Source organism: Juglans regia, chromosome 15, assembly GCF_001411555.2.
Source record: "Juglans regia cultivar Chandler chromosome 15, Walnut 2.0, whole genome shotgun sequence".
NCBI classification, from domain to species: Eukaryota; Viridiplantae; Streptophyta; class Magnoliopsida; order Fagales; family Juglandaceae; genus Juglans; species Juglans regia.
This window is the reverse complement of record NC_049915.1, coordinates 2,354,437-2,487,694: the sequence shown is the minus strand read 5'-3', so window position 1 is coordinate 2,487,694 and position 133,258 is coordinate 2,354,437. Positions and strand designations below refer to the sequence as shown.

At 36.9% G+C, this 133,258-nt stretch overlaps 10 protein-coding genes across 18 annotated transcripts in view; 6 read left to right on the top strand and 4 right to left on the bottom strand.

The window, feature by feature from the left end:
- LOC109022125 (1-aminocyclopropane-1-carboxylate oxidase 5-like) overlaps positions 1-158 on the top strand; it is a 1,894-nt gene extending 1,736 nt beyond the window's left edge. The window contains exon 3 of the mRNA XM_035685884.1: positions 1-158. This exon is cut by the window's left edge and continues 484 nt beyond it. Within this exon, the coding sequence (XP_035541777.1) occupies positions 1-111 (111 nt within the window). The 3' untranslated portion in view covers positions 112-158.
- Positions 159-1,088: 930 nt separating this feature from the next.
- Positions 1,089-10,334, bottom strand: LOC118343784 (NAD kinase 2, chloroplastic-like). The gene is made up of 8 exons (XM_035685883.1): positions 9,928-10,334; positions 6,080-8,026; positions 5,148-5,269; positions 4,907-5,048; positions 4,601-4,825; positions 3,975-4,049; positions 2,945-3,046; positions 1,089-1,566 (listed from the first exon to the last, which is right to left on the bottom strand). Exons 1-8 carry the CDS (start codon positions 10,192-10,194, stop codon positions 1,363-1,365), a joined length of 3,084 nt encoding a protein of 1,027 aa, XP_035541776.1. The 5' UTR covers positions 10,195-10,334; the 3' UTR covers positions 1,089-1,362.
- A 1,253-nt stretch (positions 10,335-11,587) lies between these two features.
- LOC109022124 (DNA topoisomerase 2-binding protein 1-A) lies at positions 11,588-21,060 on the bottom strand. The gene is made up of 17 exons (XM_035685711.1): positions 20,777-21,060; positions 20,639-20,681; positions 19,966-20,087; positions 19,396-19,503; positions 18,957-19,101; positions 18,787-18,878; positions 17,659-17,752; positions 17,028-17,523; positions 16,644-16,786; positions 16,093-16,457; positions 15,023-15,190; positions 13,782-14,072; positions 13,031-13,450; positions 12,900-12,944; positions 12,732-12,817; positions 12,382-12,472; positions 11,588-12,133 (listed from the first exon to the last, which is right to left on the bottom strand). The coding sequence occupies exons 1-17, from the start codon at positions 20,954-20,956 to the stop codon at positions 12,056-12,058; spliced, it is 2,967 nt and encodes a 988-aa protein (XP_035541604.1). The 5' UTR covers positions 20,957-21,060; the 3' UTR covers positions 11,588-12,055.
- A 503-nt stretch (positions 21,061-21,563) lies between these two features.
- On the bottom strand, positions 21,564-35,557 carry LOC109022128 (ubinuclein-1-like). 3 transcript variants are annotated; one of them, XM_035685949.1, is made up of 13 exons: positions 35,008-35,557; positions 33,712-33,792; positions 33,062-33,154; positions 32,846-32,922; positions 30,915-31,524; positions 29,489-29,582; positions 29,282-29,391; positions 29,057-29,143; positions 28,237-28,362; positions 23,894-24,028; positions 23,755-23,802; positions 23,122-23,268; positions 21,564-22,301 (listed from the first exon to the last, which is right to left on the bottom strand). In XM_035685949.1, exons 1-13 carry the CDS (start codon positions 35,242-35,244, stop codon positions 21,813-21,815), a joined length of 2,334 nt encoding a protein of 777 aa, XP_035541842.1. In that variant the 5' UTR covers positions 35,245-35,557; the 3' UTR covers positions 21,564-21,812. The 3 variants fall into 3 exon arrangements, with proteins under 3 accessions (XP_035541842.1, XP_018860479.2, XP_035541843.1); XM_019004934.2 differs by having other exon boundaries at positions 21,565-22,301; positions 23,122-23,223; XM_035685950.1 differs by having other exon boundaries at positions 21,566-22,301; positions 33,712-33,817; positions 35,008-35,118.
- Positions 35,558-49,391: 13,834 nt separating this feature from the next.
- LOC109012127 lies at positions 49,392-53,478 on the top strand. The gene is made up of 6 exons (XM_035685680.1): positions 49,392-49,977; positions 50,106-50,174; positions 50,642-50,746; positions 52,064-52,183; positions 53,013-53,102; positions 53,180-53,478. Exons 1-6 carry the CDS (start codon positions 49,471-49,473, stop codon positions 53,294-53,296), a joined length of 1,008 nt encoding a protein of 335 aa, XP_035541573.1. The 5' UTR covers positions 49,392-49,470; the 3' UTR covers positions 53,297-53,478.
- Positions 53,479-61,722: 8,244 nt separating this feature from the next.
- On the top strand, positions 61,723-89,834 carry LOC109012128 (histone-lysine N-methyltransferase ASHH2-like). 4 transcript variants are annotated; one of them, XR_001999410.2, is made up of 20 exons: positions 61,723-61,952; positions 62,122-65,148; positions 65,395-65,602; positions 67,298-67,464; positions 67,594-67,673; positions 68,535-68,666; positions 68,765-68,881; positions 69,123-69,215; positions 76,616-76,693; positions 77,725-77,781; positions 79,327-80,143; positions 80,234-80,289; positions 80,797-80,876; positions 80,987-81,069; positions 81,190-81,269; positions 82,212-82,291; positions 87,384-87,429; positions 87,601-88,735; positions 88,963-89,064; positions 89,511-89,833. XR_001999410.2 is itself a non-coding variant. In XM_018993631.2 (19 exons), the coding sequence occupies exons 2-19, from the start codon at positions 62,373-62,375 to the stop codon at positions 88,977-88,979; spliced, it is 6,102 nt and encodes a 2,033-aa protein (XP_018849176.2). In that variant the 5' UTR covers positions 61,723-61,952; positions 62,122-62,372; the 3' UTR covers positions 88,980-89,172. The 4 variants fall into 4 exon arrangements, 2 of the variants coding, with proteins under 2 accessions (XP_018849176.2, XP_018849175.2); XR_001999409.2 differs by having other exon boundaries at positions 87,601-89,064; positions 89,511-89,834; XM_018993631.2 differs by lacking the exon at positions 89,511-89,833 and having other exon boundaries at positions 88,963-89,172.
- Positions 89,835-90,338: 504 nt separating this feature from the next.
- LOC109012129 (NAD(P)H-quinone oxidoreductase subunit M, chloroplastic) lies at positions 90,339-92,096 on the top strand. The gene is made up of 2 exons (XM_018993632.2): positions 90,339-90,892; positions 91,677-92,096. Exons 1-2 carry the CDS (start codon positions 90,449-90,451, stop codon positions 91,857-91,859), a joined length of 627 nt encoding a protein of 208 aa, XP_018849177.2. The 5' UTR covers positions 90,339-90,448; the 3' UTR covers positions 91,860-92,096.
- A 2,527-nt stretch (positions 92,097-94,623) lies between these two features.
- LOC109012130 (UDP-sugar pyrophosphorylase-like) lies at positions 94,624-118,587 on the top strand. 3 transcript variants are annotated; one of them, XM_035685901.1, is made up of 17 exons: positions 94,624-94,905; positions 95,009-95,113; positions 95,716-95,832; positions 101,667-101,807; positions 104,228-104,327; positions 106,029-106,156; positions 106,488-106,559; positions 106,694-106,758; positions 113,163-113,223; positions 113,335-113,452; positions 114,129-114,253; positions 115,455-115,531; positions 116,084-116,189; positions 116,414-116,473; positions 116,658-116,738; positions 117,356-117,595; positions 118,092-118,587. In XM_035685901.1, exons 1-17 carry the CDS (start codon positions 94,786-94,788, stop codon positions 118,257-118,259), a joined length of 1,884 nt encoding a protein of 627 aa, XP_035541794.1. In that variant the 5' UTR covers positions 94,624-94,785; the 3' UTR covers positions 118,260-118,587. The 3 variants fall into 3 exon arrangements, with proteins under 3 accessions (XP_035541794.1, XP_035541792.1, XP_035541793.1); XM_035685899.1 differs by having other exon boundaries at positions 94,637-94,905; positions 104,228-104,372; XM_035685900.1 differs by having other exon boundaries at positions 94,702-94,905; positions 104,228-104,345.
- Positions 118,588-124,483: 5,896 nt separating this feature from the next.
- LOC109012131 (probable methyltransferase PMT10) lies at positions 124,484-130,013 on the top strand. Of its 2 annotated transcripts, none has more exons than XM_018993636.2 (10): positions 124,484-125,338; positions 125,870-126,004; positions 126,086-126,356; positions 126,511-126,621; positions 126,891-127,050; positions 127,796-128,053; positions 128,170-128,292; positions 128,933-129,010; positions 129,094-129,290; positions 129,663-130,013. In XM_018993636.2, exons 1-10 carry the CDS (start codon positions 124,628-124,630, stop codon positions 129,710-129,712), a joined length of 2,094 nt encoding a protein of 697 aa, XP_018849181.2. In that variant the 5' UTR covers positions 124,484-124,627; the 3' UTR covers positions 129,713-130,013. The 2 variants fall into 2 exon arrangements, with proteins under 2 accessions (XP_018849181.2, XP_018849180.2); XM_018993635.2 differs by having other exon boundaries at positions 129,660-130,013.
- Positions 130,014-130,138: 125 nt separating this feature from the next.
- Positions 130,139-132,207, bottom strand: LOC109012133 (BTB/POZ domain-containing protein At4g08455-like). Its single transcript, XM_018993638.2, has 2 exons — positions 131,739-132,207; positions 130,139-130,897 (listed from the first exon to the last, which is right to left on the bottom strand). Exons 1-2 carry the CDS (start codon positions 132,012-132,014, stop codon positions 130,448-130,450), a joined length of 726 nt encoding a protein of 241 aa, XP_018849183.1. The 5' UTR covers positions 132,015-132,207; the 3' UTR covers positions 130,139-130,447.
- Positions 132,208-133,258: the final 1,051 nt, after the last annotated feature.

The following is a 133,258-nucleotide window of genomic DNA, read 5'->3' as shown; positions in this document are numbered from 1 at the left end:
GAAGTGGATAGAACTTACCCCAAGTTTGTGTTTGCTGACTACATGTCTGTTTATGCTGAGCAGAAGTTCCTCCCCAAAGAACCCAGGTTCCAAGCCGTGAGAGCCATGTAAGAAGAAAATCTCAAAAGGATTGAACTTCATAATATACCGATTAGAAGATTACACATAAGGTTCTGGTGTGTTTTTTTTTTTTTTTTTTTGTTATGGTCTTGATGATAAAGATTTGCCTTCTGGCAAACATACCACTGGCTTCTCTTCCTCTAATTAATAGCATCTTCAGGGAGGAAAGAAAGCTAACGTGAGTATTAGCTTGTTTGTTTTAGATTGCCGTTTGCTTTCTTGTTGTGCAATCAATGGATGCTTAAATGCACCTAATAAGGTTTTTTCTATATAATATAACCACATAAATTGTGCTTTAGGTATTGTTTCCGAGGTTTTCCTTTTCAGCTTGAACCAGTTAAGTTTCTTCAGGTACCTGTTCAGAAGGAAAGGGGGGCGGGGGGAAGAGGGGAAAAACGCTCCTTCCAGTATGTCAGCTTGTGCCACAGCATAATTTCAAAAAATAGCAAGTAGTGGAAGAAAAATTATTCTCATCAATCACTATTCACTATCAGTTCACACCCCACACCTTATAAAAAACACTTCCACACTCTACGAAAAATACCCCTACACCCTATGAAAAAGCTACAAGTAAGGGGTGTGAGAGTAAATAGTCACTGATGAGTAGAATTCCTCAATTGTCTCATGAATGGAAGGAAATTAGAAGGGACAAATAATTTTAGAGAGAGAGAGAGAGAGAACCGAGCATGTTTCACTACATAATGAAGCAGGCACCAAATAATTGAAGCATTATCGAAGGCACAAACAGAAACTGTATCAGAAATAATAATGTTTCAATGATCAATATGAATTTGCAACCAAAAAAATAATATGAAAATCATTACCCCTGCACGTAATCTATAGATCCTTTATAGTCTTATTATTTTCATGTGGCATCTCACATAAGATTCAACTAACATATTCTAAAAGGATAATAATAAATAATACAGGAAGTCAAACAAGCATCAGTCAACTTTCAGATCCATTGATGAGTTTATAAAAAAATCTTTATTTCTGTGCAAGAGTGAACGGTATATATATAATTACATCTTGTCATATAGAACAGAAGAAAGTCGGAGGAAAATTGAGTAGCCTTCCTTAATGTGGGAGGCAATGTGGGAACCGATGGTATTTACTATTTCTAACGTCATATTTTCTGTATTATATTATATACTTTGTACTATATACTAATATACAGTTAATTTACATGAACCTCAATCTGGTGTGGAAAAGAGAATAGGTTTCTTTGCAATTTCAGAGGCTTCAAAGGGCTTTTTGATCTAGTCTCTCATTCCAATTTAGGCAGCGAATCAAACTGCGAAACCAATCACATGTCTGGTCAGACTTATTTACTGTTGGAAGTGGGTGCTGGCTCATATATATTCGCACTGAATCTCCCCTTGATAGTTGCTGTCTTCTCTTCCCATCAAGCGAAACCCATGCATTGCTTCTAGCATCCTCCGGTATCTGCCAAATACGACAATAAAGTAAGCAAGAACCATGATCAATAAGCGAACTTTACCAGTGACATAAAAGATAGAACAGCTACTTGAAGCAACTTCATGTGATGACAGAATGGTTTTAGACTCAAAATAAAGTAGAAAGAGAGAAAAATTGGTATGAAACTAGTACTTTCCTAGATACTTCTTTGAAGAACTAAAAGGCATTCAAAAGATGACATCCAACTACTTCACTTATAGGAATACGAGTATAACAGAACTTTTTTTTACAAGTATGACAGAAGTCAATGTGAATACAAGTAGCAGAACTGAGAATGCTTTGGACCACTCTCCCAACTAGGGTTACAAGCTCCTTTTGGCTTTTGTTTTTATTTTATGTTTTTCATATGTTTCTCTAATTATTAGAAAGAGTCAAATAACTTAATTTTGCTGATAAATATCAGACAGGTAATGAAAATAATTAATAAGAACATGTTTTTATGAGATTCCCAGTTCTAGGATTGAGGGATAACCAACTCTGGTAAATGACCAACAGCAGGACATACTTCAGGAGTGGCCCAAACTGGTTGGCATATATACCTCAGAAAATCAAGACCTAAATGAAAAATTCCCAGAAAACCACATCTGTACCGCAGAATGCTCACCACCTCCCAAGTTGAGTTTCGAGACTCTATTTATGTCTATAAGTGTATCTACAAGTCTATACCTGTAAACATATATAGACCTAAGTGAAGAATTCCCAGAAAGCCACATCTCTACTGCAGAATGCTCACCAGCTCCCAAGTTGAGTTTCAAGACTGTATAGATCATTATGTCTATAAGTGTATCTACAAGTCTATACCCGTAAACATATACAGACACTGTTTAATTTAGAGGGTCGCTGCATTCTGTTCAAAACTAATCAAGTACAGGACCCAACCCAAATTAAAGGAGCATGGTACTCCAACACTTAATGGATTCCAGATGAGCAGTTCAACATGGAAATAAAAGAACATTTGAATCCTGTTACAACAGAGACTAGAAAATATCGGGCCCTTTAAACATTTGCTGGAACGTTTAGAGGACGTGAGCATTGGAGAGTGGGACTCCAAGATGAAATCCCTAGATCCAACACCCCAACATTTATCATTGCTTTGTAAACATGCCTAAAGAACCAAAAAGTGAAGAAAATAAAATTTGTATTTTCTTCTGGCTTGTTCCAGCATGCAGTGATTCTCTTTTAAAGAAACAGAGCAACTCCCTCTTAAAGGTTGGAAGCACTGGGATCTGACATTGATTTCCAGTTTATGCCACCTTTTTGTTAACAGAATCTTTGTTAAGATGTCTACCAGATTGTGAACTAAAGATATGAAATAACGGATGCCTGGACATGGTAACAACATCACCTTCAATTCCAGCCTTGCAGAATCTGGAAGTATAACTGGCCTAAATGAGAGGGAGTGCGGGCAGATTGGTGTAAACAGCATGCAAGGGACATTTGGATGCACCTGCATTTAGATTTGCAATGGCCTTAAAAATAGTAATAATGTGCAACAGCAGACAGCCATTTTAATATTTGTAACTGCTGGACTGAACTTTTATATTTTTAAATAAGAGCACATTACACTGCATTGTGTTCTTAATATTTGAGCACTAATGGTTAGACACAACATCAGTAAAATTAATTAATAAAAAAAAATAATGGATAGTTGATTAAGTGTCTTCATAGGAGAAAAATCCATGCTTTGAAATTATATAACATATATATAGATATAAATATGCCTTTGATGACCTATCAAAAAAATATGCCATTGATACACTAGAAAATAGACAAGTGATGCAGATACACATCCAACATGGACATTCAGAAAACATGTTGCGTAATACCAATTACATTGTAAATCGTAGTTTCTTAAATATCTAAATTCTCTACTGAGGTCATTATGTCATGCAAAATTCAGTTTTTTGAGTGATTTTTCTGCTTCCTGGTACACTTGACATACAGCAATCACCAAGAAGAGAAATTTGTCCGCTAAGCTAATACAAAAGGATGAATGCATTTTCTTAATTGACATGCAACCACTGGAGTTATTCTAATGGTTAGTCCATGCACCAAACACTGCATCAATCTCATTAGTTACAAACTATGAAGCTCCAATTTTATCAGTCCTTTAAAAAAAGGTATGAGGGAGGAGGGAGGGGGGGAGGGAGAGGGGGAGAGAGAGAAAGAGAGAGAGAGAGAGAGAGAGAGAGATTTGCATTAAAGTAATAAAAAATCCAAAGACATAACCTGTTTCATCGAAAGCTCACTTCTAGTGAAAAAAGGTAATCCCATGGAATCAACACATATAATATATATACATGTATGTATGTATGTATGTATATCCAGGCACCAGAAGTATTATACATACAACTCAAATACAAAGCACTGTTTACCATGGAACCTCCTGCAGCAGTAGAGTAAGCAGTACTTCCTGTAGGCGTAGCTACAATAACTCCATCACCTTGTACCTGAAGAAATATTAACCGTCGTTAAATGACTGGCAATGCCATGAACTTATCCTCCATCTGCATGAGTGTTTTAAACGTGAGATGTACCATAAATCATGGACACTGCTTTAAATTAAACAAAGGGATACACTTTTCACCCTTCAATTAACAAGAGTTTTACACTACTTACCTAAAACTGACATATTTCACCCTTCAACTGCTACCTTTGTCAAATAGCACCATTTATCCGAATCCAGCCTTAAGATAGCGAAAATAGATAACGAAACACAATCTTGATCATCGGATCTTAACAAAGGGTGCTATTTGATAGAAGACGATGGCTGGAGGGTACAATATGTTAGTTTTGGCAAAATCTGGAATGCAAAGTGTCAAACACCTATTAATTTGAAGATGGCAAGTGTATGTTCCCATTAAATAAATGTTAGACTTCTGTCTTCCTGTGATTAGAGAGAGCAAGTAACAACTCCTCGGTTCACATAAGAGTTAAGGCATGAACATATAGTTTTAGAACAGGTTTTTTTCAATATTAAAAATGAATTCACCAACCTCACCTTGGTTATGAGTCGGTCATGCTCATAGCATTCAATTTTTGAGAGATATGGATTAGAACCCCGATCAACAACGACCTCATTAAGAACATCAAATACTTTCCCAGGCACTGCTTTACCCTTTTGAAAAATTTCACATCGAAGACGCATTCTAAGAGTTATATAGACACCATCAAGCGTGTTATTTCCGTGGATGACTTGTCCTAAGTCCTGCTTATAGTCTTCAAACTATATCAAAGAAATATGACAAGTAAATAAAAAAAATGACCGTGTGAAAAGAGAACTCCAAAGTTGAGTTAAGAATCTTACAGTATGGGAAGTCAGAAATCCAAGAGATCCAAGATTAAATGATACAACAGGAGGAACAGCACCTCTAAATAGATTTGATGCATGGAGTATAACCCCATCTCCACCCAAGCATGCCACAAAATCAACCCTCTCATGTAGATCGCTGCATTAAGGACATCCAACATGTCAACAAACTCCTGAAGTAGAGGAATATTAACAAAATCTTCAATGTTGTTTTTCTTAAAACAAAGAGTTTCAGTACCTGGTGTCCTGACTATAAAAGGTCTGAACAAATCCAAACCCTGGAATTCTAGCAAATATGTCATGCACATCAGGTTCCACAAGAACATTCATTTGCTCTTGGTAATATAAGTAAGAGGCAACCTGCAAATGATATGCAATAAATCCAGTTGAAAAATAGCTATGCAAAGATTGAATGAGTGAATATGGAGGAGGTTCACATAATCACTTATGGTTGAGACAGATATCCTTTAGTATACCCACAGAATTAGACAATAGGTTGTCCTCTTGAATTCAATTGCTACGCAAGACATCCCATTACCTGAGAGAAGTTCCACTAAGAATATATGCTGATTAATTTAGTACTTAATTTCAAGTTCAAAACAAAATTTTATTATTACTCTATTGTCAGTAACATGATAAGATAACACAACCCTATTGCCTATGTTGTTATATATATATATATAGATGATACTCTCTAGGTTCCAAAGAAATGAGGTGCTCTCCCTTCTGTGTTCTCCCAAAATATATGGAGTTTCTAAAAAAGAAAGCATTTATTGATTTACCTTTCCATATTACCGTGAATTTTTAATAATATATGAGCCTTCATTTTTCTTTTTTAACTTGAAACACCTTTCTTGACCCATCTAAGGATTTTAAGAAAAAAGTAATGTCTATTTTTCTTCACTCAAATGGTGCCATCTGTGAACTCCCATCAATGATGAGATGGAGTGAGTATATTCTCTTGCAGTATTGGAACCAAAAATACTTGTTTTTACAAAATCACAATACCAACAATAGGCTTTTTGTTCAAGGGAAAACCTCAATAAGTTAAAAACATAAAAAGCAATGAAATTGGGGAAAAAACAGCAGAAACACATCTTTTTTCACTAAAAAGATTGAGTTCCACATATAAACTCTTAGGCATTTCCAAACAATATTTTGTATTAGTACCTTTTTAGCTTCTTCCATGAGCTCTTGCCCCAGTTTCTTCAACAACAATACAGTCTTTGGTGTCGATTTCCACATAAGCATCTGCTGCTGGGTACTAGGATGAGTGAAGGCCAAGGAGGATTCCGTCACCTTTTCTCTCGTACAAGAGTATCCATCTGTTCGAACTAAAAACATCTCCGCTTTCTTTCTTGACTGCACTCTTACAACCCCAGTTGAAGAAGCACACATATTACCTTCAATTGGCCCCAGATCACCATTGGCCGAAACTAAGGCAGCTCCACCATTGCTCAAACGATCCTCCAATAAAGATGTGGATCTTAGATGCTCATTGAAGTCATTTGTCACAGTGGTAGAGATATTAGTTTCGGTCATTACAGAAGACCTTTCCACTTGGTCCAGTCCATTCACAACCGAAACCAAACTATCGCCAGTCAAATGCTTCCCATTGTCAGCAGATGATTTATGGGGCTCTGGCGATAGATTTCTTCCATTGAGTGATCCATTTGAACTTCCAGACTCCAGAGGCCGCATTACAGTATCAGTACGAACAATATCATCTCTCAAATTTGTCCCATTATACACCTCTCTAGAAACTGGTAATGTTTCCAACCTCTTCAATTGATGATTAAAAAAATATGTAGAAGGCGAGATCTTTCTACTCCTAAAAAACCTGGACATTTCTTTTTTGGAGAAAACATCACAAGTAGGAACCTGAGCCTTCATAGGATCCATTTTCACGTTGAAGTTTGCAAGTGATCCTACTCCATTATCAACTAATTCTACTGATGGCATAGCTTGGACAGAAACAAGGCTGTTGTGGGCCCCATTACTGCTTCGAATTTTCTTACCCTTGTATAGAGAGACCTTTCCATAGGGTACTCCATTTGAACCCAAAGACTCTTGCAGTAACTCGCTCTCCGTTTCCAGGACACTTTCTTCAATAATGCAAGACTCCTGCATTTTTCTCATTCCATCTGCATCTCTTGATAACAAAACATTGGGAGCATGTGATTGACTAGAGACTAACTGCTGTGAACAGCGAGTCATGTACTGCCTCCATCTGGAGACCATGGCAGAAGTTCTCCATACTCCCTCCTTACTATGAAGATATATGGGCTTTTTGCTGCAATCTGAAACTAAAGATGCAAACTTTTTGACCTGCTCCATTAATGGAGCGGTCCCAACTTCAACAGGAATTTTAACCAGTTCAATTTTCCCAGACAAAACAGCATCATCTATGGCTGCTTTATAAAAATCGTCCTTGACAGTCTCTGCTCTAAGATCCACAATGGTTTTGTATCCTTTCTTCACCAGCCACTTCAGACCTTCTTCTGTTACCTGACCACCCCTCCAAAAAGCTACTATAGAATCTTTGGACCCTATGTCCTCTCTAGAAGTGGAAAAATAAACAGGACTCCAATTCGCAATGAGAGTATGAAGTGGATAATTCTCCCGACGGGCAAAGCCAGAATCATAGCAGACATTCTTCAGTCTCTGAAGTTTCCTCCATACATCCAAGCTTCGATCATCATCAGGCATCAAATAGTTTTCAAGAGCAATGTGCAAACTCTCACAACACCTTTTCATCTCACGCCGGAAAATGGCAAGTGGAGGAAGATTATCCTCCACTAAGTTTACATCTTCGAACCGAAAGGACTTTCGAATCGAGGTTCTTCCAGAAAGGACATCCTCTCTCCCTTTGTTAAGGAGGGACACTATGCAACCAAGCACAGAGACGATTTTATCTTCCAATAGTGGTTTTTCCTCAGATGTGAAATCATATGAAACGCTACATTCGCCAGTCAATGGATTGCACAATGTGTCCATTACAGAAGTATGAAGCTGCTCAGCGGTTCTAAAGATTCTGCAATATGCCTCAACCTCTGCAATATCCCCAGGAACTGGACCAATCCAAGGCACCTGTGACGGGTCATGAGACTGGAAGGTCTTCACATCCAAATAAATCAGTGTCAGGCCAGGACAAGAAACTCATCTTAGAATCATTAAATCTAAATTGAATACATGAAAGAAAACAGACAATAAAGCATCAAACCGGGATGATTTGGAAAACGATATAACATAGAGGGGGGGAAATTAGTGCTTAAATTTGGATAAAATGACCAACAATGGCATTGTAACTTTGTTAGGCAAAGGTGCCGCACAGCAAACAATTTTTCCACGTAAGACATACAGAAACATAACCTGATGAAGGAAGACCCTTCTCTTTCTAAAACTCTCCCACAGACACTCCCCTGAGAGGAGAGAGGAGGTCCAGCACCTCCCTCACTCCCCTCTCCCCCTCCCCCTTCCGTCACAAGACATAGTTACCATTTTCTTAGAGTTTATGTTGTTCTTGGCTTTTACAATGATTGAAGGCTGATATACCCTTTTTTAGACCAAAACCACACTTCACGTGTCCCTACACTCACCGGCCGATCTACCATTCCCAACTAACCGATTTGACCTGTGCATGAGTCTCACCCACCAACCCACCTTGCATCCTTACACCACATGTGCTGCACCAGTATTCCCCAGCCTCTAATCTACCATCCCACCCCATGAGCCTTGCATGTTGCCCAAATGCCAACCTGGCTGATCCACTCCATCCAACTATCTTCTTGCTTCGTCTAAAACCCGGAGTTGACAAACTATCATGACTGAGGATGAGAAAACTGAGTTGTTTGACGAATTCCCACAATAGTCTGCAACAACATTCTCCCCCCTGTTGCAATGACCCACTAAAACAGATAAATTAAAGCTGTCTATATAATTTTGGACAACTTCATTAACCACCTTCATTACGGCCCCTTTCTGAGTACCCAATTAGCCAAGAAAACCCATGACCAAACCATTTATTTGGCTAAGCTTATGAATTTACCAACTTTTTTCTTTTTTCACCGCACTGTAGCACCTATAGCTATTTTTTGGGATTCTCACCGCCTGTTTTTGTAGCTTTGACATTATTACTATATGATTTTACTTATATATTAGAATTAACAATTTTTACCTGCCAAATGGAGATTAAGGTTATGTAAGATTTAGAGGTCCAGTTACTAGTTTGCAAAGTGAATTGCCACAAAGAAATGAAAAAATAGACGACTGCTTTAGTTTGCAATGATCGAAAACAATTCAAAGCAAAGTGGTGGAATAACTCACTGTAGGCTTTCCTACACTTCAATTCATATCATTATTTAATAATACCAGCATTCCCAATGCAAAGACAACCAACTACATCACCGCTAATGCATAAGCCCCCAACTAACAGATTAGTTTTTCCAAATCTCTAACCAAAATGACCTCCATTAGTGAAATTGGCCACAATTCTATCATAACTCTGTCAAAGCGTAATATTATTACTTTTCACTTACTTTTTACTACTATTCACTATTATTCAATATTCTATCGTTGCTTCTTCATTACTATTTACCGAATACCTGAGAATACCACTACCCAAACGTGGGTGAGTTTGGTTGCTAAACTCATCTCAACTCATCTCAGCTCATCATTATAACTTTTTCAAATCTCAATACAAAATATAATAAACAATTCAACTTTTTTAAATTTCAAAATATTAATAATATTAAAAAATAATATTTTAACAATATTTTATCATCTTAACTCAATTCAACTCAACTCACTTCAACATCCAAACACACACTTAATCAAACCGATTACAATTTCCCAAAGCCCAAAATAACCCACATCTTCAGCTACCAAATTTCCCCAAAAAGTATTATCCTCAGCTCTCTCAACAATTCATTCAACACCCAAGAGCTCGAAGAACTCCAAAAAAAAGAGAACAACAACAACAACAAACAGCTGAATGAGTGGCGGTGTGAGCAAGAAACCTGAGAGTCCAGACTGAAACTGAGGGAAAATGGCTTAGAGAGTTCCGCACTGACTACGAACTTAAGCCGCCTCTTCAACAAGTCCTTCTTCCTCTGCAACTCGAACCCGTAGAGCTTGGTACTACCAACCGAGAACTGAAATGGCTTGGAGCAACAAAAATGGGAAGCCACAGATGATGAAGGTGATGACCTTCCGCTGGCCGGGGAGGAGCAGTTCATGTCGACGACGGCGATTGCCATGTGGCACAAGAAGCGACATGCCACCATGTATGTGAATCAACTTCTTTATATATATATTTATTATTTTATTATTTTTATATCGTATGGATATTTGGTGTTTGGAAGATGAGAAAATATAGATGTGGAGGACATCGCCTCTTGGATTTGTTTCCGCTTTTTCTGTCTGGACTCTCATATTTCATTCCTTCTTCAAGTTCGGTTTGGCATCGAGTTCGTTGATGTGATCTCTTTATGCTCCACAACCACGATTTATATATCCACAATTTTATCTTGCTCTCTCGTACTTTTTGTCCTCTTTTTCTTTCATGCAGAAGATAGCTATGTTGAGAACTGAAATAAAGTCTTTCATTTCGGCTCAATTTAGGCTGTGATTGGGTAGTTAGATGATTCAGATATTTCATGAATGATAGTAAAAAAATAATAATAGAATATTAAATAATAATAAAAAATAGATAAAAATTAATATAATAAAATAATAAATAATATTACATTACCCAAACTAGCTCGAAAGAGTAATTCTTCACGTGAATTTTACATAAACAAATTTATAACTTCACTAGTTTAACATAATATATAAAATTGTAAAATTGATTTTATTTTAAGAGTCCTTCTATCCGGCTGCTTACATTGACACTACTCATCATATTTTGTTAAAATAATTAACTTTTTCTACTCATTATATCCATCTCTATACCATATACTTATTAAATAAAAAATAAAAATAGATGTATAGTATAAAAATATAAAAATAGATGTATAGTATAAAAATAATAAATAAAATTATTCTTATTATAAAATAAGTCTTATGAATTACGTATAACTACTTTAATTTTGTTTTTGCTATGAAATTTCTCCTGAAATTTAATTTAAAAGGTGATTTTAAAATATGTCTTGTGACTCTAATTGTAAATATAATCAAGATTGTAAATAAATTAAAAGAAAAAATACAAAATTATAATTTTCTTATCTCCATCCACTAAATTCTTGGATAAGTAAATAGGAATTTCTGCTTTTAGTTAAAAAGAGGATAGGAAGGTACCTCTTGTACTTGTAGAAGGCAGGCAGTAAATAGGTTGTTGAAGTACTACTAGTGCATGGTCCACACGCGTTGGTCGAACGACAACAAAATCAATGGAACGGCGTGTGTCTGGTTGGCGGAGGGCGATAGATCAAAGGTTTTATTTTAATTAACTCCTGCTTTGAGAATCTGAGATGGGTGAAACTTGGAAGTGCCATCAGGCCAAACACGGATCGATAAAAATTCTCAAAACTTTTATTCAAATGTCTTAGCACCCAAATATGTTTTAAATTAGCAACAAAAGAATCACTAGCCAAGACAATCATCACTTGGGTCTTGCTTTAGATGTCATGCCAACATGAGATTTTGGAATTAAAATGTAGAACAGTAGTCATCCCTTCATCAATCATATTATAATCTTACAGCATTTCTCCACAAAAAGGTACACCTCCCAGAAACAGAAGACCACAAAATAGTGCTGACATTACATCCTTTGTTGGAAAAAAATATTGCACTTTTCATGCTTGAGTTTCAATAAAATCATTCTGAGTATTTCTTAGGAGTGAATGAATTTAACAAAATGGGATTCCAAAGATGTTAATTACAGCATGGAATGCTTTGGATAGATATCCACGCATCATTTCTTTCAACCTAATACTATGGAATGCTGCTCCATCACCTATATAGATCATATAAATGTTCTTGCTTTATAATACAAGGTGGATGGATATAAAGCTTACAGATGCCATCTTAACCTCATCTTGACTGGTTAGCTTCTTTTCCTCCACTTTGTGCAGCTCCACAAGATTACAAACTCGATGCAAGACAGCAAATGCCTCTCTATTACCATCATCGGGCTATTCTAGTACTTCAAGCCAGGCTACTTCGCGTCCGAACTCTGTCTATAAGCATCTGCCTGCCTGACAAATCTTCTTCATAACCGACAACCTGCAAGAGCAAAATTTCAGCACTAACATCAAAATGGAAGTCTTAAATGGCCTTGAGATGCCAAGATCAGTCTAAATGTGCTAATTAATATAACCCAATGTTGACAATATGTTTTCTTTCCTCTGAAAGCTGATACACTACTAGCACATGAACTTTTTTCCCCTGTATATATTTAAGCATATTTCACAACCACCCTATTTTTAACAATGCAAACAACAAATAAACTCCAGATGAGTCAGTGCTGAAACCTGAGACTCCGTTTGTGTTTCACTAAAACCGTCATATATTCCTGCACATGCACCTCCAGAAGGATTGCCGATGTCATCATCTTTCCCAGTCCTGAAACATTCATAAGCTTGATGCCTGAGTCAAAGGAAGATGAGAAACAAATTGTAGGCTCCAGCATTATGGTTTAGGAAGGATTATTTTCTTTGGATAAAGAATTGGTTTCCAAAGTCATTTCTAGGAACTGAAGAATTTAGTCAGTTAGAACAGAGCCACACTTGGGAAAGGGTTGATTATAATTCTTTGTGATAATTAAACAAAACTAATTAAATAAAATTTCAACAAGGATTAGGATGCTTAGAGAGGAGGTTACCTGTTTAACCAGTGTGTAGATAACCCAATTACAGCACGAGTATCTGAATGTTCTTGGCCAAGGGCTGAATAATCAGGTGAGAAAAGCTGTCCTAACATCAAGGATAAACTGATTTGCCATTGGTAGTATAAGGATACACGTAATAAATGTTAAAAAATATGAGGATACACCTTTATCACATTCAGTCCTCCCTGGAGATTTCTGCTCATGAATCTAATGAAGAAAACATTCAGCAAATAAGTCAGAGCAATAAAGTCGATTATCAACAAAGATCTCAATGAATCATCACTATTTTCTACCTTACTAGTCTGCTCCAACAAGTCCTCAATAGCAGCAGCCACATCAGGAACAGCATGTGATACTTCCCCATTATCTTTAGATATATTATCTCCAGCGGGATTCTTATTGCAGATAGGATCACGTAAACATACCCCAGAGAGAGGCAGACTCTTTTGGTCATCATTTTCCAAAAGCCTTGCCCTTTTGTTGCAAACACTTGATTGTTTAGGCAATTCCTTAAAGCTGTCATTTCTACTAACAGTACACTGGGTTTGTGTGTTTCCTAGGTTTTGAGATTGACTAGAAAACTGGGAGGCACCATCTCTGGATATTACCGGCACAGCTTGTGTAGGAAACTGACTCAGGGTGCACAATCCTGCTTCTCGGTCTTGAATAGTAACTTCTTTTGGGCAAAATGGATCCAGAGCAACAACTTCATTCTGTCAAAGAATTAAAAACAGTATCCAAACATAATGTTATCAATTTCAAGAACGCAAAATAGGCTCAACCCCCTCCCCCCTTCTTGTGGGATACACTAACACATTTACACTATGAGCTGCATTGTGAGGTAGGACTTCTCCAAAAGTGCCGGCACTATTCTGCCAAGTTCCTCAGATAGAATTGCCTGGCTCCCCTAGATAGTCTAATCCTACCCATCCGCTTAAAAGTATGCATTTGTGCATGCACTAACCGAACCATATGCTCAAACACAATCAAAGAAAAAGAAATCACACCCATAAGACACAGCACACACACAACATAAAAACATACCTGCCTGATACACTCATAGATCCAATCGGATGTGATCGACCATATCCCCCATTTACAAGCAGCCTCATACTTCGGTCCATTTGTGAATTTGCATAATAAATGGGTAACCTTTTTACTCAGTTTTTCTGAAAATTTAGCTCCAAGAACAAAACACAAGTTCCGTAGTAGCAGTCTATCTTTCTCCTCATATTGTGAAACACAGAATCGAAATCTCTCAAACCCAGGCAAGGGAATCCGGCAGGGAAGTGGAGAGTATAGAATGTGACTACCAACATCCAGCAAGCATTCATCCTTCAATATAGACGCTTTAATCCCATCAGCACTTGTTGGTAAGATGGTAATAGAAGATGATGATTGAAATCTAGCTAACATTTCAATTACTGATAACGAAGGTGATTGAGTTGAAGGAAAAAGAAACGAATGTCAGCAGAAGACAGCAGCAGCAGTAACAAGATTTTCAATGAGTTAATATCAAGAAACTTCATAGTTCACTACTTCTGAGTTAGTATTCACAACAACAGATATGTTGATGGCAGAAGCTATAAAATTACATAAGGTTAGGGAACGTGTGTAATCTTGTTGGATAACCAAAAGAGGAACTAACCAATGATCTCAAGCAACACTTCTTCCTTTAGAAACATAATTATATAAAACATACACACTTTCCTTTTTGGTGAGTTGCACACAGAAAGACCCATACATTCTATGGGCCTTTAATTTTCCAGAAAATAAGCAAAATAAAAAGAGAAGCAGCTTCTAAAGTTTTTCTCTGTTTTTCTGGTTTCTTTTTTGCTTTTATTTTGTTTTTGTTGTGTTTTCATTTTTCTTTCTTTTTGATGGAAGAAAGTGAGAGAAGGAAGACAAAAGACTGGTTCAACACAAGTTCTTTCCTAAACTTATAACTTGTTGAAACATTGCACCAAAAAAATCATTTGGCATCTCTGTCAAAATCACTTCACATTTGTGCTTAGCTTTTTACCTCCAACCACTCCATATCTCAACTTTTATCTGCAATTAAGAATCCCAACAAAAAAGTATACAAATTCCTCTTCTTTTCTCTCCTCGCCACTGATATGTTATTGAACATCTTGTTGGTAGATCATGGATGTACATACATTTCTTGTGTTACATATCTGACAACTCCATATTCAAGTTTAATGATTCAAAGATTTGTCAATTGGCAATTCTACACATGGTAAATTTTAATAAAGAAACAATGCATATACATTCGCCAAGCATACCTCCAAACAAGACCGTATCCAGTGACTTGATACAGACACCGTTGGGGAATCATCTATAGGCCTGGGTATCACACCATGACACTCAATGATGAAGTGCACTCTTTGTCTTTCATTATCATCCACTACCTTTCCTCCTCCTTGAACTACCCATTGAACAATTTCAAATCTCTGGGAGAAGAAATCAGAGCTAACAGTTAGACATGTTTGGAAAAATGAAAAAATAAAATAAAACCCTTAGAACAAAGCCCAGATACTGCATGCTTGAAAGTGCAAAATAAGCAATCAAGTTCTCAGACGTAAATAACACGTCCACAGCTGCTTCCAGGGTATAATCCTATCTGTAAAATATCATTTAATATTTTGTAATGCCAACTTGAATTATGATACATATACATAGGGGTGCATGTGACTGTGAGAGTGTGTGTGGGTAGAGAGAGAGAGAGAGAGGGAGAGGGAGAGACAGAGAAAGAGAGATCTTCAACATCCCTAATACAAATCCTATGATGAAAAATTGCGAAATTTGGATACTGAAGCCTATAAAATAAGTTCATATTACAACAATTGATTATAGGATTCTAAAGATAGGTAAAGAGGCCTTCAGTTGTAGATAGGTTTGCAAGTTCAGATTTGACATTCTGAGTCCTTCGGATAATGCACTTTTTTTTTCTTTTGCAACCTTTCATGGATACTATTTTGTAAATCATTAATTACTTCCACAATTTTCTAAAATTACCTGCGCAAGTTTTTTCCACAACAGAAAAAGTTAACATTAATATTACAACCAGATTGTATTTATGGGCTTCTGTCATTGTTCTCAACGGGGCTAGTTTCAATGACTTTCTTGTATCCATTTCTAGTCCCTAACTTGTAATTAGGTTTTCTCATTGTATACCCACTATGTACTTGGGTTACGCCTATTTTTATTTTCCATAAAATTTATTTTACCTATCAAAAAAATATTTACAACCAGAAACATATTGTTGAACTTCCAAATGACAATAATTATGCCAAGGCCACAGTTCATGTTGTGAAAAATCAATCCTTTCAAAGCATGAAATTTAACAACTTACCCTATCTTCAGGAAAGGAATTTGAAAAGCAAAATACTCTTCCCTTGAATACACTTGATGGCTTTCCATTTTTAGCACTGGAATCATGTTGCATGTTCAGTCGACCTTTATTTTTGTCACTCAGTCGACTGTTACTTTTATCATTCACAACAGGGACTTGACTTTGTCTTGTCATTGCTTTAAGAGAACTGTCTCTGCAGATTTCTGACCTCTCTTCCCTGTTTCTTTCCAATGAAGGTAATCCAATTTCAGAGTTCACACTCCCCAGTAACTCATCGGATGGCATGCTTAGATGAGAAATGGAGTCTTTGCTTTGATTTATACCGGCCATTCCTGTCACAGTTCCTTTTGTGGAGTAGACAGAATCTATGTGATCAGAATGTAGAATTAACATGAACATGTACAACATACTCAAAAGAATATTGATGGAAACTACCAATCGAACCACTGAAAGAAATTATAAATATCACAAATAACGATACAAGTCCAGCCGGAACTAGGTTATGAAACAAAAAATACAAACTAAGAACTTTCATTTAATAAGTAGCAAACCTTTTGGAAGAAGTAGATCATAGGCAATGTGTCTCTGCAGAACAGGAATTTCTTTCCTATCACGATTACAATCTTCAAGCCAGGCGGCTTTAACCACATAAATGACACCCAGAGCTGCAAGGCTCCTTACCTCCTTTTTCTCGCTGAGAAATTACAAAAGCATGTGAGAAACAAAGCTAGTGAAAATAAGATAATACAATACCCCAAATTATCAAGCATATGAGAGAGCCAGTGTGAATAAAAATATCTTCAGGTTGATCTCAAAAGCCTCCATACTTGCTAAAACATGTTAAGTGTCACTGGCACTGGCAGATAGAATATTTTGAAAGAGACTAGAAAATATTTATAATAATTGTTCTTCCATAAGTGAGTAAGAAGGATTACCTCTCTGAAGGAGATCCAACTACTATGTGTGTCAACCTATCATTGAACAACATATAGCGGGACCCCCCACCACTACGCACCATATTGACTAGTTTACGCATTTCAGAAACTTCAAACCCAACAAGTAATATTCTACAATCCGATAAGTACAGATCACTGTCTTCGGATTGAGAATCATTGGCAACAAAACCATCAAGGGAAGTTTCATTATTGGGATGCACAGTAGATGTTTCGAAATTCCCCCCTTTAAGAAAGACGGGAGGATCTGAAATTGCAGAAGAAACATTCTGTGACATAGTGGCTTCCAAGTCTGACTCCAAAACTTCAGTGCAACGAGAAGCTTGCAAATTTAGATCTGTAGCCGCTGAGGATGCCACAGATTGTGAAATTCCAACACCCTTGTCTAAGCCATGCTGCACTGTCAAGCAACTCCTTACATTTTTACTTGAAGATACAGAACCACCCAGAACAGGATAGGAGTCCTCATTCAAACATGCTACTCATCCAAAAAGTAATTTCAAGGTCAGATACAATGTGCAAAATTTTTAGCAGAGAGAGCCGAACAATAAACTACAGTATGCTGTGAATTCAAAAGGCACCAGAAGTTACATCTCATGAAAGACAGTATTACCTCTTCTAGCAACGGATTGATTAAACCATTTCCGAGTTACAATATGAATGTGGCCCCATTTTCGAGCAACCTTGTATTTGTCACCTTCAGGAGCTTAAGAATAGTCAAGAATTCAAATGTATATACAGACTTATATTGAAGAATCCTAAAATTCAAATGGCAGATATCGTGATGTTGAAGAATAGTTTTAGATGACAAGGACATGCTCGCTAGATGAGCAAGAGAAAAATTGCTTGCTGTAGTGATGTGAAAGAAACCAGTAAACCAATTGACTGAACAGAGCCAAACCGAATTAAGAAGCTTGGTTTGGTTTTTAGGTTGATTGGTTCTAAATTTCTAAAATAAAACAATAGCTTCAGTTTGATTAGTGTTCAATCACCTACATCAACACGCTAGACCAAACCATGTACAGTAGATGATTTGATTGTCAGGCCAAAACTTGAGATAGTATGATATTTTAGCATTGGGCATTGCTTTAGTTATTATAGTTAATCAAAAAGAAGGGAGGATCTTGATGGAGGCAGAAAAAAGGCAATAGCAATTAGTAGTTGATTTTTTAAGTAAATTGGACACTCAATTTTAAGTGGCATAGCTCCAGGTCTACCAATTCAAGCAGATCATTATCAGCTAGGATTGATACAATTTATAAGGTATGCTCGTTTGATCTGGTTATTTCTTACAATTCTGGCATGATCAGTTGGGAGAAAATTCCCCTTCCAAACCAGCCAATGAACAACCCTATCATATTGACTATTGAGCAGCGAAGCCTAGATTTTCAGGCAACCTTGTACTTGTTATTCAGTCTTGTCAAGAAATTCACTTATGCAGCCAGTATGAAGAATGAGAGATAAGGATGTCAGGAGATACTTTAATTAGTTCAGCAAAAGTACATATTTTTATACATAAACCAAAAAGGCAGAATTATAAAGTATGTAAACAAGAACATGGGACATAAAATATGGCCTTGCAGCGGAAGGAAGAAACAAATATGTGATATTAACCGAAATGTCTGAAACAGAGCTTTGTCAGTAAAATTAAGAAGTGTACTTTTCTACCATCATGCTTATAGAAAGATTTTCAAGTAATTTTATGCCAATGCATTTCCCTAAAGAACCATGAAAAGGATATATCAGAAATCAAATGTGTGCACATTTTGGTCAGGTCAGCAGAATATGTTCCACCATTTTGTGTGATAAGCTTCTCAATCTCCTTCCGCTCATCTGAGAAGAACAACCAGACGTCATCAATGAACAAAGAGATTATGTTACACAGAGGAAACTGATAGCCAACGTAACAACCTGCTGGAATTCTGGTCAAGGAAATTGTCAATCCAGAAAAAGGAAGAATCCTGTATGACTCTTGAGGAACAACACGATGCTCATTCCAGCATTGCTGTAACCACTGAATTGTGACAATTGGTTTCTTCAGAATATTTAACGCCCACTGAAAAAGGTAAAAGTCATCAAGCCATACTAATGATTGCATCCCCTCAAGATATGTAATCTTGACACCTTTTCTTTTTTTTAAGAGGGGTGAGGGGGAGTAAATTGCAGCACATTCTCATCACATAATTTCACTTTTTGCATGGCATAAGTTATGAGCCACAGTCAAAGTGTAGAACATTTTATAATTTGACTTGCCCAGTCTATTTTAGATTTCTGTAAATCTGCATGAATAAACTATAAATTTAGAAGAATTAATATAAATCTCTATAATAAATAAATAAAAGTACCAAACCTTGTATTTTGCAGCCAAAACATTCTTCGCAATGACAAAGCTGACATCCAAGGATGCTTTAGGATGCAGGACTCCTCCCATTGATGTCACTAGCATTTCTATTTTTGCCTGGGGCAGGGAGAGAGAGAGAGAGAGAGAGAGAGGTCTTTCAACACAAGTAATTGACAATGAAGAAAATCACATATGCAGGAAAATAAAAGTGAGCATACTTAATTGCACATTATGAGAAAAGGTAACACGTGAAATGAAAAACAAACTTCACTAAAAGAATAAAATCATGCCTATTGAAGATGTAGAGTGAACAAAGCAGTTTCTTTCTTTTTTTTATGACAGGTAAAATAAATTTTATTGAAAGGAAAAAAGGCCTAGGCCAAGTACACAGGATTGAAGTAAACAAGGAAATTAAGATAATACAACTGCAACTTATTTGATAACCATTCTAAAATATTGATATCTTCATTTGATTAGTAAAGAGTCTTTATATGAGTACAAATGTATCTTATGGATGCCAGTTTTTTGTTTTTGTATGAAAAAAGTTAGAAAAACACAAATGTATCATAAGCAAGGCACCTTTTCATCTGCGTCGAAACCAGATGCAAGTACTTTGACACCATCCATTGCAAGGCAGCAAGCAAACCCTTGTTTAGGAAAAGCTCTATGCTCTGTTGCACAGGAAAGAACACATTGAGGACCTGCCTTGCATAGAAATGAACTTCAAAGTCAGCACCCTTTATCCTGGAAAGAAATCAAACTAACAACCCAACTACAAAAACCGTCAAAATTAAACCTGTAAACGGGTAACCACAAAGAGTTCATGACCCAAGCAATTGAAAGATTCGGATTAAACTTAATTTTATATTTCGACATTTCCCTCATAAATTCCAAAATCACAACTGGTGGTTAGCTGGGCTGCGCAGCACACAGTGAAAAGCCTTTTAAATATCACTAGATGTTAGAGACTATGTTTGTTTCTCCAGAAAATAGAGAAAGAAGACGGAAACAGTCGTAACTTCCTTTCTTAAATAACAAAACTCATTTGTCTTTCTTCCAAATGGCAAATAGCCAGTCGAGCGGGTCAAAATTTTAATTCTGTCGCAATAAAAAAAACTCCATAAAAAAAAAACTAACAGCAAATTCAGAAACTTTACTACCAAGAGCTCCTAAACCATAACCAAATGCGTACAGAAACACAAAAGGAGGCCACACAATTGCTGAATCAAGCATTGTAAATTCAGAACCCTACCTAGCAAATTGCACTTTTTAGCTCTAAGATCCTGAAATTTCTCCTGCAAACGAGAATTTAACCGCCACAAATAAGAAATCCGAACTCAAATTCAAGCAACTTAAAAATAAATAAACAAAAGAATCCAATCCGTATTACGTGATCGGGGGAAGAGATGATGTGGTAATCATTAGGGCCAGAGCGGGAAGGGTCGCAGCAGAGAAAGACCTCGGCGCCGTTCTGCTTGAGCGCGTCGTGAAGCTTGTCGAAGATCTCCGGGGGCACGAGGTTCCGCGACATGAAAACGTTGGCCCCCTTGAACGCCTTCGACGTCATCATCTTCTCTCTCTATATCTGTCTCCCAAAAAGAAGAGAGGGGAGAGATTGTGCTGGTTCAGGAAGGGAAATTGAAAGTGAGATTTTAGGTTTTGTTAGGAGTGAGAACTGAGAAGCTCTCTTTTGCAAATTGAAACCGCGGGAAAGTGAGAAGGACGTTGGTTTTACTGGTGATCTGGTGTTTGTGCTACTCATCCTCTGACATGAACTTTCATGCCTCTTTGCCGTCCGATCTTAGACATGATAGCTGCGTAGATCCTCCTATGAATGACACGTGCCCATTTAATTATCAAGAGTATTTTTTCGCCTTAAAAGTGTTATAATCCAATTAAATAGTGAAACTAAATCATTTAAAATATATTACAAATTATATCAATAAGTATATTTAGAAATAATAAAATTTAAAGAAAACTAACATTACTCACTATTATTAATATTTAATACCGTTATGTTTTACCGTCCATTTCTTGAATTAATTCTCACTACTAGAGTTTTTTTTTTATATGTACATGGGTTGCAAAGATTAAGAAAAGATCATATACAGGATACTTGAGCTTTGGTGTGGATTTTGTACCCTATGCATCGACCGAAGAATAGAATAACTTTAACACATCTCATAATATAGTTACAACAACAACAACGAGCACAAGAAAATCATAGCTCGCTGCTATCTCTATTGAAGATAAATCTTTAATCCACAAGGCGCCATTAAAGAACATATATAATTACAAAAATCGTAAAAATCAGTTGGCCAGAATGAATGACGCCCATCATTAAAAGAAAAAAAAAAAAAAACTCGTGTGCAAAAAACGATTTTTAGGGTGTAAACTTCCTAAATTGAGCTAATTAAGATATCATGTCAGCTTGACTGTTCAACGTTTGGAGGCGCAGAAGATGACTGAAGATTTGATTTTTGGGGAAGACCTGCTGTAGCAGCAGCCTGCTTGAGGGACTTGTGTCTCTCCTCTCCCTGTTGAGAAGGTAATTTCTCTGGACGCAAAAGGCTTTCGTTTAAGTCCAGTTCTGGCTTCCGCTTTACCTTCTTCTTCACCATTCCTCCATCTGATAATACCCTTGTATCATCCACCGGATTGCTTGAGGTTCCCTTTTGTTTCTCTTGTTTCATTCTGTCCAACATAATCGGACCATTGGATGAGGGACTGTGCATCCTGACTGCTGCCGGCGAACTAGTAACCGGCCTGGTTGCTGAAGTTAAACCATGACTACCAGTTTCAGTAGATGTGCGCTCACGCATAGACTGTGGCTGAGCAATTGAATTACCTTCGACTCGAACAGTCTCGTCCATTCTACGTGCCAACATTTTCTTCCTTTTGATTTTCTCCTGATCCTAGACAAATAATAACAACATAACCAAACAAGAATTAAGAAATAAAAAATCAACTTGACACAAACCTTAAGGGTAACAAGCACGATATTCCATCATCAGCTTAAGATACATTTTTTCTAAGAATCTAATAGAAGGGGGGGAAAAGATGATATAAAGAAGATAAAATAAATGGTTGACGAGAAGAGTACCATTTATTTAATTGCATAACCTTTCAGTATTCATAATAACTTGTTTTTTCTTAATATATAACTTACAAGTAATTATAAATTCATACCAAATGACTCCGATGAGGTCAAACAAACTAGTACTAACCTCAAAACACTGAGCTCCTACCCACTATAGGGAGGCCCAAAGTGTAAGAGATCTCACATCAAATGAATACGATATCTTGACTGTGAGGGAAAAAACCGTGTGATATTCGTACCCACACAGACGCAGCCATGAAATTGTGTGCACTGAGGGGTCACAATCAAATGCCAACAAGCCCTTCCCACCGACCCCTGGGGAGCAAACTCCAGATGCATGATTCCACTCATCAGAACCGTGCATTAAAGGATCCTAGAGAACACTGAGTGTGGAATCAAAGCATCCCGACAAACTCCTAGTGTAGAATCAAACCCAGACTGACCGAGTCTACAGCTTATCACAAGCCCATCCTTTAACCACTAATGCACCCTAACGGATCATACAAGATAGTATATATAGGCAGTAAAAGTAAGAAGCATGTCGTATCAATAAAATTACTTATCACAAAAAAAAAAAAAAAAAGGAAGAAGCACGAATAGCCTTACAATCCAAGATAAAAATGCAGAAGCCATACCTTATGTCTACCGTACAGTGCCCTCCGCCTATCTTTAGCCCTACAAATCGCTCTTTTGATCCCATGATTGTCCATGAAACCAACTGGCCACAATTCTGCAAGCTGAATCAAAGATGGGATTCTTACCTCAGAAAAGCTTGGAAAATACTGAGGAATGTCAACAACAATAATGATAAATCATTAAATGGTCAACTTTAAAAAACAAAAAATAAAAACCATAACATGAAAGAGTCAAGACTCAAAAGTGTTTCAAAAATTTAGGTGATAAAAAGATAGAAAAAGAAAAAGAAATGGCTCAAGCAAGAGAAATCAGAAAAATGATCGAAGAAAATTTCCAGCCACCACAATCCTCAGGACACAATATTCGGCTTTTATGAGGAGAGACACCATCCACCCCAGACAGTGCAATTGACATTTTTTGAGTATATAAACCAAACTGAAACAGAAATTCTGAATAAACTCGTGAGGGAACAACTAGAGGAGCTGATTTGGAATTCTTTATGAATCTGGACACCTTTATGGTGTCATTCCATGCAGCATTAAAATTTTCACGCGTTAAATGAAAGCAGCAGCCATATAAGCATTGGAAATGCTGACAGTGCAACTAAACAAATATGGTAAAAATTAGATTACCTCTCCATATAACTTTCTAATTTGTGGACCCGCATCTTCATCCAGCCCCTAGATCAATTTAGTGGTAAAAAAATAAGAAAATTTTCCTCCACAAAAGAACAATTTTTCAGGATAGGGCAGAGAAAACATGAATCTTTACATCAACAAAAAGGTCATAGAGATCACAAATTCTGTCCTCTAATGCATCATCCATACTAAATTTCTTTTTAACTCCTTTTTCTTCAGGACAAAATTCTTGAAAATCATCTGACGCTCCAGCTTGCTGCCCAAAGGCCTGAGAAACATATCATGCATTACACATTAATTTGCACAAAATTGATTAGAAATTTTTCAGAGTGAGATACAGTGCAAGCATCACAATGAAACAATCTATTTAGCATTGATCTTTTCTTTTTCTTTTTCTTTTTTGAGAAGTAAATTTAGCATTGCTCTTAAAATAGACAACTCCTTTCTCTGCAAAAGCAAAATAATATTATTTTAATTTCACTAGTGATATTATAAAAGAAAAGTATTTTAAGATGGCTTGGTTGGGAGAAACAGAGACTAAATGACTGCAGTAGAAAGGGTAAAAATTGTTGTGCCCATCCCCGTGACTTTGTCTACACCTTTCTCTCGCACAGACAGTAACGCCGATATTCACCCATTTCCTCTAGCCCGGCAAGTGTCTTTGCACAGCCGGCACCGACAAGATCGCCGGCCCCCGGCGACTTCGCCGAGGGTCGTCCGGCATTGGCAGGCCGCCGGCGACACGTTTTTTGCTAGATCTGTGTTCCGGCATTGTATTTCCGTCATTCTCTCAGGCAGTTGAACGGAGTTTCCAGCACATCCACCTACACAAACAAGTCCGGCGACTTTTGCAAGGGACTTCCGAAGCCGGTTACATCTCCGGCGACTGAGTTCTTGAGCAGTCCGGTTTTTTTCGCCGCACATATCTGCTTTTTTCTAGGTCTCATTCCAACGATGGGAAGTTTGATCCGGTGAACGGTGTTTATACAATGGGGACTCTTAAACACCTTTTAATAGAATCAAAGGTGTTTATTTTGTCTATGCAGGGTGGAAATTATTGTCGTATCACAGAAAGGGGTAGGAAGGTAACCAAGGAGATGGTATTCAGTCATGCCAGTGCTTGTTGGCTGGCCAGTACAGTGGAAGAATGTGTTTTATCGGAGGGAAGGAAAGACTTCTTCAAAACTTATAGGGATGGAATCAAAGCTCTGTTTGCTCATAGGAGGTCGAATTGTTTTGGGCATTTTTTGGAAGTGACTGACTATGGTGGTGGTAGGGGGGCCGTGGTCTCTTAGCAATCCCAGAAGGAAAGGCTTGGAAGAGCTTTTCAATGGAGTTAAAACAGAGTTTGGCTAAGAAGGCTCCAGTCCAAGCACCACATATAAACAGAGAGGTAGAGAAGGGGAAGGAGAGACAGTCCAAGTAGTATGCAGAGGTGGCGGTGGGTAGTGCAGGGAAGAGGGCGGCAGCACATGCAGTTCCGAATCATCCTCTGGAGGTTGATCAAAAACACAAAAAGGGAGGCATGGCAGGGGTACTTTCAGCTATCCAATTACCTAAAATGGATAGCTGTCCAAGAGAAAACAAGTTGCAGGGATATCTGCATAGTCTGAAAAATGGAGGTAACGGGCGTGAAGGAGGATTTGAAATTCTTTAGAAAAGAGATAAAGTCTTGGATTTTTAAGATAATCAAAGGTTTGGGCCTAAGGTTGGGCCAATGTATGAGGCCTCTAAAAACAAAAAAAAAAAAAAAAGGAAGGCTGCTGGGTGTAATAGTTTGAGGCCAAACAAAGGGAGGGCCAAACTTGGGTTGGGCCGCTTAAGCCCGAAATGAAGACCAAAGCTCCATTGGCCCGTGTTTGAGAAGGGCTCCACTTCTGGGCCAGTTTCATGGTCCAACAGAAGTCCTGGGCCAGATAAGACCCTTATCTCAAAGCCAATAACCTCCGTCATCGATCACGACCCCTACGCAAGCATTCCTTAGTCGGTGACAATAGCTCCTACGCAGAAATGCATGCAAGCTTCTACGGAACACTTGGAGGAGGTTTCTGACTTGTCCCTAGTCATAATGGCAGATAAGGCAACGTGTAGGGTATCTGAGAAGTCCACGACAGAAGTAGAGTCTGTGGAAGGCTTGGAGCACGGTGGGAAGACACAGATAGCAACGATGTGTCCCTTGGCTCTGGTTTCATCTTGTGATCATGGTGTAACGCCGACGTCTAAAGGGTACATTGAAGTTGCACACACAAGGTCGCCAGAGGTGAAGGGACTTGTTGCCAACCCAGAATCTCCAATGGAGAGAACCATTGGTGTTGTTGAGGCGGCACAGGTTCTGAACAAGGGTTTATCGTTGGTACCGTTTGGATCTACGTCGGGCGCTATATTGGGGGAAGACGTTGTCCCCTTGGTATCTCTTCCTCTATTAAACAATATAGATGAATCATCTTTGGATTGGGTTTTGCAAAAGGTTAATGAGATTCAGCATATTGTGGGAATCTCACATGGAGGATGTGAAGACCAGTTTAAAACTCTAATCACTGCGATTAAGGCAAGCCACACGCGTGATACCAAATCAAGCTTCAAGAAAAGCAGGGAATTGAAGCGTCTTTTTAGTGCAATCAACTATGGCGCTAAGGGTGGTAACTCAAGTCGAGGGCATAAAGGTTGATGTATGTTAGGAAGTCTTTCGCATAGAGGGTATTTTGGGAGGTGTGATTTATGTTGGGCTATGGGAAACAAGGGGTTGGGGTTGGAGAGGGGTGAGTTATTCTATCTCAGGCTTGATGTATGTTGGGTAGTTTTTTTTTTTTTTTTTTATAAGTAAATAAGTATTATTAATTAAAAAATGGCCACCAACTGCAGTTACAAAAGTCATTATGCCCTATCTACGTAGGTGCATTAGAAACTAAAAAATATGAAGATTCATGTCATTAAAGTCCACAACAATTGCCCAAGTACAAAGAGTCCTAAAAAAGAAAATTTTAAGCTCCGCCATAGATCTCTCTGTCTTCAAATGTTCACTCATTGCGCTCTTGTCACAAGCACCACATGATACAAATTGGAATCATTTTCCAAACCGCTTTGATATGTTGTACACCTCGAATGGAGGTCCAACACGCCAACATTTCCACCACAAATTCTGGCATCACCCACCATAGATCCATTCTTTTAAACACCTCATGCCAGAGAGACCTAGCAACCTCACAATGTAAAAGTAGATGATTCACTGACTCTTCCCCACTTTTACACATGCAACACCAATCTGTATGTTGGGTAGTTTTTCGTGGGCTTTTGGGGCAATAGGAGCTCTCGGGTTACGGATTTTCTTGTATACATCCATTGTACTTGATTTCTCCTATTGATATATATATAATATTTTTACTCATAAAAAAAAAAATGTTGTGCACTCTAGGATAAAAGAAAGGCTAGAAAAAACAGAAATTCCAACCATGAAAGACACAATAACCTCTAACCAGCATAAGAGAAGATCCTATATAAAGCTAAAAGAGAAAAAAATGAAAAAGGTGAAATTCATTTTGAAATACCATATTACCTTCTTATTTCAATTTGCACCCCAAACTATCAAAATCTCATTGGGGAAGATTCTCACAACCGAAAACTTGAGGAAACGAAGAGTAATATTATAGATTTGTGTTGCATGTGTAGAGAAGGGGGAGAGTCTATAAACCATCTTCTACTACATTGTGAGATAGCTCAAGTATTATGGAATGAGGTGTTCAGGAGATTATACTTGTCTTAGGTTATGCCGAAGACAGTGGTGGAAATTCTGGCCAGCTGGACAAATCTAAGAGGCATGCAATAGATTAAAGTCGTCTGTAAAATGATCCCTATATACATTATGTGATGTTTATGGCAGGAGCGTAATGACAGGACATTTCAGGACAAGGAGAGATCGCAAGAGGAGCTGAAAGATTTATTTTTTAGAACACTTTGTACTTCGGCCATTGCTGTTGACTTCAATGGCATGGACCTTCATGATTTTCTTGTCTATAATGAGCCTACGTAGTGAAGGGCATGCTTTTGTTTTTTTGTTTAGATTTATGTATATGGCTCTGCCTATTCTTTGATCAATAAAATTTGTTTACTTATCAAAAAAAATAAAACTATCAAAATCATCCATTTGCACTCAAACTACCACTTTCTGGCAATTTGCACACACGATCTAACAATCTAGATTGTGCCACATGTCCTATTTATCAATCTTAATGGTTAAATCCAAATAGATGGCGCAAATTGCCAAAAAAAATGGTATTTTAGGGTGCACATTGACAATTTTGTTAACCTGAGGTGCAAATTGAAAAACAAAATGATGGTAGTTTCGTTTCAGGGTGCATAATGTACTTTCACCCAAAAAAAACCATAGCATTAGAACATACCAAATGGAGAAAGACTTATCATGAATAGAGGGAGGAAGAGAGAGAGAGAGAGAGAGAGAAAATTACAGAAAAAGCATACCTTGGACTCCGAAGAGGGCTCCCGCATTTTAATCATATCAACTACATCCTTTTTTATCTGTTGAAACCTATCATCTTTCTCCTGTTTCGCTGACAGACCCATACTAATCATGACCTTCAAGTTTCTCTGTAGAAAAAACAAAAAAAAAGGCATTGGATAGGTAAGCCATTTTAGTTGTTTCATATGAACTAAAAACTCAAATGGTAAAACAATGCGAAATAATAAATAAAACACAAAAACAAAATACATAAATACATACAAACACGCATCGACTAATATGATACGGCTTTATTTATCAGAGAGACAACCACAAAGAAATTTCATTATCTACCAAGTTGACAAAATTCGATAATTAAAGAAAGAAGTCTATCACATTCTTATCATGTCTAACTTTAAAAGCTAATAAACTACATTGCTTTTGAACAGGTCAAAAGATTTGGTCACTGAACCAAGTGCTACACAAAACCTACATACAATTAAAGAAAAATAAAATTGATGACTATTACCCAAATAAAATTAGCGACAACTTCAAAACCTCAAGAAATGAGGTCAGACAGTGTTGGCAACATTATATTAAACATCCTAATCATTGTTCTGCTTTAGATTTTACACTGGTTTACAGATTCAACACTAGAAGTTGACAAGAGAATAAGAGGAATCAACTATATATCAACAGCAAGTTTGTAGCTACTTCCAAAGGCATAATCATAACCTTCATCCACCTGTAGCCCAACTACATCACAAAGCCTTTATATGATAATTGGAAAATGAAGCAATAGGTGCCCAAGAGTCGTATCATTTTTATAACAGATGGCGATACCTTCAATGTTCTGAGCTGGATTAGATGTCCAAGAATACTCATAAGGCGGTTAAGTAACTCCTTTGATATTCTCCCCTGGCTTGCCTGCTGCAAAGGGGAAAAGAAAGGAAAGGAAAAATCTTATTGAACTTTGTCAAAGGCTTCAGGTAAATTCTTAGCACATATAAATTTATATATTGCAGTCATGATGAAAATTTAGAAGGGAATTTTGCTCTTCTCTAATACCGCTAGTCTTGCAACTTTTGCAAGCTTCAGCTTTATTTCTCTGGGTAATCTCCTTTTAACTGCCTGGGATGAAGTATCTGCCTCTTGATTCTCAACCGCAGGTGGCCTCGCTACATAAATGTTACACAAACAACAATTTATTATGTGCAAGTTCCACGAAGTACCTTGTGTAAGAGAGAGAATTTTCATGAAAATTTCTAGACTTACATTCAGCAACCATCTTCTCTAACTCCCTAATAGCCTTTTCAAGGGAGCTTTTTGGCCTAACACTAGAACCATCCCTTCTGATCTGTGTAGCTTTCTGCATAAAGTTATGAAATTAATCTAAAACTAACACAGATAAGATATACAAGGAAAAGAAATTACCATAATTTCTGTTGAAGAATACAATGAACCAATTGGTGAGAACGGGCCACCATACCCAAAACTTGGTCGTAGCATCATCTTAGTTTACTTACCACTACTGATAAAAAAAAGTTTACTTAAAACTCAAGTAAATAAAAAGTCAACATGCATGTCTTCATGGTTCTTTATAATCGAAAGTAGAAGGATAACATTTGCAGCCTCATATGCTCTTTCAATTGTAGGGAACAAAACCTAAACTTCTACAAAAATTCCGTCTTCATACATTTTATATGCTAATTTCCTTCAGACCTAAATAGCTCTCTGTGAAAATCTAGTAAAAATTACTTATCAAAAAAAAAAAACCTAGCAAATATTAATATTTTAATAAACAAACCCAACTCATGGATCCATAGGGGATTGAACCCGTCGCTTCACTCCACATCCCTCCCTTATGGGGGGCAGAGATGCTATTTAATCCAAAGACTATTGTCCTAGCACAGAAGTAAAACTAGCAGCTTTCCTGAACCGTAGCTTCACTCTAGTCATCATTCCTACAGTGCGGCCTAATCAACAGGGAAAAAAGAATGAGAAAAGGTTCATAAAAATGATATAGTTCATTTTTGTCTTCTGATAAAAAGACCTACTACTTCCGTGAATCTGTTTCTCATAATAATTGAGATCCAATTAAAACAATAAATAAAAAACTTCAAGACCTACTTGAGCTGAATTAGGCCTCGTTTGGTTACACAAACCATCTCATCTCATCTAATCATTACAACTTTCTCAAACTCCCACACAAAATACAATAAACAATTTAACTTTTTCAATTCCCAAAACAAAAATTATATTAAAAAATTATATCCTAACAATATTTTATTCAACTTTCATCTTATCTCATCTGTGTAACCAAACGAGGCCTTAGAGCAGCATTATTATCACAAAAAATAGATAGATATATGAAAGATAAAAATCTTTCTTTCCATTGCATCAATTAAGCAAAGATATGTAAATCTCCACGACCATACCGTCAAAAAACTAGAACAACTCTCTATATGCCCTTTCTCATTTGCCCCATTAGTCAGTTATTATTTCCTCTACTACCGATCTTAAAATGGACTTTCATCAAATAGAGTCACGCACCCACACCCACAGTGTATACAAATGTATTCTCATCCAAGTGCATAGATTTTCAGGAATTAAATGTTTAAGTCATATTACATTTATGGCAATCAATACATCAATGAAGGAAGGTGTAATTTTTATTTAATTATATAAAACAATAACTTACTGTTGTTTGCATTGCATACTTGTCCATGGAAGAATTCCTGTCAGACAGCTCAGTGATGCCATTCTTTTCTTTTGGCCTAATTGACAATTCCAACGGATCAACATTGTTCAGAGGTCTTCCAGATAGAGATTTAGATTGCACATGGGCACTTTTGTCCGGGTTTTTCTGCTGTAATGCATCAAAGAATCCACTTGCATCTTTCAATTTGTCACTGAGGCTCTTAGACTGAACGACTCCAGTCTTCTGCTTATCGGTGTCCCTTACTTCTGCTAAAGATACAGAAGCATCACCATTAGAAACTTTTAGAGATGCAGCAGGATCGAATATCATTTTAGTATCAGCAGGTTTCTTTTTGGAAGAAATTCCAGGAGCAACCAATGAATTCTGGATTTTAACATCTTGAAGATTTTCACTTGTTACAGCCAAATTTTGTGAGGGACTAGAAGAGTCCTTCTTCATAAGCATTGTTGCTATCTTTGAGGCAGCCATCCTATCCTTCTTTACATGTTTTGATGGTGCATGAAATTCATCATTACCACCATGACCCTTTTCCAAATCTTTTCTGCGCCTCTTCTTTGGTTGCTGGTTGGGTAAGGCATTAGGTTCATTTCTTGTAAAAGGAAAAGAAAAAACGTTAAGTAAAAGAAGAAAATATTCCAAACTAACTAGCAAATAACTCCAGCATGTAGATAAAATAATGAAGAATAATAGTGGAACAACAATTAATTATAAAAGAACCATAAACAGATTATTTATGGTGATTTATGAGATGATGAAAAAGGATTTTCCGCAAGTTGAAATACTAATTTCTGACAAGGAGTTCTGCATTCTCTCATTTGATACGTTTGGACGATGTAGGGAAACAGTTGAAATACTAATTTCAAGTACGGAACTGTGCAGGGTGCCTAAGGATTGAATCATCCTTTTAGAAATTTTGGATTCTCTATGGTTAAGGTTTTGGATTTATCTCTACTTCAAGCATATTGCTTGTCTAAACATAGGATGAAGCCCATCTTAGTGATTTTCTTTTTCTTTCAATGTGCCTGTCTTTGAAATCTATCACAATCTATATAACATTAGTAACACACACAGCTAGGATATTGGGCAGAATAAAACTAAAATTCAGTGGTGAATCTGCTATGTCCCACCCCACCACTCTATCCCTTTGTACCTGAGATCTAAACTAAATGCACATTTGGTACGTGGATAAGGACCTCAATTGAATAGTCATTTCACACATTTGGTTACATTGCTATTCCTAGGAATGGTTATTCCTCAATATGAAAGGAATAGCTATTCATTCTCGAAAGGAGATGAATAGCTATTCTTTTCCTGTTGGTAGCAGACCTCCTAGTTTTTAAAAAATATATAAGATATTGAAAACAGAAGGGAATAATTTTTTCAAAAAACTAGTACTAAAAAAAAGAGCAGCGGGGACCAAAGGGGACCTTGTTGGCATGGCCACCTTAAAGGGGATCTTGTCCTCCACCCAGCAAAGGGGAGGCAAATGCCTCCACCTCCTTTGCCTGGGGGTGGTCAGGTTGGTGGCCCCGCCCCTGCACAAACTAGCCCCAAGCGAGGGGAGGTCGTGCAGGTATAATTGCATGCAGATTAAACATAAAAAATAAGGATAAAAAACAATCAATCCACTCTGCTCCTAATATGAAACTCCGTGCGATACTTACTACCATTTCACTACTAAAAACCCATAAAAAAGAGGTGGTCAAAATGCTAGGTTTTGTCAATGAAATAGTTTTTTTTTTACGACTAAAAATTTTGTTGAGACAAGTAACAAGGAACTAGAAAAAGAAACAAGAAAATCATGGGCGCTAGTTCCATTAAATACAATAGCCGAAGCCCATTAGAATATAGCCAAGAAGCGTGACTGTGATCACAGTAACAGAATCAAGAAAAGGCTCAAAGAAACTCACATGCGCTCCAGCTTGCCCCTATTAACAAAAAATCCATCATGTTTTATGGCTGACTTATCAACTTCAAAATATTCATCCTGCAGAAAATGTAGTGAGAGGGTATTACAGAAGCAGTATACTTTTTAAGACACTGATATAAGAAGAAGGATGCTACCACTTCGGTCTTAGAGCTCTATGAAGATTAGCATGGATATGCAAAATAGCAATGACACTTACCAGCTCAGCATCATCTATGAAAGAGTCTTCCGTATCATACTGATCATCATCAGGAAGCTCGCGTAAATCTTCATCATCGCTGCTATCCTTACCCTGAGAATTATTTTATGTTCATATTAGTATATTATAGTGAAAATATTCCTTCTAAAATTCTCTTGCATGTCAAATAAAAGCTAAGGCCATCTTTGGATAGAAGAACTTTTGAGAATTTTTTTGAGATGTATTGTTTATTGGGTTTAGGAATAAGGAGAGAGAAGATTTTGAATAAATATTTTTTTTAAATAAGTTTTGTATTAGAGTTTGTGGAAGAGGATAGGTAAGTTGAAAAGATGTTTGGATAAAATCCAAAATTTGTAAGAGTATCTTTTGTTTTATTTTTGTGTTTGGGTAATGATTGGATGAAAAGTCGAAATAGTGTATTGTTTTTAGATTTGAAGATGTTTTGGTTTGAAATTTTGAAATTTATTGAAAATCAAAAATAAGATTTTGCAAAATTCTGTTTAACCTAACATGGCCTAAATATCTGAAAATCAATGGTTCATCTTATATATCTTGCAATCAATGGTTCTGCAACAAAGCAATGGTTCTGCAACAAGTCTTAGATACAAGAATCAAAAAGTCCAAAATAAATGAGAGGTAAATGTAGGTACCATGTAGAGGCGTTCGATCTTCTCGATGACAGCACTGAATCGATTGGGGCCATCTTTATCTTCATTTTCAGTTGGTTGTCCCTAGAGGTGAAGCACAACTAAGAATCTATATTGCATAATGAAATCACAATTTCATGTAAAAAGAATGAAACATGGGCACTGAGAGGAAAAGCAGATGACTTGACAAAAATGTTCATCATAACCAAATATGTTGTTTATACTGATGTAGATGGAGATGAGCTCAAAATTTTAACACTTACAAGGTTAATCATGCAGCTATATAGAATTGCATAAAGATCAACATGCATGTCTTCACGCTGCCATATGCACATATAGCCACCTAAAGCTGCTATATGAGCATATAGCCCATCCAAAGAAAACGAATCAATACCTGGTGTATAAAAAATTTGGAAAAATATCTATAATATTTTTGTTTTGATAAGTAAATAAGTATCTTTATTGAATAGAATGAAACTAGGCAATGCCCAAGTACACAGGATGTATACAAAGTGAGGAAAAATATCTATAATATTAAGTAGAATCTAACAACTAATATGAATAAAGGATGAAAACACAACAGCCTGAGACAATTAAAAATAAACTGAATAAAAATTTGGGAATATCTGGTCCCATAAATTCAATAAATTTGGTTTTGAAGAACTATTCAGCAATTACTCGATCACATTGGACATAATCATCCTAAACCAATCTCCGTTTTAGCCCTAAAGCTCCATCGATTGAATTAACAGTAAAAATGCATATAGTTCCTTTTTTTGTTATAAGTGAAAAAAAAAAAATGCCTATAGTTCCTGAACAGCTTGCTTCCTGAAGAGATATGTGACTGACACTGATTGCTTGCAGAATGATCGTTAAACAAACCCAATTAGTTGGGATTGAGGCTTCGTTCAGTGAAGGTGAGTTGACTTTAGACTCGCCATTGAGGAAATGAAACTTCCTTCTCTAACCAGCCATTTCTTTCTCTCCCACTCACTCCATCCACACGCATCAACAGCCCAAGTTAAAAATTCGAAGCAATACATGAGAAGAACTACCCCCCATACTCTATCAACAGCACAAAAATTAGCGCTAAATATAGCATAATTTTTTTCAAAAGAAAAAGGGAATGGTTTAAATAGTACGCCTTACAGCTAAACTACACTGTATCTCCACAATAACCCACACCAAGCATACCAAAACCCAATAATGTACACAATAACGGAGATAGCATATATGTATCGACATGTGGTTGTGTAGGTACGTATGTATTACGTCTGTATTAAGTTCAGAGGGACTCACCGGATCGATTCGAGACTCGAGGGAGGGGTGGGCGTTGGCGGGCGGTTCCGGGACAGAAGAGGCGGTGGATCCATTGACCTTGTTAGCGTCTTTCAGGAGCTTCTTCCACGAGACTATGGTGGTCTCTCCGGGTCGGAGCTCCACCGTGAACACCTGCCGATCGCCCGCTTTGACGAAGGACGACGAAGCCCTCGACGATTCCCCACCACCAACACCAACAGCCTTCTCTTCGTCCATAAAGACAAAACAAATGGCGGCGGGCCCAGAATTCTACGGCGTCTGGATCGGAATTTCGAAAATTGGGATGGGACAGGATATAGGGGCAACGTGCTGAGCCCTAGAAAGACCGAAGGGAACTGAAGGGATGGGAATTGGTTTTGTGAGAGAGAGAGAGAGAGAGATTGCGCGGGATACAAAAATGACTTACTGGATGAATTTTAACTTGATTGGCAAAGAAAAATAATTAAAAGGATTTTTAACTGCAACATTTTCTTGCCGTTTCTCGAGAAAGTGCGAGCGAGGAAAGACGATGGGACGGGTACCATTTATGGGGCGGATCCAACTCCAGACCCGATTAGATTTTGCTTTATAGATAGGTTTCCCGTCCCAAATATTTTGGAGTGGTATTAAACATTTGAAATTAAAAAACAACCGTAGATATTCGCATCACAATCTATTGTTTGTTTTATTAGTAAATACTAAATAAGAATTTTATTGAAAATAGGAGAAGCCTAGTACATGGGACATGTACAAGAGCCACATTTAGATTATATTTAGATAGTGAAGTGATTTCAGATATTATATAAATAGTAGTAAAAAAATATTAAAAAAATATTAAATAGTAGTAAAATGTAATGAAAAATAGATAAAAATTAATGATAAAATAATGAATAGTTGAGAACACTCCACTACCCAAACGGAATAGGCATGCTTGTCTAAAGATACAAAAAAATCTTATACGTATGTTCGTGTCATTAAAATCTATTATAATCAACTAATGGAATAAAGTGTGAAGAAACAAAATTCTAAATTCATCCATTGTTCGTTCATGATCCTCAAAACTTCGACCGTTTCTCTCCATCCATACGCACCACCATAGACAAGTCGATATCATTTGTCACATAGTTACAATTCGAGAGTTGTCCCGAATGCCATGCCAACTGACCAAAAAAGTCAACAATCCTTCTTGGCATTACTTAAAAAGAGTCTCACACTCACACATATATCGTTCCATAAGCTCATGTTGTTGAAGTATTGTTGATAGGTGATCCATAGACTCACCACTTTTTTTACACATGTACATCAATTCAATAGTCAATAAACGTTTTCTTAGATTATCTAAGGTGAGAATTTTCCCTAGCATAGCTGTCTATACATAAAAATAAGCATTTGAGGCCTTCGGCCTATTTTGGATAGAGAGATGCTTCCATCTCATCCTATTTCATCACATCTCATTTCAATATCCAAACACCAAAAACACATAATTGGTATGTTTGGATGTATAAGTAAGATATTATAGTTTTAACATTTTATGGAGATTGAAGAAGTGATAGGTCTCATCAATAATTTGTATTTTTTTTAATTATTGATTAAGATATTTATTAAATGAGAAATCCCCAAACATGGAAAATGTGTCCCTCCTTCGCACTGGTTTTCTTAATTGAATGGTAGCCCTCATTAACCACACTATCGTGAGCCACTACTTCACACCTAAACAATCATAGTTTGCTTCCACCGTCCAGACCATGCACAACCGTGAAGATGCCACAACCAAATGGCCTTCCACGCATGCCACCAGTGAAAAACCAGTTATTCTCGTCACCAACCATCATGTACTAGCACCGCACAACAATACCAAGTTATTCCCAAACAGAATCACTGATGTTGCGCACCGAAGCCCATCAAAAAAAGTATCTAACCACTACGAAACACACTCTACCAATACACAAACAAACATCTGCTTTTACACCACAAAAACAACCAAAAAGCCACCTTGATCGTAGCCCAGCCTACATGGTCAAGTCCTTCCCCTTCACTACAACCTCACGGAACCCCCTATTGTGTATACCAAAAATAGAGCAAACATTATACTCAGAGTATAGCATCGGGAGAACCTCAAATTGGCACAGAAAGTGCCGACCATCACATGGGGTTGCCTCATTCGTGTCTCAATAGGCTACGACTTAACATAGATGCACTAAAGAATAGCCACACTTTGAAACTCTCTCTCTCTCTCTCTCTCTCTCTCTCTCTCTCTCTCTCATTTCATGTTGTTAAGGCTGGGCAAAAACTCCATAACTCTAACACTCACTCTGACTCTGACTTTATTGAAGTTGGAAAAATCAAAGTCGGAGGATGAAAAATAATCGGACTTCGGATTTTAACAAGACTTCAACTCTGATAGTTATACTTAATATATAATATAAGTAATAGAAGGCAGAGTAACATAACAGTTGGGAGAGTATTTTGCAAACCTATCGACTAGCGTTCGAGCCCCCCATAAGATTGAATTCATTCAACTTATTATTTTATATATATATTTTTTAAAGCAACATTGTTTTCTCCTCCTATATATTAATATGTTTCCTTTTAGCTAATCATGCGCATTTCATTCTCCTCAATCTTCAACCACTTTGATTTCTCTCTTCAGGTACTTCTTTGTTATAACTTCTCTCTTAGCCTAGCATCCTCTCTCTTTTTTTAAGTCTATAATCCTTGTCTTCTTTATTGGGTGACTAGGCATGTTGAAATGAAGCTAGCTCTCTATTGGAGTCAAAATCAGAGTTGTTTTTGGACTCCGACTCTTCACGGAGTCAAAGCTCAAAGTTGAGAAATATGACTAGGTCAAATTGAAGCCCACCCCTACATTTCTTTTTTGCAGTGTCACTTGGACGAATGCAACGGTGTTGGCGATGGTGTGCGGTAGTGTATTGTTTGCAGGATTGACCGGCGTCCCAATCACCACGTGGCTACTCTATACGAGATTCTACACCGCAAATCAAGCATCTGGTCAATTGTGACTGCCGAACGGCATGGGCTACAATGGAAATGAAAGTGTGAAGGGAGGCAAATGGAGAGAAAAAAAAATTGACTGTCTGCTGGAAAAGGTCACATGTCATGAAATTGCCTTCATCTATTTTCATTTTCCTCTGGGTTTTGTTAGTGCAGTCATATTCAATAACAAATATGAGATAGAAATATACAGGGATACACTTAGATATGTTTTTTTTTTACACTTTTGGATACCATATACACTCATAATTTTTTGTTTCATCCCATTGTCCAAACATACACTAAGGCTACCTCAAGATTTTTTTTTAATAATAATTTATTTTTATCCGAATTTAAGGATTCAAATAGGTGAAAGAGTTACATATAAAGAGTTCTACACTATTTATTGCTCATTAAGGACTCAGCTCATGTATCACTGTCTCTCCTATCAATAATTTAGAGATCTTTTCACATAAAACCTACTTATAAAAGTTATAAACAATAAAAAATTGATGTGTTCATTTAAAAATGATGATATACTTACAAATATTTTACTACCAACCAACATAAATGTGCAACTTTATTAAAATAACTTTGGAGACGTTTGGATTCGAAGATGATTTGAGATGAGTTGAGATGAGCTGAGATGGATTGTGAATAGTAATGAGATGAGTTATGAATAGTAGTGAGATTTATGAGTTAAAGTTGCTGAATAGTAGTGAGATGAGTTGAGATGAGCTGAGATGAGCTGAGATGAGTTGAGATGAGCTGAGATCACTTACGAATCCAAACGAATCCTTTATGTTTACATACTCACTCTAATTGGAATAGAGTTATAAGTTTATTATTTTTCTTTCTTAAAAATAGGATTATTCCCTTATGTGAGCTAAACTTTTTTTTAAGAAAAGTTATGTGAGCTAAACCTAAGTGTTAGGTGTGTTGATGATTTTTTTCTGAAAACAATATAAAAGTGATGTGGTTAGATATGATCATATTTACATTTTGCTTTACAATTAAAAAATCATTTTTATTAGGTGTGGCAATTCATGTTTTCAGGTGGTATTCGTGTCGTATCAAGTAATGAACATTCGACTATATAGATCAATTCGAACTCATCTCATTAAACTAAACGTGTCAAAATCTCAAATTCTAACCCGACCCATTTAGATAAAGGAGTGTGTCGTGTCACTCATTTTGACCCATTAACACAACATGACTAATTTAAATCCATTTCATATAAATGAGTTAAACTAACACATAACTCATTTGATCTAATTAATATAATTTAACATAAAAGTTAAAATTACATATATTAATAGCTATAATATCTTAAAAAATAAAATTATCTACTAACAAAAAATATCAATATTTTCCAAATTTTAGCTAAAGCATCTGCAACTGCATTAGCCCTTCTTTTGATATGAATTGCTTCCCAATGATCAAACTGTGAGAGAGCATATTTTGTATCCCATATGAACACTCTCGAATTGTGATAGGAGACCTCTGGTTGTACAATGCTCCTAATGACATTCAGAGCATCACCTTAAATGATAATCTTCCTAATACCAATTTCCAATGCAAGCTTCCTAGGCTGGAAAATCCCATACGATTTAACAAGTAAGGAGTCTTGAATAAAACTTCTCTGCATTCTCTTGGTTGCAATAACTTGCCTTTCATGATCTCTAACCATGATTCCAATGCTCACATTTCCAAGCTTCCTACTAAGAGTTGCATCCCAATTCACCTTATACACCACATTTGGAGGAGGTTCTCAGCTACTAATATTGAAACTTGACCCTCCCTCTCCTTTGCTTACTACCTTGATTGCAACTTGAGAATCAAGAACTAATTGTCTTGCTTGATTCATGACTTCCATTAGATGTTTGACACCCTGGATTTTTCAAGGGGAACCTCGTTTACATTTTTGTATGGATGATGATTTTTGCCTTTGGATATTTTGACTAAGTGTTGGAATAATTCATTAGGCCTTTTTTCTATTTTTTTGGATGGATATGGATCTTTTAATATAAGGCTTATTAGCCCTCAAAGAGGAAATAGAACAAATAGGCCCAAAGAAGTTGGCCCATGAGGGTATTGCATTAGAAGGCCCAGGTTCGACCATGGGACAAGGAAGAGGCACCACATGGTAAGAAAATGAATTTTTGGTCTTTCTAGAAAAGGACTAAGGTGACACCTGTCAACCATGTGTTAGAACTTTGGAAGAAAAAGTGGATGAAGCCTGAAAAGACATAGGAATTTTCGGATGAAGGGTTTTATGATGAAGAAAAAGGGTTTTAGAACGACTGAGGTGACACTTCCCACTTTTGAAATGGACAAGTTTCATATTGACACATGTCAAACTTAGGATGAAAGTAGCTTTTTAGAATTTCAAGATGTGTCATTCTTGGGAAGAAAAAAAAGCATGTTTCTAGAAGAATTTTTGTAAGAAGCATGGGGGCTACCAAAAGCAGCAAGGAGGGAGAGAAAGAGACCCAAAAGCTACTTAGGGAATGACACAAAAAGTCACCTCAAACTTGCCAGATTCGGCACCCAAGAGACACACACACTCCTCACGCCATGTGTCACCCATACATTGGAGGAAAATCTTAGGAAGATTAAGGTTTTTGAAGAAATGACCTATGGACCCCTAAATGCATTGAGCCTAGACAAGGGAAGAAGGGCAAAATGGAAAATGGAGGAAAGATAGGGGTTTTGAAGAGGGAAGACCACACAGCACCCCAAGCAACCTTTGGTTTTCCCCATGCCATCCCATCAAAAGGGAAATAGAAGGAGGCTTTGCCACTTGTCCTACATGCATTGGTTGTTGAAAGACATGGAGAGGCTCTATAAAAGGAGATAACCGAAAATAGGGGAGTCCTTTTGCTCAAAAGTTTTTTTTTTCTCCCTAGTGTATTTCGGCCACCACACCATTTCTCTATCAAGTTTCTATTTTCTCACTAGCCAAACACACTCACCACTATTTTTGTATATCACCAAGAAATCATCCTTCATATTTCGAGTGTGAGCATTGCATGTGGAGGTAAGGATATTTTCACCCTTTCATGTTGTTCATGCACAGCAAAAGTGGAGGAACTTGTTCTTCATTTTCGATTTTAGGGCTTTTCAGCACAACCATCCACTTTCACACTAGGAATTAGGGTTTTCTCTTCAAGAAAGATGGAACCCGAAGCGTTTTTAATGTTTTGAACACATGAACGCGAGATTTAGAGTGATTTATGATTCGGTTTTAACTTGGAAGACAAACTAGAGTTTTAATCTTCAAAAGTTTTGGCCCTAGGGTTGTTAGCTTGAGAAAAAGATTTCAAAAATATCACGACACTCACACTCACTCACATTTTCAGAATCTAGGGTTTGTGTGTTAATTTCTAATATGCTACCTTATATTTTCAGATTTTGCTAATATTATCGTTGGACTTTTTTGTAAGTAAACTTCCAATCTATCTTTGATATTATTCTTATATATTACGTGAACTCTTGTGTGATTATTTGTTTGATTATTGTTATTATTTATTGTATACGTATTCAGCCTTTGTGATGCTATGAGTATTTGGTATGAAAGTGTGATTTGAAGCACGATATTCTATGGTTATCATATTCGGCCTAAGTGTATTTTTGCATGAAAATATTGTTTGAACTTTGTGTTATTACATTCCTATATTCGGCTATGATTGGGAAGGAGGAACAACCACGTGTTGTGATGTTCTATTTAAAAAAAAAAAAATTGGATGACATACATGTTGGTTCAGTTTGGCTTTATAATTGAGTTTTGCTTATTTGTTTATGCATAAGATTAAATGGAGGCATGAGTAGAAGTTGAAATAATGAAAATGCATGTTTTGGTGGGCCTATGTTAATTGGCCTAAGCCTCTTTTGTAGTTTTAAATATCTGTTTTCATGTCTTGATGGGTCAATCGAATATGTTTGCATGAAATTATTCTTATTTACATGTTTTAATATTTTCAAGTTATGTTATGAGATGCATGCTATGAGATGAACTATGTTATTTGGCTTTTATATGTTGCATGAATAAGATTAATGTTTCATCATGAGTCTATGTCACATGTCACATACATTTGGGTCCATGCTTTAAAGAGAAAGAGTAAAAAATATTTTATCACGATCCCAAATGCTAGGACGGAAAAATGCCCTAGTGGAACTCTCTATTTACTCTAGAGTGTTTAAAGTCGGGTGGAGACCCTTGGGTTGACGAAATACAGTCGACGGGTCTCGAATGGTTCCTATGAAAGGATACTGGAGCGAGGTTGGCACCTAAAACTAGTGAGTGTTATACGGTGAATGCAAAATAAGCGAACTGCCGTAAAGAATATGTTTATATTTATGACGTAGTCACCTCGATCAAGCGGATCGTTGGTTGATGCGGTAACTAGCAGTGAACACATGGTGCTTAGGAGAGCTGTGAGATATCCAATCATGTGAATTATATTATATGAATAAGGCATTTGAGCTCTGTGACATGATATATTATGATATGCCATGATATGATATGACATTATATGTTATGCCATGATGTGCTATGTTATGGTATGAAATGACATGAAATGATGAGATGTGATGTGATCTCAATATGGTATGATATGACATGATAAGGAAATGACATGATATGTTATGATATGAACAAGAACTTGAACTCAAATGATATAAACATGTGTTAAGAGTTTAAAAGATGAAAAGTTGTTTTATGGAAAGGTCAAGTTGCATATGTCAAGGTTTTACGTCAAAGTACATGTTCATGCATTCATTTGTGGTTTGTTTTTATATGCTTGTAATATATGTGGTGTGTTGACTGTTTACTTGTTGAGATTTCTTGAAATCTCACTGTGATAGTTTCTACTACCATTCCCTACCCGGAATTGTAGAAATTTTAACAAATATAGAAAACTTAGATGACAAAGCGAAAGAGGACAACACTTCATCCGGATATGATAGTGCCCAAAAAGGTAGTGAGCTTTACTGGGCCCTCCATCCACGAGCAGTTAGAGACCATAGACCAGATGATTACCGATGCAATTAAACTCATTGACAAGTTTAAGCGACTCAGGAACCATGGCAAGGACCTGTTCCTGGAGAAGAGGACAAAGCCTGATAAGCTCTAAAGATTTAAGAATGAAATTTTTTTTTAGGATTAGACAATATTTTGGCAAATCCCATGTTTTGGGAATAACTTTATGACACACTACCAATTTTGGAAAGTTTTTTGGAAAAATCACTCTTATTTTAAAGTGTTTATGCTAATATGAAAGTTTTGGGATATTTGCTCTTATTGGTACCATGTGTTTTATTCATTTCACCACCGTGCTTAAGTAGATAAAAAATAATTTTTTTGCTGCGATTTTTGTTCCATATTGCTATATGTTAGGTGCATTGCATCTTAATTGTCATGTACGAGGAGTATGTAACCTTATGTTACATATCTCGACGCATTTAATCACTATCAAGTTCCGAGCGGGGGCTGGGGGTGTCGCAGGATGAGTGAACGAACCTTTAAAAATGAGTGTGTTTCTTTGCTGCCAAATCTTCTTAAATGTTACTACCATCTCCTCCACTAGCTCTTGCTCAACAAGTTCAAGCCTGGTGGCAATCAGATCCAGAAACCTGACTGCAAATAGTCCATACTTCTGAAGTTTTTTTTAGCACATACTCCATACATCCTTTGCAGCAGTGCATTCCCATATAGCATGAAGACCAGTCTCCTCTTCTTGCAAATAGACAGGACATAAAGAGGATTCAACAACATTCCTCTTGAACAAACATGCATTTGTTAGGGCAACTTTCAAATTGTAGCCCATACTTCCCTTTGAGTATTTGAGTTTGATCATTGCCATTTCTCATTCTCCATAATCTCCTTCTGTAAATGGTAGGCGTTTCTCATTGAAAATAAGCCATTCTTATTGCATCTCCACACTAGTTTGTTAGGGCAATTAGTAACATTAATGAGAATACGCTGAATTAGCTCCACTTCACTATTAGAAAAGAGATATGCATCAAAGGCACATTCCAACTCTCAATGTCTGAGTCCATGAGGATCGCCACATTTGCATCATTGTCCAGCACAGAAGGCAAGCTTTGTATTTTGAAAGCGGATGGCTGAGGAATCCATTGATCCTTCCAAATCCTCACTTGTTCACCATTTCCAATCCTCTATATAGAATCATCTTCCACCAACTTCTTTGCTACAAACAAACTCCTTCAAATAAATGATGAATTAGAACCTAACTTTGCTTCAAAGAAAGAAGTTATAGGAAAATACTCCAGCTTTAGAACTCTACTAGCTAAAGCCTCTGGATACTGCACTATTCCCCATCCTTGTTTGGCAAGCAGTGTCAAATTAAAGCTATCAAACTCTCTAAATCACAACCCGCCTGATGACTTGGCCTTTCCCATTTGACTCTAAGAGACGCAATGAATCTTCCTTTCATTATTTGTTGGCTTCACCAAAAATTCCTTATAACTTGATTGATCTCTTGCAAAAGATATCTAAGTAGCTTAAAAACCCCATGCAATAAGTGGGCAGAGCTTGGATCATTGCTTTCAAAAGGATTTCTTTCATAGCTTGTGATAGGATATTGGTTTTCCAGTTACTCACCCAACTTCTAACTCTATCTAGTCTACTTTTGAAAGCTTGGTATCAAGATCTTCCAACAAGTGCAGGTAAGCCAAGCTATTTTTCATATGAGGTTGATTATCTTACCCCAGCTATGCTCAGAATAAGGCTTCTTACTTCCCTGCTTGTGTTTATGCTAAAATGGATAGAAGTCTTTTCTTTATTGAGTCTTTGGCTTGAAGCTTGCCCATAGGAATTAAGGAGACCAACCATTCTACTCCACTCCAGATGGTTTGCTTTACTAAATAATAAGTTGTCATCTGCAAAAAAAAAAAAAATCGTTAATATATGATTTTCCTTAAGCAATTGGAATTCTTGTTATAAACTTTGAGGCTTCAGCATAATTAAGAAGGGCACTCGATGCCTCAGAACATAAAATAAAAATGTAAGGTGAGAGTGGGTCACCCTACCTTAATCCTCTTGATGCTTTGAATTGTACTTGAGGAGGATAGAATAAAAAATAGAACTTATGCATCTCATAATTAAACCAATCCATTTCTGATTGAAGTTCATCTTCGCCATAATTGCCTTAAGAAAATCGCATTCCACCCTGTAATAGGTCTTACTCATATATAGTTTCAAGGTCATGCACCTAATTTGCCCTTCATCCTCTTATCCATTGAATGCATTGCTTCATAAGTTACTATAACATTGTCTAGAATTAGTCTTCTCGGGACAAAAGCACTTTGAGTTGGTGAGATGATTTTAGGCAGTATCTTCTTCAGCCTATTTCCTGACCTTAGAGATGATCTTATAAATCACATTGCAAAGAGAGATTGGCCTAAACTCTGATATCTTCTTTGGGTCCTTCTTCTTTGTAACTAGCACAATATGAGTTTCATTAATAAAACTCAAATCTCCACTTGCATTGTCAAGACAATCAAGCACTTCCACACACATCTTGGCCTACAGTGTTCCAATGGGCTTGATAAAAGGCTGCAGGGAATCCATCTGGTCCAAGATAACTTAGAGGATTCATCTGGAAAACTGCCTCTCTCACTTCATCTGCTACAAACTTCTTAACCAATAACCTGTTCATGTCTTTAGTGACCTTATAAGTCAAAGGTCTAAAGCAATCAAATATGTTCATAGGGTCTGAAGAGGAGAACAAATTCTGATAAAACCTTAGAAATAACTCTGATATCTCCTCAGCAGATGTTGCAACTGAACCATCCCCTTCTTAATCCTACTAATTTTGTTGGTTTTCCTTCTTTCATTTGCACACAGGTGGAAGTACTTAGCGTTTATGTCTCCATCTTGCAACCATCTCTATTTGACCCTTTGTTTCCATCTAATATTTTCTTCTTCCAGCAAACAGTTTACTTCCTCATGTTTCTGTTTAAGGGCAACCACATGCTCACCCCTATTTTCTTCTTGCAACTTAGAGATTTCCCTTAGCTTGTCAAGCATAGAGCCATTCATCTTGTTTGCATCCTTCTTATTCTACGGAATGAGAGACTTTTTACAATACTACAACCGTTGAGTAATTGACAACAGCTTGTTGTAAGTGTACCCCTTTTTGATCTATCTCTCTTCAATTATTTTCCCACAATCTTATCTTTTATCCCAACAAGTTTCATATTTGAAGGTCCTCTCACGTTGGAAACTGCTAGACTAGTTTCGTCCCATCTTGACTAATATGGGAGAAGGATTTGAAGTCTGAGCTGGTAATGTGATGACAGAAATGCATTCAAACATTAAAGACCAAGTTAGAATGGCAAAAGCTCTGTCAAAATTTTCCTAGCAGAACATATGGCCTGCTCTATTATTACTCCATGAAAATTTGTTTATTTGAAAACCAAGATGACTAAGCCCACATCCCTCCACAACTTCTCTAAGGCCCCGTTTGGATTGAGAGTTAATCTTAACTCGTTTCAATTAATCATTACAATTTTCTCAAATTTTCATACAAAATATAATAAACAATTCATTTTTTTTTTTAATTTCAAAACAATAATAATATTAAAAAAATAATATTCTAACAATATTTATTCAATTTTCAACTTTTATCTCTACTTATCTTATCTCAACCCACTATTCAAGCCATACCTAAATCTCTCCATTTGTTGGTAAGGTCTTATTATTGCACCCACTTTTTCATGTTGAAGAAGAATTTCATTAAAGTTCCCGATACAAAACCAAGCCCTCTCATCATTCGGTTTTAACTCACTAAGGAGTCTCTAGCTCACCTCCCTATTGCCAATATTATGATTACCATAGAAACCAATAATTCTCAACTGCTTGCCATCTTCGTCTCAAGTAAGAGTCACTGAAATGTGATCCATTGAATATGAGCCCAAACTCACATTGCTAGAACTATGCCAGAAAAATGTTAAACCACCATTGAATCCCCTACAATCCACTATAAAGCTACAATCAAATCCCATCTTATTTCTTACCGTCTCCACCTTATCTCTTTTGCATTTTGTTTCCATCATGAAAATAAATGTTGGGCACTTTTTCATCCAAAGATGAAGTTCATGAATTATCCGAGAGTTCCCAAGCCATCGGTAGTTTCAACTTAGGAATATTAAATTACATGTGACATATTTGATTATTTTATTAAGTTACATATTTTAAACCTATATATTCAGAATGATCTATGTAGTAGGGATGCATAATAACATTAAGATGGCAATGAATCAATATGAAAGGATATTATAAAAATCAATATAAAATATAGGATATAATATAATATAATATCCTTAATAAACATTGCGCCGATACCAAATATGTGTCCCAGTCCATATAATAATAATATACAGAATAATAAATATAAAGATAATAAAAAGGAAAGGAGCATAACAAATAAGATACTAAATTGTGAACAAATTTATATTAAGTTGAACATACTTACAAAAATTAATTATTTAAAGTACTATCTTCGAAAGATATGAGAAAGAAGATATTATAAAAAAAATAAAAAGAAAGTTGTTTTTGTGGATCTCAAATCTATCTTAATTCATTATTATAATTTTTTTAAATTTTAATATAAAATATAATAAATAATGTAATTTTTTCAAATTTCAAAATATTAATAATATTAAAAAATAATATTCTAACAATATTTTATCATCTCAACTCAATTCAATTCAACATCCAAATGAAGTCTTAATATGTCAGAAATAATTTTTGTAATTATTCTAAGGAAAATGCTATGCTTATCATTGGGGGCTCCCGCTAGCTTCTATTGGTAATTTTTTTTTGTCAGAAATAATTTTTGTAATTATTCTAAGGAAAATGCTATGCTTATCATTGGGGCTCCCGCTAGCTTCTATTGGTATTTTTTTTTGTTTTATTGTTTTTTATTTTGTGATATGTAAATATTTTTTAATAATATTATAAATATTTAAAAAAATATATTAAAAATATAAAATAAATAAATAAATAAACACATAATGCAATAGCGAGAGCTCCCCAACGGTGGGCGTAGACTCACCCTTACTCTTTATCTTGATGTCTTGGCTAGTTTTAATAATTTTAATGTTTTTATGACTGAATCGTATTCATAATATGATATATATTTGAAATATTATTAATATAATCATTGATATATATATACATATATATTTACAAAAAACTACAGTTAATACAAAATTTTTAATACAATTATAAGTTATAACATAATTAATATATTTTATTAAAACTAACTTGTTTAGATAGTGAAAATGTTTTATCTTATCTCATCTCATCATTACAACTTTATTAAATTATCACACAAAATAAAATAAACAATTAAATTTTTTTAAATTCTAAAATAATAATAATATTAAAAAATAATATTTTATTTAATTTTTTAATTTTAATTTTATCTTAACTTATTATCCAAAGGGCAGCTAGCTCTTCAATAAGTTCGAGTTCATACAATAAAATAAAAATTTAGGAATAAATCATTTTATTTATTATAGGCCAAATTTAGGATAAATTACTATATAATCCACTCTCACCAAATAGAAATATTTCTTTGAATGATGATAAAAATATAACTTTTTTTAATATATTTTTATTATTCCATCTTAAATGAAGATTATAGAGAGTAGTAAAAAAGTTATAAAAAAAAGTTTGTGTTCTTCACTTTCTATTTCTATTTCATTCATGAGGAATGATATTTATAAAAATTAAAAGGGGTGTAAGTCTCGTGTATTATTTTTAAATAAAGTATGTAAATATGAAATTTATATATAAAAATTATTTTTTAATAATGATCTCACTTTTTTTCATAGAAAATGCAAAACTTGAACACCATATATAATATTATACTTTCATTTAGTGCATGTTTAAGATTGCAGTAGAAAATATAACTTATAGTTTATATCTTATAATTTAAGTAATAAGTTATATTATTAAAAAATTATTTATTATTGGGTAATCTTATATTTAAATTATTTTTAAATATGTTATATTTGTTTAGAAACAAATTAAAAAGTATTTCTGAAGTATAAATGATATAAAAAATCATTTAATTTTTTTAAAATTATAACCAAAGCATTTGAAAGTTTGAAATTTGTACATCTGAAAGTTATATAGATATTTTTTTCATTTACAATCTTTCTAAAATTAGAACCACATTAAGCGTTATCTAAAAAAACATGTCTGAAGAAAAATATCATTTTAAATGTATTTTTTAATTTATTTAAGATTAAAAAATATTATAATATATACCATTCAGATAATATAATTTTTCTATTAATTTTTTTAAAACTATTTAAGCATTTTTCTCTTTTAAATGACCTTTGTTCGTCGTAGTTTCACAGTTTTCCTTTCTCCACACCTTTTGACTCTTTAACTGGGTTCCCTCCAAAGCCTTAAACCCCCTAATCCAAAACCCCATGCCCATCATGACCACCACCACTCCTCTCTTCTCACCGCTCCATTTCTCCGCCTTCACCACCACACGCTGCTCACTCCTATTCCACTCCCCGCCTCCACAGCTCTCCTTCATTCCACCTCTGACGCTCAAACGGGGCACTAATTCTTATCCTCTCGCCCCACCCCGTAGAAACCCGTTCCTAGTTCGCGCCGACGACGACGATGCCGACGGCGCCGGTCCCGACGACTATGACATGGACGAGGAGGAGCTCGAGGAGGTCGATAACAAGAAGGACTTCGACATCGAGTACGACCCACTCGCTGCCGCCTCGACGGTTGCCGCCGGGGACGAAGACATCGACTTTGTGCAGAGCAAGAGCTTCGTTTCGACACAGGGATGGGACTTTGAGACGGTCGTGGATTACAGGATTAACGAGGATGAGTTCCACAAGATTAGCTTGCTTGACTGCGATTTCTTCATAAGGAAGCCTCCGGACCCAGATAACGATGTCTATGATTTCAGGGAGGTTAGTGTTGGGTTTGTGGGTTACCAATTTGTTTCTTTGTTGGGTTGAATGTACTGTCAATTTTCTGTTTTGAGTCATGTTTCGTTTATTTAGTTATTGATTTCATTTTTCTTTCTTTTGGGCTGTAGATGTATGTTACTCCTCCGGATACCGATGTTTATGCGATTCCCAGGGTTCTTGCTCCGATGCCTCAGAAGGTACTTTGATTGGTTATTATGTGGAGCAATACACATTCAATTGGATTGCGAGAAATTGGTGCCGTCCTTCGTTCGCAATACCCTTTTTCATTGGACTGTGAAATTGTGCTACTTGTATACCTCTATTTTTCAAGAATTTGTAGCACCTTCTCCTTTTGCTATTTAGGTAGATCTCTAATATACTTCCGTGAACCGGGTGACACCTCTTTCATCCTAATAAAGTTTAAATTACTTATAAAGCAATACACATTCAATTGTATATACTTATTTTCTATACATACTGGCATACTTAAGGTATTTCATATAGTGTATGTGTTTAGATTGATTAATCACCAATGTGTTCCATATACACTCTTCTTGATAAGGTAAAACTGTGAGTTGAAGCCATTAGGCCATACAATGTATCATGTAATTCATTTAACGTTTTATATTAATGATGTTCTTTCCACTTTATGTCAAAATTACAGTACATTCGCTGTGCAAAAAGTGATTATGGGTGCTACAATGTCACAGAACCGCCAATTGATGCGCCTCGAGATCCATTATATAAATCTGAGAGGGAGATCCAGAAGGTATGAGCGAACTATTGCTGCATTATATGTTTTATATAATGTATTTCCAGTGAACTCTAAACTATTGCTTTATAAATTAGAAGGTATGGGTGAACTATTGATACATTATGCATTGTGTGTTATCTAGTTGCAGTTAACTGTAAAGTATTGCTTAATAAATTCCCCTTTATAACTGATCAATGGAATCTTACTTTCATATGAGCAGTTCTCCTGCAGATTTCAGCATTAATAGTTGTTATAAGCTCAGTAAGTTCTATTAATATATATTTAGTCTGCCTAGAGCTTACCAAAGATCTAATTTGTAGGCATCATATTTGCTTCTTGCAGTGATGCTACACATTCAATATTGATTTACACCAACTATCAATGTGGTGATCTTTTTCGAACATTGACATTTATCTTTTAGTCATTGCGAAATTTCATGATATTTTTCTTTTATTTCAACTTTGATGCTTGAAGGACCGGAAATTTACTGTAATACCTTGATTTTTATCCATTCTTTAAGTTACCATGTCTAAGAGGTTTAAAAAGGAGGTATACATGTTCTTGGACCAAGAGATGGTCATGGAGATTTTTTTTTAGTCTGGCATAGATGTGGCTTAACTACTTTAATTGAACACCTCTTTTTGTTCACCTGTGTGACAGAGAGCTTAGCAGGTAGTCTCGATAAACTAGATTCATTCCGAGGACGTTGAAAGAAAAATCATTTCCTAACCTAATTTGGTTGCATGCCGCTGTTAATCACAGAGGACTTCTCCCTCTGTAGTCCTTGTCTGTGTGACTTAAAAACCCTCATGACCACCATGTAACGTCAGCAGTGTGAACCTCTGTAGCCAAGTCTTACATTTCTCTCTTGAAGGGGAAGGTCCTGGATTGGGTAGGGCTTTGATAATGATCTCTACAAGAAAGAATAAGGAGCAGCCTTATAATTCTTAATAAGAAGATCTTAGCCTCAGTCGTAGCATGAACCAACTTAACCTTTTGGATTGAAGAGTAAACATTTGGAAACATATATTTTTAGTTAGTTTTTCCTATTGTTAACTTATGAAGGAGTATCTGAATTGGATTTCCTAGGGGGAGCATACCACCAAAACCAAGGTCTTTACCACTTGAGCCAACCCCTAGTTGTTTATTATGTGTCACTAGTTCAAAATGAAATTGAAAACAACAGTATGGCATGTCACTTAAACATATACTTAGAATATTTTTTATAGCCAATTCTTTGTCAATTTTCTAACTAATAATATTAATAATTGAAAGGCCAGGCATCTTCTTTTTTATTAGCGATAGCATCACCAGGTTGCATTTCTGTTCCAGGTTTTCTTGACAAAGCACTACAGGAACCGGAGGTTGGCTGACCCAGAGTTCGTGCTAGATTTTGAGGAGATTTATATCCTAGACTCGAAAACAAAGTCAGTTACCAGAGCTAGAGTTTTGGTGAGGAGTTCTGCTTTTGAAAATCGGTTTTAAAACTATTATGAATACTCTTGTTATTCTGCTCATGGACGTGAAGCCGCTACTTGTTTCTCGCCCTATAAAGTTTTTATTTTATTATTATTATTATTGTTGTTGTTAATTTGGCAGCCCTTTTGATTTGGATGAATTGCAGTGCTTAAGCAGTTTAGTTGTAATTTAGAACTGTGTTTCCAATTTCGAGATGGAGATAGAGATGCTTTAGGTTGTTGGTGCAAAATGCTTTCGGTTACTGATGACCAAGTTTGAAGGACATTCTCCCCATCTTTGCCTACAGACATTTTATTCCTAAATATCAGAAACAAAAGCGAAAAATAAACGTAAAGAAAGGACCCCAGAGAAGGAAGGGAGATTTATTATGGTCTGACCTTTTTCACTTGACTATCATGATTGGATCTTTTTGTATCATGTTATTGTTTGTGCTATAGGTTTTAGTCTTAGGGCAGGTTTGGGAGGTGAGATGAAAATTTTGTGTTTTGTTTTGAAGTTTAAAATATTATATTTTAATATTATTATTGTTTTGAGATTTGAAAAATGTGTATTGAGATTTGAAAAAGTTGAATTGTTTATTATATTTTGTATGGAGATTTGAAAAATGTGTAATGATGAGATGAGATGAGATAAAAATTTTATGTTTTGTTTTGGTTACCAAACCTGCCCTTAATGAGTACATGGGGAATTCTCCCTTTCTTTGTAATCAACCAAACCATCCTATCCTTCTATTAATAGTTCTGGCTTCTTTTGTGACTTATTATGTTCATTTACTTTGAAAAGTTGTTAATGACTTTTGTAGGTTACGGTTCCCGGAGGGAGAAACAGGGATAGAAAGAGTGACTTGCTTGTAATACGAGATAAAGGGAACTCCTTTAAAATAATTCATGCGGTGACTCTCTCTCTCTCTCTCTCTCTCAACCTTTTTGTTTTGCATTGCCCGAAATTTATTCTCTTCTATACTTGCAGAGTGAAAGAGATGATCCTACCACTGTGATAGAGAGAGAAGAGTGGGCCAAGACCAGAAAAGACATGGAGAGACATCTGAGGAAATTACGGGACTTCAGCGTTTCAAATTGGTTTTAGTCAATCAGCAGCTTTTTGAGATTGCTTCATGAGAACTAAAATGTAATAAAATATGGATCTTTTGGAGGTGAGCATTTGTAAATATAAGGACATTTAACTTCTAGCAACCAGGGATATTTATTTTTTGCGAAGGATCGATTTTCATTGGATTCAATGACTTGTATCAGCTTCCAGTTTGTATGTGGAAGTTGCTTTAAAATATCAATACTGCTACAGGTACCCGCAGAGGGTACCTTTTGCGGAATCGGCTTGTGAGCCGACATTATTAAAAAAAAATAAAAAAAGAAAAAAGAAAAAAAAAAAGAAAAGAACTCGATTTCAGACCAGCGCCAAAATCATATCAAATATGAAGGGAGAACTCGATTTCAGAAAAACGAACGAAGGGAGAACTTGCTGTCGTCCGGTCGAACCCACCCCTATCGTGTTAAGTTCCTGGTAGATGAGTGTATGTAATGGAGGAAGAAGAATGGGAGATGAGTGTATGTAATGGCGGAAGATGAATTGTTGAAGATGGATGCTGTAATGAGGATAGCAGAGTGCATGGAATATGTTTGATAAAAATGCTAAGAGAGTTTGTATTGCTACGGGAGTGCTTTGAGGGCTCCCAACCTCCTTACAATTAAATTCCTTACAAATAAGATTCTTCAATACCGTCCTTCTTCACTCACATTCCCTTTATGCTTGCATTTTCTCTCACTTGTAACTAACTCTCCAAATGATAAACTAACCTCACTGACTATGATATTCAAAATGACAGACTTCATACTCCATTTCCTTTACTCTGTAAAGACCAGGTTTTTACTCCCAGTATTGCCCCCAACGCACCGTTTGAAGTCATCTAACTCAAACGGTGCGTTTAACAATTATTAAAACGCTGCAACTCTAACATAAAACGCACGCACCCATGCTTAATTCAAAAACGCACGCACACTGCTCAGACTCCACTTGAAACGCACGCACCCCTTCACGATTTCTTCTCAAAACGCACGCACACCGACTCAGCCTTCAGGATCTCGCTACGCACCGTTTCCCCTTTTTTTCTTAAGTCGTCGTTCCGAGTTATGCACTTACACCTAATCACTTCAGCTTCCACTTCTCACTTCCAGTTCGACGAATCTCAGTTTCTCTACTCTAGGGTTCTTCTCTTCTCGCCCCCATTCCAGCCGTCGGTTCATGACTATCTGGCGTCGAATCCATCCCGAAACTGCGTCGCTGTGCCGTCGAACCCCCATCATGCTGTCGAACCCTCATCTGCGCCGGTGGTCGATTTCTGCGTTAGAGAGATTGCCGTCGTGGGTAGACCAATGTTTGATTCTTAAGCAGTTTTTCCTTCTATTTTTCTATATCTTTGATTCTTTGAACAAAGGGTAGACCAAGGTTTGATTGTATTTTCCCATTCTTCAACAAGATTTCTCAACCTAGATTACTGTTTATAGAAACAAGATGGATGGGTTTTGTTCCCACTCCAGTTCTTTACATTGAAGTTGTAATTTTTTTCCCCCTTTCTGCCATGGGTTTTGTTCCCACTACAGTTCTTTTTCCCACTGAAGTTGCAAGCAAAAATCCAAAAGTTCACATTAAAGTGAGAGGGGACAAACATTTTTTTTTTTTTTTATGGACTGTAAAGTAAAAGGAAGAGCTTGTTTTTATTTTGTTTTATTTGTGATGTTTTGCACGTACATAAAGTGCTTTTGCGCTAAGTAAAAGGATGCATATAAATATTTCATGTTAATTTGGAGAAGAAGAAGGCATACGCAGTAGGTAAGTTTGTTAATAGACCTCGAATCAACAATGAACGAAACTGACGTGCACAGATGAAAAATCTCATTAAATTACATTTTGGTCTAGGTTCCGAAATTGGGGGGAAAAAAATGGAACCACGAGCTTATGATTCACCACCACATCAACCTATCTGAAAGATCTCTAAACAGTTGATCGAAAAAGAATTCTATTTGGTCATCAAGCCCTACACTGCCTGTGAATTATCTTCAACAACACTGTTAGCTTAAAAGGTGCTGATAACATTTGCAATATTAGCTTGGACATCAAAATGAGATACATGTTAATCCATAGCAGTTATGATATAGGGGGTCAGCGGCCAAATGCTAGCAGATATTCAAGTCTATTGAAAATCTGTTATCAAATGATTACTCATACAACGGATTCAAAAAAACATATTGACGATGCCACACATAAGTTATATGTTATGATTGACTTATATAGTGAGAATAAAAAACATCCAACGATGACCCTCACTGGTTCTAATGTTAGTTGTACGACAAATGAGACAACCACAGTGGGTGGTTCAAAGCAAATACTCAGTCCAATAGTTGTCAGTAGATCACAACTGGTGCAATTTGGGTTGGATGAATCACAACTGGTTCAACCGTTGTTGGAAGGCCCAGAGAACTAATTTACGTAATATTTGCATATATAGTTTCTGTGGTTGGGTATTTATACCTTTTTGTTGAAATTAAATTGGATATGGGGTAGAGCCATGTAATCACTAAATGTAAGTTGATTTTTTGTAATCACCACTTCCTGCGCGGTCACCAGCTTTTCTGTCATATCCAGATGTCTACCAATATCCAAGCAACATTCAAGTGCTAATGCAATGAGCAGTTGTAATGGACATGGCCAATGCCTCTTTAATGAGATTTGTAAATGTAGAAATTACTTACTTTCATTTTTCTTTTCATTTTTTCTATGTAGTTCTTGCAGTTGTAATGGACATGACCAATGCCTCTCTAATGGGATTTGTAAATGGAGAAATTATTTACTTCCATTTTTCTTTGCATTTTTTCTATGTAGTTCTTGCAGTTGTAATGGACATGACCAATGCCTTCTAATGAGATTTGTAAATGGAGAAATAATTTACTTTCACTTTTCTTTTCATTTTTTCTATGTTTTAGTTGACAGGTTTGTTGTTGAATTCTGGGCAGGTTTTAGTTGGCAGGTTTTTCTATGTTTTCGTTGGCAAGTTTAGTCATTTTGGGAGGAAACTGTCATATTACCTATTATTAGATTTCATGCAGGGCAATATTTTGATTTCATTACTAGATTTCCATTTACATGCCTGTTTCAGAAGAAGCCAACAACTGATACAAATTGAAAAGAAAAACTGATAAAAAATGTTCCATTTACATTAAGCGGGGATAACTCAAATTGTTCCATTTACATTAAAACTGTTCCATTTACATCAAATTGTTCCAACAATTGATACAAACTGTTCCATTTACATGTCTGTGGACACTAATAAAAACTAAAAAGCTAGGCGCTAGAGCAAAAGTCCCGACTAACACAACATAAATTCTGAGCAACTTAAACTACATGTTCAGACTAAGTTGTAACATCACCAACATATAAACAACTTAGATACACATAGCACCAACATCTTATTTCAGCTTCACGTACAACAGCACCAACTCCTTATTCAGAAACTCCTCATTTCTATTTGATAGCACCAACTCGATCTCATCCGCTTTCTTACGGAGATCAATCTCCCTCTTTTCGATATCGTTGATAATCCCTGGGATTTTATACATATTTTAGGAAAATGTTAGATGCACATAACTCAATATAATTGCAAATAATCCGATATTGAGCATAAGCATGTGATATCATCATCTTTCTCAAATCATACTAACTATATATAAAATAAGAAAAAAAATCATGATGATTATAAATGTAAATCTACGGAATGCTTAAGAGAAGTTGAATATAAATGTTAATTTAATAACCCAAATCCATAGTTTATGTGCACATTCTTGGAGTATGAACATGGAGAGGAGCCATGATAATAAAAAACCTTAATTTCAATTGGTCAAGTTTGATGCTCTTTACTTTCTTTTATTTTTATTTACAATAAGGGAATTGTATCAGCAACTTACCACTCCACACTTGATGATAAATGAAAATGCAAATTGACCCAACCATTGCGTGGCTTTATTTTTAAAGAACCAGGGGCCCTATGTGTACAACCAAAAACTGAGGACAAGTAATGTCATACCCCATTAGCCAAAATATATTCCAAGAAAACATGATTAGCATTTTCAGCAAAGCTATCAGGACTACAATCAGACTAACTGGTGATACCTGAAAACTGAAAAATCTGAAAACTTTTTACTTACTAACGAAAACTTGGGGATCAATTTTACAACAACTTAAGCCTTTTTTTTTTTTTTTGCAGCACATTTTACTCCAGTACTCAAATCTAGCAAGCTTGATGACAGCAGAAAATGGGAGGTCTGATCATCCATGATTGTATAGTGTAAAAAAATCAACCCTCAGCAGATTCCCATTTGAAAGCCATGGGCCCAAAAAAGGGAAGGTAGTAGAGCATACAATTTTTGCATCTTTCTAGTTTTTTCTGATCTGCAGCAAAACAGGATATTCAATGTTTTCGACTTTTCCCAAATAGTTGGTGGGCAAATTTCATTATGTATAACAAACAGGGTAGTGACCATGATCATGAATCCCTTGCCTCACTCTGTCCCCATAAAACAAATCAATAATCAAACATTCTCCATCTCCTTCTCATCTTGTTCTACATATGTTAATCAGAACATAAAATGGGAGATTTCTTCTTCGGATTAGGGCATGCAAAGAAATGGGGCACGAAGAAGATTTCAGAAGATTAGAAGAAGGTGCGAACCAGTAGATGAGAAGAACCTGTCTTCGCGTTTCGTCTTCGTGGTCATCTATGGGGAAGCTTGCTCCAGAAAGCCGAATCTATTCCATGGGTTTCAGATGAGAAGAAGATGCAAAAAAATAAAAAAAATGAAGATTTGAAGAAGAAGATGAGAGGTTCCTGATCTTCGTGGTTCTCTCATTCTCTGTGGGTTACAAGGAAGAAGATGAGATCAATCTCCGTGGGTTTCCAAAGCTTGCTGCGTTTCAACCTAGCTAAATTCAACGAAACGACGCGTTTTCCTTTTACACGTGGATAGACGTGTACGCCGGGTTCCCCAACCCCAATTTTTGTTAAAATATTTCAATCTAGTGTGAGTGATAAAAGTTCAATACTTTGATAGAGTTTTGTGTTAATATAAGTGCTGTTTGGATAGTAAATTGATATCAGATGAGTTGAGATAAGAGTTAAAAATTAAATAAAATATTATTATAATATTATTTTTTTAATATAATTATTATTTTGAGATTTAAAAAAATTAAATTATTTATTATATTTTATATGAAAATTTAAAAAAATTATAATAATTAAATAAGATGATACAAAACTCTTCTTATATCCAAACCGGCCGTGTTCAAGTCCCAATTTTTGGTTACTTTATAAAATAAAATGGCAAAAAATGTGTATAGAAGGAAAGTATATATACTTTTCTTGACACTTTTGGATACTTTGTATTCAACTAAATTTTGTCATTATTGACATGATATATTTTAAGTGACTTGATATATCTATTTTTTAAGTAGACAATTTTTTAAAAAAATGTGATAAATCAATAAAATATGACTAGAATAACAGAATTTAAAATGAAGACAATATTTTTCTTTCTAAAAAATAACACAACATCAAATTTAATCTGTTTGTACTTCTTAAATAAATGAAATATTTTTACTTGCAAGTCGATGTAATGAATAGAAATTTTAAGTTATCTCAAAACTTGAAAAAGATTTGATTTTTAAGAAGTGGTAAAAATACTCTCCAAAGTGAGTGTGAACGTAGGGCAGCCACATTTGTGCATTGTCATGTACCTGTCATTACTGGTCTGTCCGATTTGTGCATTGTCTTATAGAAAAATGCTATTCTTACTGTTAGAAATTATTGCTGTGATTTATTATTAGTGATTAATGAAATGATTTTTAATAATATTGTAATTTTTTTTTATCTTTTAAAAAAATATTTAAAAGTGTTACAAAATACATGTATGAAAAAAAAATAAAGAAAATAAAAATGATACTATAAGGTTGCTGTAGTCTGTAGAGCCACCCTTGTCTTATATTACCTATGTTGGACTATTTATGGAAGACTCTAATTTTATTTAACTATTATATATTTGCTTGGTTGGTATATATGCAGTAGCATGTCCTTTTTGTCTTATTTTATTGCACTCACTTGAGTTGAATGGTTGAGTTTACGTTAAGAGGCATTTAGCCATTGACTAGACCTTCTCAACTGGTGGAATTAATGTAGAGCCATTTAATTTTCAAATAGTTCTTTTACATTTCTTTTGAAATGTCGATTTCTCACCAACTAATGCATACACAGAAATGTGCAAGTGTCCTTTAATTTTGAAAAAAATAAAAATTGCTGCACTTGTTGACCAAAGAAGCTTGATTGAATTGTTGTTGGTGCTAATGATTGACTAAATCAAATCTTAAATAACGTGTTGGAAGAATCCTCCAAGTGGGAACTTTTATTTTTGAAAAATATTTATCATTTCTACACATCATACACTACATTTTTTATTTATTTTTTCATTTTCTTCTCTTACAAAATATGTGGTATATGAATGTTAAGTAAAAAAATTCAATAAGTTTAAGAAGAATAAAATAAAACAAAAATACAAATTTTTAAAAAATAAAAAAAATAAATGAAAGTTTAGTATGTAGTGTGTGAAAATAATGAGTAGTAAATCTCTTTATTTTTATTTCTTATGCCTTGACTTTCCCAACTCTCGACTTTCATGTTGATCATAAAAATAAAGATTTATCGTAATTTTCTTTCTATATTGCATTGCATTGTAGCCAATTCAGACATAAATGTAAGATCTCTTGAATAGGTAAGTTACTTTTATTATCTTTCTATGTTTTTGCTTTATTTAATCAAAGATTGTCGAAAACAGATGAGCCCTGCTACATCCACAGAAGATTTCCACCGAAATCTTCTACCGAAAGGCAAATTTTTTTTTTTTTTTTTTTGCTTTTTTTTCAATCATTTTTTTAAACACTTTAAATATTTTTAAAAAATATAAAAAAATCATAAATTCATTTAAAAACATTCCTTAATCACTAAGTAAAAATAAAAAAATAAAAAAAAATATAATATAATTTCGGTAGAAATTTTCGGTGAAAATATTCTGTAGGAATAGCATTTTCCAAAACAGATAGTGGAAATTTCTGGCAGCCTATTCATATTAGGGAGATGCAGCGCACATCATTTCACTAGTACTTTTCAGTCGCAGTATTACAGTCCTTTTTTAGTCGATATCAAAACCATTTCAAACGACTTTTCCTTGCAGAAAATAGGTGGAATTCAAGTCATTACCCCAAATTCTTATTTATTTGTCTTGTGTTATATTTGTTGGTTTGTAATGAATGTTAAAATCTCCTATTCTGTTGACTATTGTATCTTGTAACTGTTAAATATATCTATAATTTACTTAGAAAAAAAAAGTTGGTATTCGACCATCTGTTTAAAGGTTGTGGGACCCACAACTCCCTCTCTAGTAGGGGCGTAAATTCAAACCGAAAAATCGGAAAATCGGACCGGACTGGACCGAATCGGACCGGTTTTACCGGTTTTGAACCGGTCCGGTTTCGGTTTCGGGATTTTTTGGACCGGACCAGATCGGTTGATTAAAAAAAATAAAAAATAATATTTTTATATATAAGTTTTATATAAAATATTTTATATATATTAAATATTAATATATATAAGTTTTATATAAAATATTTTATATATATTAAATATTAATATATATAAGTTTTATATATAATGTATAATTATAAATTTTTATGTGAAATTTTATATATAACATATATATTCTTATATGAAATAATTTCTTATTATAATTTATAAATTATTACATAAAATGTTAATACTAAATCACTAAAAGTTTATAACTAATACTAATATATAACTTATAACTATACCAATAGTATAATATTAATACTATTACATAGTCTAATATATTAATAAAAGTATAAAGAAGTTTTTTTTAAATTAATTTTTTTTTTTTATAAATAAATTTTTAATGACAAATTGTGAAATTTACATTTTAAAAAAATTGAAAAACCGGACCGGACCGGACCGGAAACCGGTAAAACCGGAAGTACCGGTTTAGGAGGGTAACCGGTGCGTAATCGGTTTTGAAAAATACAAAACCGGTACATATCGGTTCGATCCTAAATTTTATCCAAAACCAGACCGAACCGGATCGGTTACACCCCTACTCTCTAGTCTTTTTATCTAAATTGCTTGCAATTAAGGTAAAGAACTCCCTCTTCCTCTCCTTTGCTTAGTTAGATTGCTTACAATCAAGGTAGGGAATTAAAAGGAAGGAATCTAGGCAATCCAAAAGGGGTTTGCAAGGATCTAAATTCCGGCAAAACTAGTTGACGCCAACTAACAGAAATATAAATAATAAATGAAAAAAGCCTGTGGAATTAAAAAATACAAGGATATAAAGTGCAGTGACTAGAAGGCCCTTGCAGGACACGTGTCTTACGCATCCCAAAGTCAGGCAGGCAACCCTAAGGCGCATGGCCGTGTAGGGCTCAAACGGTCTCTACGGAATTAACCTCTGAATTTGCTAACGGGTCTCGGAGCTCTATCTCTTTCCGAACCGTTTTGTCGACGACGCGCACGCATCAATTCTCTCTCTCTCTCTCCCCGAAAGGAAAAAGAAGAAGAGAAAGCAGAATTGAAAAAGTCATTTTTTTGTTTACGTTTTTCAACCGTTTGCCTGCACGGGTATCAGCTTATCTTTAATCTGCTTGCTGCTTTAAAATCTAGTTCTTTTTCGTTTGATGTATCTTTGTTTTTGTATGTTTTTGTTTGTTTGTATGTGTGTAAGTGCTTATGTTTGTCCGCATTACGGTTAGATTTTGACTTTAGGGTTGTTTTTTTTGTTCATGTGCAGATTGATTTTTCTTGGGTTTTCTATCTGCGGTTAGAATTCATACGGCTTCAACGTAGGTTATTTTTTATGGTTGTTTTTTGAATTTGAAGAGGTTGGTGAATAATCACCGGGTTAGGTCTTGATTCCAAGGTGATTGGGCCTTTGCATTGTATTTGGTCCGGTTGTAATTGATTACTGAATACTATATTGATCGGATTTTCCACTGGAGTGCTGGGTTTGCGTTAGATTATGATAAATTTCTTGGATGTGAGATGGCCGGTTCGTGTGAAAATTTGGCTATAATTGAGAAACCGTTATGCAGCTCAGTTATTGAGCAGAATTTGAGCTTAGAGTTTTCGTTGCCATCCATCTCTGACCAACGGTCCTGCTCGGAGGTGGCTTTCAGCTTGTTTGAGTCTAAGGTGAACCCCACGAATGCTTTGAATGGGTGTCTGAACTTGTCCAAGGTCAACGATACTGGTTGTATGAGCTCTGGCGAGGTTACAGACTATGTGGAGGCTGTTACCGTTGATAAAGATGGGTTGTTGGCTGAGGGTCAGAATGTGAGCGATTTGATGCTGGAGAAAATGCCGGGTAGTGTATGCAGGATCAGTAGGGAGTGTTTGAATGAGATCCAGAGTCAGGATGATGCTTGTAATTTAGAAACTGGAGCCTTGTGCTCGGAGAACAGACGATCTCAAGGTGAGTATGACCATAACACACCCTTGGAATCTCTTCAGATGACTGTTTCGCTGGGGAATTGTGTTCAACCTGATAAGTTCGATGATAAGAGTGCCAGCTGCTTGTCTCCAGAAGGAGTTGAAGAGGTTAGTGATGAGAACAGTGGTGTTATAGTTGGGTTAGAGACTGATACTCGTAACCAAATATCTTCTTTACAGTGTTGTGAAGTGCCCTTGGAATTAATTACAATGACTGGTTTGCCAAGCAATTATGGCCAGCAGCAGGAGCAGGAGAACATTAAGAGCACAGGTGATCTTTCTTTGGAGGTTGTGGATGGGAAAAGTGATTATTCAGTGGGGAGAGAAGCTGATGTTCACAACCTGATTTCACCTTTGGAAGGTGGGGAAATGCCTTTGAAAGTTTTACATGCTGGTGACTTATTGAGCAACTGTGAGCAGAGTGATCAGAGGGATGATAAGATCATTCACAGTCTCTCTGAAGAACAGGCTAACAGGATCCTTCAAACAAAAACAAATCTCGATACATGCGCCCATATATTGCCTTCACAGGGCTGCCAGAGAGCTTTGGAAAATGTACAAATGTCTGAATCACTGAATATCCCTGCCCAAAAAAATGAGTGGCAGAATGGCAACGATGTTGATGGTACCTGTGCAGAAAGGATTTCAAAGCTTGTGGAAGAGAAAAGTGATATTACAACTGTTACAAGTGTTGAACCTAGTGCTGCCAATGTAGCTCATAACTATACTTTTGAGAAATCAGTTTCTCCCGAGTCTTGTCAACATTTTAGTATTGCCAATTCTAATACTTCAAAGGATATGCCAGATGAGAATATTATTACTTCTATTAATTCTAGCAGTGTGGCTGAATGTTCTGAACATACAGATAATGAAGAAAAAGATAATGTGGGTGTTGGTCGTGTTTATGAAATCAAATGTCCTGAAATTGTGTCTTCATCTTCTCGAAGCAATGGCCGGAGAAGTAAATCTAGCCAGAAGACTAGTAAAAAGAGGGCCGAAAAGAAATGCAAGAACACAACCCATGTGCTACACTCGCATGGAAGTATCAGAATTGTTTCGAAGGCTGCAAGAATGAAAAGAAGCTCTTTCTCAAAACCAGCTCGTTCTTCTATCTGGGGATCATTGGAGAATATTACACAGTTTTTTGAACAGAGTAATGGGATTTATAAGGTCAGTCAAGTACAGAATCAAGGAGGGAGAAAAGCAAGGGGTGGGAGAAGAAGTGGAAAGCAGGCCAAGATGCGGGCAAGTGGAAGCTCACGAGGTTCAAGGGGAAATCATTGTGTTTCATCTGGTTGTGTTCGTTTGAAGGTTAAAATGGGGAAAGTGGCAGGTCAAAGTTGTCTGAACAATATGGATCCAAAGTTTGTTGATGCCTCAGCATCTGCAAACACAACCATTAGTGATTGTGGGACTGATTTATTCTCTGCAGCAGGTTTAGAACTTCTGAAATTCGACAATGGCGTTGAAGATAGTTCACGGGAAGATGGACAACTCACAAATAAAGACACTGAAAACACCAATAATATTGGTAAGGCAGCTGGTGATGCAGATGATTATCTTGGGGTTCCCTCCAATGTAGTGGTTGATACATTGGGAGGGGCAATTGAGAATAGGTGTACGGATTCTGGAACTTCACCTGACTCTGAAGTGATCAATTTGACACCAGATAACCAAGTCAGTGCAATACAACAAGCAGATTTCAATGATGCTCTTTTGACATCCTCCAAAGATGTTTCTGCCCGAGGACATCATGCTAGCACTAAGAGGGGAAAGAAGAACAAGCTCCCTCGTTCGCGTAACTGTATTCTGAAAGATGGATCACCTGATCGAGTTAGCATAAGCAAAGCCAAACCATCGAAGAAGCAAGGATGCATACCACTTGTGGGTGATGGGATTTGCTCTAGAGAGATTCTCACTTCACTCACTAATGTGAATTCTTCAAGCAACTCATCTAGCAACAAGGAATTGCCTATGGAACCTTTGGTATTTTCAAGAGAGACAGAACATGGAATACTTAGAGAGACTTTGAAAGGGGAAAGTTCTGTGGAAGCTAAAACATATTCCAACCTCTGTGCTGATGTTGAATTGTCCGAGTCACATAATTCCAAGATTCTACATCCTTCAATGAAAGCTACGGGACGTAAGCATCCAAAATCTGGTAAAGTAAGTAAGGGCAGGTCCAAAGCCTCTGAATCAGAAGGCAAGAGGGGGAATTCGCGTAGACAGAAGAGGGAGAAGCAGTCAAGGTCTGTGAACAAGTGCAAATTCAAGGAGAAAGATGCTTGTAGTCAAATTGTGCACAAAGTGGAAAGTCACCCAGAAACTGGTAAAAGTTTGCATAAGGGCATGTGCAGCAATTTTTTCTTTTTACTACTTTTGGGGGACTGGAAATATGTCTCTCCTGAATGTATAATTTTTTATGAATACTGTCAATATGTCTCTGTCTAGATACTTTTAACTTATTTTTTTTTTAAGTACTTTTAATTTACGTTTTTTATAGGTAAGTGCTCTTAACTTACTTTTAGCAGAGACAATTTAAATTCTACTGATTTAACACGTCTCATTGCTATAGGAAGTCATGATGTTGATGGCATTGAAAAAACCAACGCTGATGACAGTACTGCAGTCACGGATGAATCTAACTTGAACATGGTACCGGGTGGCTTAGAGAATCAGTATCCACCCCCGCGTAAGGCTTGGGTGCTGTGTGATGAATGTCATAAATGGCGCCGTATACCAGCAATGCTTGCAGATTTAATTGATAAAACAAGTTGCACATGGTACAGCATCTTTTATGTATTTATTCTTTCAAAAAATGCTAGTAATCTAAAAACCTTAAGAAACATTGTATTTGCATATTTGGCTGTGGGTTGAATTGTCGTACATAATTTATAAATTGGGACAGAATCTTTGATGAGTTATTTTCTATAGTTTGATGTAAAAAAGCTTAGGGATGATATGCTCTTGGTAGGGAATATATTTGAGTAATTTGTATTCAGGTCTTGTTTGATGTAGGAAATTACATCCTCTTAAAGCATCAAAGGGATTTTTTTTTGATAAGTTTTCAGCTAGTGCTGAAAATAACCTGAATTCAAGTCTATTGATTCTGCAAGTGAATAGAACTGGAAGCCTAGGCAAGCTAAACATCTTTTCCGTGATGTCGCTTGATAGTTCTGGAAATATTTTACTCCAAGGTGATTAAGAGTCCAATCACAGACTTTTTATAGGATTGGGATATGCCTTCCTTCAATAAGATCTGGAGAGTCAATATAGAAAGTAAAGGGTAAACAGAGCTATAATTTGGTAGGGACACATAAAAACTGATATCATAATTTTACTGACAATATGATCCATGACATGAGAAAAGGCTCTCGTATGAATTTTAGGAAAAGAATAAAATTGCGTAGATTTAGACAAAAGTTTTCCAAGCAGGCCGTGCATGAAACGCGGACCCTATTTATAGATTTCTTAGGTTCTATATTTGCCTTCTTGTGGTTTGCATTGGTATTTTGTTAATGCAGATTTCCTTTAACACAAGTGGTCTTGTAGGAAAAAACTAACGGAAATCTAACGGAAATCTGCTTTAACGCGTACAAAAATATAAGTTTTGAGGATTGTGAACGGTCACCTGAGCTTGAGATGTTCTTTCAGTACACTTTTCCTCTAGACAGCCCCTATAGATCTCCATGGGCTGAATTTACATTATTTTCATGGGGACTGAATTTACATTATTTTCTTGTATCGTTTTCACCTTCTAGATAGCCTTCTTTCTTGTGTACATCCTGTGTACTTGGATTGGTCCTTTGCGGTATAAAATGAAATTATTTTACTTATTAAAAACATCCCTTGTGACCTGAGTTCAGACTTAAAGGTTCTTAAAGGAAAGAGAGATGCAAATCTATCTAGTGAGAGGCTGAAGGGATGTGCGCTTATAATATTTTGACATGTATGTACTTATAATGTCATTTATGTTACATTTTGGTGAAGTTTTGACTTTTAGATGTGTTTATTGGTAAGGTGAATTCATTTTTTAGTTGGAACAGTGAGAATAACCATGTTCAGATCATATGTGATTTAAGAAATGACATGTTCAGATCATATGTGATTTAAGAAATGAAGGGCATCTGTGGCGTTCTCTTTTGGGGATTTGAGAGTTCCCCTGTTAAATTGGAGTCTCTCATCTCAGAACTTCCATATTTCATTGCCGTTCTGGGACTATTGAGTACTTTATAATCTGAACATATTTGTCTTTGGTATATGCAATCACATGCAGTTCATTGTTTCAATTGATTAAATTTTTTTTGCCTTTCTTTGGTGCTTGGAATCATTTGTGGTCCATTAGTTCTTTATGTTATATGTTTTTACCTTCTATTTTCAAAGGTTTACCCAGCTAAAATATTTTTTAGCATCTATTATTTTTAAATTTTTATTTAGTATTGAACATTTGATTTGCTTTTTGTTTTTCATTTTTAAAGGACCTGTAAGGAAAACATGGATATAGCCTTTGCTGATTGCTCAATACCTCAAGAGAAGTCCAATGCAGAGATCAATGTAGAGTTGGATATATCTGATGCCTCTGGTGAAGAAGATGTTAATGATGCCCGCTTAAATTATAAGGCATCGGAATGTAAGCGTTCAACAGGTATATGATATTTAGTAGTGATAGTAGATCAGTAAGATTGGATGCAAGCTTAAACCAGACTTATGTTGAGTTAGTATGTCATCTTTTATTTTCACATTTTCTGATTTATGATACTTGTTTTTATCTCAGGTTACCAAGAATCAACTTTTAAGTGTACTTCTAATAATGAGTTTTTGCATCGTAAGCGTAAAACTCAGACTATTGATGAGGTACATAATTGACCTCTAATTTCAATTATCGGTATTGTTGATTTGCTACCTGTTTATCTTTTTCAGTAGATGTTGGGAAATTTTAGCTTTCCTTCTATGGTACTAGTAATAAATAGGATATAAACTGTATGTCAAGTAGAATAATTCATGCTACTAACAAAGCAAATCACCTAATAGTTTTCAATAGGGTTTTGCGAAAAAAAAAAAAATCCAATGTTGCCTCCCATTTAACTAGTTTAACAAGAAACCACATCTAGCGAAAAATATTTTGTTGTTTGATGAACTATGATGAAATAGATATGCATAAGTTATCGTTTTATGTTCTGACATGCCCATTGGAATGCCAAACCAAAGTATTTTATTGTTAATATTAAATAAAAGGGTACCACTTAAAATTGGGATACCTTTATTGTTATTTTGAATTTTTTGATCTCTATCATTCTTTTTAACTCATAAAAAAAGATTGGGATACCATACTCTTCTATAAAAAAGGTACCACTTAGGAAGTTGGCAGATTAATTTCGAACCCAACTAGTGGAGTTGGTATTCATCAGATTTTGAATAACATTGTCTACTTTACAGTTATTGTCTTCACATGATCAATAGATTAATTTGCACACAACATAAATATATTCCTTTTGTCCTCATGCAGCACATTGTGTCCATTATTCTTTTTGTGTTAAATGTTAGAATTCTTTTTCCCCTTTTCATATACACCCAAATATTTCTTACTTTCATGATTTTTTTCCTCTCAATGATTTTTGTCTCCTTTTCCTGTTATATATCCCCATGCAAAAGGTGCGGCTATGGTGGCCAGTTTTCATTTTTCTAATGTTATGTATTTTGTCATTTCTTAATCAGATAATGGTTTGCCATTGCAAACCAGCTTCAAATGATCAGTTGGGTTGTGGAGATGAATGTCTGAACCGAATGCTTAATATTGAATGCGTACAAGGCACCTGTCCATGTGGAGACTTATGTTCAAATCAACAGGTAACTTAGCTGTTTACTGCAGCTAGCAATCTATTTGTTTGTCCTATTGAAATTCATTGTGAGTAGGGGGCATTGTTTAATTGAATGTTTGTTTGCAGTTCCAGAAACAGAAATATGCTAAACTGGAATGGTTTCGTAGTGGGAAGAAGGGTTATGGGCTAAAGTTGCTAGAGGATATATCCAAAGGGCATTTTCTTATCGAATATGTTGGAGAGGTAAATCAAGAATATCTCTCTCTCTCTCCCCGTGTGGATCTGGACTTTCTTCCTTGCCAATTGAATTAATTTCTCAGTGGTTTAGAATAGTGGAGTCTTTATGGGTTTTGAACTTACCTTTGACCTTGCTACATCTGCTGAAGTGCTTTGGTGTGTGCACGCCCATGCATGCGGGTGGTGGTGTAGTGCATCTGTAACATGGCTTTCTCTGACAAAGATTTCTACCATATGGTTTCATCAGGTGCTTGATATGCATGCTTATGAAGCACGGCAAAAAGAGTATGCGTTGAAGGGTCATAGACATTTCTATTTCATGACATTGAATGGCAGTGAGGTTTGGATCTGTCCTCTTTATAATCATTTTTCTGAAACTTGGGTAACTTTTTGCTAAATTATAAATTGTTGATAGCATGTTGTGATTCCAAATTATTCTTTATGGTATTTAGAACTTCTCTGGCTTTTAGTCCTCAATGAGTGTAGTTTGATGACATCAAGTTCCAAATACTTATATACAATGTGGGAACTTCAGCAATGATATACATCTATCTATTTAATTTCACGATGTCCACTTGTCTTACTACTCCCCACCCCAAGTAACTAACATTAGATATTCCTTAGGCCATCAATTGTCTCACTTTTTTTATTTGTCATCTAGTGGAATTATAGAAACTTGCAAAAACAAATTATCATTATTTTATATGATACAGCATTTTCTTGACTGTTCATTATATACTATGCACTCTCAAACTGTCACTCATTCTGCAATGTGGCACCTAGGCTATCACTTATGATGTAGTTCAAAAAAAAGTCTTAACTTTTAAATAGTACTCTCCATCCAATTTTTGACTGTTAAGATGGATGGAACGTAGTTTGCATGGCGCATTCTTGGGGATCTTAAGGATGAACATCGCAACCTTTTGATAGTTTGCAGCTGCAACGCGGCAAAAGCTGTAGTTTGGGTACCACATTGCAAAATGAGTGATCGTTTGTGTGTGCAAGGTGTATTTTCTCACAAGTAATGCTATATACGGCATTCCCATCCCACTATATTTAATGTGCCATTTTTATCACCCTTGGATCATCCTTTATTTTTTATTTAAAAATTCAAAGGTTAATGGGTGTAAGTGAGATAAGCTAAGCATGGTGCTGTAAACTTTACTAATTTTGAGAAAGTGTCAGGAAATCAACTGGGTGCTAAGATTTTAGGCCATTGGTAGCAATGGATGATATTTTTGGATCTCTCAGCTGAATGTTATGTTTTGTATTTGTATTTGCATTTTATTTTTTGATTCTATCAAGGTGGTTATAGTAACCATTAGTTTGGTAAACGGGGTATACAAGATTATTTTTAAGGTGCTAGCTAATCGTATGAGTGTGGTGATGGAGAAGATCATTTTGAAGTCTCAAAATGCATTTGTGAGGGGGAGACAAATTCTTGATTCGGTTTTAATTGCTAAGGAATGTTTGGAGAGTAGAATCAAGTTGGGTGAATCTGGAATTTTAGTTAATTGGACATGGAAAAGACTTATGACCATGTTAGCTGGGAGCTTCTCTTGCACTTACTTGGGAGATATGGTTTTGGAGAGAAATGGCTTTTGTGGATCAAGCATTGCATTTCGATATCGAGATTTTCCATTTTGGTGAATGGCTCTCCGGTTAGGTTCTTCAACAGTTCTCGTGGATGCCTTGAGTAGAATGATTGAAGTGGCTGTGGAAGGAAGTTTTTTGTCGGGTGGGTTTGAAGGGCTACCTTGGAGAGGTTCCCCGACATTAAAAAAAAAAAGAAGTTTTTTGTCGGGTTTTGTGGTGGGAGATGAGTCTCGGGGTAGTGTAAAAGTCTCTCATCTTCTCTTTGTTGATGATACTTTGATTTTTAGTGAGCCTAATCTAGAACATCTTCATGCTTTGAGAGCACTTTTGTTATGTTTTGAATCTGTTTCGGGACTTAGAGTCAACTTATCCAAATCTGAAATTGATCCTTTGGGTTCCATTTCGAATATTTCAGATCTGACCAATATTATGGGGTGCAAGGTATCTTCGTTGCCTATGAGATATCTTGGTCTTCCCTTGGGGGCTTCTCATAAATGGTAGGTTTTGCAGCGTGGGGGAGCCGTCCTCTTTTGGGCCAACTATGGGGGAAGCCCCCGAATCACCTCTTATTTTGGAGGAGCTCCCGGCCTCGGATGGCAGGTTTAGCAACTTGGGGGAGCCGTCATCATCTAGGCCAGCTACAGGGGAAGCCCCCGAAGCCCCTCAGCCTTTGTTAGGTCTCTCAGAGACTATATCCACGGTCCTGTGCATAGCAGTGGCTTCTTTAGATGGAGGGATCTCGGATGATGTATCATCATCTTTTGGGTCAGATTTACAACTAGTATGCAAGGAGCTAGGGGCTGACGCTCATTTAATTGACCCGGCTGAACTCGGGGATGTGCCTACAACCCTTTGTTCGTTGCCACCAACAGCTTCAAGGGCTAATCCACAAATAGATTGGATCCTCCAAAAGGTCCATGATATGCGCCATTGTATGGGGATGTCCTGTGAGGGTTATGACGACCAGATGCAAGCTCTAATCATCGCCATAACAGCAGGTCAGCCTTTACTTGCCAGATCTGCAGTTAAGAAGGATAGGGAGCTTAATAGACTTGCCTGCTCCATGAACTATGATGCACTGGAGGGTAGCGCAAACAGGGGGCGACACAAGGATAGGGTGAATCTTGGTGATCCATGAAGCCCAAGATTTTCTCATGGAATGTGCGGGGGTTGAATGACTTGAACAAATGCCTTAAAATGAAGAATTTATTACGGAAATGGAAGGCAGATGTTATTTGTTTGCAGGAAATGAAACTAAAGTTTATTGACAGGCTCATTATCAGAAGTTTGTGGAATTACCCTTATGTAGGATGGACCACCATCGCTTCCAAGGGTGCTTCAGGGGGTATCCTAGTTATATGGGACAAAAGAGCAATTAACTTTGTGGAGGACTGCGTCGGTGAATTTTCAGTAGCATGTTCTTTCTTGAATGTGGATGATGGTTTTGGTTGAGGGTTTGTTGGTGCTTATGGGCCCAATGACGACATTAGTAGAAAACTCCTCTGGGACGAGATTGCTGGCTTGTGCAGTTGGTGGGATGTATTGGGGGTGATTTCAACGTCACCCGGTTTCCGAGTGAGCGGTCGGGGATTCTAGCTCGGGTTCAGCCATGTCTGATTTTTCAGCTCTTTTATTTGAGTTAGACTTGGTGGATCTCCCTTTAGCAGGGGGAGACTTCACTTGGTCAAACGGAAGGGCCTGGTTGAGGTTGGATAGGTTCATTGTTTCTCCTTCTTGGGAGGCCCATTTCCCGAATTTATGCCAAAAATGGCTTCCTCGGCTTTGTTCCGATCATTTCCCCCTTTTGCTAGATTGCGGGGGCCTTCATGAGGGACGGAGATACTTCAAGTTTGAGAACATGTGGTTGAAGGTGGATGTGTTCGTAGAGAAAGTCAGCTCGTGGTGGTTCTCTTATCAGCTCACGAGCACTCTTAGTTTTGTTTTAGTTGGGAAGCTTAAAGCTTTGAAGAATAATCTAAAGAAAAGTGGAATCTGGAAGTCTTTGGGAACATCAATGACCAGTTCTTATAAAATAAAATTTAAAAAAAAAAAAATCAATGACCAGCGGGACAAACTCTTTTTAGAGCTGCAGCAATTTGATGGAAAAGAGGCGGAAAGGGCTCTATCGGCTGATGATAGGGCAAGGAAAATGATTGTAGTTGCTGAGCTGGAAAAAAATCATTCTTATGGAGGAGATCTTGTGGAGGCAAAAATCACGTGCCCTTTGGTTGAAGGAAGGGGACAGGAGAACAAAGTTTTTTTATAGAGTTGCAAACTCTCTTCGAAGAAACAACGCCATAGAGGTCCTTCATGTGGAGGGCATGATTTTATTGGGTAGAGATGCTATTAAGGATCATATTGTTCACTTTTATGATACGCTTCTGACATAGCAGTACCTTTGGAGACCATAGGTAGACGGTTTAGTTTTTGATTCTATTGATTACACAAGCGCGGCTCGGTTGGAGAGGCCTTTCGACGAAGGAGAGGTGCTTGGCGTGTTAAAAGGTATGGACAAAGATAAAGCACCGGGTCCAGGCTTTCCAATGGCCTTTTTTCAGGCCTGTTGGGACATTATCAAGGAGGATCTAATGAAGGTTTTTATCGAATTTTACTGTTTTATGAAATTTGAGAAGAGCCTTAATGTCTCTTTCATCGCTTTTATTACCAAGAGGGCGAGGTCGGTGGAAGTGAATGAGAGATGCTTCGAAGACAGAGAACGTTCAATGGGAGAACTTAGGGATTCCTTCTTTAGTACTTTGTGTTTGTGGGCTAAGGCTCTTGTGTTGAATGATGATAATTTCTAGGATTTGCTTTACTCTCTTTTCATTTCTAGTGTGAAGTATGTATTTTCTTTGTATACGTCCTGTGTACTTGGGTTTTGCCTATTCATGATAATAAAATTTTCTTATTAACCATATAAAAAAAATGGGTTGGTCTTGTGGGAAAACTCCATTTGGGTTTAAGATTGGAGAGGATGGTGAAATTTGTGTGTTGGATTGGCATATGCTTCCCAGAACATTTTGTATGGGTGATTGGTTGAGATAGTTCAAGTTGAAGACAGGAAATGTTCTTTGGATGAGCTGAAGAGATTTTTTTTTTTTTTAATAATACTTTACTCTATTGGGCATTGACCATTACTTGTAAGAGCATCCTCATTGACTTGGCCAAATGAGGTGGTTGGGTAAAATTTGCATAATTGATGTAAAAAACATCCCACATTGAATTGGGCAAATCTAAAATAATTTAGACTTTTGCTATAGTGGTTGGCCAAATATGGAGAACCACAATTGATTCACCAAACATTAAAATACTAATTTCTCACTCCAAACAAACATTAAAATATTAGTTTCTCACTCTAAGCAAAAATACTATTTAGTTTGTAATTAAGAAATTTAAATAGAAATTTAAATGAGTTTAATCAAATATTTTTTATTATTAGCATTAAATGACTTTTGAAAATATGATTTTTTTTAAATTTAATTTAATTAGAATATAATTATTATTAACATTTAATTGGTAGATATACAAAATGTGATAAAAATAAATTAAATAAAAAAATTATTAAATTAATAATATTTTATTATTATATAGAGAGTGAATGGATAATCCAATGTGGGGGTTGAGTTTAAATAGAATAGGCAAATGTAAAAAAAATGTGATAATGGCTAAATTTTGAAGATGAATTTGGCCAAGCCAATGAGAATGCTCTAATGAGGACAATTTTCATGATTTGCTTGTAAACCCCTAAGGGTTGGCTCAAGTGGTAAAGGCCATAGTCTTGGTGGTATTCTCCCTCCAAGGTCCAAGGTTCAAATCCGATTGAGTGCAAACAGTCTCTAGGCTAGTTTTGAAAACGACACGGTTTCTAGTCTTGATAGGGGAGCAAAGCCACGACAAAACGACGACTTCAGATGGATCGGCTCGGACTGAAGCTTCCACTCGTCTTCAAGCCACCGACAGCCCATTGGTTGCACAGAAAGGGACTGTGATAGCCAACGACTTGCCACTTTTCAACAAGGAGGAGTCTCCCGCCTCGGCAGAGATGAATAGCAGTGACGAGGTGTTGATCTCAACGAGGTTAACTCAGACACCCTTTTATGTTGCCGCTACAGCCTTGGGGTCATTGTCAGTTGTAGACGAGGTCCCTTCCAGGGTCTTATGCACTCTGGAAGAAGAGGAGGGGGCTTTATCAACTGATGATGAACTTTCGAAAGATGGGTCAGTGGATGGGATGGAATTGCAGTTGGTATGTAAGGAGTCTGGGGTCAGTGCTTCTCTCAATGAAATGGAGGATATTGGGGATGAGCCCAGTCCCCTCTGTTCTCTGCCTCTAGTGCCTTTATGGTCTGGGCTACACTCAGACTGGATTCTTCGTAAGGTAGATGAAATTTGACAATGCGTAGGGATTTCCCGTGAAGGTTTTAAGGATTAGTTTAAAGCTCTCCTCATTGCCATTGAAGCAGGACAAACCCTCCTAACTAGATTGGCGGCTAAGAAAGCAAGGGAGCTCAAGAGGCTTGCTTGTTCCATCAATTATGACTCAAGGGAAGGAAGTGCCAGCAGGGGGAGGCATAATGATAGGGCACATCTTGGTGCCTTATGAAGTCTAAGATTCTGTCATGGAATGGTCGGGGGCTGAACGACCCAAACAAGTGCCTATGGGTGAATAACTTAATTTGGGAATGGAAGGTTGATATAATCAGTTTGCAGGAGACTTAGTTGAAGATTGTTGATAGGAATATAATCAAAAGTTTGTGGGGTTCCTCTTACATGGGTTGGGTCTCTCTACCGTCTAAGGGAGCCTTAGGAGGTATCGTAGTGATGTGGGATAAGAGAGTAGTCAATTTGACATTGGAGTCTGTCGAGGAACTTTTTGGTGGCTTGTTCTTTCACGAACATGGATGATGGTTTTAGATGGGGTTTTGCTGGAGTATATGGACCTAATGTCAACAGCTAGAAGGCTTTTATGGGATGAGATTGCAGGCTTGTGCTGTTGGTGGGATGGCCCTTTGTGTATTGGAGGGGATTTTAACATCACTCGGTTCCTGAGTGAAAGGTCAGGGGACTCTATTATCTGGCCAGCAATGGCTGATTTTTCAACCCTAAGTTTTGAGCTGGATTTGGTTGATCAACCTTTGGCGGGAGGAGACTATACCTGGTCTAATGGTGGACAGATTCATCGTCTCACTTCATGGGAGGGCCACTTTCCTAACTTATGGCAAAAATGTCTCCCTAGACTATGCTCTGATCATTTTCCCCTCTTACTGGATTGTGGGGGCCTTCATGAGGAGCGGAGATAGTTTAAATTCGAGAACGTGTGGCTGAAAGTAGACGGGTTCATGGATAAAGTTAGCTTGTGGTGCTCCTCTTACCACTTTTCGGGCACTCCTAATTTTGTGTTGGCTGGGAAACTTAAAGCCTTGAAAAGTGATCTGAAAAAATGGAACAAGGAAGTCTTTGGGAACATTAATGACCGGCGGAAAATTCTTTTGCTGCAGAATTTTGATGAAAAGGAGTCTGACAGGGCTCTCTCGGATGAAGACAAGGCAAGGAAAAGGGGCTGTTGTGGCTGAGCTGGAAAAAACTCCTTGCTGAGGGACTGTGCACCCCCAAGATTAGTCAGGGAGCTGTTCCCGGACCACCCCGTGCCAATAAAAAATATGATTTGCTTGCATCTCTCACTAGTGCTTAGTGGTAATTAGGCATATTTGATGTATACTCCCTTTGCACTTGGGCTATGGGTTTTCCTATCAATAAAATTTTACTTATAAAAAAAACATAAAGACATAGTTGTGGAAGAGTAATCTAGCTTTATCCATGTGGACAGTTGTTTAGGCCTTTTAAAGATAAATATCATATTTTTGGTTGCTGTTATATTTCAATGGCAAGACCATGGTTTGATATTTTTACACGATCTTTCGGCTGTAAAATACATATTTGTTAACAATCCACTTCATGAGAATGATAGCAAGTTCTCTTGTAGTCGAATCTCCACCATGGGCTTTATTACATGTAATAGTCAAAAAAAAATATTTTAGCATAAACTATTCTTAATTTATTCCAAATCACTTTGTGGATTAATATGCTTCCTATGCTCCTTTCTCTCGCTTGATTTTCAGTGATTCACGGTTTCCATTTTTGCAGGTAATAGATGCATGTGCAAAAGGAAATTTGGGCCGTTTCATTAACCATAGTTGTGATCCTAATTGCCGTACAGAAAAGGTGAATGTGTTGTATTCTTGACTTATTGGTGAAGAAACTTTTCTCCTGTTCCGTTTGCCATATGTTACTGCAATAATTTTCCCTTTTTTTTTTTTTTTTTGTATACTTCTTGTGTACATGGGCATTTGCCTATTTGATTCATACTAATAAAACTGTCTTTCTTATAAAAAATTAATAATTTCCTTTTTTTAATAGGTAAGCAAGAACTTTTATTGAAGGAAAATGATAGACACAATCCTTTATACAACCATGTTTTAAATGAGGGGCATTTGTGTAGAATAACTTAAAAGCAACATCACTTTACATAAATACTCATTTTAAAACATGATTGTAAAAAGGTTGTAAAAAGGGTTGTGTGTATCATTACTCTTGATTGAAATAGCCACTGCAATAATTTTCCTTATCATGAAAGACTAAGGGAGTTAGCTGAAAGTTACCATTTGCAAGCTTTTCACAAATGATTTCTATATTTTTTATGATACGTAAGAACATTGGCAAAAGCCAATGTGTTGAAATGCACCTCTTAGCCTCATTTTGTCAGTGTCTGTTGCTTGAGCTTTAGGCCTCGCTTGGGAACCCATCTCATTTCATTTCATCTCTCAACTCATTTCATTTCATCTCATTTTCTTCCCAAACATCACTCAAATACAAACACAAACACTTTTTAATTTCAAATTTTCAACTTTTTCATCTAATCATTACAACTTTCCCAAACTTTCAAACAAAACACAAAATACAATTTAATCTTTTCAAATTCCAAAACAAAAATAATATTAACAAATACATTCTAACAATATTTTAACTTTATAATATTTTTATTCAACTTTCTCTCTCTCATTTCTCAAAACCCAATAAAACATCTTAATTCAAACAATTTCATTACTATTCACAAATCATTTCACTACTATTCATAGATTTATCATCTCATTCCCTAAATGAGGCCTTAGTCCCCAGAAAACTCACATTATAATTAATAACCGATTTTTTGCTTCTCTGATGAAATATTTATTTATTAATTGTTTTCTGAGCAGTGGATGGTGAATGGAGAAATCTGTATCGGACTATTTGCATTAAGGGATATTAAGAAGGTATGCTTGCACCTTGCATTAGTTATTTTCATGCCTAGCTTTTTTTGTTTGAGTCTCCATCAGCATGCATTTTTATGCTGTCATTTCTTTATAGCCATAACTTAATTCCATAAATTGCAACTATGCATCATCAGGAACTCTTTTGGAAAGTTTTTTTTGATAAGTACAAAATTATATAAGATTTGGGAAGTCTGTCAGACAACCGTGCCTCTTTTGGAAAGTGTCATTATGGAAGAAAACTAGCTGCCTTGTGCTTCCACAAATGCTTAAAGCAAGGGAGCCTAGACCAATGAGCAGTGTTGATGAATGAAATAAGAACCGTGTATAAAGAAGATATTTGAAAGCACCACAATTTTTTTTTTTTTTTTGTTTTTTAAATGAAGTTCTATTTATTTGCCCCTTGGTTTAATTCATTGTTACTTGAGAAGCCACTTTTCTGAATGATTGTATATTATTCCACGGAAAAGCATTGCTGTCATGGAGGGCTATGACATTGAAGACACTACAAGGAACATTGAAGACTTTAAGGCTTTATTTTCAGTGTAATATTCCTTAGGATGACCGCCAATCTATGTCTACCTAGCTTTATTTTTCGGGAATTTCTCTCTTTCCTTTGCACTTGGTGTTTGTGTTGTATTGTCCCCATGTACTTCAATTATGCCCTCCTCCTCTCTTTTATTGATCATTGATAAAACGTTTTGCATAAATGTGAATTTTAGTGATAATAACCATGAGCATAGCCCAATTACAGAGGTCATATCATTAATAAAACTTATCCAAAACAAAAAAACTTGAGAATTTTAAGACTAAGAAAACCACCTCTAGATCCAGAAATAGCTCTTTGGTTCAAGAATAAGTTCCCTTGGCAGTTTGATATTTACCTTTATGACCTATTGGGGTGCAGCCTAGTGGTTAAAGGACAGGCTTGGAATGCTATAGACTCAAACATCAAGTTTGATTCCCCAATAGGAGTTCTTCTATATTGCCTGATTCATGGTTTTGGCAAGTGAGTTCATGCATTCGTAGTTCTCCCCAGGGATGGACCTGCAAGGCCCTGCCTTGGTGTGGTTCCATGTCGTAAAAAAAAGTACCTGTATGATCAGAACACATCCTTGATAATTTTCGTGACAAATTTTGGATTGGTGATTGATTGGCGTTACATAGGTAAAAGTAGTGAAGAATCTGTTTCTTGAAAAGTTTAGTATCATAAAAGTCATCAAGCCACCTTTTTTAAAACCTAACCCATAACCGGTCAAGGAGTTTAGGAGTATATGATATCAGTTTGGTGCTAGGATATTTTTGTAAGCATATTTTGGTTAAGAAACGACAGAAAACTGTATACAAGGACATCTTTGCCTTTCAAGAGAATAGTTGACAATGTCATGCAGTAGACAAACAGAGACACTAGGAGAGTTTATGTTTCTCGGTGACACATGCTGTACTCATAATTCACACTTTGGAGACTTTGTTGCTTCCTAATCATTTTCTCTTTGTTGTTTGCATTTATAACTATCATCCTATGTTAAGCTTGAGTTGTTTTGTCAGGGTGAAGAGGTGACATTTGACTACAACTATGTCAGGGTTTTTGGGGCTGCTGCCAAAAAGTGTTATTGCGGTGCACCTCAATGTCGGGGTTATATAGGCGGTGATCTGCTTAATTCTGAAGTAATTGTTCAAGGTGATTCAGATGAGGAATTCCCAGAACCTGTGATGCTTCTTAAAGATGGTGGACGTGGAGATAGCGTGGATGATATGATGCCTACGGCCAGGCCCTTCAGTTGTGCTAAAATTCAAACTGCAAAGAGTACATTAAAATCCAGACATGGAATAGAGAAGTGCACAACTGGTGGTAGGCACTTGGAGAGTACCATAGGAAAAGAGGACCCTATAAATCAATCTGCTGCTTCCTATTTACATAGCCTGTTGGAAATGGAGGACTCAAAGAGCAGGTTACCATCTTTGGAAGTAGAAATTTCCCATCAAACAGATGATGTAACAAGCAAATCACTGCCTGCTGTTCGGCAAGAGACTTCCATAGAAGAAGAGAATACGAATAAAACATCATCCAATGCTAATAGATTAGAGACAGTTTCTCTAACTTTAGCTCATAGCAAATCGTTATCTGATGTCACTAATGCTAGCATGAATTCCAAGTCTGACACAGTTGAAGACAAGAGGGTTTCATCCAAATCACAGTCTCAGATGAGAGTTTCTCGCTCATCTAGTTCTGTTAAAAAAGGAAAGGCGAGTTGTAATCCTCTAAATACCAGCAAAGTTAAGGTGACAGCCAACAAATCTCAATCACTGCTTTCTAAACCCAAAAGATCTTTGGCAAGTTCTCCTAACAGCCGTTCTGAAGCAGGTTTGGAGTTTTTTATTCAGCTTGTCTTGACTACTAGAGTTTTTATCAAAGGATACTATATTAATGGCCAATGCTCTTTAACGCATGCAGTGGAAGAGAAACTTAATGAGTTGCTGGATACTGAGGGAGGGATTAGTAAACGAAAGGTGAGCAGTTTAAATGATATTCAATTGGATTATTTGAATTTGATAGTTTTGATTTAGGCAGTTGGAAGGTTGATGTTTGCATACACGAGTGTTTTTTGTGCCATATGATCTTTATGATCTTTCTTTTATCTGGTTCAATCATTTGAAAATTAGCATATGAATACTTTGTGGTTTTTGGTGAATGCTTGTCTTACCTGTTTCTTTCCTTAGATTCCTATGATCATCTTTTTTGCCTTAGCATCATGTGCCTAAACTATTGAGAAATCATGATGGCACCTCAAGGCTGTTTATTTTGATGGTAAAACGTGTTTCAATGACCTGTTACTCGGAGGATCTCATAATTTAATTTCTTCAATATTATCTTGTTATTATCTCTGCTAAAGCTTGTCTTATTCCTTTTTTCTGAAGCATTTACAACTGATACACACATCTTTTTGCATTTTGTACCTCTTATACGCATGTGAAATTGTAGATACTCCATGTTGTAAGCATGTTCTTTTCTTGCAGGATGCCCCTAAAGGCTATTTGAAGCTTCTGTTTCTCACTGCAGCATCAGGCGACAGTGGCAATGGCGAAGCAATTCAGAGGTAAGTTTTAGATTTTGGATTTTTCTTTTTATTTAGTGTATTAAGTTCTCATTTATTTTGTTGTTTTATATTTGATCACTTCTAAGTGCTCAGTTCTTTTCTGGTTGTAGTAATCGAGATCTTTCAATGATCCTTGATGCTCTTCTGAAAACAAAATCGCGAGCAGTATTGATTGATATAATTAACAAAAACGGTAATGTATCCTTAGCTTGGTCACATACTGTAAGATTTGTTTGTGTTGTTGGGGGAAGTAAATTTATTCCAGCGGTGCCCTTTTTTTCTTTTAAAGGATTAATGTTGCTTTTTCTCTCAGGGTTGCAGATGCTGCACAACATAATGAAGCAGTACAGGAGGGACTTCAAAAAGATACCTATCCTCCGGAAGCTTCTCAAGGTGCTTGCATTGGGAACCCTGATATCTCAGTGGATTTAGTTTTCTTTGATCATAAAACTGCAGAAGTAGAGTAACACAATCTTTTGGTTGGCAAATACTTGTATGGCAATAGCTAATGGTAGGAATAGAGGAATCAGTGTCTACTTTGAAAATTGCACATTACTCGTGGAAATGTGCTTCGTGCAGTATAGCTTGAGGTCCATCCGTTTGGGCATTACCCATTCTAGCCCAAAGGACCAAAAACATCTTGTCACTAAGTACTAGCGATCTCACAATGGAGTAAGAGATGATCCATGGTTTCTTCATCCCTCTTACAAATGTTAAAGTTGACCACCCTGAATCCCTGACGTGTTTTGACCTGCCACCGAAAGTAGGTTCAGGTTGGTTCCTTACAAAAATCCGACGTGCCTTTACCTTTAATAACATGGAGCCCAGCCTGTTTGCCCTCAATGCATCTTTCACAAATGGGCTGAAAGAAACTCACTTGTGGGATAATGCTGGCCTATGAATGAAATGGATTTAATGGAGCTTGATTAAGCCCGTTCAAGTTAGGCCTGACCTAGGTGTTTTAAGATTTTTAGAGGTCCACTCCTAAAAAAGCCTATGGTCTTTTAAGCTTAAAACCAGAGCCTCTAGAACATCGCATTTTGCAGATTTCCTCCGGATGGTCTTTCAACTATCTGATTCTTCCACAGCTTTGCCACAACCTCGACATATATCAGAATCCTAACCTCCCTATGTGTAGCTTTATGTGGATATTGTGGGTAGCCTTTCTGTAATCAAATCACCACCCTTTATGTATCAATGAAGCTCAGCTCTAGGCTGGTCACAGGGAGATTACGAGACAAAGCTACCACCCTACTGGCTCATTGTGGAAGGCTCTCTTGCCTTTTTTTTTTCCTATTCTCTTTGAGACTGCCAACTGATGTTCCTTTTGTGCAGGTCTTAGAGTATTTAGCAGTGAGGGAGATACTAACAGCAGAACATATTAATGGAGGTCCTCCGTGTCCTGGAAAGGAGAGGTTAGAAGATACTATCTGATTTTTAAATTGAATCTTCCTATTATTATGTTTTGGAATTGCAGTTCCTGGATTATCATGTCTACTTTGGTCAAAATTCATGAAACTAGAAGTTTTCTCCTCATTTCTTGTGCATTTGTGTGCACAACATTTTTGAAAGGAGTCTGGAAGTTATACAATAATAATAAAAAAAAGAACGAAAAAAGGTATGGGGGAGAGGATTTAGTCGCCTCCTCTGTTTTTTTTATAAGTAATAGATAAGTTCTATTGATACGAATGAATAGGCATAGCCCGTGTACACATGAGGTATATAAAAAAACACATAGATACATTCTATGAATGGTAGATTAAAGACAAGAAGTCATAAGCATTGTTCCCATTTAGTACAATAGCTGAAAACCAAAGCATTAAAGTGTGTAAAAAAAAATTCTGAAGCTCCGCCATTGTGCGCTCCTTATCTTCAAAACAATGCTCATTTCTTTCCGACCAAATACACCACATGATGCACAATGGGATCATCTTCGACACTGCCGCCACTTGAGAACAACCTTGAATCTTTTTCCAACAGCCCAATAGATCCACCACCCTCGATGGCATTACTCACAAGCAACATCAACTCTTCTAAAGATCTCATCCCACAACACCCTTGTCACCTCACAATGCAATAAGAGGTGATACACTAATTCTCCATTCTTTTTACACATATAACACCGATCCATCACAATGCACCCTCTCTTCTTCAAGTTGTTTGTGATCAAAATCTTCCCAAGGGCAGCAGTCCATACGAAGAAAGCTACTTTAGAAGGCACACGAGACCTCCAAATATTCTTCCAAGGGAAGTGAACGTTAGCTTGTGATGTCAATATTTTATAGTATGCCTTGACTGTACATTTCTTGTTGTCATTGGACCTCCACTGCAATCTATCCCCCTGTGCCGTAAGGTGTCCTATGGATTATATCAATCTGAAAAAATCCGAAACGGTGGGTGATTCCTAATCATGAAGGTCTTTATTAAAAAGGATATTCCATTGGTGAGAGCCATGGGAAAATACCTGCACATCCGCCACTGAAGCATCCCTGTTAGCATCAATCCGATAGAGCTGGAAAGGTCGTATCAAGAGCGCAATGTCCGCACCTCACATCCCGCCAAAACCTGATTCTAGTACCCTCTGCGATCACAAATCGGATATGTTTTTCAAAACATGGCCATCCCCCATCTTTCACTTCATTGGAGCACCAACCCTCCCAAGCACTTCTGTGTCTAGAGTCAATAATTTCCTTCCACAACGACTCCCCCTCCAAGTGGTATCTCCATAACCATTTTCCCAATAAAGCTTTATTGAAGGTTCTCAAGTTGTACTCTCCCAAACCCCCATTCAAAATTGGGGAACATACTATACACCATTTAACAAGATGGAATTTCTTTTTCTCCCCTAGGCCTCCCCATAAAAACACCCGAAAGAGTTTCTCAATCCTACTCGCCACCCCTGTAGGCATAGGAAACAAAGATACAAAATAGGTGGAGAGATTAGTTAAGGTGCTCTTTATTAAAGTGAGTCGACCCCCTTTCAATAAATACCCCTGTTTCCAACCCGCTAGCCTTTTCTCTACCTTTTCCACTACCCCATCCCAAATAGCTCTAGCCTTAAACGTTCCTCCCAAAAGCTCAAATATTTCATAGGCAACGAAGACACCTTAAAATCCAAAAGGCTCGCTAAGCTATTGATATTGGGCACCACGCCACCACAACCATCTCGGACTTACCAAGATTCACCTTAAGCCCCACACTACTTCAAAGCATAATAACGGTGCTTGTAGAGTTTGGATCTGGCTATACTTCACAAAAGAGTAAAGTATCTTCAGGAAATAAGAGATGTGAGATTATAATAGAGCCACTAGTGCCATTACCTAGTTGGAATCTGGAAAGGAAACCTCCTCCAACAACGAGCTTCACCATTTGTTCAAGTGCCTCCATAACTATAACAAACAGAAGAGAGGATAAAGGATCTCCTTGCCTCAAACCACATGAACTGTCAAAAAAATCAGTAGGGGTGCCGTTAACTAGAACCGAGAAACGGCGGTGGAAACACAATGTCGAATCCATGAGATCTACCTATCACCAAAACCACGCCTCCCGAGTAAGTATAAAAGAAATTCCCAATTCACATGATCATATGTTTTTTCCATGTCAAGCTTGCAAAGGATGCTTGAAATTCCTTCCCACAGTCTGTGATCCAAACACTCACTCATTTGCAATAAGAACCGAGTCAAGGATTTGTCTCTCACGAATAAATGCATTTTGAGGCTTGGAAATAATTTGTTTCAACACCGGGCTTAGTCGACTAGCAAGGACCTTTGAGATGATCTTATATACCCCACTAACCAGACTTATAGGACGGAAATCCTCAAGTATTGTAGCCCCATGTTTCTTTAGAATGAGAGCAATGAACGTCACATTGAGGCATTTTTCAAACTTTTTAAAAGAGTGAAATTCATGGAAAACCTGCATAATATCTATCCCCTTTCACAATGTCCCAACGTGTTTGAAAGAATTCCATCGAAAAGCCATCTAGACCCGGCGCTTTGTCATTGGCCATACCAATAATGACCTTATATATCTCCCTCTTCGTCAAAAGGAGGCATCGAGGAGTAGCTTCTAGCACGTGTCGTGATCCTTGTGTGCTTGAGATGTTGGCGCTTGCATCGAAAAGTTCGTGCGAGGTGGCCGGAGTGTCGACTGCCACAACACTGACTTTTGAACCGCCGGTGGCCACAATCCTGACAACAGGGCTTCCGAAATACATTTCACCCATGGAAGAGGTGTTGGTGATGGGTGGAAATACTATGAACACACGGGAGGACTTCATCCCACCAGAAAAGACTAGGGTATTTGATAGAATTGGTCCCCAGGATTCGATCGACACTGCAGTGATGTCTAGCGACAGTTTTGAGATGGTATTCACGCTAGATCTAGATTCAGACTCAAATTTACATTTGGCCATTCGTGACATTGAGTACTCTGTCCCGAGGGGGGTGTTGAACCAACCCCTCTATGCACACTCCCCCACAGTCCTAACCTAGTGAGGTGTCATCGGAGTGGGTGTTTAAGAAGGTGGAGGAGTTACAAGCTTGCGTTGGGGTTTCTTGTGTATGCTTTGAAGAACAGTTTAGGGCCCTTCTTTAAGATGGTCGATTGAAGTTAGCCACAAAGCGAGATAGGGAAATTAAAAGACTCACCTGCTCTATTAATTATGACACAAAGGAAGGGAGTGGTAGAAGGGATAGATCGAAATGGAGGGTTACTCTTTATTTCCATGAAGCCTAAGATCCTTTCTTGGAATGTACGGAGGCTTAATGATCGCAATAAATGCCTTCGTATAAAATCGTTATTGCGGATGTGGAAGTTTGATGTGGTGTGTTTTCAGGATATAAAGATGGAGGTTATTGATAGAAGAATTGTTTGTAGTATATAATATTTTTACTTATAGAAAAATAAAAGAATTGTTCGTAGTTTATGGGGGTGTCCGTATGTGGGCTGGTCTTACTTGGCCTTCTTGGTAGCCTCAGGTGGTGTGCTGTTAATGTGGGATAAAAGAGTAATAGAGGTGGTAGAGGAGTGTGTTGGAGACTACTCGGTCGCTAGTTTTTTTAAAAATGTTGTCGACAGGTGGGAGTGGGCTTTTATAGGCACTTATGGGCCAAACGTGGTTAGTGATAGGAGAAGGTTATGGGAGGAGTTGGTGGGCTTATATTCTTTATGGGAAGTGCCATGGTGTATGGGTGAGGATTTTAATGTTACTCACTTTCCCAGCGAGAGATCGGGGAACTACTGTAATTCTGTGGCTATGGAGGAGTTCTCTGAGTTCATTTTTGACTTGGACCTCATGGATCTCTCCCTTGTTGGGGTGAGTTCACTTGGTCAAATAGCCGGGATTGGTCGAGATTGGATAGATTCCTTGTCGCCTCCTCTGTTAAGATCATAACATTAAGACTGTAATATTACCTATTATTTGCCAATCTTAACAGTTAGACCTTTCCGAGGGTGTGAACATTGCATCTTTGTTTCAATTTGGGGTGTCTTGGAGTTCATATTGCGAAAAGTGTGGAAAGTTTCTTGGATGTAATTAGGTTTTTTCTTTTGTATACTCCATGTGTACCTGGGCAATGCCTATTACATTCTCTTCAATAAAGTTACTTATAAAAAAAGTGTGAAAGTTTAAGGGGTTTAAGTGTAATTTGCTCCAATAAAAGATTTTTGGAAATATTTCAATATTTAGGCTTATTGGTGTTTTTCACAATGGTGATGACCTAAGAAATACTGCTACTGTTCGACTTAAGCATGCATAAAAGCATGTTGAGACGATTGCCAAAAATAAAATTTATTAAATGAAAGCAATGCATCTGATGCATTTTCAAACCAAATCATTTAGGTAGGACAATTGCCATCCTGGTGAATTCTGAATGAACTTCATTATGTCAAACATACCTGTACCCGTTTACTCTCTCCCCACAAAAGAAAAGAATGACCTCGTATCATTTTTTAGTTCCTAGATTGTAATTAGGTGTTTAATTGTGCATACTTCCTGTGTACTCGGGCAACACCTTTTGTTGTGTGTCAATAAAATTTTACTTTTACTTATCATAAAGAAAAGAACATGGTTAAGATTTACATGGTCTTTAGTGAATGCAGGATATAATACCTTTTTGTGAGGCTGTGATGGCATCAAACTGCTCTTGAGATTGTTATTGCTTGTTTCGATTTTCCTGAAACATGATTTTTTTGTTCATAGTTTATATCATTCTGATGCTCAAGTGTAATCGAAGTGGCTGGTAAGAAGATTTGAATGTTGCATGTTTAATCAAATATTTCTATAATCATGTGCTTTTGTTGTGCCTATGTGGAAGGACGTTTTTTTCAACTCTGTTAGCTTTCTTTTTTGTCTTGGTCCCGGGGCAACCTAACTTTTGTAATTGCTTATTATATTTTTTCAATGCAAACTCAAACCAATGATTTCTTTTCCTATTTAATTCATGGAATTATGATGATAGGCATGCTGCTTTATTATATATCCCTGAGACGTGTGTTTCCATGCAGCTTTAGGGAGTCAATATTGTCACTGACAGAGCATGATGACAAACAGGTACATTGGGAAACTAATTCCTGCATAGCTGTTCTATATGAATTCATCTAAGATGCCTTAATTGTGCGGTTTCTCTATCTCTTATTGATGGTTGAGGTTGCTTAGAAACTCATTTACTAATTTCTGCATTTGTAATTAAAGCCGTATTAACTGTGTGGTATGAATATGCAGGTTCATCAAATTGCGCGGAACTTCCGAGATAGGTGGATTCCCAGACCTGTTAGAAAGCTTAGCTATGTGGACAGAGATGATGGCAGGATGGAGATTCGCAGGGGTTCAAACTGCGATAGATTTTCATTATCACATAACTATTGGCGTGATCAAGAGCATGCAAGACCTACGGAAGCAATTGATTGTGTCAAGCAATCAATGGTTTCAGTGGCCTCGTATGATACTGGTATCCCCGAGGGTTGCTCTGCTCCTTGTATAGGTAGTTGCCTGACTAGTGAGACTAAAACTCGTAAACGTAAAAGCCGATGGGATCAGCCAGCAGAGACTAACCAAGATACAAGATCTCAGCACAAGGAACAGAAGATAGACTGTACATCGCTACATAAAATTGAATCTTGGCCATTGCAAAGGGGTGTTGAAGAGGCACAGGATCCTATAGACATGGTAAGCAGAAAGAGAGGTAATTGTGCTGGCCCTGTTCACAATCACTCTCAGCAAGATGGAGCTATTAGTGCTGACGATGAAAGGCAGAACATCCCTGAGGATATTCCCCCCGGGTTTTCATCTCCCCAAGCTCTGGGTTTATCTCATGCTTCTTCAGTTGCGACAGATCTCCCTCAACATAATGTTTGCGATATGAAGTGTCCTTTAGATGCAATTATTGGACAGCCACAAGGGAAATTCATTTCTCGTTTGCCTGTCTCATATGGAGTGCCATTGTCAATCATACAGCATTTTGGCACACCCCAGGCAGAAAGCATAAATGGTTGGTTTATTGCTCCCGGCATGCCTTTCCATCCTTTTCCTCCATTGCCTCCATATCCCCGGGATAGCAAAAACTGTCCACCTTCTCATGCTCCCAATCCTATGACAATTAATCAACCTGCAGAAGGACGAAGGGATAGCCATTGCCGTGCCCCTTGTCACATGGATGAAACCCCCAAATACTTGGACGGTCCATGTGCAAATAGCAACCAGCCATATAAGCGAGCAAGGGAATCCTCGTATGACTTGGGAAGGAGGTATTTCAGGCAGGAGAAATGGAATGCTACAAAAGTGCGCCCCCCATGGCCTTGGAAAAGGAATGCGTGGGGACACATGGGAGACAACTCAAGAGGTGTTTCCTGCAGCATAGGTATAGGAAAAGTAGAAAATGAGGCTACAAGTTCATATTTATCAGAGGAATTAAGCTGTAGAGTAGAAAAAGCTGGCAATAATTTTTATCGGCATTCCCAGCACCAAAATCACAATTGATTTATAGGAGAAACTTGGAAAAGCTACTGGATTTATTCTTCTATACTTTCCAGTCTCAATTCTTTTGTTTCCATGTTTATATCTAATGAAAATTTTATTCAATTTCAGAATTCCAGTCCTCTTAGTCAAGTTGTATAACAATACCCAGGCAAAAGAGCTACTCCCATTCCAGTACTGAATATTGAACTATCAAGTCCACGCCTCAAGGAGGTAGTCATTCTTGTTGATGTATCATTTTCTCATAGAAACATGAACGGCTTGTGCATTTTCAAGATCAGTGAAATAAGATACAACATGATCGATTCTTTGGCGTCTTCATTCATGTTATTCTTTCCTTGCTTTTTCTTTACTATTTCTTTTTTTCTGCATGATGGTGCACAAGACTGAAAATAGAATTGATTTAATTGTGCGCAATGCTATTATTCTTCATTGTGAATTTGTCATCTCTAGTTACACCAGTTGATACGATGCACTTTAAGTGGTTTCTTATATCAATAATTTAATTTAAGTGGAATGCCACTTAAAATACGTCAAATGATATTGTGTGATTGATTAGAGATGATAAAATCCAAGATGAAGAAAGAACATTTTACAAAAAAGTATTATAGTTTGATTAGTTGACTGACTAGTTTATCGACTGTTTTCTACTAACGCAGAACAATTTTGTATGCTGCTGGGGCTTCTGCTTTCATTCTATATGTTTACAAAAGCTTCACAAGAATTTTAATACCAGATGGAATTGAGCGTTATAAATTATGACGCCCCATTTCAATGTTCATTTGTTATTATTGTAATGAGAAATTGGATTCATCCATAATTTATGTCATTGCCATGTGTATGATATAGCCAAGACTAATTTAGCTCACACCTTTAATACTTTTGTTTAGAGCTCAACTCAAAGCATCGAGCCTAACATGAAAAGGGCTAAAAAACGAAGAGCTTGAGAGATAAATTCCCATTACTATATGTGAAAATATAGTTGTGACCTTTTGTATACCATCTTGTGTACTTGGGCTATGTCGATTCATATCAATATAATCGTTTACTTATATGTAAAAAAAATAAATATATAGAGCCGAATTGCATACCCTTAAAATGCAATGCACTTAATGATGAGAATGGAAAATCGATTTTCGGACATCCTTGATGAGAGAGGACAAGGCAAATGCCATCAGATTGCAAGGTCATTGATGGAGATAATCATTCATGGTTAGAACGCACAGCTGCTCTCTATTAGGTGATGCTCATAGGCCTCAGATTCAAGGGATTGCTATAAGCAAAGTTAGCATGCAAAAAGCCGTCAAATTCATATCTATCTGCGTTGTACGGAAATCAACGGTGGAGATTATCGAGACAAACAGCAGTCCATTTGATGGTTCCTTGTTCCTTTGTAGCTTAACCACAAACTCACTCCCACCCCAATAAAAACAAGATATCTTATCCACAAAGTATATGGATCTAAACCTACTGGCGCAGTGACAATTTCTCAAAATGTTGGTACTTGAAACAGCAACCAGGAAAACCACGAAGAAGGAAAAAAAAAAAAAAGTTTCAGAAACTTGTACACCAGAACCTTTGATTACAACAATCGATCATGGCAGCAATTTCTTCTTACATGGCCTGCACAAAGTTCTCTATGTTGGGTTTGGTTGGAGGGAAAGGGGAACCAAGAAAAAGGAAGGCATTCTCCATTTCAGCTCAGCAGCAAGCTGAAGTAAAAGAACCACAAGAAGTGAAGGTAGAAGAACAAGAACAAGAGAAAGTGAAGATACCAGGAAAACAACCAAGACCAGTGGAACCACAAGTGAATGTAAAGAGCAAGAATATGAGTAGAGAATATGGAGGACAGTGGCTGAGCAGTGTCACCCGGCACGTTAGGATTTTTGCAGCATATATTGATCCTGAAACCTGGGAGTTTGATCAAACCCAGATGGACAAACTTACAATGCTTCTTGATCCCTCAGATGAGTTTGTGTGGACTCCTGAGACTTGCAGTAAGGTCTTTGCGTACTTCCAGGAGCTTGTGGATCACTATGAGGTAATAATTTTTCTCACACACATCTGAGCTGCCATCAATTCCTTTGTTGTTATCATGCCTATTGCCTTCTAGTTGGGAGTTGCTGCTAGTGGTGATCATTACTTAGCCAGACTTATATGCCTGTGCCTGCATTCGAATTCTAATTTGGTAGCAGGGCAGTTTAAAACGTTTCATAGAGAATTCTTATAAGGATTGATGAGGCCTAATATTGTTGTTCAGAAAAGTTCCTGGTGCTTTCTCCACTGTGGAATGCTGGCATAAAAATCCCAGTTGTTTTCATGGGGATAGGAAAAATCAGAGACTCGCTCTATGACAGACAACAAACATGCATCACCCACTCTCATCAACTTAAACTTTTGGAATAATTGGTGGTTTTGGACTCACGTATTAAGGGGAGTTTGGCCCACACATGAGTAAGAACATTAGAACATAACTTGAATAATTAAACTTAACTCTTCTTATTAGTTTAAACTTTTCGGGTAAGTATTGGTTTAATACCCATTTGCACCAAGTTGCTATATTCTGGCATGGCACCAGATTACACATTTAAGCACTGCCACCACCTATCAAAGTTGGGACTGGTAAATGTCAAAAATGATATAATCACATCTAAACATAGTCGACCTTCACAAGTTTTAGTCTTCAGATCCCAACATCTATGCCACTCGCTCTAACCTACTGCTATCTTTTTGGTATGATTTCAATTTTGGACAAGGGCTGTTCCACTTAATGTTTGTGTAAGCCTGTTTTGTCTTGTTGATTTCAACATTTCTTGTGTATTCAGGGTGCCCCTCTGACAGAATACACACTTCGTCTGATTGGTTCAGACATAGAGCATTACATAAGAAAGCTGCTCTATGACGGGGAAATCAAATACAACATGAACGCAAAGGTCCTCAACTTCAGCATGGGGAAGCCAAGGATTCTATTTAATGACAACAATGGCCAACCTCAAGATGCACAATGATTAGATTGCAGAAAAAGGGCAAGGAAGACAACTTAAAGCCAGTATCTTGTTGGGTCTGACAATGTATTAGAAAAACTAGCATTTCTCACTACTTCTGTTTTGAAATATACAACAAAGCCAGGATAATGTCAATGTAAAAAGCAAAATTTCCTGCAAGGAAGAATATTTATTTTGTATAAAATGTTATCCTGTTGTATTGTGTCTTTTTCTCGATATAAAAATACCTAATGCAGTCAATAAGTCATTATCTTGCAAGATAACATATTAAACGAATCTTCAGGGTTGCACTTTTTAAATGTCTGAGGGGACATTTCAAAGCTGGATATAATCTGCCATATTTGACAGAACTCATCAAAAGCGATAGGAGAGGAAAGAAACTAACCATATACAACATCCAAAAAGACAGTCTTTGTGTCTGCAAAATCCTTTCCACAAAACTAAAAGAGCAATGATTCATAGCGAGAATATGCAAAAACGTGGCTATGAATATGCTCAATCCCTCCAACCTTGGTTGAACAGTCACTACTAAGGGGTAGGCATTTTACATGGAGCAAGTCTGTATAAACAGAAACAATGAATTCCACCAACTGATTGCACCTTCAGAATCACCACCCTTCTAATGGTCTTTTGAAAGCAGAGCATAAAAGTAAAAACTTGTTTACATTCAGAATAATATATATATATTCTATTTATAAGTCGGTGCAGATAACACATTTAACAAAGTGCTTACTTGTCATGATTTAATTTGGAAGAGATTTTATAAAATTGGAACCTTACAAATCAAATATTTTTATTTAAATAATATGGATGATATGTTATACACACCGACTTGCAAATAGAAGAACTCGCATATGATATGTGTGTGTGCGGCAAAAGACAGAAGCTATAAAGATGAAATCACATTTAGTCGAATGAAGTTCTCTTTTAAACTTGGAGGAGATTCTTCAAAAATTATGAAATTATCATTAGTTTTTTAACAGACTAGAGAAATATTTTTAAAAAATAAGATTAGCGATGTTAGATTAACAGAGAATGGTTTTTTAATGTTAAAGAACCTTTAATGAGTTTAGAAGAATTTCTTTCAACTCAGTTTGAAAGGTCTTTTGTTCGTCTTGGTGCATGAATATAAAGAATCGTGGAGACGTTTAATTTTTTTTTAATGTTTCTCAACTTTTCTGATAACTTTATTTTCAAACACAAGTAAGATTCACGAAAATTTTCTATTTCAAATTTTCATATAATTACTACCCAATTATTATCTAAACGCAAAAATTAATATAACTTTATAAACTCCAAAACAAAAAATAATTTAAAAAATCATACTCAAAAAACTTTTCAACATTATCTATTCACTTTCATAAACTTCAATACAATATTTATTAAAAAAATATTTTTATACAAGATTTTCTCTCATTTTCTAAAATCTAATCTCAAATAAATTTTCAAATATTTTTTTATAACCAAATATGGCCCCTCAAGATATTTCTTATCTAACTAATTTTTTTTTAATTTTTTTTTATTTTTTTAATAAAAATTAGGTAAGAGAGATAAAAATATAAAATAAATATTATAATATTGATTAAATATTTAATACGTATCAAAATACAACATACACATCATGAAAATTTTTTACCAAATAAAGAATTAAAAAAGTGGCCTCTTTTTTTTCCTCAACAAGATAAGCATAGCATAGATTAAAACTAAGCGGTTACAAAGATATAAAAATTAGTAAGTTGAGAGTCCTCAACAATCATCTCAGAGCAAGCAAAAAAAAAAACCAAAAAAAAAATACAAAGAGAAAAATAAAAAAAAGCAGATTAATAAGCTAAAAAATTGACTCAAATCCATTCCCACGAGGAGAAGCCGCTTTAAAGCAGTTTTAATATAGTCTAATAAATAGATTATAAACCTACGACTAAAAGTTGTAGGTGAGGTGGCATGTTGCGTTTTGCTGATTTGGTTTGGCTTAAGGAGACTATCACGACCACTTTATCTTGATCGTTGGTTAGGAAAAGAAGGAACATAGGAGAATAACAACGTGTAGATGAGCCCATACATCGGCGTAGGACCGCCACCGACGGTGCTGGTGCATGTGGGGTAACGCGCCATGCTAAGAAAAAAGGGAACACTCAGATCTGAGAGATCCAAATCCACCCTAATGGTGTCGTGCGTGGGGGCGGAGGACTCTTCTAGGTACAATGGCTCACACGTATTGTAAGCCGCGCGTGAGACACACGCACCACACGTTTGGTCAGTTTTCTCCTATTGTCCGACAGATCGACGACTGAAGGATTTAATGGAGGAGTGCGTGGCGGTCTAGGAAGGCCGATAAGCAACAGATCTGGACATCTTCGTGCTATTGCCGGAAAACTAAAAAGCAAATGGGAAAAACACCTATAGACAAAGCCGGTAGTGGCTGGACAATCAGAAGGGGAGGAGATGAAGCTCCACCCCCAGAGATGCAGTGATAGTTGGCTGTGGATAGAGAGAAAAAAGATTGGAGAGAGAAATTCAAAAATGTTTGGGGAGAGATGATAATTTTTGGTTTTAAATGAAATTTTAAATATTAATTTTAAATATTATTATTGTTTTGAGATTTAAAAAAAGTTGAATTATTTATTATATTTTATATAAAAATTTAAAAAAATTATAATAATAAAGTGAGATATTGTATTTGCCTCCAAACTTCCAAAAAAAGGAAGAAAAAAAAAGTGGTCTCCTATCCTAGTAATAGTAATTCTGTTTCATAACTGGTGTAGGTGTCTTGTCTCAGATCCACACTCAACGCCTTCATTTTCTCTCTTTTTACGTTTACGTAGAAACTCCTACTACTGCTACAACTTCCCATATTCATTTGAAACATCTTTCATCCCCTCCCCCTCTCTCTCTCTCTCTCTCTCTGCTTTTGGATCCAAACCGAGCAGCTATGTCTTCCACTGCCATTGAATCCACTGCTGACACCCTCTCCAGGCTCGGCATCAACGCGGATTTCGCCTCTTCTGCTCCTAATTTGCACAAGAACCTCCAACTCCTCTCCTCGGGACAGGTCCGTATGCCACATTATGTATGGTTATCTGAATCTTTTGGAGTGTATTTTTCGTTATGTTTTTGGTTGGTTTTGATTTGATTATGGTGGTTGTGTGAGGTAGATTGAGCTGGCGAAGATGCTGTTGGAGATGGGGCAGAGTCATTTGTTTGAGCATTGGGCTGACCCCGGTGTCGATGACGAGGAAAAGAAAGGTTTTTTCGATCAGGTACCTGTGTTTTTTATTGCTTATGTCTTAGCATTTTGGATTCAATGGAGATTTCGGTTCTTTCCTGTAGGATTTGTTCGAAAACAATCAACTTTTTCCTTCTCTATCTGGTTAATAGTATGTGAATTCTTTTGGAATTGGTACTGACATTTTCGAGCGGAATCGGAGGAGTCCTGGTTTGAAATATCTTGTTCTGTTTCTTTATATCATAATTCATGTACATTTTAAAAGTTTATTCCTCGAATCTGCGTAAAAGTGTGTTTAATAAGAGGAATACTGTGGAGTCAGAATTGGGTGGATTTTAACTATAGTATGAATAAAAGGAATATGTTGCGTTTGAGAGTAAGAACTTGGAACACTTAGGTAGAATGGAAGGCTGGGAAGATGCGTCGGCAATTTGATCTATAAACAGCAACGCCTGGTTCGTGAGTGAAGTGCGAACCTTCTTTTTCGTCCTTGCAAAGAGTTTCTAATTTAATCCATTCTTTTCTCCGTTAAGCTCTGTTATTGACTTTCTAGACTGATCTTTAACAATGGCCCTGATCAATTTTAAACTAAATTCGTGGCTTTCCATTCTTCTTCTAATTTCAATTTTATTACAGGTGGATCGGCTTAATTCAAGCTATCCTGGGGGTTTGGCATCTTATGTTAAATCTGCCAGACAACTCTTAGCAGATTCACAAGCAGGAAAGAACCCTTTTGATGGCTTCACACCTTCAGTAAGTCAATATATGTTTTATATTATGACATAGGATTATCTTACATTTCACAAGGTCTGGTCTTCAACATAAAAAGGCACAAATAACTGGCATTTATGCTCGTACACTAGTTTCTACACGACATAAATGCATCTTACTAATAGAAATATCATTTTTGACGTCTCAATAAACTGGAATTCTGTTACTTCGAATTCCACTTCAATGCATGAATTGCCACGCCTTGCACTCAGGCATATGTTTTGAGGCATTATTTTTACTTTTTGTTTCTGTCTATAAACCCTGTCCACCTGCGGCACTTGTGGTTTGAACTCACTTCTCAGACTTGAGGTCATTTGGGAATCACGATGAGTGACAAGATGCATTCAATTAGCTAGTGAGTATAACCATCATTAATTGATTTTTTTAGTAATTAAGATATAATAAAAACGGATCTAGAAAATCTTGGAAGCTAGAAATAGAAAAAGTGACACTGTTGTGGACCACTATCAAATGATACAGGGTGTTTTGAAAGAACTTCTTTAGGTCCATCACCGACTTCTCATAGTCTTCATAGCCACATGCATTTCTCTCCCCCCAAATAGACCACATTAAACAAGACAAGATCATTTTCCACAATAATGTGCACTGACTACTGAACTGTTCCTTCCAACATGCTAGGGTATCTACCACTCGGGAAGACATTACCCAATCTATCCCAAATAGCCCAAAGATTGTCTTATATATAGTACTAGCTTCCGTGCAATGAGATAAAAGTTGATCTATTGTTTCCCCCATCCATTTACACATACACCACCAATCATCAATTTCTACAACTTGACACTTTCTCACGTTATTCAAGGTAAGAATCCTCCCTAAAACAATTGCTTCAAAAATTTTCTCTCTCAGGGGTGCTTTATTTTGCCAAATAATCATCCTAGGAAAATAAGAGCAATCAGGAGCTAATGACATGTTGTAGAAAGCCTTTACTTCATTTACTTCAAACACTCCTTTCTTTGTGGGACCCAAAAAATGGATATTTTGGTTGCTCCTAGATCATGGCACATTTCTTAGAGCATTTGTGTCTTTACCAAACAATTTGATATACTGGTCAGCTTTTCTCAGTTAAATAGCTTTTGGGTTTCCCTGACAGCCCCTTGGAATATATGGGAACTTAATCTTGGCCATGCCTCTACACTGTCACCTCTCTCTCTAATCATTTGCTTGCTTTGATAATTGCACCCTCACTTGTAGTGCCCATCGGCTTTGAGTTTTTTCATTGTGAAACAAGCATTTTGCAATCTACCCACTAAACTACTAAAAGGATGCAATGTGCACCTTAGATAATGTATAACCATTAGGATGGATAAAAACGTAGGTTATGTGGCACAACTACTCGTAGCTTACTTGAGAGTGCTCATTGCAAAATTTCAATTAGTTTGTCAGGTATGAGCACCCAAAGAGAAAAGCTGCAACCGAACCCCCAATGTTTCGGTTGTTTTGGGAGTACATTTGTAACATTTCTACTTTTATAGTTGAAGTTCACCTTGGAATAAGAGTGGTAGTTCAGGGTGCAAAGTGTAATTACCCTTGAAAACTATTTTTTGATGTTTGTCAAAATCAAGAGTCAGTTATGCAGACCCGTTTGGTTTCACAGATGATTTCAACTCATCTTATCCCATCCCATCTCATCTCATCTCAATATCTAAACATCATTTAATCAATTTCAAATTTTTAAATTTTTAACTTTTTCATCTAATCATTACAATTTTCCCAAACTTCCAAACAAAACATAAAAAACAATTCTAACATTTTCAAATCAAAAAAAAAAAAAATATATATTAAAAAAATATATTTTAACAATATTTTAACTTTATAATATATTTTTTTTAACTTTTTCTCTTTCTTTTCCTAAAACCCCATAAAACATCTTAACTCAAACCATTTCACTACTATTCACAAACTATCTCACTACTATGTACAGATTTCTCATCTCATCTTATTGTGCTACGTGCGACAGTTATGAACAGTACGTGAAAAGAGAAAGCAAGAAAACACAGATTTAACGTTGTTCGGCAGAATGCCTACATCCACAGGAGCGAGGGTTGAATTTTCATTAACTGTCAAAAGTAGGGTTACATCATATGTATTTATACTAACCCTAGCCATACAGAGGTATTAGAAAATTCCAATAATACCCTTGTACTGCTTGGTATGCTACACTCCCCTCACTCCACTCCGTTTCACTCCCGGCATCAGTCTGCTTTCTCCGTATATGTGTTTCACTAGATATGAGCCACATACTACAACAATTTTCACCTTGGCGAATATCCACCCCTTAGGAGAAAGAAGAAAACATAACCTGGAACTTCACCTGGGACACTAGGTTGGGATGTCTCCCATCTAGCATCTGGAGACATTAATCAGGTCCAAGCAGTGCTTGAACTTATCTGTGGTAATAGGTTTTGTCAACATGTCTGCTGCATTCTCAGATGTGTGAACTTTCTCAAGCAATAGTTTACCAGAAGAAACCAATTCCCTGATCCTGTGAAACCTTACATCTATGTGCTTGGTCCTCACATGACACACCTGGTTCTTTGCCAAATAAATAGCACTCTGACTATCACAATGCAACTGAACTCCACCTTGCTAAATACCCAGTTCCTTGACCACCCCTGTAAGCCATAAGGCTTCCTTGGCAGCCTCAGCCACTGCCATATACTCTGACTCAGTAGTAGATAGTGCAACTAGAGACTGAACCATGGATCTCCAACAAATAGCCCCTCCCCCCCACAAGAGTGAATACATAACCTGTGGTAGACCTCTTGTCATCCAAGTCCTCTTCATAGTCTGCATCTACATATCCCATAACCGAAGGATCTTGTCTGCTAAACATGATGCCATAGTCTATAGTACCCCTCAAGTATCTGAAGATCCACTTGACTGCATCCCAATGTAGTTGTCTCAGATTTGATAGAAACTTGCTCACCACGCTGACAGCTTGTGCCAAATTCGGTCTTGTACAAACCATAGCATACATCAAGCACCCCACTGCACTGGCATATGGAACCTTTGACATGTCTTGCACTTCATCATCTGTCTTCGGGCATTGAGCGGTAGACAATCTAAAATGATTCCCAAAGGTGTACTCATTGGTTTTGCATTATCCATGCTGAACCTCTCCAACACTCTCTCAACATAGCTACGCTGAGATAACCATAATCTCCTGGAAGCTTTGTCACTGCGAATCTCCATCCCAAGAATCTTTTTGGCCTTTCCCAAATCCTTCATGTCAAATTCTCTGCTCAACAAAGTTTTCAACTTGTTGACCTCACTCATACTCTTCGTAGCAATCAACATATCATCCACATAAAGTAACAGAAAAATAAATGAATCATCATCTAGGCTTTTTACACAAACACAACAATCATACTCACATCTCCTGTAGCCAATCCGGATCATGTAGGAGTCAAATCGCTTGTACCATTGCCTCGGAGACTGCTTAGCCCATAAAATGATTTCCTCAATTTATAGACCAAGTGTTCCTGTCCAGGTTGACTGAACCCTTCTGGCTATACCATGTAAATCTGCTCCTCCAAATCACCATGAAGAAAAGGCTGTCTTTACATCATCTGCTCCAACTGCATATCAAAATGTGCTACCAAACCCAACAGTGCCCTAATGGAAGTGTGTCTGACCACAGGGGACAAGATCTCATCAGTCAACCCTTTCCTTTGTGAGTAACCCTTTGCTACTAAATGAGCCTTGAACTTTTTACCCTTTTTTTCTGATACTGCTTCTTTCTTCTTATACACCCATTTGCATCCTATCACTCTCTTCCCTTTTGGAAGCTCCACCAACTCCCATGTCTGGTTCTTATGTAGGGACTCCATTTCCTCCACCATAGCACCCATCCATCTACTTTTCTCTTGGCTGTGTGCTGCCTCCTGAAAAGTAGTAGGATCCCTGTTACTAGTAATGAGTGCATAAGAAACCAAGTCTTCAAAACCATACCTGGTAGATGGCCTGATAGTGCGTCTGGGCCTGTTTGTAGCTATACTATGATGCTGCTGATCCTCTGAGCTAGAACTCCCTGCATTCTGAGCATTGCCTTCTCTATCATGGGTCTCTAGCTCCACCTGCACCACAATCTCATTGTTGCTGCAATTTTCTGGCACCTGTTTCTTTTCTTCTTGAGTACGCTGCAACATGGCTTTCTCATAAAAAACCATATCTCTACTGATCACCACCTTGTTTGCCTTCGGATCCTAGAGCTTGAAGCCTTTCACCCCTTTCTGATACCCCAGAAAAATACACTGTCTAGACTTCATATCAAGCTTCTATCTCTCCTCACTAGAAACATGCACGTAAGCTGGAGATCCAAACACTCTCAAACTATAGTTTACCGTGCTGCCTATCCATACCTCCTCTGCTACTTTCCCATCTAGTGCTGCCATACGTGACCTGTTAATCAAGAAACATGCCATATTCACTACTTCTGCCTAGAAGTTCTTTGCAAGCCCTGCATTCAACCTGAGACATCGAGCTCTTCAGCTATTGTTCTATTCATCCTTTCCGCTGCACCGTTCTGTTGTGTGTCTTGCGTATTGTGAAGTGTCGCTTAATCCCATGCTGCTCACACAACTCCGTGAACTTTGAATCTGTGTACTCAGTACCATTGTCTGACCTGAGGCATTTGATCTTCCTCCCTATCTGGTTTTCTACTTCAGCTTTCCACAACTTGAACTTGGCAATTTTTTTTGACTTTTGCCGCATGAAGTACACCCAAACCTTTTGTGAATAGTCATCAATAAAACTCACGAAATACATATGTCCTCCCCGTGATGCTACCTTAATGGTCCCCAAACATCTGTATGAACATAGTCAAGAATCCTCTCTGTCTTGTGTGTGCCTGTCTTGAACTGCACCTTATTCTGTTTTCCAAGAACACAATACCTGCAGAAATCAAGCTTGCATGTTTTGACACCCTGCAATAGATTTTTCTTATGAAGCTCCATCATCCTACGCTCACCCATATGACCTAACCGCATATGCCACAAGATTGTACTATCTGACTCAGACTCTGCGGTTGCAACTCCACCTACAACTGTGGTACCTAGCAGTCTATAAATATTTCCTGCTAGTTTCTGCCCCTTCATCACTGTCATGACACCTCTACTCACCTTCATTTCTCCACTTGCAGACTTGTAACTTAACCCATTACAGTCTAAAGTGCCCAATGAAATCAGATTCTTCCTTAAATCTGGTATATGTCTAACATCACACAACATTCTAACAACACCATCAAACATTTTAATTTTGATATTCCCTATTCCAACAACTTTGCATGAAGCATTGTTACCTATCAGAACAGAACCAGAATTTACTAACCTGTAAGTGTCAAACCAATCTTTATTGGGTGTCATGTGATAGAAGCATGCCGAATCCAGTATCCAAGAATCTGTGAGATGATCTAAACTGCATGAAATAGAACTCCACTCCACAACTCCACTCTGCTTCACTCCCGGCATCAGCCTGCTTTCTCTGTATATGTTTTCTACTCAATATGAGTCACATACTACAACACATCTGCGTAACCAAACGAGGCTTATAGTTATTATTTCTAACTTAACTTACTCAACAATGAAGAATGTAATTACTTTTGAGTATATATAACTTACTCAACAATGAAGAGTGTAATTACTTTGAGTATATAAAGTAATCATGTTCATATGTATGTCTTCTGTTTGATGGGGACATTACCTTGCATCCTCAATCTTGGCCACTTCATCCATTCATGTTCTCTTTTTCAACAGAACAATAAATCTTGAATAATGCATGAGAAAATAATTTTTCAGGTTCCAAAAGGTGAGGTTTTGACTTTTGGTGATGAAGACTTTATCAATTTTGAGGAGGCAGGGATCAGAGAAGCCCAAAAGGCTGCATTCGTCCTTGTTGCAGGAGGGCTTGGGGAACGTTTGGGATACAATGGAATAAAGGTAACTATTCCTTGATTATATATGCACTTAGTTTTTTTGGTGGATCATAAGGTTCTAATATTTCATCAATCTAGACAACCAACGTATTCTATAAAAATTTTCCTTGACCATCAATTGCCTTTCTTTGAGCTTGAATTGTCTTCTTTTTAACATATTTTATTTGTAATGTATCCAATCATTATCTCTCACTAATAATCCATTGATCTGTATTTTATTATGTCTTATTATGTTTCCAGATTTTCTTCCATTCTAGCCCCAATTTCCAGCAATTTAAAATTCTTATAAATATGTTTGTTTCTCATTGGTATGCACGTTTCTTGACACAATACTCCCTTGAAATCAGTCAAGGCTGGCATATTGTGTTCTTTATTTATATTCAAATTTTGTTGCTTGTATGTCTGTTTGTGTATCTATCCCATTGCTGGATTAGTAGACACATGTGACCTTAAAAAAGAAATTTGGATCTCATAGTTAATATGACAAACATTTATTGTGATCAATATATATATATTTTTTAATAATTAATAAGAGATTTATTACCAAGAATAGGCATAGCCCAAGTACACAGGAGTTATAGAGGAAATACCTACAGGCTACATACACTAACTAAAGAAGACAGAAAAGACTAAAGTAAATCCAGAAATTCTTCACCATTCATTACAATAGCCTTAGCTCACAAACATAAAGTATTAAAGAAAAATTCCCTAATTTCTCCCATCGAATGTTTTCTATCTTCAAAGCACCTCCCATTCCTCTCCAGCCATAAACACCACGTCAAGCACAAATGAATCATTTTCCAAATGGCAGCTATACGTTGTCTCCCCTCTACACCTCTCCAACAAGCAAGTGGATCCACCACCTGCTTAGGCATCACCCAAGCTATACCCATTCTACCAAAAATCTTGTTCCACAAAATCTTAACCACCTCATAACGAAGAAACAAGTGGTTTACTGATTCATCATCTTTCTTGCACATGGAACACCAATCTAAGACGCAAAGTTAATGCTTACATAAATTTCTCGTGGTCAAAATTTTATCAAGAGACACTAGCCAACAGAAGAAAGCCACCTTGCTAGGCACCTTAACTTTCCAATGCTTTTCTAGGGGTAGTCACAAACACCTTGCGAGGTGAACGTCTTGTAATAGGAATGAACCGAAAATCTGAAATTTTCTGCATGAATCCACAACAAGCTATCCTCCCTACCTTGAACAATCTTCAACTCATATAATCTACCAAAAAAACCAGAGATTACATTTGCTTCCTAGTCATGCACATTTCTCACAAAATCAACATTCCATTGAGGACTATTATTCAAAAAAGAAAAGGGATCAGCCACTGCTGCATCTTGGTGCCTTGCGATCCTAAAGAGTGAAGGGAAGACATTCTTGAGTGCTGAATCGCCACACCAAATTTCAAGCCAAAAATGTATCCTTGATCCATCCCCCACCTTAAATTTGACATGATTATCAAACTCCCCCCAACCCATTTGAATGGACTTCCAGAATCCCACCCGATACGCTCCTCTTACTTCATTAGAACACCAACTCCCCCACATTCTCCCCGTATTTAACATCTATCACATTTTTCCATAATGCATCCCTCTCTATATGATATCTCCATAACCATTTCCCAAGAAAAGCTTTGTTACAAAGCCTCAAATTTTGCACTCCTAAACCTCCACTAGAAACCGGTTGACATACCTTATCCCAACTCACCAAGTGAAACTTCCTTTCCTCCCCTTTACCCGCCCACAAGAAATTCTTAAAAATATTTTCAATTTTAATTGCTACCCCAGCCGGTAAAGGGAAGAGAGAGTGGAAATATGTAGGAAGATTAGACAATGTTCTCTTTATCAAAGTAATTCTACCCCCTTTAGACAAATATAACTTTTTCCAACTGGCGAACCTCCTCTCAATCTTCTCTATCACCCCATCCCACATCATAACAGATTTGTGAGGAACACCCAAGTGAAGACCAAGATATCAATGGAAACGCAGATATCTTACACCAAAATATTAGCCAAATCTGAAATATTCGAAATGAAGTCCACCTGAACAATTTCAGACTTGGCTAAATTAATTCTAAGGCCTGAAACAACTTCAAAACATAACAAAAGAGCTCTCAAAGACCGAAGATGTTCTTGATTGGCCTCACTAAAATGAAAGTGTCGTCGGCAAAAAGGAGATGTTAGACTTTTAAGCTACTTCGAGACTCATTGCCCACCCCAAAACCGACAAGAAGCTTCCTTCCACCGCCGCTTCAATCATTCTGCTCATGGCATCCATGACAAGAACAAAAAGGAAAGGAGATAGTGGATCTCCTTGTCTCAATCCACGTGAACTATTAGCAGATCTCCGAATATTTATTGTGATCAATATTGGTGCCAATATCTTCGCCCACTGTCTTTCCAACTTGCAGGTGGCTCTTCCAGCAGAAACGGCCTCAGGGACATGTTTCTTACAGTATTACATTGAGTCTATTCTGGCTCTTCAAGAAGCTAGCTGTAGACTCGTACAAGGTCTGTCACCTCCCAATGGTAATTGTGATGCAATATCAGGAGAATGTGCGTAGAATGTTATCTTGGTTATTTATTTTCAGTTTTTCGTGATTTTCTAAGGACTATTTGCTATTGATTCTATGTATACTTCACAGCAAAAATATCGGCAGAAAATTTAGGTATTGAGAGGACAAATTAACTCTGAAACTTGTGTTGATGTGCCATAAAACCATACTACACAAAAATTTAAGGTGGCCACTGGGAAGAAAACAAGACATACTACCATCTCCTGGGATGCCTTCTAATGATCTGTAATATTTTCCTTTCTCTCCTAGAGTTTCTCTTTCAGATAATTCTGTTGAATGCCTGGACTTAATAGCGGCGCAATGTATGATCAAGTTGGTTAAAACTTTGAGAAGTAGCTTCATATGGCAGACTCAAATGAACATTCAAATAGCAGTTGAAAATTTGAGGTTGCTTTTTGCTCCACAAAATGGTTCAGAGTAACCCAGATTTTTTATTAAAATATTCCACCTTCTGAATGTTGCCTAGATTTAGAGCATCCAAAGAAGCTACTATTAGAAATTTTAGGATTAGAAAGTCATTTCTTTCAAGAAAAGTGCTAATCCCTATTTGATCCAAAAGTTCTAATGGAAGAAAGATTGAATGAAGTATTTTTACCTCAGATTCCAATCTTTCTTCTGCTGTTTGGTTCATCTCTTTTATTTGCTGCAAAAAGATTTGTGACATCTCCATATAATAAGGCACCAATTAGTTCCTCCGCCTCAGCGAGGGTGATTCAATAAAAACTCTTTTTTCAAAAAAAAAAAAAAAAAAGGCACCAATTGAATGATGCGTTTTTAAGGAATGATACTGCAAGAATTGCTAATCAGTTGATTGAAAGCCAGTTCGTTTAAATTAAGTAGAAAAAATTTGGAAATGGGAACAAATGTGATCCCCACTCCACTAGTTTTTCTGCCAAAACACTCATTTATGTCACTTGATACTGTCAAGCATCCTATACCTCAAGAAACAAACTGAAGCTCCATTTGATTCTCGTCCATATACCACAAAAACAAGGCTTATTATCTGAGTTATGGCCAGTGTAGGAGGATCCATATTTCCCCACCATTAGCTTCTTTAGTTTCTCCCAACTTCCTTAGCATCTCTCTTATTATGTATTATCAGATACTGTACTCAACTCATGTAAGCTTAGTCCCAAAAAATTCTGCTGGGTTGCACGATATCTTTATCTACTACTTGGGGTGGCTACATCAATCCTTTATCAACAAATTTCAGTCAGCTGGATATATCTTTGTCTGCAACTCTGCCATTTTAAGCTCATATTTTTGTTGAATCAGAGCTTTCTTCATTATATCTATCCTAGTCTTAGTTGACTCCCTTGCCCCTTTCACTTGAATTAATTCAGTTTTTCTCAGTACATTGATTGATCTCCTTTGCACACGGCAAACCACCTTAAGTGACTCAGTCTCACCTTTTCCTTAATAGGTTCTATCTCCAACTCTGAATAGATATCTTTATTTCTTATTTTCTCCTTCATGGCATTCCCACTCACCTATATTAATGTCTCATGTGATTGGTTATTGGGTTGGGTCTCACTTAGCTGATGAAGACTAGTAAATGAGGGCAATTATTATTTTAAATTACTTTATTTATTTTCATTTCTGTTTCAACTGACAATATTGCCTTTTATTTTTGTAGGTGGTTGTCAAACACGTATTCCTTTTGTTATAATGACATCAGATGACACACATGCACGCACCGTAGAGCTTTTAGAATCAAATTCTTATTTTGGAATGGAACCTGCACAAGTAAAACTTCTAAAACAGGTATTTGACTCATTTTGATGTCTTGTGGGAGAAAGCTCATTATAGTTTTAGAATGGCTTCATAACCCCTGGGTGTTGGATCAAGTGGTAAGCGCCTTGGTGTTGGTGATATGCTCCCTCTAGGTCGAAGGTTCAAACCCTTGAGTGTAAACAATTTTTAAGGATCATCGGACTGAGGGATTTTCCCTTGAATTACCCGAGGTGCACTTGCGGGAAACTCCTTGCCTTGGGCTTGTGCATCCTTTGGATTAGTCAGGAATTTGATTCCCTGACACCCAGTGCCAAAGTTTTAGAATGGCTTTGTTGGGCACTAATTTCACCATTTAATACAGGAAAAGGTTGCATGCTTGGATGATAATGATGCCAGGCTTGCTGTTGAACCCCGTAACAAATACAGAATTCAGGTAGCCATTGCATTTAGTATAACTTGATAAATTTGTTTAGCCTCATATTAAAATATCTTGATGTCTCTGTAATCTCTTTAACCTTGGAACTTCATTGCACATGTGTTCACTTGACCCTTCTCTGTTTGTGTTAGACAAAACCTCATGGCCATGGTGATGTGCATGCACTGCTCTTTTCCAGTGGCCTTCTGAAAATATGGTAATTATTAAGAGTTCACCTAGTCTCAGGAATTTCTTTTGCATGCTTATGGATTCATATCATGTTTCACTTTATAATTCTACTTCTGCCTTGGTCTACTTGCTTGAATACAAATATAAGATCTATGCATGTGCTTTCACACGCATCTCATCCTGGCTGATGCACTTAAAAAAAAACCCTTTGGAATTCTAACCAATAGAAAGCAACTGCATAATAGTGAAACTATAGCTGGTCACTGTTCTATATGTGAAAAATCAAAACATCAATTTGAGCCTCAAAATATCTGTTTATTCAAATTAGAATTTAGCTCTTATTTCAAGTAACATTAATAGGTTGTTAAGATGGGACAATTGGTGATTGAATCCAAATGTTTCATCTTGTCTAAACTTAGTGAGGGTGGTGTACGAGTAACAGAGAGAAGTTGGAAAACAGAGCACTCGGTGCTGCTGGGGTACTCTTCAATCCAGTGGCTTTTGAAGGTGTTGGAGGAGTGCTTGCGTGAGGGGAAGAAGGAGGTTTATTCGGCAACTCGGAATGGATTCTCCAGCATTATAGCACAACGATGCGAGAATAGGAGAGGGAGATTCATTGAAATATCGGAGTATAATCAGGGAGGGAGGATAAATGTTATTTGTGTTCCTGAGGGTGAATACGGAAGGGGATGGAGGCAGTTGAAGGTGAAGCTGAGTGAGTTAGGAATGGATGGCTCAAGAAGGGTTGGTGGGCATGAAGGAGGATGGCGGAGTTTTGGTAATGGGCCACTGAGAAACAACGAAAGATCATACAAGGAGGCTCTGTCCGTGAACATTTACCAGCGCCAGGGAGGTGAGAAATCGCGCGATGGAGGTATGCGCGATGGCGGTGGAAACCGAAATACAGAAGGTGCGGAAGGAAGAGGACATCGGCCATGGCAGCAGGAAGGAGTGCTGCATCCGAACTGTGCGTCGAGCCATGCTTTGTGTCAGGAGATGTGGGAAGTCAGAAGGCGGTTGGCGGATTTGCAGGGACAGCTACGTTCACTGCAGAGGGATGTGGCGGTAATAGTGAATTATGTTGGGTCTGTTAAGGAAATGGAGGATACGGGGGTTATAAAAGGGAAGGAGAAAGTGAAGGATAATGGGCTGGGTTATCTAAATAAGGCCCAACAGAAAACTAAACACGGAAAGGGCTGGGTTGAGTGGAGAAAGAAACGTGGGCCGTGGCGGCCAAAGACAACCCTTAGTAGCCCGCCCGCATTCGCTTGGGCTGATGAGGCAGGGCCTTCTAGGCCTGCTGGACAACAGAGTGTTGGGCTTGGGCCTGGGCAGGCCCAACCCAGGAAATCAGAGTGTCTCGGGTCAGAACCCGTGTCTTCGGGTTCGTGCCCTAACCTTCCTCCACCCGAGCTGAGCAGCCTCGGGTTCGTGCCGGATAGCCAGCCGACGGCACTGGGTCAGCCGCCGATAACACAGACGGTGCCGACGGTGGCAGAGGATGCCGCCGATGAGATGATGCCGGGTTTCTGTGCGCAAAAGGCGCTGGTGGGTTTCGAGGAGCCTTTTTCTCCGCCATGCGAGGGACAGAACCTGCTGTTGAAGGGAGTTGGGGTGTTCTCGACGCCGATGGACTTACCAGTGAGACATTTGGAGGAGATTGAGGTGGATGAAGAGGGGAATGAGTCGGATGACTTAATGCACTCCGTGGAGGATGAACTTTTCATCCCTGAGGCTTGCGGTTTTGATGAACTTTCGGTGGGGAGTGGTTTTCAGGATAATAAAGTGGGGAACCCAATCCCATTGAACTTTTATTTTCCAGATCAAGTCTCAGATTGGGTAATACACAAAGCAAAGGAAATTCAAAATGTGGTAGGGATAGCGTGTGATGGGTATGAGGAGCAGTTCATAGCTTTGTTAGCTGCTTTGGAAGCTGGGCACCGCCAAAATAAGAAGGGGGAATCGAAGAAAAGCCGGGAATTGAAAAGATTGATGTGGTCGATGAACTCGGAAGGTGGTTCTAGTAGGAATAGGGTAAAGGGGAAGGGGCTGAATGTTTCCCAATGAAGCCCAAGATTGTTTCTTGGAATGTTAGGGGCCTCAATGTGGTAGAGAAACGTCTTCGGATTAGACATTTAATTCGCGAGTGGAAAGCTGACATTGTATGTCTTCAGGAGACAAAAATGAATATGATTAGCAGGAAGATTGTGAGAAGTTTATGGAGCAACATATATGTGGACTGGGTTTATTTGGCCTCTTCAGGGGCATCGGGAGGCATTGTGGTGATGTGGGACAAGAGAGTGGTGGAGAAAGTGGAGGAATATATAGGGAGACATTTGATAGCCTGTGCTTTTAGATGTGTATCAGATGGCTTTTTGTGGGCTTTTGCAGGTGTATATGGGCCGAATCAAGATTCAGATAGAAACATGCTGTGGGATGAGATGGTAGGGGTGCATAGTTGGTGGGAGCTCCCTTGGTGCATTGGTGGGGATTTCAATGTGGTTCGTTTTCAAAGTGAATGTTCTAGAAGTAGATGATTGAGACCAGCAAGTTTGGAGTTCTCGGAATGTATCTTTGACTTGAATTTGATCGACCTTCCACTTGTTGGGGGTGTTGCAACTTGGTCAAATAATCAGACTTGGTCCCGGCTGGACCGTTTCTTAATTTCACCTGAGCTGGAAAGTCATTTTCCGGATATCTGGCAAACAAGTTTGGTACGCCTAGCTTCAGATCATTGGCCAATTTTGCTTGATTGTGGAGGTATTCGTAGTGGTAAAAGGTATTTTAAGTTTGAAAATATGTGGTTGAAGTCTGAAGGGTTTGTGGATAGGGTCAAACAATGGTGGAGATCGTATCATTTTGAAGGTACACCTAGCTACATTTTTGCAAGTAAATTGAAAGCACTAAAAAGAGACCTAAAGGAGTGGAATCAGCATACTTTTGGCAATGTAGAAGATAATAAAAATACCAAGTGGAAGGAAATACAGGAGTTAGAAAGATTACAAGAAGGGAGACCACTTACTGAGGAGGAACAAGCTCATAAAACTATGCTGGCTGCAGATATTGAGAGAATAATTCTACAAGAAGAGATATCATGGCGCCAGAAATCAAGAGCCCTTTGGTTAAGAGCATTGGTAGTGGTTTATGCATCTTCATATGCAAAATCATCATTTTTGAAGAATTATTTTGCATATGAAAAAAAACTCCCACATTGGTTTATGCATCTTTGAATCAAATAATAATAAAATATTATTATTTTTTATTTTTTATTTGTTTCCTAAAATTATTTTTTTATATATATTTTACAATTAACATCCACTTTGTATTATCAACTTAATACAAATTTTATGTATCAAAATCATCTTAATATAAATTCTACAAAGTTGATTTTAAGGGTAGGAGAGAGAAAAAAATAGTAAACTAATGTTTGAAGAATGAATAGTGCTTCTTCAAATTTGAAGAAGCACTATTTATAGCTATGCAAAAATTTAAAGATGCATAAGCTAATGTAGATGAATTTAAAGACATATTCTTTAAATTTGAAGATGAAGATGAAGATAGAGAAGCCACTACCAATGCTCTAAAGGAAGGGGATCGGAACACAAAGTTTTTTCATAAAATGACAAATTCTCATAGGAGAAATAATACCATTGAGATGCTGAAAATTGAGGGGGTCGAGTGTAGAGAAGAAGAGGCTATAAAAGACCATGTGGTAAATTTTTTTGGTGAGCTTCTTACTGAACAAGTGGGATGGAGGCCGACTTTGAATGGGTTGGTTTTTGGTACTATAGAATTGGAGGAAGTCGCAAGGATGGAAAGGGCTTTCGAAGAGGAAGAGGTCTATGATGTAGTAAAGAAAATGGCAAAAGATAAGGCCCCCGGTCCGGACGGTTTCTCCATGGGTTTTTACCAAGAATGTTGGGAGGTGATAAAGGGGGATCTCATGAAGGTGTTTCAAGAGCTTTTCTCGGTAGGCAAATTTGAGAAAAGCCTCAACACCACTTTTCTTGCTCTAATCCCTAAAAAGGTAGGGGCCTCTGAGATTTCTGACTTTCGGCCTATTAGTCTAGTGAGTGGCACGTACAAGATCATTGCTAAAGTACTTGCTAACCGTCTAAGTGGGGTATTGGGACAGATCGTTACTAAGCCCCAAAATGCTTTTGTGAAGGGTAGACAAATACTGGATGCGGTTCTAATTGCTAATGAATGTCTGGACAGCCGTGTGAAAGCGGGTAGCCCAGGGTTGATGTGCAAGCTAGACATGGAGAAGGCATATGATCATGTTAATTGGGATTTTCTTCTATATCTACTGGGTAGGTGTGGATTTGGAGAAAAATGGAGGTCATGGATTAGATGGTGTATCTCCACGGCAAGATTCTCTGTGTTAATCAATGGCAGTCCAGAGGGTTTCTTCCCGAGCTCTCGTGGCTTGAGACAAGGGGATCCATTGTCTCCATTACTTTTTGTTATTGTTATGGAGGCACTAAGCAGGATGATTTCAGCCTTAGTGACTAATGGTTATATGTGTGGCTTTCAGATTGGATCGGCAAGTAGGGGTACCACTACCATCTCACATTTATTATTTGCAGATGATACGCTTATTATGTGTGAGGCTGAATTAGATCAACTGAGGGCTGTGAGGGCATTGTTGCATTTTGAAGCAGTGTCTGGTTTAAAAGTGAATTATGATAAATCTGAGTTGGTGCCTATTGGAGAGGTTCAAAATTTGAGAGTATTGGCTGGCATACTGGGTTGCAAGATAGGGTCTCTCTCTATGAACTATTTGGGATTACCTTTGGGTTCAGCCTCGAGGGCGATTTCTATTTGGGATACAGTGATTGAAAAAGTAGAGAGAAGATTGGCAGGTTGGAAGAGAATGTATCTGTCAAAAGGGGGCCGGATTACGCTTATTAAAAGTACGCTCTCTAATCTACCCACTTACTTCTTATCCTTATTCCCTATACCGGCTAGTGTAGCGGGACGTCTTGAGAAGATACAAAGAGACTTTCTGTGGGGGGGTCTAGGTGAAGAATTCAAATTCCATTTAGTCAAGTGGGAAATGGTGTGCCGTCCGATCTCCAATGGTGGTTTGGGTATTATAAATTTGAGGATGTTCAATCGGGCACTACTTGGCAAATGGTTGTGGCGGTATATTAAGGAACTGGATGCCTTATGGAAGATAGTGATTGAGAACAAATATGGTAGTCTTGAGGGGGGTTGGTGTACTAGAGATGTTCGAGGGGCCGCTGGTAAAGGGCTATGGAAACACATTAGGAGAGGATGGGTGGTTTTCCATCGGCATACAAGATTGCAATTGGGTACAGGTGCAAAGATCAGATTTTGGAAGGATGTTTGGTGTTCCGATAATGCTCTACAAGACAGGTTTCCTACACTTTTCATGATTGCAAATGCTAAAGATGCCATGGTGGCGGAGGTAATGGAAGTTGAAGGTAGAAACATCCAATGGAATATCAATTTCTTGCGGGCAGCACATGACTGGGAGATGGGTAGTTTTGTAGATTTTTATAGTCTTTTATACTCTTGTCGCCCAAATACCCAGCATACAGATGATTTGTGGTGGAGTCCAACAAGGAAAGGGATCTTCACTGTTAGCTCCTTTTACAAGGTACTTACACAAGTTCCTGACAGACAATTTCCATGGAGAGAGCTTTGGCGCAATAAGGCTCCTCTCAAAGCTTCTTTCTTTGTTTGGACAGCGGCTCTGGGGAAGATACTTACTACGGATAATCTAAGGAAAAGAAACATAATTATAGCTGACTGGTGTTGTATGTGTAAAAAAGGGGGTGAATCGGTGGATCATTTACTTTTACACTGCGAAGTAGCCATGACTATTTGGGATGCGGTGTTTAACAAAGTAGATTTAGCGTGGGCTATGCCAGAAACTGTGGTGGATGCTTTGGCCTGTTGAACCACAATTGGAGGTGCGAGACAGATTAAAGAGGTTTGGAAGATGATTCCAAACTGTATTTTGTGGTGCTTATGGCAGGAGCGCAATGAGAGGATTTTTGAAGACAAAGAGAGATCATTAGCGGAGCTAAAATTGTTATTTTTTAGGACCCTATGTACTTGGGCTAATGCTGTGGTCTTTAATGGCACAGATTTTCATGAGTTTTTAGTTTCTAATGCTCCCACCTAATTAGGATGCGGGCATTAGAACATTTATTTGTAATTGACATTTGGCTGGATGAATATATACTTATTTTACTCATAAAAAAAAAATATTTTTTTTCAACATTGACAGTAACTTTCGTCCTAAACTTTTCTCTTTTTTTGAAGTTTAACAGCCTAAATTAGCTTTTGAAATTCATAGTACTGGATAAAATCTTAATGTCCCATGATATGCTTCTATATCAAGTTTGGCTTGGCAAAATGCACTTCCATGATTTTAATATTGCTTCATGACTATTTCAGGCATGATGCTGGTTTGAGATGGGTTCTGTTTTTCCAAGATACAAATGGGCTTCTGTTCAAGGTTTGTTGCTTCAATGTTTCATTGTTTTGTCTATACAATTCTTATTATTCTTCAGGTTGTGATTGATTTCAAAATCAATGTGCTCAACATTGTTTACTTGTTTGAATGTAGGCAATTCCAGCATCTTTGGGTGTAAGTTCTACCAGACAATACCATGTTAACTCTCTTGCTGTGCCACGCAGAGCAAAAGAAGCTATTGGAGGAATCACAAAACTTACTCATGCTGATGGTATTTTGCTATTGTATTGAACCCATATTTGATTGTTTGTAGTTCATAATTATAGACTTGCATCATGGTTGTCTTCACCTGTAAGTTTTTTGGATGAAACGTTTGTGTGAGGCACGTACTATAATGTTTATTCTGTTGACAGATGAACACTAACTTAGAATTTTCCCAATGCTACTGAAAATCAAGTGCTATTGAGTTGTAATCACTATGCATGTGGCATCTTCACGCTTGTCAATTGAAAATCACATCAACAATTTATTTATCACCAAGATCAAGTCCAGTGTAGGTCAATGGAAATTTTGTTTCCATGGTCTGATGATGTTTACCTGATCTTCATAATGTTGCTTGTGGATGCTGGTCTCTTGCTTACAAGAACTTTGTTTTCCATGTATAAGTAACAAAACTAATGCCATTGAGCCATTAATAACAAGAAAGGAAATTCAAATTTTACATCTTAAATGTGTGTTTGCGTAAACATTACTATTAGGATAAATTGCTCTGTCATGGCACTTCGCATATTATCGTTTTAAGGATGTGCAGATTTATTCTTAAAATTTTTTATTTATATCTTTGTGTACAACATGTTATTTTACATGTGAAATTTATTGTGTTTTGTCCTGTAGAATATCGTTCAAATATGGTCTTAATCATTCATTTACAATTTAAATTGCTTCAGGGAGGACTATGGTGATCAATGTGGAATACAATCAGCTTGATCCTCTGCTTAGAGCAACTGGACAAGTTGATGGAGATGTTAATGACGAGACTGGCTTTTCTCCTTTCCCAGGAAATATAAACCAAGTAAGCTTCTGTAACAAACTCATCATCTCCACCATCAAATAAGATGTCTATCCCCTTTAATAGTCCTCTCAAGTTTCTGGTTTTACTTTAAAGGATTGTCATCCCTAAATTTAAACTGAGCACTGCTAGGCATACTGTAAAATTCACTTGATCTTTTCAGCTGCTGATGAAAATATCAATTAATTTTCTAATTTTTCCTACCTCATCATCAGGCAGGGGAACGGTGTGGGATATATCCTCTAAAGTACCTCCATAGAAAATGGCTAACATTGTCATATTCATAAATTTGGTTACACGAACATCATAATTTAGAACTAGCATTGAATATGGGACAGATGAGTAGTCTCTCGTTAATCCCTTTTTTCCATCTCTCTCCCCTTTCTCAGTGTGGATGCTTAAAGATTTTAGGGTTGTACTACCACTGACGCTGGACTTTTTGTCAGATGATGTGTGCTTGATTATGAGTATTTGTACTTATTAGGCTTCTCCATGTACTAGCTTAAGCTTTTGGGTCGTTTACTTTAACAAGGTATCAAAGCTTGGGTTTTTTTTAATCTTGGAATTGACATGTCAGACCTATTTGTCTATGTTTTAATCAAGTAATTGAGCCCATTTGTTTTTGTTTCAGTTGGTTCATTGAGCCCTTTTTTTGAGGTTTTGCTTTCATCCTTCCCTTTTTCAACTGAAAAATAAATTGTCGATGATCAGCACAACAGCAAAAATTCGCAGTTAGATCTTGCAAAACTAAGTTATACCTTTTTTCAAGCATTCTTCTTACGGCCAGATCCAATCTTCTTGTACCTAAAGAAAGGGGAAAGATTTCCAAGTTTTTTTGGGTATATTATCCCCTATTTGGTTCTTCACATGTGCAGTTTGTTGGCTTGTTTCTTACTTAACAAAAAAAAAAAAAAAAAAGGTTTGTTGGCTTGTTTCTGGATGGGGGAGAGATTGTAAGGAATCTGCATCAGTTGGATTTATGTTTTGTCATGATTTATTGTTGAACTACCAATCCTAACAACATCTTTCTTTCTTTTCTAATGGATATATTTCATGATAAACTTCCGGGACCATCAAATTTACATAAAGTTATTATTTTAATTCTTGATTTTGTTTTCATTTGATTGAGGTTTTGATATGTTGCACATTCTATTTGACGGAACATTTATATGCTTAGGCTTGATTAGTATGTTATTTTCCCCAGTTAATTTTGGAACTTGGTCCGTACATTGAGGAGCTTACTAAAACAGGAGGTGCTATAAAGGAGTTTGTTAACCCAAAGTAAACATTCTCTATTTACTTTTAAATTTTGGTTAGAAATTCTAAATTACTTGCTTGGTGATGCTAGTATTTGCTTAATTCCTTACAGTAATCAAGTTTTTCACAAAAAAAAGTTGTTTTTTTTTTCCTTGAATTGTTGCTTTAGTTGTGAATTGTTTCCGTCCTATACATTATATAGCCTGCCAATAGAAAAATGCGGGCTTTTGAATTTTTATTAAATTGGTAGAGTGACAATAATTCATCTCATTGATGTACATAGAATAGTCATATCTTACATTATTCTACGCTATAAAATTTCGATTTGTTGGTTATGATCTTCTAGCAATTGAGAAATGTCATTGTTTCTTGAATCATTTTGCTCATTAAATGTTGGGAATCAGACCATTATAGCTTAGTCAGACATAAATAGAAATTAGTTGGAAAAACTGTTGAAGAATCCACAGCACGCTTCCAATCTATGTGAATGTTCAGCCATATATTTGATGTTGCAAATTTGAGATAGCTCTGCATTTTGCCTTACCATGTCATCCATTCTATCTAATCTTACTCCAGATACAAAGATGCTAGCAAGACTTCATTTAAATCCTCAACACGACTAGAGTGTATGATGCAAGACTATCCAAAAACTTTGCCTCCATCAGCAAGGGTCGGATTTACGGTAATTTATGCTTTCCCGAGTGAGGAAATGGATTTTTAGCATGTTTAAAGCCGCTCAAAATCTGATTCTCTATTCCTTAAGCATGAGTCTTAGATGTCTAGAGGAACTTGGTATTTGTAATGCTATTATAAAATAGCTCTTTATTTATTGTTGTGGCATATTCTATCAAGGTATTTGCATCATTGTTGCCCTGGCCAACTAAATACCTGTACTATGATGAATAGGTGATGGATGCATGGCTTGCTTATGCACCTGTGAAGAACAGCCCTGAGGATGCTTCTAAGGTAAGAATATCATCACAACCCTTTTGGTTGTTCCTTGGAGTTACATGAATTTTATTCTGGAGGGTGGTTCTCAAGAAATAATGAGGTTTTTTTTATTAATTTTTTTTTTTATCAGAGGCAGACAAGTTAGTCGTTTGATGTGGTTTCATTTAATTTGTAATTATTTTCTTGAATTTAATTGAAGGTACCAAAAGGAAATCCATATCATAGTGCAACTTCTGGAGAAATGGCCATCTATCGTGCAAACAGCCTTATTCTTAGAAAGGTAATTAATATTTTAATTTTAGAGAATTTTTTTAGCATTATGAGTTGTGATGGTGACTGAGATTGATACATTAGACTGGAAGGGTTGAAAGAATCTGTGCACTTCAAAAGCGACCTCTTCCCCATGAATTCCACCTCAATACCAGGAGTTGTCAGTGTCATGCCAACTGGCATACATGTTCATTATATACCAGAAATGGCCATATTTTCATCCAACCTTTACACTCCTGTCAGCTCATTAATATATGCCATCTTCTTTAACGGCACGTTTGGTGCTCCCTAATATAACCAATGGCTAAGGCCAAAAGTTATATAATTATTGACTAGGTAATAGGACATCCAATTTGTACTCGGAACAACGAAATAATAAGAAAACTTCACCAGTTGGACCAGTGACCTGGATGATTTGGTATCCTGAAACCTGTTCATTGCCTTGAGTTTATTTACTTGGCTAAAGTAGCATTCTGATGGAGAATGATGTAGAGTCAAATTTCAGATTAGATATGGTAACAGTTCAAAGATCACACAGGATAGAAATAGGTAAAAGTTGTAGGAAGTAAGAACTATCCTTAGCCTTACTGGTGAGTTTCTCTATGATTCCCTTTGTCTTTCTGCTAGGCTGGTGTCCAAGTTGCCAATCCAGTACAACAGGTGTTTAATGGGCAAGAGGTAGAAGTCTGGCCTAGAATCACATGGAAGCCCAAATGGGGCCCGACTTTTGCAGAAATCAAAAGGAAGGTTTGTGGAAATTGCATTATTTCTCAGAGTTCTACTATGGTTATCAAGGGCCGCAATGTCTTTCTGGAGGATCTCTCTTTGGATGGAGCTCTTCTCATCAATGCTGTTGAAGATGCAGAGGTAAGCCAAGAGAAGCTGATAGCAAACATTGATTTGAAAAATGCAAATAGACACAGCTTGCCGATGTGGCAAAATTTAATGTGTTCTTCGTTTTCCTTTTCATCAAGGATATCAAAATAGATGCTATTTTCTTTACCATGTCAACATAAATGATTTTCCTTTAGTGTAGAAAATATCACCTGGTTAGTTCTAAATTTCGGAATTCCACATATATTTAAGATATACTTTCTCTGACTCACATGACACCTTCTCTGACCCATATTTGTTCTTAGATATACTTTTTTATTTTTTCAAAACCTAAGAAACTATTTGCATATCCTTTCATAACCATTTACTTTCTATTTATCTCATGTTTTCTGAAAATGGAGTCTTTTTCTTGTTATTTAAATGAACTTTTATTTTGTTGACAATGTCAATTTTTTGGCGTGTTTGCAAATGAATACCAGTTTAGCCTGGCATTATGTATGTTTTGAATGACAAAAGCCTTTTTAAACAGATAAAAGTGCGAGGTTCAGTGCAGAACAAAGGTTGGATCCTCGAAAATATTGATTATAAAGATGCTTCGGTGCCTGAGCAACTAAGAATCAGGGGTTTCAGAATAAACAAAGTAGAGCAGTTTGAGAAGAATTACTCAGAACCTGGCAAGTTCAGCTTGGAGCCTTGAGAGTGAGCTTATCCAGAGAGTTTTATCATATCACTTCTGAAGCCAGAAATAGAACTGTGTTTTGTTTTATGAATTATGATTCTTATGTATCTCATCCAATTGATCTAGTTCTAACAAAGATTAGATCCAAGCCAAACCCTTTCATAACAAAGTAAGCAATGATGTTGAATCTGTTGCATAGATTTTGTTACCCCTGGTATATCAATAAAAGTTCTTTGCCTAGTTTTATGAACACTTTTATTTATATTGTGAGAGCCAGATGCTATGTCAAAGTCTCTCACCTCATGTAAATTGACATTTGTGCAGAAAGTTCATGCTTCATTTGTAAGAGTGATTGAATTGGTTTCTTCGTTAGAATTTTAATTTGTTAGTTATCTGTTGGTATCTAATAAAGATTTGATGTGTCGCATGTATAAAAAAACTAAAATATGGTGTAAAAAGCATTACAAAAATAAATGTCTTTTAAACAGACAGATAAAAAAAACTTTGAAAATAAAAAATAAATTAAAAAATAAAAAAGTAAGAGGAAACAAAAAAAATTGTAAAACATAGTTTTATTAAATTAAAAAGAAAGGCTAAAGGCACAAAGAGATCTTACAAAATCAAATCTACAAACTAACATGATTTCATAGGATATGTTATATCTATTTTGTCCTGCTACGGGTCCCGAATTCGGGACCCAAGAATTGTCCCGAAAAGAGTAAATTTGTTTCTTCTTTTTTTTTTTCATGTATTTTTTTTAATCATCATAAACATTTTAAAAAAAAAATAAAAAATTTACAACATCATTAAAAAATATTTTTTTAATCATTCGGTAAAAAAAAAAAAAAAAGTCCCATTCGGGACATTTTTGGGTCCCGAATTCGGGACCCAAAGCATTTCTCATATCTATTTTATAATAAAAGTAGTTTTACAATTTAATGTATTATATCTGCTAGTTTATGAGTTTACTTTTGTGGAATCTTTTTGTGATTAAAATATTTATCATTTTATATTAACATTTTCTAATTTAACAATGTAATTGTTTTTTTCTGTTATATTTAGATTAATTAGTGTAATGACTTTTAGATTTAACAAAGTAAAATTTTTTATATAAGCATAACTTTATATAATCATGCTATCTAATTACCTGGACCTCACAGATCATTTTTGTTTTCTATATGTCTGGACTTTTATCAAGGATATATGTGTAAAAATTTTGACAAGAGGGGTAGATTCTATATATATATATATTTTTTTATGATTTGAGGATGATTGTAAAAAATTGATAGTTTTAAATATGATTAATTATTAAGTTTTTTTGAAATAACCTCTGTATGTAACATTTTCATTCAAGAAATTGCTTAATTACAATGCTTATAAAAAATAACTTGTTGAACACTATCAGGTGGGACACATTTCATCCACACCCTTTCTGTATCTATTGACACTCCTAACTTGGCAAGGCTGTGAGCAACCTCGTTACATTCTCTGTGAACAAAGCTAAGTTTCCATCCTCTGCAGCTTCGGAGCTCCTTCTGCAAATCTCCCACCACCAGTCCCTCCCAAGAGTCATCCTCCTCCTCCTTATTCACTCTATCCACTACCCCTTTTGCATCTCCTTCAAACCATACCCTGTAGAAACCCAGCTCTTTGCATAATTCTATTGCCTTACTCAGAGCTTTGCATTCTGCCATGAATGGTGAATTAACCCATTGGAGTTGTGTACTCAAGGACACTAACACATCCCCCCTAGAGTCTCTTATTACCACCTCTGCACCCATTCTTTTTTCTTTCTGGTTCACTGCTGCATCAAAATTAACTTTGACACTCGGTTCCACAGGTTTCTGCCATATTCTTCTTTGTTTTACCTGCTCAATCTTCCCTACTACAGTTCTGCCATCTTTCAATGCTTCCTGATATTCCTCTAGCCTTACCAGTGTTGTTTTAATGACACTTTTTGGACTAGAAAAGCTACTTTCGAATACCCATGCATTTCTTCTGAACCATATCGAGTGCATTATGGCCACCACTCTTTCTAAGTCTGTTTGAGACAGCTTTCTCACCATTTCCAACCATAGCACCTCAAATCCCCCTCCATCTGAGTTCCATTTCTGCACTGGACTACCCCTTTCTGACCACACATCTGTAGAGGCAGGGCAAGACCACAATACATGCACTACTGACTCCTCACTTTGAAAGCATACCGGGCATCTAGGCTCACCTAAAACCTTCTTTTTTAACAGACTCAACTTGGTAGGTAAAATATTGTGTAATGCTTTCCATACCAAATGTTTCCATCCCCCTGGTATTTGCATCTTCCATAAGTTCTTCCAAATCTCCTTCACCTTTTCTATATTCGAGGATTGCCCTTCCCTTTCTTTACACCTTTTGTTTTCAGCATAGTAGGCACTCCTGACAGAGTATTTTCCATCCTTAGTCAAACCCCATATTTGTTTATTGGCTCCTCCCCTTTGACTAAGAGGGATACTACATATTAAAGCTGCCTCTTCTTTACTGAAGATGTCTCTGATCAAGTCAGTTTTCCACTCCTTTTTTTCCTCATCGATCAATTCACATACTCTTGCATCAGGACATAGGATCTTAACTGGGGATTGAACTGAGAAAGAGGTTTCTACTGGCAGCCATTTCTATTTCCAAATTCTAATTTCCTTCCCATCACCTACTCTCTATCTCTTTCCATATTTCACAACCTTTTGTACTGACCACAAGCTTCTCCATATGAAAGAAGGCATCATGCCCAGTTTAGCTTCAGTGAAAGTTTCATTCTTGAAATATTTCTCTTTATAGATTTTTGCAACTAGGGAATCCTCCATTTTCATAAGTCTCCATCCCTGTTTTGCCAACATGGCTTTGTTAAAATTTTCCATATCCCTAAAACCAAGACCTCCCACAGCTTTTGATTCCCCCAAAAACTCCCATCTCTTCCAATGGATACCAGATTCATTCTTGCCTTGTTTCCACCAGAATCTTGCCATAATAGCCTCTAGGTCATTACACAATTTCTTAGGCAATCTGAATACACTCATTGAGTATGTTGGGACAGCTTGAAGAACTGCTTTGATCATTATCTCCTTCCCAGCTTTTGATAAGAAAATATTTTTCCAGTTCTGAATTTTCTGCCAAATTCTTTCCTTAATGCCTTGGAATGTTTTGTACTTTGCCCTCCCCACCATTGCTGGAAGTCCAAGGTAACTTTCATAATTGTTACAACCATTCGCATCTATCCCATTTGCTACCTCTTTCTGCACTGACTTCTTAGTATTAGAGTTGAACATAATAGTTGTTTTTTGTTTATTGAGAGTCTGTCCTGAAGCCAATTCATAATTGCCCAAGATATTGACCACTCTTCCCCATTCTTCTGTTAAAGCCCTACAAAACACAACACAATTATTTGCAAACATTAGATGGTTAACCTTTGTTCCCCCTCTAGCCACCGAGACCCCTCTGATTTGCCCTTCAAGAGCAGCTTTATTCAACAAATGGCTTAAACCCTCTGCACAAATCAGAAATAAAAAAGGGGACAAAGGGTCCCCTTGTCTCAGACCCCGAGAGGGCTTAATCAGTTTACCATGTTTTCCATTCACAAGGACTGAGTAGGTCACAGTACTTACACAACTCATTATCAGCTTAGTCACCTTCTCTCCAAACCCCAACTTTAATAACATTCCTTTAAGAAAGACCCATTCAACTCTGTCATAGGCCTTAGCCATATCTAGTTTCACTGCCATACACCCAACTCTCCCTTTCTTCATTGTCTTCATTGAATGCAATAACTCATAAGCTATCATTATATTGTCTGAGATTAACCTTCTCGGGATAAAGACACTCTGATTATAGGAAATACACTCATGCATCACCTCTTTCATTCTGTTAGCAATCACCTTTGAGATAAGTTTATAGAAAACGTTGCAGAGGCTGATTGGTCTAAAATCCCTTACTGAACTTGGACTCTTCACCTTTGGGATTAGAGCAACAAGAGTATGGTTAATGCCCTCACTCATATCTCCACCATTCAGGAAATCTAGAACAGCTTCACTAGTCTCCCTCCCCACAACCTCCCAATGGTTTTTATAGAATCCCACCCCAAAACCATCAGGTCCCGGGAATTTTAGAACTGACATCTGCTTTAAAGCCCTCTCAACTTCCTGATAATTATTAAGTTAAGTGGTAAGAACATTGATTTTTGTAGTAATAGTATGCTATCCCTCTAATTAAGTTTAAGGTTCGACAAATAATTTCAAGAGAGATTATGTCATTGATGAAAAATCGACCGTCACCTACTCTATATTATTGAAACATGTTAGCCAGGTATAAAGTTTAACAGACAAAAGACATGTTACAAGGTCCCGTTTGGATATATGAAGTGTTTTATTTTAGAGTTTTGCTACTCATCATCTACATACACTACATCCCACATTTTTTTTTAATTTTATTCATCTTAAAATTATTGAATTCTTCTACTTATCATCCATATACCACACATTTTATAAGAGAAAAAAAAGTGTGGTGTATGGTGTGTGAGGATAATGAATATAATTTTTCTTTATCTTATCTCATCTCATCTCATCAGTATAACTTTTTCAAATTCTCATACAAAATATAATACATAATTTCACTTTTTTTTAATTTTAAAATAATATTTTAACAATATTTTATTCAATTTTTATGTCAACTCATCCCATTTCAATTTACTGCTAGAGGTGTAAACGCAAACCGGAAAATCGGAAAACCGGTCTGGACCGGACCGAACCAGACCGGTTTTACCAGTTTTGAACCGGTCCGGTCCGGAACCGATTTTTAAAATGTAAAAACCTGCCGGTTATGGAATTTTTTGGCTCAGACTGGACCGGTTGATTAAAAAAAATAAAAAATAATATTTTTATATATAAGTTTTATACAAAATATTTTATATATATTAAATATTAATATATATAAGTTTTATATATAATGTATAATTATAAATTTTTATGTGAAATTTTATATATAATATATATATTCATATATGAAATAATTTCTTATTATAATTTATAAATTATTACATAAAATGTTAATACTAAATCAATAAAAGTTTATAACTAATACTAATATATAACTTATAACTATACCAATAGTCTAATATTAATACTATTATATAGTCTAATATATTAATAAAAGTATAAAACAGTTTTTTTAAATCAAATCTTTTTTTTTTTTTTTTTTATAAACAAATTTTTAATGACAAATTGTGAAACTTATATGTTAAAAAAATCGAAAAACCGGACCGGACCGGTAACCGGTAAAACCGGAAGTACCAGTTTAAGAGGGTAACCGGTGCGTAATCGGTTTTGAAAAATACAAAACTGGTACTTGCCGGTTCGGTCCTAGATTTTATCCAAAATCGGACTGGACCGGACTGGTTACACCCCTATTTACTCCCCAAACTACGCCTTACATATTTTCCAAGATTTTTTATCCTAAAAAAGAAAGAAGTAAAATGCAAATTGAGTGGTGGTTTGAATGAAATAGATTTTTATATTCTTTTTATTATATTATTAGGTGAAATGTCGACAGCAAGAATAAAAACAAAAAAAGAGAAACAAAAAATAAAGAGAATATAGCCAAAAAAAAAAAAAAAGGCAAGAGGTGACTTTTCTCTCTCCTCTTTAAGAAATTTTAATGAGATATTTTTCCAAAAATAAAGATAGGAGATTAACATTCTTTAATATATATATATATATATATATATGCATATATATACAAAAATGTCCATTTGAGGATCATATGCTATTATCCATTAGTATTTATAAATGTGGCATAAGATCTTTAAAACTATTTTTTAAATTCTAAAATGTAGAACGAGACAAATAAATTTAATTAAATAATAATAAATTATTATTATTTAACTGATTCTCATATAACATTAAATATTTTTAAAAAATTAATTTTATGTGTCAATTCCTCTCACCGTATTCCTTAAAATCCGTGAAAAAGAAAAAAAATTTCCAGATCCAAATCTATATTCTTACAGATATTCTTACAGATCTGAAACGATCTACGAAACGTTAGGAGTTTACTATGATTAGCAAAATTGCAGTGTACGATGTCCGAATCTTAACTTAACTGTCTGTACAGATGGCGGGTGGGTGGGTCCCATTCCATTTTCACTGAAATCCAAACTAATATATATATTATATATATATATGTATAAATAATAAAGCTCGTGTCGTCACCATCACGCCCTCCCGTGGCTTATCTACTCATCACAGTCTCTCTCTCTGTCTCTTTCTCTGTCTGGATCTCTCGTCTAGTCGTCTTAAGCTGTGCTTCCGGCGTCTCTGTCTTCGTTACATTTTCCCGAGAAACAAACGGAGCAGATTCTGAAAGCCATGAACTCTGTTTCGATGAATACTCTCACTGAGGCTTTTAGGACCCCTATTTTTGTCAAAATTACGGCCTTTACCATCCTCTTCCTCTCCCTTTTCTTCCTCTTCGACCGCTTCTCTTCCCCCTACTCTTCCCTCCTCGTCTTCTCCTCCCTCCCGCCTCTCACCCGAACCACGCCTTCTTCTTCTTCTTCTTCTTCTTCTTCTCCTTCTCCTCCTCCTCTTCCTCCTTCTACTTCTTCTTCTTATTCTTATTCGCCACCTCCTCTACCTCCTCCTCCCCCGCCGCTCCCCACAAAAGCGTCTTCGCCTCCGCCTCCCCCGCCGAAGCCACCGCGAGTGGACTTGATGATCAGGATGGGGATAGTGGACGAAACGGGCGCCATGTCTCTGGACTTTGAAATCGGGGAGATAGACGAGAGTTTGACGGAGGAGGAGCTGAGGGGTTTGAGCGGTGGGAGTGAGGAGAAGGAGAAGAAGAAAAAAGATGGTGGTCACAGGGTTAAGGTTGACAAGTATGAGGTGTGTGAGCAAAGTATGAGCGAGTACGTACCGTGTTTGGACAATGTGGATGAGATTAGGCGGCTGAATTTGGGTGACAGTGTGGAGAAGTACGAGCGACATTGCCCTGAGGAAGGGAAAGCGTTGGATTGCTTGGTGCCGAGGCCGGAGGGGTATCTGGTTAAGATACCGTGGCCGAGGAGCCGAGACGAGGTAGTTTGATTCACAATTGTGTTCTTCTGTGGTTTGTTTCGATGTGTTGTTGTTGTCCTCATCATGATGTCTGGGATTTTGAGAAGTTGTGTTTCTGATCGTGTAGTTTAGAAATGTATAGTCGGTGGGTAATGAGTAAGCCTAACTTAGGTTGGAAACGTTTGAAGTGCTTTAAATGTAAATTGTGATACGTGTTCATGCTGAATGACTAAGTTCATGCTTCATCTAGCTCTCGCTGATATGCGGTTGGTAAATGTAGGAAACTAATGCAGTCTTGAATTGAGAAGCTAAAGGTGGTGCTGATTATATTATGAGAAAAGTGTTCGTATTTGGGGCTTTTGGGGGCAACAAAACAAATTAATTTTGACTAGGAAAATACTTTAGCCACAAAGAAATTACACAAAAGTAAACCCACAATGTTGTGTTTTGATGTGATACGATAGATTGTAAAGTTACTTTTATTATAAAGTAGATCCGTTCAGTTATAAGGGTTTTTTTTTTTATCGGCTAACTATTGAGATATAATTGCAGGTGTGGTTGAGAAATGTACCCCGTACAGGTCTGGTTGGAGACAAAAATAGCCAGAAATGGATATCTATAAAGAAGGACAAGTATGTTTTTCCGGGAGGTGGAAGGGCAGAAAACCACTTGAACCAGATTTCTAAGGTTGGTCTGTTCTGGAATTCTCGTCATATATTAGTTTGTATAAGTAGGAAATTGAGTGCCATCTCTTTAATTGAATGGCAGATGATTCCTGACATTGCTTTTGGCCAAAAGACCCGAGTAGCCTTGGACATTGATAGTGGAGTAGCAGATTTTGGTGCCTTTTTGATGCAGCGTAATGTGATTACTCTGTCAATAGCACGAAAAGATGTTCATGAAAACCAGATTCAATTTGCTTTAGAGCGTGGTGTGCCTGCAATGTTAGCAACATTTGCCACACGTCGTCTGTTGTATCCAAGCCAGGCTTTTGACTTCATCCATTGTTTAGGATGCGGGGTTAGCTGGACCCTTGATGGTACGCCCTTTTCCCTCTGCATATACAGCATTAAAGCCTCTGCTGGCTTCTAAGATTTTAGGAGTAGCTCTTTAAGATTTTCAGAATCAAGAGCTACTTGTTGGCTAAAGCTCTTGGACACTGATACTCCATTTTTCCTTGGCTTGTGTTGGAGATGGAAAGCTGCTCCTTGAGGCCAACAGGATGCTAAGGGCAGGAGGATACTTTGTATTAGCGGGAGAGCAGGTCTATAAACATGATGAGAACCTACGAAAACAATGGGAAGGTAGCTCGTTATGACAATGTTATTCTGAATATATTTTTCTTAGCAATTATTTAGTGTTTAGTCGTACATTTTTATAATATTTGCTTGTTGTGTCTTTCCCTTGGTTGATATCCTCATTCAAGAGCTTCCTCTCTTTATTCCCCCAACTCTTCTCTCCTGGTGATTTCCATTTTGTTAGCACTTTATCATCTTCCTTTGGTATCCAAGAACAGGGTATTCTTACTGTCCTTGGATTGCACCAATTCATCTTTGGGCTTATGTATGTACAGAAATGGAGGATCTGACTACTCGCATTTGTTGGAAACTAGTAAAGAAGAAGGGATATATTGCTATATGGCAAAAACCTTTGAACAATAGCTGCTATCTTAATCGTGATAATGGTTTGCAACCTCCATTATGTGATTCCAATGATGATCCAGACAATGTTTGGTATGACCTACTTCACTGCTTTGAGTTTACTTTGGTTGAGTGGCATAACATAGTGCATGAATCTTCATTTTCCGATCAAAATCAATTATCAGATTGGTAAAAATGCCATCTTCTGATGAGCTGTGATGTTGATGTGCAAAGTCTTTCCAAAGTTATATACGTGAATTTATTTTAGTTTTTGAGTTTTAACATTAAAATTATATCAGAAACTGAGCCTTTCGAACTATGTTTTCCACATATAAGCAGATTTACATTCCAATTTTAGCCCGAGTTTAGTTGTAGGGCATGAAAAATTATTTTTTCTTTTTGTCATTTTTTCTAATAGAGGAATTTCAGTGTAAGAAGAAAAAGGGAAGTAAATGCACCGGGGGTTTGTAGGATGTGGAAAACATATGAAAATAAAGAAAAATGACATCATTACTAAAATTGGCCGGTAGCCTTAAAATAAATAGAGTTGGAACAGAACCCAAAAGGGAAAATTTAGGCTGGAAGCACTGAGATTTCTGGCATTTTGTAACACTGTTTCTGGCAGAGAAGAGATATTGAATTCAGTATCTTAATTGATCTTTTGCATGAAAATTTCTGTAAAATAATTATCTGACATGTTACTCTAATTGCTTTATTGGACATACAATGGCACATTTTTTACATCCTACAAGAGCTCAATAAGGCTTAGCTAGCTACTCAGGAGAAAATTAAGTCAAGATAAATAATAAAATTGTGGCAATTCGGTTACTTTTTGCAGGTATGTTAATTTGAAGGCATGCATCACTCCATTACCAGAGACTGGATATGGAGCTAATGTAACTACATGGCCTGCACGCCTTCATTATCCACCAGAGAGGCTTCAGAGCATAGAAATGGATGCCTACAAATCCAGAAAGGAAATTTTCAAGGCAGAGTCGAAGTATTGGAATGAGATAATAACTGGTTATGTTAATGCTTTCCGCTGGAAAGGCTTTAAACTAAGAAATGTGATGGACATGAGAGCTGGATATGGAGGGTACATCATCTAAAAAACTCTAGATGCCTTGACATGCTACTACATAGCAATTGGATGTTAATTTTTTTTGTTTCCCTTTAAGTTGAAAAGAATTTATATCATTCTGAATGTGGCAGGTTTGCAGCAGCATTGCATGATCTCCAGCTTGATTGCTGGGTTATGAATGTTGTTCCTGTTGATGGGTTCAATACCTTGCCTGTTATCTATGACCGTGGACTTCTAGCAGTTAGGCATGACTGGTATGTGCTTTGCATCTTCAACTATCTATTTCGAAAATAGCTGCTTCTTTTGTTCATTTTCCTGGTGGTTTCAAAGCATTTACTTGAACTCTTATTGCCACCATTACCTCAGCATGATTACAAAGCTGGAAGTACTGCATAGATCCTGAAATATTTTTCTGAGCAAACATAACCAACCACCTTTCATTTTGTTTTCTATTTTGTTCTTTTTATTTTTTATATTGTATTGAAGCAGATTTAATAACTTTGGGGACTATAAAGTTTCCACTTTGAATTGTTCACTATTTCCCTAATGATTTCCCTAATGTGACTGGATGGTTATAAAAGTTATATACGGGGATTAACAAGGATTTAAATCTGTAATAAAAGACAAAACCTAACTTTTGGAGCTTATTCCTGTCACTAGATGCGGTTTGGATAGTAAGATGAGATGAGATAATTTTAGATGAAAGTTGAAAATTGAATAAAATATGGTTAGAATATTATTATTGTTTTGGAATTTGTAAAAGTTGAATTGTTTATTATATTTTGTGTGGAAATTTGAAAAAATTGTAATGATAAGATGAAATGAGATGAAACGCTTTCACTATCCAAACGGGTGTCTGCACTTGAGTTATGATGCTCAAAATTTCGTTTCCAGGTGCCAGCCATTTGACAGTTACCCCAGAACGTATGACCTGTTGCATGCAAATGGTCTCTTCTCTGTTGAGAAGAGAAGGTATTAATCTGCCCACTCTGTATTTGTTTCATCTATTCAAACCTCAACTTGTATTAAAGCTCAACTAATGTTATTTGTCTCAGACAAAAATGTGACATCTCAACCATCATGCTTGAGATGGATCGGATGCTAAGACCAGATGGGCGTGTTTATATACGTGACAAGGTATCTGTTATTGATGAAGTGAAGGAAATTGCATCTGCCTTGGGATGGGTTCCTGCACTTCACGAAACTGGCGAGGGCCCCCATTCTAGCTGGAGGATGTTATTATGCGATAAACGTATGTGACCTGCTCGATTGTGACAAAACCGGTAGTAAGCACGTAATGTATTTTTTGTCCTAGTTGTGATTCACCTGAAGTCTCACCAAGATGGAAAGCGCTGCAACGAAAAACTAGCTCATGTTTTCTATGTAATCGTCTCCTCACAAAAGATTGGTCAAGAATAGAAGATTAACATGATTGTTTAAATCTTGCAAAACAACTATAGATACAGTAAAATAAAAATAAAGGTTTTGTTCTCATGACAGGTTTCTATGATGGACCTTATACTATATGTTTATATTAGATACATAGTGTATCATAGATTCATAGAAAATGGCTTTCTTGCATATGGGTGATCTGAGTAACTTCTTTTTCTGTTTTCCCCAGAAGAGAGGAAGAGGAGAAGAAAAAAGAAAAAGGCAAAAAGCGAAATAAACTAGGGGATGGGGGCACTTAAAGCCAGGTAGAAGTGGGAACACCGTCTTCTTCAAACTTTCCTGGTTACCTGCTACCTTATTCGTTGAATCCTAGATTTGATTGTCACCTCTTTGAATGCCACTGAATATTGTTCCTTGTCGTGTACAATTGTATCCATTTCCCCACACTCATAATATATTGTTAGAGATGATGGGGAGAAACCAAACGAAACAAGCAAGTTAGTTAATGCCTGCTAGTCCGAGGAAGGCGAAACATCATAAAGCATATTAAAAATATTATACAAGCACAGTTCTCTTCCTGGAAGATAAGTCCCGACTAATTCCGGCAGGTGTACAAGCCCTCAGCAAGGTGTTTTCTGCAAGTGCATCTTGAATAATTTGAAAAAATCCAATAGTCTGATGGTCCCTAGGAATTGTTTGCACACAAGAGAATTCAAACCTTATTTCATAGATATACTAGAAGTCAACATGTTATTCAAATGTTCAGTTTCAGATTTACACGGTATTCACCGAGGACTGCAACAATATATGCGATTTTGGAGCAAAGCAACTCTTTCAACACTCCCTAAAATAAAATGGGCAAAAAGACCCACATTTGAGTATCACAAATTATTAGTTATACATATAAACACACATATATATAATGAGTTAATCTCTACATTATGCCAAGTTGGACAGTAACCATTGCTTCCCATCAGCATACAAGAAACCCTTGCACTTGCCCATGCAGAAGAAATCCTAGCGGGCAGCAGTATTAACCTGTTTTGAGAGATAAGCTTCATAGATTTCCACTACGAGCCGGGGATCCTTCTCCACGAGCTCCACATACTCCTCCTTTTTAGTAAGCTTGTCCATGTTATCTGTGATAAAGGACAACGCCGCATCGGATATAAGCTTCGAATTGTACTGGTGTGCAAAGGAATAGCTCATGACGGAATTGTCCCAGTTCAATTTGGACACCAATAACTTCTCACAATAGGCCTTGAGATGCTTCACCTGGTATTTTTCAGCCAGAACCAAAAGTTCACAGGCTACTTGCTCATCAACGCATGACACTTCGGCAGTGTATAAATAGTTGACAAAGCTACGAAGGGCATCATATGACACATCAGCAATCTTGATGGTGCCACTCAGGCTTTCTTCCATCTCATTCTCAAGCATTGCTTTGAATACTGGGGAACGGCTAACCTGATTATATGGTCCAAATGCATAAATGAAAATAAATCATCTACATATATTTCTTCCATGATATTTCGCATTAAAAGACAACTACTTTATTCGCATCACATGGAGTCTTAGCAAATGGCCTTTAGTGGGGGTTCAAACTCACAAAACACACAAGCTCAGTATTTGCATTGCTACAATACTTGACACATAAGTAGTGTATATAGGAACAAGTGAAGCCAAATTTGATAATGTAGGAGCATGTTCAAAAGAAACGGATAATATTCCAGGGAAACAAATCAAAGAATATGCTTTATACTATATTTTTATCTCGGGTCTATCTCATTGTAATACGTGACACTACCCATATTCCTTGAATTAATTCTTATCTTTTACAGAAAAATTAACAGCTAATTTATAATTTACAATCTGTAGGAGAGAAGTGGGATAAGAGTGGGATGGGTTTGCATATATCATAGCAACATAACTAATATCGAGTCTAGTGAAAATAGTAGAGCTGCCACTACCACGCAGTAAACATTGTTCATGGTTGAGCAGAATATGATTGCTGATCGAAAACCAAAATTTAGGTCTTCTCCACTGCTCAAAGTTCGCACACAAGATTGAACCACTAAATACAGCAATTAAACTTGACAATTTTACAGATCCAAACCACACGAACATATATATATAGGTCCAACAACTCAAAAGACCAGAAATTTAGTGCATAAACTCAAAGGGGTGGTCGGTGTTCCACACCCGGATTGACATCAATCAAAAGATGATCACAATCTGCCCAAAACAACTGAAAATGAAAGACAAAAACGGGGGGAAAGGAAAAAGAAGGGTTGGTTAGGTTACTGACCAAGAGGGCCTTATGGGCAGGGACGGGAGCGGCGATCTCAGCAGAGTGGTCATCGGAGGTGGCGACAAGAACGACGTCGGTGAAGCAGGGCCCATTGGGCCGGCTGTGGTGGTCGAAGGGAGACCAGAACCTTAAAAAAGCGACCTTGGCCTTCAATTCCTCGATCTCCCTCTTAAGCTCATCCTTCGTCTCGTTGGCCTCCTCGTAGCACACCTTGCAAGTCCCCCCGTCGCTTTCGTAGTACCTCTCCATACACGACAAGCACGTCGGACCCATTGTCTCCGCCTCTACCTCCGACTAGCTCCGTGCAACGTTACTGAGAACCGATCAAAAGTTGGGAAGGTGCATGAAAGGCTAGGGTGCGGTCGCCGGTCGGGCGTGGAGGAGAGGAGTACGAGCTCTAGTCTGGCATTCTGAGAAGAGATTTTTTTTTTTTTTTTTGATAGAAGAGATTTATTCAAACAGTATCAACGTAAAAACAGCGGCGTCGTTTGTTTTTATAAATTATAATTTTTTTAAATTATCATATAAAATAAATAATTTAATTTTTTCACATATCAAAATAATAAAAATATTAAAAAATATATTTAACAATATTTTATTTTATTTTTAATTTTTATCTCAATTTATCTCATTTAATCTCATCTACAAAAACAAACAAGATAAGTGTTTTTATCCCTCCGATAAATTTTAACACATAAGACATCTTAAGAAAAAGAATAAAAAACAAAAATTCTATATGCAATCATTTTTACGTATTTTTTGCACATCCACTAATGTGATTGATTGCACACTTTTTTTAATATAAAATAATAGCTCTAGCCAATCACATCAATAGAATGTACAAAGAGTATACAAAATTAACTGTATATAGCAGAAGTCACCCGTCCAACCCTTAGTCTCTCCTTTTCGAGAAAGACAATAAGAAAGGTAACACGCCATGGTTCTTCATAAAGCTACAAACACGTGTTGGAGATTCAGCGTGTAAGAGCACTCTCATTGGATTATCTAAAGTTAAAGTACATTTTTTATGAATATAAGATGAATTTAACTTTTAGCTATTCCATTCACGCAAATCTCCGCATTAGAATAATCATTTTTTCATTATATGACAATAAAATAATAAAAGATAAATTTGATTTTGACTATTCACATTAAATCTCTACATTGGATTTCTCCATTTATTCACGAGTAATTAATAATTTCTTACAAACTAATCCAATATTTCCCATCCAACTATATATATTTTTTTTTACCAAATTTTCTTCTACCATATAGTTTTTTTACCAAATTTTCTTCTATCTAATAATCATATGTACTAAATTTTTCATCCAACCATCTTCTTTTACCAAACTTTCTTCTATCAAACAACCATATCTACTCTATTTTTTATTCAACAATATTTTTTTGCCAAACTTTCTTTTTGTTTTTTGTTTTTTTTGTTTGTACAGCTTCTTCATTTCGAGCAAAGTATAGAAGATCTCTCTATCTGTACAACTTCAAATATTAAATATAGCTTC

What these genes read in the sequence shown, in the direction of transcription:
- LOC118343784 (XM_035685883.1), bottom strand. Translation starts at nt 10,194, where the DNA reads ATGGTGGCATGTCGCTTCTTGTGCCACATGGCAATCGCCGTCGTCGAC. An exon ending in CTGCTGCAGGAGGTTCCATG is followed by an intron (nt 3,047 to 3,974) that starts GTAAACAGTGCT and finishes ATCTAAATGCAG; the next exon opens with GTGCATCCAAATGTCCCTTG. An exon ending in CTGCAAGGCTGGAATTGAAG is followed by an intron (nt 1,567 to 2,944) that starts GTGATGTTGTTA and finishes CGTATTTGGCAG; the next exon opens with ATACCGGAGGATGCTAGAAG.
- LOC109022124 (XM_035685711.1), bottom strand. Translation starts at nt 20,956, where the DNA reads ATGATGACGTCGAAGGCGTTCAAGGGGGCCAACGTTTTCATGTCGCGG. An exon ending in TAAAAAGTGCAATTTGCTAG is followed by an intron (nt 20,088 to 20,638) that starts GTAGGGTTCTGA and finishes TATGCAAGGCAG; the next exon opens with GTCCTCAATGTGTTCTTTCC. An exon ending in TCTACACACTGGTTAAACAG is followed by an intron (nt 12,473 to 12,731) that starts GTAACCTCCTCT and finishes TGAATGTTTCAG; the next exon opens with GACTGGGAAAGATGATGACA.
- LOC109022128 (XM_035685949.1), bottom strand. Translation starts at nt 35,244, where the DNA reads ATGGACGAAGAGAAGGCTGTTGGTGTTGGTGGTGGGGAATCGTCGAGG. An exon ending in AGAGAAGATGGTTGCTGAAT is followed by an intron (nt 29,392 to 29,488) that starts GTAAGTCTAGAA and finishes ACATTTATGTAG; the next exon opens with CGAGGCCACCTGCGGTTGAG. An exon ending in CAAAAGTTGCAAGACTAGCG is followed by an intron (nt 29,144 to 29,281) that starts GTATTAGAGAAG and finishes TCCCCTTTGCAG; the next exon opens with CAGGCAAGCCAGGGGAGAAT.
- LOC109012127 (XM_035685680.1), top strand. Translation starts at nt 49,471, where the DNA reads ATGCCCATCATGACCACCACCACTCCTCTCTTCTCACCGCTCCATTTC. An exon ending in TTGCTCCGATGCCTCAGAAG is followed by an intron (nt 50,175 to 50,641) that starts GTACTTTGATTG and finishes TCAAAATTACAG; the next exon opens with TACATTCGCTGTGCAAAAAG. An exon ending in TTACCAGAGCTAGAGTTTTG is followed by an intron (nt 52,184 to 53,012) that starts GTGAGGAGTTCT and finishes TGACTTTTGTAG; the next exon opens with GTTACGGTTCCCGGAGGGAG.
- LOC109012128 (XM_018993630.2), top strand. Translation starts at nt 62,373, where the DNA reads ATGGCCGGTTCGTGTGAAAATTTGGCTATAATTGAGAAACCGTTATGC. An exon ending in GGAATGTAAGCGTTCAACAG is followed by an intron (nt 67,465 to 67,593) that starts GTATATGATATT and finishes TTTTTATCTCAG; the next exon opens with GTTACCAAGAATCAACTTTT. An exon ending in TCCTCCGGAAGCTTCTCAAG is followed by an intron (nt 81,270 to 82,211) that starts GTGCTTGCATTG and finishes CCTTTTGTGCAG; the next exon opens with GTCTTAGAGTATTTAGCAGT.
- LOC109012129 (XM_018993632.2), top strand. Translation starts at nt 90,449, where the DNA reads ATGGCAGCAATTTCTTCTTACATGGCCTGCACAAAGTTCTCTATGTTG. An exon ending in AGCTTGTGGATCACTATGAG is followed by an intron (nt 90,893 to 91,676) that starts GTAATAATTTTT and finishes TTGTGTATTCAG; the next exon opens with GGTGCCCCTCTGACAGAATA.
- LOC109012130 (XM_035685899.1), top strand. Translation starts at nt 94,786, where the DNA reads ATGTCTTCCACTGCCATTGAATCCACTGCTGACACCCTCTCCAGGCTC. An exon ending in AGAAAGGTTTTTTCGATCAG is followed by an intron (nt 95,114 to 95,715) that starts GTACCTGTGTTT and finishes ATTTTATTACAG; the next exon opens with GTGGATCGGCTTAATTCAAG. An exon ending in AGTGGCCTTCTGAAAATATG is followed by an intron (nt 106,759 to 113,162) that starts GTAATTATTAAG and finishes TGACTATTTCAG; the next exon opens with GCATGATGCTGGTTTGAGAT.
- LOC109012131 (XM_018993635.2), top strand. Translation starts at nt 124,628, where the DNA reads ATGAACTCTGTTTCGATGAATACTCTCACTGAGGCTTTTAGGACCCCT. An exon ending in GATGATCCAGACAATGTTTG is followed by an intron (nt 127,051 to 127,795) that starts GTATGACCTACT and finishes TACTTTTTGCAG; the next exon opens with GTATGTTAATTTGAAGGCAT. An exon ending in CTAGCAGTTAGGCATGACTG is followed by an intron (nt 128,293 to 128,932) that starts GTATGTGCTTTG and finishes TTTCGTTTCCAG; the next exon opens with GTGCCAGCCATTTGACAGTT.
- LOC109012133 (XM_018993638.2), bottom strand. Translation starts at nt 132,014, where the DNA reads ATGGGTCCGACGTGCTTGTCGTGTATGGAGAGGTACTACGAAAGCGAC. An exon ending in CTGCCCATAAGGCCCTCTTG is followed by an intron (nt 130,898 to 131,738) that starts GTCAGTAACCTA and finishes CCATATAATCAG; the next exon opens with GTTAGCCGTTCCCCAGTATT.